Here is a 102,587-nt window from a genome sequence, read left to right as displayed (position 1 = left end):
CTACGTGGCCAAAAAATGTGCAGTATGTACCCCAATATCTGATTTTTGGCAGCCAAGGACCTTCCAGCATGTGAAGTTGGGCTGATACACATCTACTGGCAGAGCCTCCAGGGTAAATGGAGCCCAGTCCTGAAATCTTTTTAGGTGTCACCTTTAAACTTGAAATGGTACCCATTTGACCACCTGCCTGGTGGATCCTGGACTTCTGTAGCCACTAAGACTGCCAAGTCTCTCTTATTAAAGGATAGTCCTGCCAGCCTGCCCAGCAACACCCTGGCAAGGCAGTCCAGCTTCCTCCTGATCTGCCTTCAGGGGAAATAAGTGCATTTGTATAGGTTAAGGCTTGAAATAAGGCAGAGGACTTGTAACCCCAAGAGCCTGATTCTGTAACAGATCTTTGGCTACCCTGGCCTGTGCATACTGCACATGCACAGAACATACCTTTAAGCTGGCCTTGGGCAGACCTGGCCCTCCAAGCCTGTGGAACTCTAGCCAGGCCAACAACCACCTGCATAGCCTCTGGCATGGAGAGAGCCCACCTTTTGAAAAATGTTCTGAAGTTGGCAAATGGGCACCAGTCAGTCCCCATGTGGACTTGTTGCCTGATGGGGCCCAGGTCTGCTTTAGGAATCAAGACTCCCAGGTGTCTCCTAATGGAAGATACCTTGTCCTGTACACCCTGCCCCTCCATGGCAAAGCAGTTGAGAAACTTCCAGTTCTGTCTTGAGGGGGAATGTAATGGATAGGTATTGCCATGGCAGTCCAGTGGCCTTGAGCTCCAATTCAGAGGGGATATTGCCCCTTGGGTGAGACAGGTATTGCAAGTACTCATGCATCTTGTCCCTAAGAACCACTCTTCTATTCCAGCCTCCCAAGACCAGTGCCCTGTTCTAGGTCCCTGGCTACCCCGAACTGTGCCACCTGTGCAGTTCATCCCCCTGAGACAGCTGGGAACCTCGAAGGAGTGGTCGTGGTGTCAGACACCAGTACCTACATAGGCTAGGATGTGGGGCATGTCCACCACCAAATATCACTGGTGGGGGGGGGGGAGGTGTGGGGGCTGCAGCTGCAAATTGGCCATTATCAGTATCCATTTAGACATTTTGCCTGAAGGGGTTGTGGGCTTCTTCACAACCAGGATTCCCAGGTGCCTTTTATTAAATACCCCAGTGAGAAATCCTAGCTCTGCCCAGTCAAGGCAGACCAGTTGCCTTCAAAGGAAATGCGTATTTGCATAGGTTACAGTTTGAACTGAGGCAGATGCCTTTTGTCCACACCATCCTATTCCTTGACATGGTCTACCTGGATCTATACCCTCTTCCAAGTTCCTGGTTACCTCGAACCTCTTTGACCATGCATGGGTGGTTTATGTCCCTTCAGCTGGCCTGAGGCAGTGGCAGGGGGGGGGGGCTCCAGGCTGGTGGAGAGGGCTCAGCCCCAACATCACATGGAGGCAGAAGCTGCAAATTGGCCACTATCAGTCTTGACTTAAACTTGCTGCCTGTAGGGATCCCAGGGTTTGCCATCAACCAGGACTCCCAGGTGTCTCTTATTAGAGGATAGATACCCAAGCTGGTCTGCTCAGCCTGCCCTAACAAAGGAGGGCAGTATCCTTCAGATTTATCTTCAGGGGGAATATGCACATTTGTGTAAGGTAGGGCTTGGAATTAGGCAGGTGACAGGGACACCCAAGAGCTCAGTCTTGAAACCAGGCCTCTTGAGCACTTGCCCTGTTGCAGGTCCCTGGCTTCCCTGATTTGTGTGACTTGAGCATGTGCAATATACACTGTTTGGAGGCACCACACACCCTCTGGGCCTCTGAAGCTGGGACCAGTATCCAACCATCTGCATAGCCTCCAGGACAAAGGAGCATACCCCTGAAAATCTGTCTAAAGCAACAGTTTTTAGATTGGTTATGGCCCCCATTTGGACTGGCTGCGTGATGGGGTATCTGGCTTCTCCAACAATCAAGGCTCTTAAATGTCTCTTGTTGGAGGGTATACTGGCCATCAGGCCCAGTCCAGGCAAGGCCAACCAGATTTCTCCAGTTCTGTCTTCCAGGGGAATGTGCACATTTGTGTAGGTTAAAATCTTGGAAACAGGAACACACCAGCTACTTCCAATAGACTGCTTTGGTGCCTCAACAGTTGGGGGGGGGGGACTAATCCCACCTCCTGAAAATTGTCCTGAGACAGCTGTAGAAATGGGCAACAGTCATCTCACAGGTTGACTTACTGTGTGCTGAAGTCCTGAGCTTCTGCGTCAATCAAGGTTCCCAGGTGTCTCTTACTGCAGGATACTGCTGTCATCCCATTGATCTAGTCCTGGCAAGGGGAGTCCGGACCACTTAAAGTCTGCCTTCACAGGGAATATGCACCTTTGTATATCAATCACAATTATGTAGGCTGGGGCTTGGACTTAGCCAGATTATTTTTAGCCCCAAGAGTCTTTTCCTGTGAACCCTACCTCTCATGAAGCTTGGTCTGTTTCAGGTCTCTGGCTACCTTGATGTGCACAGCTCATACATGCTCGGTACACAATCTTAAAGCTGGCCTCTGGCACACTTGATACTCCAAGCCTGTGAAATACAGCCAGACCCCAATCATTTCTGTAGCCTCTGGTGTGGAGGGAGCCCAGCTTTCAAACACTGCACTGAGCTAATAGCTACAAAAGGCTGACAGACATCCCCGTGTGGACTTGCTGCCGGAGGTGGTCCCATGCTTCACCCACGATTGTTCCCAGCCAGGTGTCTCTTACTGGAGGGTACCTGGCCATCCTGCTTGGCCCCTCCCTGGCAAGGCCATCCAGATTTCTCCAGCTCTGTCTTCAGGGGGAGTATGCAAATTTGTGTGGGTTAAAGTATGGGAAAAGTCAGATGCCAGGTACTTCCAATAGCCTGCTCTTGTGAACCCAGCCCCACAGGGCACTTGCACTGTTCCAGATCCCTGACTACCCTGACCTGTGCATGCACAATACGTACTCTATCACTGCTGTTTGACTGCGGCAATGAGCAACAATCAATCCCCATGAAGACTTACTGTCTCCTCAGGTCTGGGCCTCTGGATCAATCACAGTTCCCAGGTGTCTGTTATTGGGGGATACTCCAGATTACTCAAGGACTTTCTTCAGTGAGAATATGCACAATTATGTAGGTTAGGGCGTGGAAGTAGGCAGATACTTTGTAACTCCAAGAGCCTGCATCTCCATTTGCTTGCCCTCTTCCAGATACCCTGGCTCCCCAGACCTACACCACCCATGCAGGTACATACATTCCCTGTAAGCCAGTCTTGGGCAGACCGAGCCCTTAGAGCCTGTGAAACACTGACTAGACCCCAACCACCTTCGTAGCTGCCAGCGAGAGGGGGCCCATCTTATAAAAATTGCTATTTGACAGCTTCTACTAGGAGAGTCTCCATGTGGACTTACTTCTTGATGGGGTCTTGAGCTTCTTTAGGAACCAGGACCCCTCAGTGTCTCCACATGTCAGATACCCTCTCCTGTGGGCCTGACCCTTGGCTAGCAAGGCAGTTGAAAAACCTCCAAGTCCGCCCTATTCCAGATCCCAGGCCAATTTAACCTGGGAGACCCACGCATGCGCTGTCTGCACACGACCAGCTGGCCCTGGGCTGCAGGGGGCACTCCAGGCTTGCAGAACTCCAGCCTGACCCCAACCACCTGAATGACATCAGCGGGGAGTAAGCTCCACCCCCTGAAAAATCTTTCTGAGGCAGCAGCTTAAAACTGAAGACAATCTGTCCCAATTTGCATTGACTTCTTGATGGGATATCAGGCTTCTCTAGTCATCAGGGCTCTCAGGTGTCTCTTACTGGAGGGAACTCCAGCCAACTAGCCCAGCCCTGCCCGGTCAAGCCCAACTTTACTTTTGCCGCTCTGTCTTCAGGGGGAATATATGCATCTGTGGAGGTTAAGCCTTGGAATTAGGCAGGTGCCATGTACCCTAATAGCCTCCTTCTGACCATCTTGACCTGCATGGCCTGTACGTGTATGGTCCATACCTTGTCAGCTGGTCCTTGGCTTTTGGGGCCCTCCAGGCCTGTGGAGCTCAAGCCTGTCCTCAAACACCTTCTAGCTTGTAGGGTAGAGAGAGCCTGAAGCCTCCTTCTGAGGCTTCAGCTTAAACTACTGACTGTCAGCCCCCATTTGGAGTGGCTACCCAATGGGATTTCAGGCTTCTCCAGCAATCAAGGATCCCAAGTGTTGGTTATTACAGGGTTTCTCAGCCATCTCTTTTTGCCTCACTGAGGCAAGGCAGTCCAGATTCTTCTAGCTCTGCCTTTAGCAGGAATGTGTGTCTTTTTGTATGCTAAGCCTTGGAATTAGGCAGATGGCAGGTATCCCAAATGCCCCCTTTTGTGACCCAACCTTAGCCAACATTGTCCAGTTCCAGGTCCCTGGTTACTGTAGCTACTTTGACTAATAGGGCCTATGCTTGACTTGTCCATACTCTGTCAACTGGTTCCTGGCTGTTGGACCCTCTATGCCTGTGAAGGTCAAGCTGGTCCCCAAATACCTGCTGACCTGTAGGGTGGAGAGAGCCCACCCCCACTAAAATCATTCTCCGGCTTAAACTAGAGGCATTCCCCATTTGGACTGGTACCTGATAGGGTTATTGGTTTCTCCAGCAATCAGGGATTCCATGAATCTGTTACTGGAGGAAGCATGGCATCTATATGATCCATTCAGGGCAAGGCAATCCAGATTACTTTAGCTATGACCTCCGAGGGAATATTTACATTTATGTAGGTTGGAGGCTTAGAATTAGGCAGATTCCTTATACCCCAAGAGCATGCTTCTGGGACCTGATATCTCTGGATGCTTGGCCTCTTTTCTAGGTCCCTGGCTACCCCTTACCTGGGAGACCTGCATATGGGCAGTATGTACCCCAAAGTCTGGCTTTGGGCAGACCCTGCTCTCCAGGCCTGTGAAATTCAGACCAGGCCTCAACGATCAGCATAACGTCTGGTGTGGAAGGTGCCCACCTTTTGAAAATTGCTCTGAGCCAATAGGTGCAAAAGGGTGACAGTTACCAGGTAGATTTGCCGCCTGCTGGGCTCCAGGGCTTCTCTAGGAATCAGGACTCCCTGTGCCTCCATATGACAGATACCCTGTCCTGCCAGGCAGGTCACTTCCTAGTAAGGCAGTCAATAAACCTCCAGTTCTGTTTTTGGGGGGGAGGGGAAGGAATATTCCATAATGTGCAGGTAGGCTTTGCTCATAAGGCTGATACCTTGTACACCTAATAGCCCTCTCCTGTGATGAGCCTCCCCCAACATTGCCCTGTTTCAGGTTTCTGTCTAGCCTGAACTGCCACGCCTGCTCATGTGTTCTCTGTATCCTGTCACCTGGCCTTGGGCTGCAGGGGCACTCCAGGCCTGTGGAGCTCTGGGTGACCCCAGCTGCCTGAATGTCCCCTGAGTAGAAGGAGCCCACTCCTAGAAAGTCTTTCTGAGGCAACAGCTTTAATCTGGCAACAGTGCCCTCATTTGGACTGGCTGCCTGACGGAGCCCTGATGTTCGTCAGTAATCAGGGGCCCCCAGGTGTCTCTTATTGGAGGTACCATGGTCAGCACTCCTAGCCCCACTCTGCCAATGCAACCCAGATTCCTCGGGTTCTGCCCCTAATGGGAATATGCATATTTGTGTAGATTAAGCCTTGGAATTAGGCAGATGCTTCGTACCCCCAGTAGCTTCATCTATAGACGGCTTATGCCGTCACTGCCTGTCCCAGGTCCCTGGCTTCCCTGGACTATATAGCTTCTACAGGTGCAGTACATACCCTGAATTCTGCCCTTGGGTGACTGAGGCTCTCCAGGCCTGTGGAGCTAGGGTTTATCCCCAACAACCTCAAAAGAGGAGGTTTCTAGCCCTGTGAAATTCCCTCTGAGGCAGCCACTGATGTGGGTGACAGGCCCCATGAGGACTGGCTGCCTTAAGGGGTCCCAGGCTTCTGTTGCTTCAGCTACACCCCAACCACCAGGTTAGGCTTTGACATGGAGAAACCTACCTTTGAAAAATTGCTTCAAGCAGACACCGACAAATGGACAACAGTCAGTCCCCACACAGACTTACTGCCTGATGAGACACCAGGAGATTCTCCAGCAACCAAGTTTCCCTAATGTCTCTTATTAGTGGAGACCCTGGCAAGCCCTCCCAGTCCCTCCTGATTATCTTCTGAGGCAGCAGCTTTAAACTGGCGACTGTCAATCCCCATTTGGACTGGTTGCCTAGTGGGGTTCTGGACTTTTCCAGCAATCAAGGCTGTCCGTTATCTCTTATTGGAGGACACCCTGGCCATCCCACCAGGCCTTGTCCTGGCAAGGCAGTCCAGATTCTTCCAGTTCTGTCTTCTGGAGGGGTATGCGCATTTGTATAGGTTAAAGCTTTGGAATTATGCAGATGCGAGGTTCCCCCCGTAGGCTGTTCTGTGACCCAGACTCTCCCGATATTTGGCTTATTCCAGGTCCTGGCTACATTGACCTGCAAGGCTTAAGTATGGGCAGTATGTACTTCAAAACCCACCCTTGGGCAGCTGTTCTTGGTCCCTCCAGCCCCAAGCCTGTGTGGCTAAGGTCCATCCCTGACCACCTGCATAACCTCAAGGGTGGAGAAACCCCACCCCTTGAAAATTGTCCTGAGGGGTCCGTTAAAATGGATGATAGTCCCCACGTATATTTATTATCTGCTGTTGTCCCTGGCTTTAGCAGCTATCGCACTTCCTAGATGTCTCTTATTAGAAGATAACCCAGCCAGCCCGCCAGACCCATCCCTGGAAAGGCGGTCCAGATTCCTCCAGCTCTGCCTTCAGTGAAAATATAGTACATTTGTGTAGGTTAGGGCATGGAATTGGGCAATGCCTTGTAACCCCAAGAGTTTCCGTGACCTGACCTCTCCTGATGTTTCCAGGTCCCTGGCTACCTTGACCTAAGAGGCCTGCATATTTTTCATTCAATAAGTCATTGTCATAATACTTGTGTTTAATTTCTTAGACATGGTTCCTTTAGGTCTTTGAACATATTGATAATGGCTGTTTGACATCTTCATCTGCTTATTCCAAAATCTAGACCCACTCAAAGAAAGTTTCTGTTGCCCTTTGCCCTCTTGTGTTCAGGATACACTTCCCGATCTCCTTCCATGTCTCTTCATATTGTTGTTGTTAAAAACTGGATATTTTAGATAACATATTGTAGAATTCTGAATCCTCTCCAACCAAGGACTGTTGCTATTGCTAACTTGTTTATTTGTTAAGTAGCCCAGACTAATTCTGTGGAGCTTGATCGTTGCAGCGTACAGATTTTGATGTCATTGCTCAGGTTTTATTTCTTCTTATTTTTTAGTCTGACTTCCTAGGAGTCATTTCTGAGTCAGCATAACTTAATTAAATCAACCTATCATTGGTCGGAAGTTATGCTTAAACACACTGGCCCACTAAACATCCTACCTTTTGTCTCTGAAACTGTGTGTGGTTTGGGAAATGTTTTCAAAGTTCAGGGAGTATAAAAGTCGGCTCCACATTTAACCAGTGACTAGTAGCTCGCAGGGCTCTCTCTGGTTTGATCGGGCACAGTCGTTATATGTCCAGTGATTTCTGGACCACCAGCAATAAGTGTCATCTTAGTGTAGCCCTTTTTGGCTGTCTTTTGCTTCCAAAGCAAAATTTCTGTTAAATTTTTGGCTGGCCTGCCATTTTGTTTCTTGCCCTAACAGTATCTGTTACTGTTGTAACAGACACAACAGTATCATGGGGAGATATCAGCCTTCCTAGATTGTTTCCCACTGTAATCTCTATTGTATTCAACAGTGTCATTGCATGTGGATTTTTTTCCAAGATCTGCCATAAAGCCATTCCGCCCTAACAGGGCAGCATAGCAGCCAGTTCACAATGCCTGCCTTGCCCATCCCAGGTCATACTTCTGAGCCACAGAATTGGGCAGGAATCAGAGAAGGATGGGAGCAGCCACTCTGTTTTAGTGAGATTTACAGAGATTTTCTTTAATCAGTATTTCTCAACAGTATGCTCTTTAGCCAATTTACAGAAACTCTGCATGGTTATTTTTGGTACATAATTTTGCCCAGTTTTATTTCTGCCTTTTGGAGACGGAGTATACCAAACTTGTGTCATAGCCATTCTTGAAGTCCCACCTAAATGAGTTTGAAATATACTTTGTCCAAAAATCTCAGGAAGCATTATTTGGCAAAATTATTCTTGACTACCCTGAAAAAATACTAAGAGGGAACCTAATTCTTAATGCCAGTGTGAAGAAGAATTCATAATCACTGAAGATTGACATGGTATTAAAATTAGGACAGATGACCTACACTTGGTCGCTTTCTGAAACAGCTGACCTCCTGGCCAGAAAGAAGATAAGAAAGGGCTTTACTTTTCCTCCTCAGTGGTCCATGTCTGAATGCTTCAAACTTAGAAAATTAGGAACCGCAAGAAGGAAGTTGCACAGCTATTATTTTGCTCAGATAAATATCAAGTGTTGACTTTAAAGTATTAATGTGAAAACATTAGTTATCTCACACCACCCTCTGCGAACTTTGATATTTACTGAAAGTATTTCACTGCCCTGGCTTCCCGGCAGTGCACTGAAATTCGAAGTTTGCCTATAACCACAAATGAAAGTGGGATTTGGAGTGATACCACCATTGCAGGACCGTTTCTAAATATATGCGATTGGGCTAACCTAGCATGCTGCTTTTAATTAATGCCATTCTAATCTTATGGATTTCTACTGTTGAGGGGCAAGGTAAGTTGAAAACATGAAAACAGATCTAAATATTTTGTTCTTGTCTCAAATGTGTGTGTTGTGTGTGTGTGCGTGCGCGCGCGCGTGTGTGTGTGTATGTTTTAAAATGAATAATTATGTAAGAACATTTTGAATAAAAGATCATATTTGAATCTATTTCATCAATATTTTCTAACATGAAATTAAGAAAAAAAATCAAATGAAATGAATCTTCTCTGTTCTCGAAGCTCCAAAGTGTGAATAGCTACCAAATACAACATTTGGGGAAGAATTCTATGATGAAAAAGCTGCAGGTAATGAAGTTGAAAAGGTCACGTATCAGTGTAATTCTCCATAAACTCTGCAATGCCACTGACTAGAGAAAGCATCCCCAGAAAAATTGGACACCTTCAAAATGTTTGCATTTTCACAGATTTGTTAATTTAAGATTTAAATATCATTAAATCAGGAAGTTCCTTTTTTCAATCTAATTATCATCAATAAAGAAAAATCTTTTTTAGTAAAACAGTACAGTATATCCTAATTTTTGTGTGTAATAAGCTGGTGAAATGTCCATGAGTTCTTTGCTTTTTCTGAGCTCTTTAGCAAATTTGAAAGTGAAAGGAAATTGTGCATCGTTTTTTATTAAAACTATAAACTACATCTTAAAATATGTTGAAAGCTGTCTCATCTTATTTCACGCTGAAATAAAAACCATCGTATCCAAATAACTGCAAACGAAACCTCTAACAACGCCCAGGACAGCTGATAGACCATGTGTGGGAGTGGAGTTTCAATCCTGTGTCTTGTTTGATTTCCAGCAGGGCTTTCTTTTGCTATTTTGTTGCTTGCTAAATTTTGCATACAATGGAAGTTCTTTGGGGAAGTTTCTCTTTAGTCCTCACATAAGAGAAAAATAGGAACAGTAAAAATGCTTTACTTTGAAGATGAACCTTCATGGGGTGCCTGGGTGACTCAGTTGGGTAAGCATCCATCGTTTGATCTTGGCTCAGGTCATGATCTCACAGTTCATGGGATCAAGCCCTGAGTCCAGCTCTGCCCTGACAGCATGGCGTCTACTTGGGATTCTCTAGGTCCTGTCTCCCTGTCTCTCTGCTCTTCCCCCATGTGCACGCTCTCAATCTCTTTCAAAAATAAATAAACATAAAAAAAGAGATCCACCTTCATAAAAGTTATAAAACCCTATTTCTATGGATTTGAAACTTTTATTTGTTACTGCATTTAGCATTGAGATGTACTCACAGGAGAAAAGTTAGCTGATGGGGGTAAAAGTATGTTTTCTCCAATAGCAGTCTTAGTTGCTTAGTCTCAACTAAAAATACCAAATTCCCTGTGCACCTGGGTGGCTCGGTTGTCTGACTTAGGCTTAGGTCATGATCTCCCGGTTCATGGGTTCTAGGCCAACATCGGGCTTTCTGCTGTCAGCATGGAGTCCACTTGGGATCCTCTGTCCCCCTTTTCTCTCCCCCCTCTCCTGCTTATGCTCTCTCAAAAATAAACATTACAAATAATAACAAAAGATTTAAAAAATACAAATTCTCTGTTTAGACTATGCAGCAGCCTCTGCATATATATATATATATATATACACATGTACATATATATGTATATGTGTATACATGTATATGTGTATATGTATATGTATATACATATGTATATATGTATATGTACATATATATGTACATGAGTATATATATATGTGTATATATATACACATATATGTATATATATGTGTGTATATATATATATACACAATATATACCAGATGTGTCTGGTATATATTGTTTTAAACATCTGTTAGATATGACATTAAGAGGGATTTCTAAATGGGGAAAAAGCAGAGGAAAATAAGTATAAAATGTGAGGCTAATATGTAGAATTTTTACAACCCCTAACCCAGAAAAAGATCTTCATCTTCAGTCTAGTCTTCCAGAGAACCTTCAGGGAAGCTCTATCCCAAAGCTGTGTAGATGTTAAATGACCTGTCAGTTTGTATTGCATTTACGTTTAGGTGCCTGTTGAGAAACTGGCCCCAAAGCAAAGGCACCATATCAAGGTAACACTTTTATAAAAACTCTGCATGCTTTCAATAGTGAAATATTTACCGAGCAATATATTATGCTGCAGGCTGCGGTGAAGCTCCAAAGAAAATGAACGCTCCGTGCCTGTCTACACCTTCCAGTGTGCTCAGAGGAAAGCAAAACACACAAATAAGTAAACAGAGAGCAAAACTATGTGTGTGTGTGTGTGTGTGTGTGTATGCAATATATATATATGTGATATGTGTATGTATATATATAAGGGAGTGTATTTCATAGGAAACATCATAAGCTTTTATCCGAAAGCTTAGACAAGAGATATTACCTCCTACTTTTGGTGACTGGATAAGGGAGGCCTGCCAGAAGAAGTTAACTTTCAGAGCTAGCACATCGCTGTGTGCACAAAGAGTATTTTCTAAATGTAGAATGAGCGTTGAAGGGTAGGTAGAATAGGGACAATTGGAAGACGAAAGTGAAGTCCCTCTGGATGGCAAAGTATATGTAGGTAGAAATGCATGGAAATCAAATGCTGTAATTTGAGGGGAGGGCAAAGCAGATCTGAAAAAGAATTCTGGAAGGTACGGATGTCAGTGTTATGGGGCAGGGTGGGGGTGTCTCTTCCTCCATATCTTTTCCCAAACTACCAGAGAATGACAAATGTCCAATTGTAAACCGTCAGATAAGAAACTCCAGGTTTTGCAGGCTAAAGGCCACAGGCATCCCCCGTGTGAAATATCGTGTGACAGGGAAAGTCACTCCTAGATAAATGCCAAAAAGGAATTTTCCCAATTAACTGGTTTGGGAGCAGAATTTCTGGAAGTTGTTTCCTTTTTTTGCATAAGGGGAAAACAAAACTGCTTCATCCTCAAGCACCAGGGAAAACCAGAGGACACAGAGACTTCAGGCAGAGATTCCCCCGGGTATCATCAGCGTAGAGAAAGGAATGGACGGCTGAGCCCCCAGACCACTAGCACCTTGTGGGGACAGGTCACAACTGCTGCTGACCCCCCCTCTGCTGTGTTCCTAAACCGTGGAGGATTTGCTTCTAGAAGTTACTGCAAAAGAGATTTTATTCCCCCTGACTCCAAAACATAAACTGCATTGACAATGGCCTTTTCAAATACTCTTGTACTCTTAATTAGGGATCATTTTTTGTTCTCAACTAATTAGTACACTGGAAGGCACATAAGGTAAAGGAATTTGAGCTAGAAGAAAGAAAAAAAAATCAATGAGATGATTAAAATATGACTTAATGATTCACTGATGTAGGTTAATTCTTCAGTTTTGTTTTATTTTTCCCAGTGGGACATTGTGATTTTCCAAGAATCAACCATGGAATTCTTTATGATGACAAGAAAGATCCGCCCTTTTCCTCAGTTCCTGTTGGGAAAACTTTTTATTATTCTTGTGAATATAGTTTTGTGTCTCCTTCAAAATCCTTTTGGAATCGCATAACATGCAGGGAGGAAGGATGGTCGCCAACACCCAGGTGCCTCAGTGAGTAAATGCCCTGATCAGTAGATGTGAATGTGTCATTCAGTCAATAGAGAAGATATTCCGGAAGGGATGTTGGGCTCTTGGGGCTCTTGGTGGACAATCACGGGGATCAGGACTAGAGAAGCCAGCGAAGATAAGAAATGTAGCCCTTTCTTGAAAAGCCTTTTATGAAAACCAAATGAAGAATAAATGTGTGAACTTCCTTATATTACCTAGAAGTGCTTTACACATTTTAATTTTAAAAACTGATGATTTCATTTATATGTTTAACTACTAATATGCAGTTCCTAATATTTGGTATCAGCCTGGTCATACTTTTCCTTTCAAACAAGTCTTTCTAGGGGCGCCTGGGTGGCTCAGTTGTTTGTCCGACTTCAGCTTAGGTCATGATCCCACGGTTCATGGGTTCGAGCCCTGCATCGAGCTCTGTGCTGACAGCTCAGAGCCTGGAGCCTGCTTCAGATTCTGTGTCTCCCTCTCTCTCTGCCCCTCCCCCACTCACATTCTGTCTCTCTCTATCAAAAAAATGAATAAACGTTAAAAAAATTTTAAAACAAGTCTTTCTACATACTCATTCTGTTTTGAAACTTACTATTTGCAACAATTTGAAACTTACTATTCCTGCAATGCAAAGGCTGCGTAAGTGTAAATATTTTCACTTTTATATTTTCCATAAATCCCTTCTTTTGTTCTTACAATGATATCTTTCAATAAACGTGAAGAGCAGACTCTGGAGAGAATAGATATATTAAGCAAAGAACAATGGGAGGCAGAACATATGAACCAACAAAGGAGACAGTAATGGTCTTTCTCCTTCTATAAGAAACATTTAGGAAGATTGAGAGAGAAATGGGTATATTAAAATCTTGTTTTGTACCTGGAAAAGTATAGAAAAATAAAATATTTTTAAATAAAACCCACAGAACAAAATGAAATGTTAATTTACTTCCAAATATGGAATATATGACTGTATTTCATATAGTAAACATCATATATATAGTAGTATGATCTAAATTCTTTTGAAATTTTGTTTTTATAGGTGATTTCAGCTTTGAGAGTTGGACATTCTTTTTAAAACATTGGGAAACACAAATTTGGTTTGCTCTTTTTTTTTTTTTTTTTAACACTTCCACCTTGTACATTAAACAATTTTTGGTCCTTAGGACTGTGTTTCTTTCCTTTTGTGGAAAATGGTCATTCTGCATCTTCAGGACAAACACATGTGGAAGGGGACACTGTACAAATTGTCTGTGACATCGGCTACAGCCTTCCTGGTAATGCTGACATCATTACATGTTTGGAAGGTGGATGGTCTTCTCGCCCCAAATGCAGTTCCACCAGTAAGTAAAATACTGTTGTTTCACATCCTGACATGTGACGCGATTTTGTAAAAGAAATATATCCAAAGAATAAATAATAAACAAATAAAATAAATATATCTACTGTCAGAAGCTAAATGTAGATTTCACCCTTTGCTTTTATCCTTATGCATTTGTTTTTCAGTTCCAACTGTGTCTGATAGATGGACAGATAGCAAAGTTTGCCTGCCTACACAAATCTAATGCATGCAATAAGTAAAATTATTAGACAACACAAACACTTTGACGGCTGTCCCTTTAGGTTAAAGTAACACCCTTTTATTGTTTCCATGAAAATTATCACAGTAGTTGAAAATGAACTTAATTTAAAACTCGAGTATTCAGCTGAAAAGAGAGTATTTAAGTGAAAATATGTCCAATACTAGTTAAAAACGTCCTATGACTAAGATAGATTTTTATAGTTATTTTCTGTGTGTATACTGAACTCCTATGCTGAATTCAATAAACTGTCAATTTTCATGTTTAAAATATTTTGCACCTGTAAGCGTTAGGTTTATTTACGAGTGGCTTGGAATTTGGGAAACAATTCCTTTGGAAACTATAATATGATGGGATCGCCCAGATTTGGGTGAACGCTTGTAATTCTTCATCTTTAAGAGTCCCTGGCAATCACTCTTAAGCCAGCTCATGGAATTCTATCCTGTTTGCACAGCTTAGTACACAACCAAAGACTCAAGAACACTCTTAAGAAAACGTCTCTGGCTCTTTCTCATCATAATACGCTCTCTCTGTTCCTCTGCCCTGTAAATTCTAGCCACCATGGTCTCCGAAACTGTGATCTTGCTCTTCCCGCTGGACTCTGTATAGCTTCTCCTTCCCTGCAACACAGTCTGGAAAGTGCTACCAGAAAGCTGAAACAACCACAGATCAAACTTTGGGGTTTGGGTGGTTTTTTGTCCCCCTTTTCTTGATTATCACGGACTTGCACCATCCAGTTTCCAGTTTTTTAGAGAGAGGTTTTATACAGTTTTCTAATGTTTTCCCAGTTGGAGGCTATGCTGACACCAGCTACTCCATCTTATCAGGAAATGAAGTCTTCTGATTGGCTTTTTTTTTTTTAATGTGATTATTTAAATTCTTCTAGAAAATAGAGTCTTTTTAAAGCGGCTTGAATTACAATACTCACTCGGTTACGTATTGTAGGTTAGGCCACGACCTCTTTCAATTATGAGGGGCTTGCACATGATTAATATTTGCAAAAAAATACCAAAAGAACACATTTATTGACTTCCTACCTGAAGTGTCCAGTGGTTGAACAGGGCTCATAACTTAGAAGGCTTCAGTTATGGTATAAATACTTCATTGTCATCTCATCTCGAGCACCAGCTCTCTTCCTTTTTGTGAGATGATGGCAATCATCAGCCCAGCAATTGTATTTTAGAAGCCTGACAACTCAATCTGACAACTCAACTCAGTAGTAACCCACTCAAGCTGGTTGCTGTGTACATTTTGTGAGACTCTGTTAGCCTTTGAAAAATTCTGTGTATCCAAGGTAGGGTGTTGGATCAAGAACGCCGTGGAGAAAGTCAGGGGCAGCTGGGTGGCTCAGTTGGTTAAGCAACTGACTTTGGCTCAGGTCACGATACCACCATTTGTGCTGTCAGCACAGAGCCTGCTTCGGATCCTCTGCTCCCCTCTCCGTCTCCCTCAAAAAATAAATAAACATGAAAAAAAAAAAAAAAAGAGAACACCGTGGAGAGTCAACAATGTTTCAGAACAACTGGACTCCAGCATGGGTTCTGAGAAAAATTACCTCTGGGTCCATGAGTAAATGATTACCTATTTGAGCTAAGATTACTGATCTACAAAGTGAGTATGCTGAACTATCTAGGTAACAATGATTAATGATTTTTCTTTAAATCCCTAAATTATTTCCACCGTGGTGGAAGCTCTTATTTCCTACCAACTATGTTAATTTGTTGACAAATATTTAGTAAGGAATGGCTTTTAAAAAGAATTAGAGTAGCAAGGGGAGAAATAAAGAATGGATAATGAAATGGTGGAAAGAAATACAAAAAGATGAAAAAATAGATAAGAGGAATGCAGGAAAAGAATAGAGAAAAATAAATATCTAGAACAAGAGTTCTAAACTTTCTCTGGAGCATGCACACTTTTTGTTTCCCCAAAGAAGCTGTGGAAATGCTGATAAAATCATTAATCGTTTCGTAAATCAATCATGATATGCATGTGCATTTAAATTTCGTATCCAATGTTACTAACATTGTAAATCATATGCTTTAAAGATATATTGGCTTTACTCTTAATGCTACAGTCTTAAAAAGGTTTTGTTTTTGTTTTTGTTTTTTTGTTTGTTTTTGTTTTTTGTTTTTTTTTGAGAGAGAATGAAAGAAAGAGAGGGAGTGTGTACGCACATGCGAAAGGGGTAGGGGCAGAGGGAGACAGAATCTTAAGCAGGCACCATGCCCAGCACAGAGCCAGATGAGGGGCTTAATCTCACAACTGAGAGATCATAACCTGGGCTGAAATCAAGAGTCAGTTGCTTAACTGTGCCACCCAGGCGCCCTCATATTTTCTTAAATATAGCAAGTAAATTTTCAGGGAAGTCTGTCTTATATCAAACTCCTTTCAAGTACCACCATGATTTTCTTACAGGAGCAAACTGTGATTTTATTTTCCTAGCATAGCAAGGTCTCCACCAGGACAGGTAGTCAACACAAAACAATATTAGCCTGTGTTCCAATATAGATGTCTGCATACAGTTCCTTAAGTTGCATAAATGATATCCCCTAAAGTTGTATAGATCAAAATATGTACAAAGCCTTATTGCAGTCCTGATACAATAAACCATCTATTTATTTATATCTATCTATCTATCTACCTATCATCTATCATCATCTATCTACCTCTATTATCTATCTGCCTATTTACATATGTTACCATATACATACATATCTACATATATATAGTAGAGAGAGAGACATTGATTTCTCTCTTACAGTGACTTTTATAGGTTCAGGCAAACAAAAATTATTTTATGAATTGTTTCTAATATACATATCAATGTTGCCAAGTAGTAAATTCACATTAACAGGATTACATTTAAGATTTTCTATACTTTGTTGCATCCTCTTTTGACTTTAATTTATTATATTACTTGATAAAACAAATTGTTGATGCTTGTTTTTATCATGAGATCCCAATACTATGTTTGAACAGTTTTGTTTTGGCCGTTTTTTGAATTTTAACTGTACATAAACGGCTCGGAAGTATGCTATAAGCTTTAAACATTATGCTTTGATTCTCAGTTATTAAAGATGGAGAGAGCACTGTATCTGCTCTACCAGCCACTCATATACTTCTTTTTTATTTTTTGATACATGACCATATATAATTAAAAAATGTATTTGGGAAAAAACCTTTCAAAAATGAATAAGGTCTAAAATTCTGAAGTTTCTGCTATTCTAGTGAAAGTCCTATAGGCTTCAGGGATCAAAATGATTTTTAGCATGGCTACCACACTCTAGGTCAGAGGTCATTTGTGCACATATGTGATAATACACTTATAGGCTACAGTTCAGCTGATAGAGTAAAGGCAAACTTTAAAGCTAATTTATTTAACAGAACTGCCAGAAATTGGTGCTTCAGTGTGTCATGCTATAAGGTTCCTGTGGCTGCTGTAACAAACTGGCACAAACATGATGGCTTAAACAACACAGGTCTGTTCTCTTTCAGTTCTGGAGGTTAAGACATCCAAAATCAGTTTCTCTAGGTTAAATCCAAAGTGTAGGCCGGGCTGATTCCTTCCGGTGCTCTAGCAAGGAAACTGTTTACATACTTTTTCCAGCTGCCAGAGGCCCCTTGGTTTGGGGCCCCTTCCTCCCCCATCAAAGCCAGCAGTTTTGCTCCTTTAAATAGTTTTCTCCCTGTTCCTCTCCTTTTGTGGTCACATCATTTTCTGCCTGACTTCGACTTTTCTTGCATGCCTTTTGTAAGGATCACTCTGATCAAATCAGGCACACCTGGATAATCCAGGCTAATCTCCCCATCTCCAGATCCTCAACTTGACCACATTGGCAAAAATTCTTTTGCCATGTGAGGTAACATTCAGAGGTTCTGCGGATTAGAACGTGGACATCTTTGAGGGGGCATTATTTAGCCCACCACAGTCATTTACAGTAAAAACAAGGAGCATATCGATTCATGGAACACTACTACTTAACTAAAGGAATAAACAGTCTACCTAAAAACCTCTGACCTCACATGAGTTATACATGGACTCCTTTTTGTATTCTCATTGCACTGTTTCCATATCCCAATCCTCTAGAGCCAATTGTTTTACTATTTATTATTTACTATTTGGTTTTCCAGTTACGAATTCCATGCCATTTTTGGTCTGATGCAGGACCTGGTCTGATACTCCCAAGTTAAATGAATTCTGCCTACCAGTAACCCCAAACCAGTGTGAAACCTAATAAAGGGGTCTGATTTATTGCAAATCACCCATAACACTTTATAGGAAATTACTAGATTACTGAATTGGATTTCTCTTGGGCATGCCAAAACTCTACTGACAAGAATTCTTTGCTCTCGTTTTTTTTTTAAAAACAATACATCTATTTATAATCTACCTTATTGTATATACAACTTAATATACTTTACATTGTTTCCTAGAATGTTTTATTTGAGGATTTATGGCTAATTTATTTTTATTTTATTTTTTTACTTTAGAGGGAGAGAGAGCATGAACGGGGGAGAGAGACAGAGGGAGAAAGAGAGAAAATCTTAAGCAGACTCCATGTTCAGTGTGGAGCCCTATGTGGGTCTGAATCCCACAGCCCTGGGATCATGACCTGAGAAACCAAGAGTTTAGTGCTCAACCAACTGAGTCACCCAGGCGCCCACAGTTATTTTCAATAAACTAAAAGTGTGGACTGAAAGAATAATTCTAGGTTGTAGTTTCCCTGGCATAACCCTTATTTTTTTTCTCCTAATGGCCATATTTATTAACTTATCATGACAATATTTACTAAACAAACACTGATATTTTCAGTGTGGTTTTTTTCATAAAAATATTTAAAATCAGATATTGTAGTTGACAGTGGTTTTTGTCTGAATCAGAATATGCTTATCCATTTTTATAAAAATTTATTTATTTTTTTGCTTAGAGGAAAAAATATATATATTCAAAATTTCTTCATGGTCCCTGGGTGACTCAGTTGGCTACGCATCTGACTTTTGTTCTTGGGTCAGGTCATGATCTCATGGTTCTAGAGTTTGAGCTCCACATTGGGTTCTGTGCTAATGGTGGAGTGCTTGTTTGGGATTCTCTCTCTCCCTGTCCCTCTGCCGCTCTCCGACTCATGCTCTCTCTTTTGCTCTCTTTCTCTCTCTCGCTCTTAAATAAATAAACTTAGAAAATAAAACCAGATTGGAAGCACCATAGATTTCATGGTATGTAGTGAATATGTCTGTTGTCATTTGCCCACATGCTATCGTAAGTACTTTTTTATCCAGGAAATAGAAGCAATTCTGAATATATTTCTTTTCACTAGACTCTTTTGAAAGATATTTCCTAATGGACAATAATCTAAATTTAAGGTGTCTCCATATGGCTTTAAAAGACCAACATTAAATGTTGATATAATAACAGATCTTTGAAAAGCACTTAGCCCATCCAAAATAAGATTGTTTATATGCCATGTACATTATAATATTTATGACCAAAATTAAAGCTATTTTCAAGGTACCTTGAATTAAAACAGCCTCATAATTCAAAACTAAGCAAACATTACCAAATTTATAGTTGGTTATACATGCTGCAGCCACTTTAGATACTTTATTCCTTGACTTTCATCCTCTTCCGTGTCATTGGGTTATTAACTCATAGTTTATAGCCAGAGACTTGGTGTTTTTGTTTATTTTAGAGCAGTTTTGGGTTTCATGACAAAATTGAGGGGGAGGTATAGAGATTTCTCTATACTCCTTGTGCCACACATGCAAGATAATCTGTCCCATTTTCAACTTGACAGGCCAGGGTGCTATTGACAATTGACACATCACAATTACCCAAAGTCCATAGCTTACATTATAGTTCATTCTTGGTGTTGCACAAAGTCTTTGATTCAAATGCAGCCCAGAATGCCTCAGGTCATGCCGAATCATGCGCCTTTTAAATATGGTTGTACATTTTTTCCCATATGTATTAGTTTTCTACTGCTGCTGTAACAAATTACCATAAACCTAATTACTTAAAACAATACAGACTTATTATCTTACATTTCTAGAGGTGAAAAGTCCTGAAATCAAGATACTGAATCATGTTTCCTTCCGGAAGTCCTAGGAAAGGATCGATCTCTTTGCCTTTTACAGCTTCTAGAAGCCCTTTGCATTTCTTGGCTCATGGCCCTTCGTCATATCACTTCAACCTCTGCTTCTGTTGTCATATTGCCTACTTTGATTCTGACACCTCTGCTCCCTTTTGTAAGAATCCTTGTGATTACATTGGGTCCACTACCACACAGATAATTCAAAATAAGCTCTCCATCTCGTCCTTTAATTTAATCAATTCTGTAAAGTCTGTTTTTCCAAGGAAAGGTAACGTATTTGCAGGTTTCAGGGATTAGGACGTGGACATTTTGGGGAGGCCATTATTCTGTCTACAACACTGTGTGATAATTACACTTAAATAAAGCAGCTAGAAAATCCTACATCAGCCAAGATAAATTATTTTCAATAGCTTTTTTTTTTTTTTTTGCAATTGGATAAGAAAGGGAATGTAAACAACCAGTAAGTAAAGAACTGTCATGCAAAATTATTGGAATAAAACACAGAGATGCATGGGTACAAATTTTACTAAAGCTGAGTGAGTCACATTCCAGTGAGTCACATTCCACAAACTGTTATTAAACTATTAAATTGCCGATAACAGTGTATAAAACTGGCTAGTTTAAATAGTATTTCTGAGATTTAATTAGAAAATATTTCATCATATTTTTGTGCTTGATTTGAGAGTATTTGTCTTGAATGTCATTTGTATTTTTACATGTGAATTTCAATATCTAATTTTATAAATGAACCACGAATGCAGATTAGAAGAGAAAAATACACATACATATTCATATATATATCCATTTTTACCTGAACCAGAAGGCATTCATAATGCATTGGTATTTAGAAAGTTATTACAGATGTGGTTTAGAAAGATATTAGAGATGTGGTTGGGTATAATGGAAAGATTCAGAACACCTAGAAGCAACTTAGCCATGTTGCTTAGCCATTTTTTTCAAAAAGTCCATATACTACATACAGCTCCCCATTCGTAAAATCAGGAATGTTTTTGTTTTTTAATGTTCCCTCCTACTTAAAATGTACTAGACGTGTCTTCTTTGGGCCATTCCAGTTATTAACTTTTTAAACATATGTATCATTTAATTAAATATGCTGCATTTTAATTTTTATTACTTGAAAGAATGATTTTCATGTGATCTGAGTGTGAAAACTATTCATATTCTATTTTACAGACAAATAATAAAAGTTATTAAAATTATCTTTAATTCAATAAGTGAAATAATTTATAAGTAACTGCTCAAACCGTATTTATTATGGTCCTGAGGAGATTGTCATACAAAATTTTACTTTGCTGTTCAAAATGTTAATTTCTTAAAAGGGGCTTACACATATTTATTGGGTGTAAATAATTAGCTTATTTTTTGAAGGTGAGAATATAAGCATCTCTGCATATGAAGTCCCCCTAATCTTATTTTTGTATTGCACATATTAAATTTAATTTCACAATGATTATTTCACACATATTTATTTACTTTTATTTTTTTTTAGATATAGAATGTCTTGTTCCATTTTTAGAAGCTAACATACATGTTTATCCAAAACAAGAAAAATACACACCTGGAGATGTGTTGCAATGTTCCTGCAGACAAGGACTTGTAAGAGTTGGACCAGATTCAGTTCAATGCTATCATTTTGGATGGTCACCCAATTTTCCAACATGTAAAGGTCAATATTTATTTTAGAGCTGATGAAACAACTTATAAAATTTTATATTAATGTCTATGTATTTTATCGGATCTTATATCTATAATCTGACAAACTGCAAAAAAATGGCAAAAGTAGTATTTTAATTGAGAAGAAGGAGGGATGCTGGGTCATAGATTAGTTATGTTTCCTTTATCAAGGGGTAATTCTACCTCTGTGCTTTGAAATATGTAATGGAGTTTTATAGATCAAAATATAGTCACCGGGACTGAGAAATGTTAGGGATTTTTCCCCAAACTCAATTTAAAAAAAGAATACTTTAAAAAATATTGTGTGGGCCTTGTTATATTTTATTAAGTAATTAAGAAGTCATCAAATAAACATATGGATTATTCAATATAAAAGAATTATGATTTTTTACTTGCTTCAGATGACATTACTTTTTCAAAATTTTTGATAGTTATTTTATATATTTAAAGATATTAATTAATAAAAACTATAATTGCATATGTATATCATATCACATATTTGACAACTACTTACTTTTATATGATATCCAGATCATTGAACTACTTTAAAATCTTCAAGGGTACAATTAATATCTTGGTTATAATAACCTGCACAATATGGGGGGGTAGGCGCAATCAGGATATTTGCATATAGAAAGAAGATAAGATTGCCCTAAAAATTGTTAACTTAAAGAAATGCAATAAGATGTTTTGTATATGCTGGTCAGTGTTCTTATTTCTTAGGTATTCTGAAGAATTTAGAAGTCAAATCTTACTATGTCCGTCATTTACTTTAAATTACTTCACAAAAAAATTAATTGCGCAAAATGTAACATTCATATATATCTAGGTGATCGGTATATGTGTTCATTGTGCATCTTTCTTTGCTCAGAATTATTTATAAAAAAGGCATCAATATTTGAGAAAAAGAATAGACTTTACACAATACACTATGTACACTATAAAAAGCAAACCTGAAGAAAATAGGAATGTAGCATAAATGTAATTTAGTTCTAGGTCAACCAAAATAGTAACTCCACGTTTTGCCAGATTTATAAGACTATTTAAGCATTATTTAAACAATTTCTTTATGGTAGAGCAAGTACAGTCATGTGGTCAACCCCCTCAACTCCCCAATGGTAAAACAAAACAGACAAGGAAAGAAGAATATGGACACGGTGAAATGGTGGAGTATGATTGCAATCCCGCTTTTCTAATGATGGGGCCTAAGAACATACAGTGCATCGATGGAGAATGGACAAATCTGCCTACTTGTTTTGGTAAATAGATGTTAGTGTTTAAACACAACAGTTTAAACTTTGCACTTTTCATATATATATATATGTATATATATATATATTTACATGTATATATTTGAAATATTTTAAAAGTAAGCAGATCTTTTATTACATTTTCTTAGAACACGTGAAAACATGTGGATATGTACCTCACCTCAAGAATGGCTATGCCCAGCCCTCAGTCCCTCCCTATCGACCTGGTGTTTCTGTGGAACTGCACTGCAGAAATGCATATACAATGGTTGGAAATAATGTAATTACTTGTATTGATGGAATGTGGACTGAACTTCCCAAGTGTGTTGGTGAGAATACATTTCTTAAGTTTGTATTTGATTGTTTATAATTTTTTAAGTCAATAAATATAGTCACACCAGCACATGCTGGTGCCCATCAGGTATTAAACAGGATATAAGATACTTACTAAGTTTGTTTGCTCCTAATTACTTAAGAGAGTGAATTTGGAAAGATTTTCTTTGACCTATGAACACTGTGAAAAATTACTGAGATGCTAAGAGCTGTGTGAACCAGGAGAGTTCGGGACTTCTGCTTCGGAGTAGCATCAGATTGCTTTTCCTAGGTATCTACTGCTGGATCCTATCTTCACCATGTGATGGAGCTATGCAAAATGGATTTTCCTTAGCTTCTGGATAAGCCATGTTCTTTAAAATCTCTGTGCCTTTCCTCATTCGTGCCTTTGCTCTCTTCCTGAAATGTCTTTCTCCGCTGTAATCATATGCAAAACTATTCACCTTTAAGAGTCAACTCAAAATTCACTCACCTCTGTAACCTCTCCTGGTTTATTTTCCAGTACCCATATGCTCATCTCAAAATTCTAGTAGAATGATATAGCCTCTCCACTGTGTTGTCTGTCTGTACATTTATCATTGTCATGTACCTAATAGATACTTGTCTTCCGTTTAGATTATAAAGTGCCAGAATATCAGGGCTCATCTGTATGGACCCAATCTCTAATTCACTGCCTGAGTAATCATTCGCTTAGGTTTGCATAAAGTATTTTATGCAATACTTTATTACTTTATTTGTATACAGTGTTAAGATTCCGTGTCAGTAACTCATTTCATAATTATTTTTGGTTGTTATCCCACAAGTTCCTCCTCTGGGGCACGGTGCACTTGGTATCAGCTCTCTTTTTTGTCTCACATACCCGCACTCTACCTTCTGTTGGTCTAGACTTTGTCATACACATAGGAAGTCTATATAGACGCTGCTTGACATTTTGATTGAATTAATGTCTCAAAACTTGTCCTCATCTCTCCTCCTCAGCCTAAACGCGTTGTAGTCCCAGAGGGGTTCTAGATGAGAAGGCATAGCCAAGGTACTTTGATTCAATTTTTGGTTAAAGTTGAAAAAAATGGGGAAAAAAAGAATGCTGTAAAACATCTGTGTTACACTATTCACAATTGATATTTTTGACATTATTTGCTTTAAGTATTTTGTAATAGAATAAATCATTGAAATGAAAACATGAAAGAAAAACGCGAGTATCCATTATCCTATCATCCTCCCAAGGGAAATTCCAATCAAGCAGAAAGTAGAATTTGTACTTTCCATTCTACTTTTTGATATATATATATATATATATATATATATATATATGTGTGTGTGTGTGTGTGTGTGTTGGAGGAAATTTTTGTGTTTTTTCCCCTAAGCTTATGCAAAATTATTGTCTACCTGCAAAGTGCTTTTTTCTTCAACATTGTAATTTTACTGTGTTGTAATCTACCTTGAGTACGTACCTTGCTTTATCACTTCATTACCCTATTGGAAATGGAAATTGTTTTTATTTTGTTTTGTCCTGGTATAAAAGACATGCGTCAATGTTTCCTAAAACATACATCTGCAAGTGGAATTGATGGTATTGGATTGTAGATCCTTTTGATTTTACAAGGTACTGCCAGATATATACGGAGACCTTACTCCTCTTGCCCTCACTTGGTATTTTAATATTTTTGAACTGGCACCAAGACGGTGGGTCAAAATCATTTCTCGCATTTAATTTCATTTGTCTGATAGTAATATTGAGTGTAAATTCAAGTATTTGTCGGTAGCTAGATTTTCTCTTACGTGCAATGAACATTTTTCTTTAACTTTGTGTTTTCTTTCTCCTTTTAAGATTTGAGTTCTGCATTAAATATTCTAATTACATTGCAAACGTTTTAAAGTTTCAAAGGTTTTTTTGCTTTATTTTCTCTATGATGCCTTTTTCATTGGAGGGTTTTGTTTAAACTCAATTGTCAATCTTTCTTTTTTCGACTGTTTGCATGTTTGTGTGTATCTTGTTTAGGAATCCCTCATTTTTTAGGTGCATAAATATATTCCCTTTTATTCTAAGGATTAAAATCTCATTACTAAGATTTATTTTTTTAATTTATTTGTTATATTTATGTTGTATTAGAGTACTTTTGTTTTGTGTCGATGTGGAAAACTATGTCAATACTAAGTGAATTGTCTGTTCTATTTTCTACTAATATTTATTTCCCCCATGCCATTTACTAGTACCCTATTTATATCTATTTCTAGATTATCTATTCTGTTCCCTTAACCTGTTTGTCTATTTTTATAGTAATATGGAAAAAATCATTATTATTACAGCAATCTTTTTTACTTATTATAATCATCGCAACTATTCTTTAAAATGCCTGAATCTTTCTGTTTTATTTTATTTTTAATTTTTTTAATGTTTATTTTTGAGAGAGAGAGAGAGAGAGAGAGAGTATGAGCAGGGGAGGGGCAGAGAGAGGGGGAGGCATAGAATCCGAAGCAGGCTCCAGGCTCCGGGCTGTCAGCACAGAATCTGATGCGGGGCTCGATCTCACAAACCATAAGATCATGACCTGAGCTGAAGTCAGATGCTCAACTGACTGAGCCACCCAGGCGCCCCTCTATCTGCATTTTAAAACTAAATTCTTTGATAATTCTCGTTCAATTTTGTTTGGGATTACATGAAATTTGTAAATTTGGCCAGAATTGCAATTTTATTTATTATTGATTCTTCCTCCCATGAATATAATGCATCAATCTATTTAGTCAGGTCTTATATTAAAATTTATATATAATAATATACATTTCTCATTAAAATTATTTCTAAATAAGCTTTTCCCCTAAGTTCTTTGGGATTCTACTGATAAAATAAATGAGATCTTTTATTAATTTATATATTTGAAGAGTTATACTTTCTATACACAGGATTATATTTTATTTTGTATATTGGTTTTGTTTCCAGCAATCTTGCTAAATTCCCATATTAGTTCTAATAATGAATTTGGATATTTTATTTTTTATAAATAATCACAACTTAATCTCTTTTATTTTATTTCTTTAGTTCATGAAACTATCTCTACATGGTCCAGAAACAACCACCAAAATAACAACCATGTAGCCTGAGTACTATTTATGTCTGGGATATTTGGATTCTCCTCTTAGAGAAAGAGTTGAAGGCAGGACCCAGGAACTAGGCCTGATTCTTACTCTTCCTATGCCTCTAAATCTTTTAACTCTATTCCAGATTTTCTGATCAGCTTGTCCATTTTCTTCCACAGAAGTAGTGAAATCTATTTCAGGTTTTTCTACCAATCCATCAGCCTGTGTGCTGTGCTCTTTCACCTGCATTTGAGCAGTCTTGGGCTCTCAGCCGTAATGTATAAGTATGTGCAAGTTTTGTCCTGATACCCTCAGATACTGTTCTCCTTCGTCCTATCTCCAGCAATCTCAAAATATGAAAGCCTTTCATTCTGAGCTTTAACAACTGGCACTCTCTGTCGCTGTTCTTCAAGATTCTAAAGTGGAAAACCCAGACCCACTCTCTTCCCTCATTTCCTAGACTTTTGGATTATCAAGTGACCTACCCACTTCTGGTGATGAAAACTGTCGCTGTTGTGCTTCTTTAAGCCCGGCAGACACCTTGGCCACTGGCAATTCATGATGACCTACAGGGAGGGAATGTTTTCCAGCCCCGAGAGACTGGACTCTGTTATAAAAAGGTGTAAATTGTATGTGCTCATGGTCAACAATTATTATATGAGGGAAATACAGATACCCAATCCCTAGCATCACATAGGGGAGATTTAGAACATGGATTAAAAAACACTTGGAAGAAAAGCAGTAGCAGAGCAATTCATGTCTCATTATGCCATCCTTGGACACGCTAAGGAAAGATTCCGTGATGAGCTACATATTTATGGACAAAAGGGAAGAATCGTAACAATAAAAACTATGTAGACAAGCATGTGGCCCATTGTGAATGCATGTTCTAAGGCTCAATAGTGTTGTTATCAGGGGGTTCTTCCTGTGAGCGTACCCTGAGTTCTTGGGTCAGGGTCTTTACTGAGCTTCTGAAATGTGGGAGTAATCGAACCTCGAGGGAAATCCAGACTTATCTCTCCTAGTACTGTACTTCCCACAGATATGTGGTTATTTAGTGGGAAACAATCAGATACAACTATCTTTTCATGGCCTTTAAAAACTAGGCTGAAGTTTCATAAGGACTGTTCTCCAGTCAAAACCCTGGACCAGACTAATCCATCTTGCATTCCCATTTCCTAAGCAACTTTGACATATTTTTCTGTCATTCAAAATGGAACACAGCTTTTCATTTTCTTTCTCATTTTTTCAACAGCCAGTATAGCCTACGCAATGAAATTAAGAGTAGTTTTATGTGATATGGCCTAAAGGCACCAAACATGATTTCATCATACCGCTAATATTTCAGATATTTTACTGAAATAATTGCTAGTTTCTGTTCAATATTCTGCTCATGTATCAATATTTTCCTTTTGAATAGCAACCAACCAACTTAAGAGTTGCAAAATACCAAATTTTTATCGAAGAAAACTGGTAAGTCCGTGGATGCCTGAATATAATCATAATGCCAGAATAAATTACAGATGTTTGGGGAAGAGTGCACAGATGCAAATATCCTGCATAAATGGAAACTGGTATCCTGAACCAAACTGCAGAGGTAAGATTTGTTTTAGAGATATTTTTGTAAGAGAAAAAAAAAAAACAGATTTTGTAGGACTTATTTCATCTTTATCAGAAAATTTCTCTTGTAATTAGCATGTTTTTAAGTTAAATTGTTTGTTGCGTCACATAAATTTTTAAGTTGATGGGTGAAGATAGAAACTACTCACAACAGTATTTTCAAATATTGTCACTTAAGAGCCCTTGCCTTCTGGTAAAGGTGATGAAGTAAACCCATTTTAACTCTATTACAATCTCTTGACTGATAAAAGAAAAAAAAAAGAATGGTAAAAATAGAACAAAAACTCAATCTTCAATGATATTGGGAAACAACTAAAACCCAAATGACACACTGTGAAGGTTAAACTAACAGACATGACAAAGTCTGGGCCAAAAGTAGAAAATTAGTCTGGGAAGAAAAATGATCAAGGTATTATTTTCCTAATATTAAATCTCACATTCCTCAAAGGCTTGTTTTCAAATTATTTAATGTGAGCAACAGGATTATAAATTACAAACAATTATAAAGTGGGCACCATATTAAATTAAAATAAACCAGGCATAGAAAAGACATAATGCTTACAGAGAAATAACAAGATAGAGAAAACAGAGTAGACTTCAGACTTCTCACCAGCAATAATATAAGAAGCCAGGAGAAAATGGAGCAATATCTTCAAAGTTCTTAGAAAAAGTAATTGGTGGGGAGCCTGGGTGGCTCAGTTGGTTAAGCATCCGACTTCGGCTCAGGTCACGATCTCACTGTCCATGAGTTCGAGCCCCGCGTCGGGCTCTGTGCTGACTGCTCAGAGCCCGGAGCCTGTTTCAGATTCTGTGTCTCGCTCTCTCTCTGACCCTCCCCCGTTCATGCTCTGTCTCTCTCTATCTCAAAAATAAATAAACGTTAAAAAAAAATTAAAAAAAAAAAAAAGAAAAAGTAATTGGCAACCAGTGTTTTCCATACCCAAAGTACTTACTGATGATTAAAAAATAAATACATGTTTAAACACAGGAAAGATGAAGGGAATTTACCACTCAAAATCATCCTTTGAAATAAATCATATAAAATATATATCGGCAAGATGAAATATTAATTCTTAACAAAAGAATGTGGTATTATCAGAAATCGTGAGGGTAAAAAGTAAAATATATTAAATTTAAAGAAGTAATAATTTCAAGAAGCTAGGGTAACTATATTTTGTTTAAAACAACTAAAATGTTTTTATTTTTGTTAAATTTCTTTATTCAATATATTTTTATTTTTATGTAAGGAAGTGAAGTATTGCTCTGAGAGTTTCAAGCATTTTAAAGCCTTTTCTGTGCCCATGTAATGTTTAAATTAATCTGTTATTATGCATTAAATAATTCTCATAAGTTTCAAATATGAATACCCTATAGATTACTTTTTATAACCACAAAGAAATAATATTTAAAAGTAATAATAATATCTATCTACTTCCTTACCCTTCATTTTGTGAAATAACTCACTTCCAAATAACCTAATAACATAGTGTTTACACTACTAAGAACTATAATTCTCAGAACATATAGTAAAACCCCTTAGAGGCAACCTAACCAAAATTTAGAGTGAAATGTATAGCCTTAAAATAATAAGTTTGGATCTAGTATCTATCTATCATCTATCTATCTATGTATCTATGTATCTATCTATCTATCTATCTATATTTCATCTATTATCTATCTCCCCTAGGCTAGGAAAAGTAAACTCCAGATATTAGGAGGCAAAATAATAAATGTAAAAGCAGATATGAATGAAATAGAATATTTTACTTACAGCTGATCTGGGAAATAACATTAATTTATAAAGGTTAATGAGCAGACCTAGCTAATCAATTCTACTCTAGTCAAGAAGAATGGTGGGTAGGTCCAAATAAACATTTCTATAAGCCAAAATTAGATGAATATACAAATATAGGAAAAAGAATATAAGAATACAGTTTTGAAAATAAAGGAGTTAAAAACATTAATTGAAAAGGAAAATACCATGAACAGGGCATTTACAGATCTTAGGAGAATGCTGTTTCTGGAGATTTCCCTTAACCTAAGGTAGTTGTCTTGACAAAGTTCTACCAATCCTGGATTTCAAGTCCATTTTTCCATTGGAGTTATTTCACTCCCCACAGTTGACTTTTCAGGGAAAGCCCTTTTAAGACAACCCACAGCTAGCCTTTACCCGTGGTTTTCATCCTAGCCACTGAGATTTGGAAATGGAGAATATCACAAGTGCAGGCATGCCTTTAGGTGTTACCAGACAGACTACTTCAGTTATTCTTAAATTTCAAGTGTGAGTCAGAAACTGTTCTTTGTACCATTAATTCCCTGGGAAAAGCAATTGTATAGAAGCTTCCTATTTTCACTTGGCCTAAGCGGAATGTGATTTTACCCTTCTCTCTCCCATGATATAACATGCAGACAGCACCCTTTAAGGAAGCCTTTACTACTGGCTCTTTAAAACTCATCCTTTTAGCCTCTCATGTGTGCAATACCAGTTTAATGGGAGCAGAGCATAATTTATAATCTCTTGGCATGTTTTTAAAATTTTTTTATTGGGGTGTCTGGGTGACTCAGTCAATTGAGCATCCCACTCATGATTTCATCTCAGGTCATGATCTCATGGCTTGTGAGACTGAGCCCCACGTCAGTCCCTGTGCTGAAAGCATGGAGCCTGCTTAGGCTTCTCTCTCTCTGCCCCTCCCCTGCTTGCATGCTCTCTCTGTTTCTAAAAAAAAAAAAAAGTTTTTTTATCATCTCGTTTTAAAACTTGGTATCATTGAATTTGGAAGACCAGGCAAAGGAAAGAAGAATATTCTTATTTTAAAGCTTTGTGTTGCATATACAAACATGTATGGGTCTCAAAACATCATAGTTCATGAAAAAAGCAAGTTGCCTTACGATATGCTATAGTATAGCCCTTATAAATGCTAAAAAATAAATAAATTCACAGACACGAATTTTTCTTGTTTTCCAGATATCAGTAACATTGTCTTCTTCCTTTTCTTAATAAAAGAAACTAGATTCTGCAGGTGTAATAAAGTTCCTCTTGTGGCCTCACTGGTTTCCTCATTTTTCCTTCTACTTAATCACATATGTGTAATTTCTAGTTTTTATTTTCTCTAAACACATACATGTGAATCCACATTTAATATCCACAAGAGGAACTTTACTATAGCTGTAGAATCTAGTTTCTTTTATTAAGAAAAAGAAGAAGACAATGTTACTTATACCCGTAAAACAAGAAAAATCAAGATAAACTATGAAATTATAGTTTTTTTTTCATTTGAGAGAGAGAGAAAGAAAGCATGTGTGAGTGGGCAGAGGGGCCGGGGGAGGGGGTAGAGAGAGAGAGAAAGAGAGAAAGACAGGGAGAAAGAGAGAGAGAGAGAGAGAGAGAGAGAGAGAGAGAGAGAAGAGAGAGAGAATCTTAATCAGGCTGGATGCTCAGCGCAGAGCCCAATGCAGGGCTTGATCCTATGACCCTGGGATCATGACCTGAACCCAAATCAAGAGTGACTGAGCCACCTAAGCACCTCTAAAATTATAGTTTTTTTTTTTCTTTTTAACAGTATTATCAGAGAGCTAAGAAACCAATGAATGAAATTCCAGAATATAATATGCCCCTCCAAGGAAAAAACAAGTCACATTGCTGCTTTTATCCTTCCTGGAACAGTGAAAGGATGAGAAAGCCACCAGAAACATAAACATAAATAAAATAGCAGAAGTTTTTTGTGGGTTTTTTTTTTTAACATTTATTTACTTTTGAGAGAGAGAGAGAGCACTAGTGGGAGAGGGGCAGAGAGAGAGAGAGGGAGACAATCTGAAGCAGGCTCCAGGCCCTGAGCTGTCAGCACAGAGCCCGTTGCAGGGCTCAAACCCACGAACCGTAAGATCAATGACCTGAGCCGAAACTGGACGCTTGACCAACTGAGCGACCCAGGCGCCACAAAATAGCAGAGTTTTAAAAGAAAATTTACAAATGGTATGAAGGCTAGCACAACTGTTAAAATTTCCAGAGTCCTGAAACAAACAACCAAAACATCTGTCAACCTTTTCCAAGTGCCCTGCTAAAGTCTGATGTTAGGGTTAGAAAATAAAAGGAAAGCATGTGGGAAATCTGTCTCCCTCTGATCCTCAATGTTGAGATGATTTCAGAATGCTCACCTCTCTTTTCTTGGAGTTTCCTTTGGAGTCCTGAGTTCCATTTCCATATTATATTTCCTGGTCAGTTCTTCATCTTGGCAAGATCGACACAAAAAATCTTGGGGAAAAGAAAATGGGATTATTGCTTTATTGCTGCTTAAATCCCAGAAGTTTTTTTGTGTAAATTTTTTCACTTCCTGACAACCCCCCTTCTCCTTTCCAGTCTACTCATACCCTTAACTCCATTTGGGGAAAAAATGTAGTTTGGGCCAAATGACAAAAACAAGACATCCTGCCGCTCTCATTCCCCATGATGCTTTATGTTTGTCTGAGAGAGCCACTCAAGTGACTCTGGAATAAAACATATCTGCCTATATGGAGAAGCAGCAGCATTAAAAATATTACACCTTAATGGTACTTCATTATTAATCCTATTATCATATCATACACATTAATATCTATTCTGTATTGTTGATTTCACATCAGAACCTAATATGTTTGTGTATTAGATAAGGCGGTATATAATGTACCATTCCTCCATTGCTGGTTGTCAGATTACTGATAGTTTTAATACTAAAAATTCTATAAAATATACAGAACACATTAACAATGGTAATTAAAATCCCCAAATATTCGATATGAGCTAGATAAAAATCATAAACATTTGATTTATTGTATCAACTTGATTTTCTTAAAGGTTGTACTTATAGATAATAAAATTATATTTCCAGAATGAGGTAGAAACCTGAGGAGGAAGCTTTACTGAAAGCTGAAAGAAGAGTTTAATGACAATTTCGAGAAATGGTGGTAGGTGGCAGGTGGAGATTAGGTGAGGATATTATCAAGTGGCAAATATTTGTCACTCAAATTGCCAGACTTATTTTTTCTTTTTTTATTTTACAGAGAGAGAATGAGAGCAAGCGTGAGTGGGGGAGAGGGACAGAAAGGGAGAGAGAGAGAGAGAAAGAGAATTTTAAGGAGGCTCCACACTCAGTGCAGAGCCCAATGTGGGGCTCAATCCCACGACCCTGCGATCACGACCTGAATCGAAATCAAGAGTTGGACGCTCAACTGACTGAGCCACCCAGGCGCCTGCCAGACTTACTCTTAAGAAACACAACAAAGTCCTTAATTTTACAGACCAGGAATACAAGACCCCAAGAAGTCACTTAGCCAAAATCAAGACTGGAACTCGTTTCTTGGTTCTTATATTAGTGCTGTTTCAACTACACTATATCTATACTAGGTTGAAATTTCTAAAGACAATGTCCATACTTCTGTAAGGAAAGTAAGTTGGACAACTGACATAATCATGCATAATATTTTTACCTAAAATATAATAGCAATGATATTTGAATATTTAACTTGGTTAGTTGGGACTTGGTTTACATTTTTTTAATTATTATTTATATGTTTGAGATTACAGACAATGTCAACCTTCCTATTTCCCTATATTGGGACTTCTAGGAGGTAAACAGCACATGGTTGCTGATTCCCAAGATTGGCATCACACACCTTGATGCTCAGTCAAGAGTCTTGATGAAATTCAACAAGTATTCATCCTTGTGACTTTGTATTTAAATAAAAATATTTGCACACCTAAACAGAAATGAATAAATGACACTACAAAATTCTTCAACAAAGGGGAAATGGGACACCCAAAGTAGGAAAACGTCTACGTAACAGAGCAAACTGCCCCATCTATCTATTGAATGTGTCTTATCTTCTTTTCATGTACTTTTCATAGCTTGTCCTCTGGCCTATGAGCCAGACTTCACCAACAGAAAATGTGCAATAACAGTAATATCAGGCTATTCTTTATCTTCTTTTGCAGAGTTAGTTGAGCCAAAACAGATAATTAAAGACTGACCCTGTTAAAGGTTGACTAGAATAATGATGACACTGGAATGAAATTCTTTTATGCCATATATTTCTTCAACCAATAAACAAATGGGGCAAGTCCTATAGAGCATAGAAATATGCATGAGTGGTCCCACCTCTCAGAGAACCCTCCGGGTTTTCACAGAAATAGCTTTTGTTTACAGGATTTGAAGCATAGAATTCTAATGTGCCTTCCTTTCCTTGAAAAAATAAACCCAATGTAAAATTCAGGTTCCAGGTAGCATGTGTGTTTTCGCTGAAATTATACTGATCTGAGGTTCTATTCACATAATTTTGGAAATGTTTACTACAAATTATTAGTATATTTTTAAATGTAGTGAAACCAGGAGAGATAAGCTCACTCTTCTATATTGGTTTTAAAAGAAAGTAGTATAGTAGGAGATAAAAAATATGTATTAATTTTTTGTAATAATTTTGAAGGGAAGTACCACTTTAGCAGCTTCTGTCCTGGGGTGGGGGGTGGGGAATGAACTGAAGGAGAACACTGTATGACTCCAGGTCAGGAGGTGGGACTGTGGCTCAGTTAATGATGTTTTGACATCCAAATTGGCCATTTAAAATTTATCCCTTAGAACAAACCAAGCAACCAAAAGTAAGTTAATTTCTACTCAAACAGAAGCATTCTAATTACATTGATCACCAGTCATTGTCATGTTTAGAACAAAAGGCAAATCATGAAAGCTTTTATTGAGATCAAGGGTTAGGTTATTAAGGGAAATCTTAATTGGTTCTCTCATTACTATTACCAATTTAATTTTTTTGTGTTCACTTGTTTGAATAACATGTACATAACTTATTTGAATCATATAAATTAGCTAGAAAAAACTAAAAGGGTTAATTTGTACAAGAGACAGAATAATGAATAGGAAATAGAAGGAACACCAGAGAAATTTTAATCTGATGGTTGTACCCCAAAAGTGCTTGTTAAACCTCAAACTATGTTAACATAAAGTACATTTGTCACTATAGCATCATGTATATACATAAAAATATACATACACACACAATTGTTATACTGAAATATACTGAAATATTATCTTGTTGAGCTGTTTTCTTTAGATTTTATTAATCAAATAAGTTAATTCCAATATTTTTTAGGAAAAGAGACACAACTCTGCCCACCTCCACCTCAGATACCTAATGCTCAGAATATGCTAACCACAGTGAATTATCAGGATGGAGAAAAAGTAGCTATTCTTTGCAAAGAAAATTATCTACTTCACGGAGCAAGAGAAATTGTGTGTAAAAGTGGAAAATGGCAGTCATTACCACAGTGTATTGGTTAGTAGTTTATTTCTAAGTAATGTTATTTAAAAAGTATTTACTAATCTTCTTTGCTTTATCTAAAGAAAAGGAAAAAGAATTTATGATTTATGTGTTGCACCGTATTTTGAAGCATTAAATTGTCATCTAGTTACTCAATTCTGTCACTTTTAAAAACTGTTTCTTTATGAGGTATTTACAACAGTGACCGTATAAGAAAGAAGCTTGAGGTCTTTACTGGATATCCACTTTTATTAAGTGTATTTACTTGGTATGCAGCTTAAGATATAGAATGGGCAATTGGGAGTGGTCAGAGAGCTAGGATGTAAACTTGGTAACTGCTAGTATATAGATGATATCTAAAGCTACAGGACTGGATGGGATCACATGGAGAGTTCAAATGGCTAACAAAGAGAGGAGGTCGAAGGGACAGCCTTGGAGACTCTCCATTATTAGAGATCTGGGAAATGAGGAGTAGCCAGATAGTACCCAGAAAAACTAGGGAAGGCTGATAAAATGATTCTAGGACACAATTACATTGTGTGTGTTGGGGGAGGCGGGGTTCCCCCACATCCAACAAGCAACTCTTAGACACCTGCTAGGTGTCCTACAATTCAACTCAATTCTGACACTATGCAGGGATAGCATCAGATTTCTACAGGTTAAGAACTCAGTCTTAGAAGACTGCTTCTTGTATCCACTTCAGATGCCAGTCGCACATCTAGGTTGCCATCTGTGTGTTTCTGACTGGCTATAGCTTGGAGGTTCCCACAACCCCCCTCCTTGTGTTTGATTAATTTGCTAGAGCAGTTTGCAGAACTCAGAGAAACATTTACTTACTAGATTATGGGTTTATTAAAAAAGTATATAACTCAGGAACAGCCAGACGGAAGAGATGTATAGGACAAGGTATGGGGAAGGGGCACAAAACTTTCATGCCCTTTCCAGCCACCACTTTTCCCACATATCCATGTATTTACCAACCCAGAAACTCTCAGAACCTCGTCCTTTTGGGGTTTTATGGAGGCTTCATCACATAGGCATGATTGATTAAGCCATTAGCCATTGGTGATTGATTCAACCTCCAGCCCTTATCTCTTCCCCCGTAGATCAGGATGGGAATGAAAGTTCCAACCCCCTCATCACATGGTTAGCCCTCCTGGCAACCAGGTTATCCTCTGGTTACCTATGGGTCTTATAAAAGTCATCTCACGAACATAACAGAAGACACATTTACTTCTTTCATAATTTGTGAAATTCCAAGAGTTTTAGGATCTCTGTGCCAGGAATGGGGAATAATACCAAATATTTATCATAAATCACATTATCAGAGCTGGTATCCCAGAAGCAATATCAAGGACATACTTCAGAAGGACATGTTACACAATGTCATTCAAAAGGTGGGCAAGCATGTCAAAGACTACTTAGAACTGGACGAGATGACTGATAATTGAACAATGGATTTAGGTACCTAAAGTTATTGGTAGCTCTGCTTAGAGGTATTTCAGCACTGGGAAATACCTAATTGCAGTGTGTTCTAGAGAGAATGTGGGCTGATAAAGTAAGATCAGGGATGATAGGAAACAAGTAGGTTTGCTCTAAAGGGACGAGAGAAATGAGGCAGTAGCTGGATATGGGGTGTGGATAAAGGGAAATTTTACCTTACATTGTGACATTTTCAACATGTTTGTATGTCAATGAATGATTTGCTAGAGAAGGACAAATTGTTAATACAGCCAAAAGGGATGATTCATGGTCTTTGCTGAGTTTAATGGAGAAAGAATCTAGTGCCCACGTGAAAGAGTTCGTCCGAGAAAAATACAGGAAGAGTCAATCAATGAAACAATAAGTAGAAGAAGTTATTCAGGATAAGATTATTTATTTGGCCATTTCATATCTATATCCTTGGTGATATGTAGGAAGATAAATCACTACAATGGAATGTATCCTAGCCATTCTTAACATGAAGTTGACATTTTTATTGACAGAGAAAGATGCCTATGCTATTATTTGGAATTGGAAAATAAATGGAAGGCAGTATGTCAATAATTCATTTCACAGGTACATGCTACTTGCAGAAAGTAACAGTTGCCCAGAGAATAGAAATGGGAAGGGAGTTATTTATTTTTACCTTTCCTCTTTAAATAAAAAAATTTATGAAGGAGGTGGACAGTAGACCAGATAAGATTTACTTATCTGTTCATCACACGTTAAATAAAAACTATTCCTAGTTGCATGCCCTTTTAATACATATGTACTCAATACCTAAGTTTATTTGACTTATGGGTGCCCTTATAATACGTGCTCTTATAAGATATATGTACTCAATACTTAAGTGTATTTGACTTATGGGTGAAGGGAAGCACTATAATTTTTGGTTATCAGGTTATATTGTAAAAATTATATAATGAGTTATTTGAGCTCGCAGACATCATATTAAACATCGAACATATAATATAAAGAAATTTATTTATACTAATTTACTTAAACTACGTATCGGTTTTCTCTCAACACATAAATGTTATTTTCCAGAGTCTACACAATATTGTGGTTCCCCTCCACCTATTAGCAATGGAGATATCACCTCATTCCCATTAACAGTATATCCTCCAGGATCAAAAGTCCAGTACCATTGCCAGTCTTTCTATGAACTTCGGGGCTCCATAGATGTAACGTGCAGAAATGGACAGTGGTCAGAACCACCAAAATGCATAGGTGAGTTTGTCATATTCTTCTAGAGTCTGAGATTTGATATTCATAGTAAAGCTTTCATGGACTAATTTCATAGGATGATTTTTACTTCAGTTCAGCTGAAAACCTATCTGACATGGATTCAAGCCACTTAGCGAGTATTTGGTGGAGCTAGGAATCAGGCACAGCAATCTGGTTCCAAATTTCATGTATTTAAGCCTGAGGTTATGGTGGCCTCTCCTGTCTACAAAAAAGTCAGGGAGAAAAAATATCAACCTCACTCTAACAGTAAAAGGACTGTCTATCGTATGTCATCAGGAAAATACTTGCTAATGTACCTTAGAATCCTGGGCATGGACAAATCTAGGTACGAAAAGAAGTTCCTTATGGTCACCACTGCCTAGGATGGCTCCTCAAATTTAACCATGTGCTTATTTTTAAAACTCTGAGCAATTCCTATATCAGAGATGATGGGCTATAGAGAACATGCTGCTTAGTACTGCTGGGCGTGCTATTTATTCAGGGGAATGTTACCTCTCAAAATGCTAAATTTAAAAATGAATGAGGGGACTCTGATCATGGGGGGAAGGTAATACTGCTTTCCTACATAAATCAATGTTGCATAAAAGTGACAACCCACTGATAATTACTTTGTGGAAAAGGAGCTCTAAATAAGAAATATAATAGCTAATATAATAGCTAGTAGAATTTTTGGTCTTATTGATAAATAATTACCTTCAAGAATATGCTAAGTGAATATTTTAAGAGATAGTTGGTTTTTATATATATTGTGCCTTCTTCAGTCCACTTTCTGCACCGTATATCTGATAGACAGAAGTAAACTTATTTTTACTGTAGTATTTAGTAAGATGTTAATACATCCGTATGCTCCCACTATGCACATTTTGGAAACAATGTAAAAGAGAATCCTGAGTTGGGAAAGGAGGGTGAATAACACTGACCCTAACAGAACAGTTTAATTTAATCCTATATGGCATGTGGTTTTTAGGCATGTAAAGCACAGTAATTGAGAGCACAGACTCTGAAGTCAAACTGCCAGGGTCCATATTCTGGTTCAAAATACTCATTCAGTTATGTGACCTTGGAGAAATTAGTCTTTCTGAGCCTCCATCTCCTGTTATGTAGCTCAGGGAAATGATGCACAGTGTTTAGGGATAAGGCAAAGTACTAAGAACAGTACTGGGCAAAACTCGATAAATATTAGCTTTTAATATCCTTTCATAAATTTTATTTAATTCCAAAATATTCTTAAAAGAAATGTCACTACTCTTGGAAAGGGAAAGGTATATTATTAATGATGTATTTTTTTAATTCTTTCAGATGCATGTATAATATCTGAAGAAAACATGAACAAATATAACTTACAGTTAAGAGGAAAAGACACCAAAAAACTTTATGTAAAAACAGGGGATTTTGTTGAATTTGAATGTAAATGGCCACATAAAGCAAACACGTCAATACAGTCATTTCGGGCAATCTGTCAGGAAGGGGAAGTTGAATATCCCAGATGTGAATGAAACAAGCATTAATTTCCCTGAATATAAATTTTAAAGTAATGCTATATGTTTGTTGTAAGTATGCATTATATAGGCAATTCTATAATTAATGTATTTATTCTTTTGAGTGTTGCTTACCTCAGTTTTATTTTGAACTCTGAATTTTCAGAGATTCACAAATTTATAAACCAAGAGCAACGCTTCACTTATTAGGTGGACCATATTATACCTGGGTCAAATCATAGTGCTGGGTCTCCTGTTCATATATTACCCACAGAAAGTGAGCATGTGCCTCAGTTCAGTACTTTGTCCCATCTGACCTCTTCTAATTGTCTAAAATGTATAAGATAACTTCAAGGCTTTCTATCTTTCTATCACATCATAAAATATAAAAACTGTAGGGTGCCTGGGTGGCTCAGTCCGTTAAACGTCCGACTTTGGCTCAGGTCATGATCTCACATTTCATTAAGTTCGAGCCCCACGTGGAGCTCTGTGCTGACAGCTCAGAGCCTGAAGCCTGCTTTGGATTCTGTGTCTCCCCCTCTCTCTGCCCCTCCCCTGCTCACTCTCTGTCTCCCTCTTTCTAAAAAATAAATAAACATTAAAAAAAGTTTCCTAAATACAAAAACTGTCACCTTTTACGCTTGTAGCAAGCATTAGTAAATATTAAAAAGTCCTCTAATGGGAGGCTGATTACTCATCAAATACTAAATGCACCATCTTCCACACTAAAATTTTTACAAATCCTAGTGCAGAACTTCTATTATAGTCAAGATGTGATACATGCATACAAAAAGGTAACTATAAGTGAAAAATTTTAGGTTACAATAGTGCATCTATAGGATTATCTAGATATGCATACATACTTAAAAAAGATTGAGAGTAAACACAAAGTTTGGCTGTAATAATTCTATGTGGTGTGTGGTTTCAGAAATTAGAATACTTGTAAATTTTTATATTCCTACATTTTATAATTTTTCATTTTGAATTATATTACTTTTACAGTTAGATGAGAGTTATCAAGAACTGTGATTAGAGACCAAGAAAGTAGAAGATTGAGAGTATAACGACTCTGTGCTGTGGGCCAGGAGGCTGACTTCATACCAAAGCTCCATTATTTTTTGATGTACCATAGTTTGGGGAAATACTGAACAGGAACTTTTAGAAATGTCCTTTGCATGTTCCTGTATTTTAGGTAGCATAATATAGTTAAAACATTTTTTTGGCCAGCAAGTTTTTTGTAAGTATCTATGAACATGGTGACAACAATTTCTTAAAATCTTCATGACTAGAGATATAGCAATAGATTTTTAGACAAGACATCAAAACAAACAATCAAGAAAGAGAAATTGGACTTTATCAAGACTAAAAACCCTCATTCTTTAAACAATGCTAATAAGAAAATGAAAGCATGCAGATATAATCGGAAAAAATAGCTGCAAATTATATATCTGATAAGGGACTCGTATCCAGAATTAAAGAACTCTTACGAGTGAAAATAGAAAGACAACCTGATTTTAAAATGAGCAAAAGATCTAAACAGACATTTCTCCAAAAAAGATGTACGAACGGCCAAAAAACACATGAAAAGATACCTAACACCATCAATCATTAAGTAACTAAATCAAAATCTCCATGAGATAGTACTTCCCACCCACTAGGATGGCTATAATCAGTCAGGTGGTAACAACTATTGTTAAGAATGTGGACAAATTAGAACACATATACACTACTGATGGGAATGTAAAGCGATACGCCCAATTTGGAAAATAATTTGGAAGTTCTTTGAAAGGTTGAAATAGAGTTATCATAGACTCAGTAGTCTACTCCTAGATATATCCCAAAAGAAAGACAAACATATATCACACAAGCACTGTAACATGAATGTCTTAGCAGAATTATTCATAATAGCCCCCAAATAGAAACAACCCAGATGCTTGTCACTATACACAAAACATGCATCTTACATACTATTATTTGGTTATAACAAAGGAATAAAGTGCTATCAAATGCCACAGCATGGATGAACCTCAGAATCTTTATGTTAAGTGAGAAAAGCCAGTCACAAAGACGACATATTATATGATTCCATTTGTAGGGTATGTCCAGAATAGACAGGTGTAGAGGGGACAGAAGGTAGATCGATGGTTGCTTAGGGCTGGAGTAGGGAGGCAGGGGCTGATAGTTAACAGTGACAATGTTCTAAAATTGATTGTGGTGATGAGTGTACAACTCTGTGATTATACAACAAAACATTGAATATACATTTTAAATGGGTGAATTGTATGATGTGTGAATTATATCTCAATAAAGTGTTCTAAAAACTGTGGCCAACATTTCAAAATCAGGACAAACATTGGTAATTAAAAAATAAAAAATTAAGACCATATCAGAATTTATAATGAATTTATTTATTTATTTATTTATTTATGGTTTTTAATGTTTATTTTTGAGAGAGAGAAAAACAGAGTGCAAGTAGTAAAGGGGCAGAGAAAGAGGGAGACACAGAACTGGAAGCAGGCTCCAGGTTCCGAGCTGTCAGCACAGAGACCAACCTGGGGCTCGAACTCACCAACCTCAAGATCATGACCGGAGCCAAAGTCAGACGCCCAACCAACGAAGTCAACCAGGCACCCCTATAGTGAATTTATACTAAAAGATTGATGGGGTTGAATAAAAAAGTAAAAACTTGTAACCCACAGTGGTTATCTATTAAAACAGCTGTACCTCTTGGATAGGAGAAAGGCAGGCAGAAGTTTTATTTTTCCTCTTCCAGTTTGAGGAGGAAATCTTAGGAAACTGCTAACTTAAAATGTTTAGAATGATAAAATACATACACAATATTTTACTTAGGGGCACGTGGGTGGCTCAGTTGGTTGAGATTCCAACTTTGGCTCTGGTCATGATCTTGTGATTGATTCATGGGTTTGAGCCCTGCATTGGGCTTGCTGCTGTTAGTGAAGAACCCGCTTTGGATCTTTTGTCCCCCCACCCCGCCCTCTCTCTCGGCCTCTTCCCTGCTTGCACTGTCTCTCGCAAGAATAAAAATAAAAATCTTTATAAAAATATTTTATTTAGAGCACAATACATAGCAGTATTTTAAACTTAGATATTGTTTCTCAGTTTCTGAGAATTTCTTTTTCAAACTACTTTGTGGCACATAATTCTAAGGAAGTTGCTTGAGTGGCAGTATAGTACTTGATAAGATGTGCTATTCTTAGCTTACTCCTCTCCTCCAAGATGTGAAGAAATTAAAAAAAAATACAAAAGGAGTATAAGACTGGCAATTCCAGAAAGCATTCCTTTATAGACAGTTGTCAGATGAGTAAATTATGTGATATACAAATAACTAGAGGAATGTGAGCTAAACCCATTCTCAAGGGAAAAGACAGGTAACTGATATTGACTATAAGATGATCCAGATATTGGAATAGAGAAGTATTTTAAACAAGAATTATAGCTATTCTAAAGGAAATAATAAAAAAAATATGCTCTCGATGAGTAAAAACATAAGACATTAGTGGAAAAATAGAAACTATAAAAGAGAAAGAAATTCTAGAACTTATAATTCAACATCTGAAGAAAAACTTCATGGGGGAGACTTAAAATAGATGGAATTGACAAAAGAGAGTGAGCATAAAAATAGATGGACATAATGGAAATAAACAATGGAAATAATTCAATCTAAAGAAAAAAGAAAAATAATTATAAACTGAGTGTGGGAACGGTTGGTTGGACAATAGAAAAATGAAATGTGTAAATGGAGGCTAATAAGGAATGGAGAAAGAAGGAATATGTAAGGAGAAATATTTGAAGAAGCCAGATCATCAGTTCCTCAAATTAGATGACTGGCAGAACTATATGGGATCTAAAAAATTAATAAAGTCAGTGCAAGAAAAATAAAAAGAAAATATATTACATACAAACTACCAAAAACTAACGATAATGAGAGAATCTTGAAAACAACCATTAACTAGTGATGCATTACATACAAGGGAAAAATAATTTCAATGAAGGCTGGTTTCTTATTGGCAGATATGGAGGCTGGAAGATAATGGAAAACAGTTTTTCAGTACTAAAATCAAACATTCTGAACCCAAAATATTATGTCTAGCAAAAAATTCCTTCAAGAAGAAAAGCAAAATTGGCACATTTTTAGAACAAAAGAAAATGAAAATAATTAACTAGGAAAAGTCATTGCCAGGAGACCTACACTATCAGAAATAGGTGTGTATCTGGGAGCCTGGGTGGCTCAGTCTGGGCGCCTGACTTCACCTCAGGTCATGATCTCACTGTTGTGGGTTCGAGGCCCACATCAGGCTCTGTGCTGACAGCTCAGAGCCTGGAGCCTGCTTCGGATTCTGTGCCTCCCTTTCTCTCTGCCCCTCCCCTGCTCACACACTCTCTCTCTCTCCTTCAAAAATAAACATTAAAAAAAAGAAGAAATAGGTGTGCATCTGACATGAATTCTTAGGTATATTCTCTTCCTTCTCAGGGTTTTTTCCTCATAACCAACCTTCAGTCACCTGGTTTGAGAAAGAAAACATGAGCTACTCTTGCAAATCAGAAGCTCCTCTCAGGTGTCTCCAAACCCCCCTATTCTATTACTAACTGTAGGTTCTTCTCACTTGAAGTGCATTCTACTTGAAAAATAATGTCAAAGAACAAAGAAGTGCTATACAACTAAATTAAGTCTAAGTGGTTTTCTTAACTAGACTTCCCTCTGGGAGTGAGCAAAACTCTTCTAACCTGAAAAGCCTTCTTGACATTTCTAAACTTAATGAACTAATACTTTCCCCCATCTTTAAAAATTTTTTTTATTATAAACAATATTTTTTAATGTTTATTTTTGAGTGAGTGAGAGAGAGAGAGAGACAGACCAAGTGCGAGGGGGGGGGGCAGGGACAAAGAGAGGGGGAGACACAGAATCCAAAGCAGGCTCCAGGCTCTGAGCTGTCAGCACAGAGCCTGAAGCAGGGCTCAAACTCATGAACCATGAGATTATGACCTGAGCCGAAGTCGAACACTTACCTGACTGAGCCACTCAGCTGCCCCGTTTTCCCCCTATCTTAAAATGCCCTCCAGTATTTACTTCCTTTCTTCATACCTCCCTTTAAAAGTCTTATTATGCCCAAACTCTTTTGCAACCAACCTCAAATCTCTTGCCTCTCTCTTCTTTTGAAGGACTAGTCTAACAAATTTCCATAATGAAGAAACTTATCCATCAGTCTTCTCTATCCCAGTACTTAAGCAGCCAAGCGTTGTGGAGAAAACTAAATAGGCAGATGGGTATCTCTCAAAATTCATGATCATTATGTTTTACCACTGCTAAATAATCCCATTCTAATTTATTTTTGTCTGCCTAATACCCTCCACTCTCGTTTGGATTAAGGCTTTGCACCCTTGACAAAATTACTGGACATGTCACATGACGGTCTCATTACCAGGTCTTAACACTCCAGCCTCTTTGCTTTCTTTTTGTGTGTTTGTGTACATTGAAAACTGAGAATATGATAGAGTAGGGACTTCCACAATTTTGAACTAAAATAATGTCGCTGGCAACATAAACAGGTACACTTAAAGATGTATGTAGTTGAACGGTTTAAATAGTGATTAGAAACTTATTACATTCTTTGACTAGGATAGAGCTCTGAATGTGTGAAAAGAAAAGGTACTACTCATAATAACGGTAAAATTATGTTAATAAAACAAAGTTTGGAGTTCTGGTCTGATCTGATGTTGGAAGAGCCTGAACGCATCTTCTCCACACGAAATCACTACCTACTGAGAGAGCAATTCCTCCTGAAGAAGAACTGGGGGGATGCACCCCAGGCCCAGACACTCTGGTACATAGGAAAAAAATCCTTGGTTTCAAATAGCAAGTAGAACGTAAGGGAACTAGCCCTAGAAATCCACCAAATGGCAGGGAAGCTACTGGAACTCTCTCTGTACAGGAGGAGCTGCCCAGTGCTACAGTCTTTGTTCCCTGTCCACCTTGCCATCATGGTTGAGGTAAGATCCAAGCACCACAGCAAACCTACTGTCTCAGTGAGCCCCTGGCTCTTAGCCCACACTGGCCCTAGCCATCCTACCAAAGCAGCTCCGCAATGCACACATCGGGACACCCCCGGTCAGAGCTCACTACAGCTCTAGCCATCACACCAAAATGACACAGATACAAAGCATCCCAGAACACTCCAGGCCCACATCACTTTGGGTCCAGATGGCTTGCAAAGGCACCCCTCAGTGCAGAGCACTGCTGTACCTCCCGGCTCATGCCCGCTTTGGCTCTAGCCACCCTGCCAAGGTACTCCTTGCACAGACCACCCAGGAACACCCCAGCCTGTGCTTGCCTTGGTTGCATCCTGTTTGGAGCACCTTGGAACCCCAACCTGTACCCTGCTTTGGCTTCAACTGCCCTTCCAGGATGATCCCTGTACTGAGTACCCTTGTCACCCCAGCTTGCATGCACTTCAGTTTCAGCTGTCCTCTGCATGTGCCCTCTGAGTAGAAAGCCCCAGGAATACCTCAGCCCATGCCCACTTTAGCTATAGCCAGGATGCCCCCAGCATGGGGCACCTCAGGATTGCCTATCCCATGACCCAACTCAACTCCAGGTATCCCATTGGATGCCTTTCATGTGGATTGCCCCAGATTCCCTGGCCCATGCCCTGCCTCGGCTCTAGCCACTTTGCCAGGGTGCCCTCTGCATGGTGAGCCCCAGAATACCCCAGTTTGCACCCAGTTCAGCTTCAGCTATCCTGCAAGGGTACTCTCTGTGCTGAGAATCCAAGGACCACCCTGGCCCATGCCCACTTCAGCTTTATGTCCTACCAGGGTTCCCTGTGCTCAAAGAGCCCCAGGACCACCCAGGCCCACATACACTTCGGCTCAGGCCATCGCACCAAGGAAGTCTCAGCACAGAGTGCCCCAGAATCCCCAGCCCACACCAGACACAGCTCCAACCAACCAGCAAAGTCACCAAACACACAGTCTGCATGGGGGAGTACTATACACAAGACCATTCCTTCAAGTTTAGGAGAAGTAGCTGTTCCATCTAATTCATAGATTCAAAAACAGAAAGTCAGGTAAAATGGAGAAATAGAGGAATATGCTCCCAACAAAAGAACAAGACAAAAACCTGGAAAAAGAACTAAGCAAAACAGAGATAAGCAGTATGCCTGACAAGGATTTTAAAGTAATGATTGTAAAGATGCTTACCAGCCTGGAGAAAAGACTGCAAGATCTTAGTGAGGCCTTCAGCAGAGAGATAAAAAAGAATTAATCAGAATTGAAAAATGCAACAATTGAAATGAAAAACACACTGGAGAGAATCAATAGTAGAGGAGCAAATGCAGAAGAACGTATCAACAATCTAGAAGACAGGGTAATAGAAAGCACTCAATCTGAATAACAAAAAGAAAAGAATTTCAGAAAATGGGGTTATGTTAAAGGATCTCTTGGACAACATCAAGTGAACAAACATTTGTGTTGCAGGAGTCCCAGAAAGAGAAGAGGGAGAGTAAAGGAGGCAGAAAATTCATTTGAAGAAATACTAGCTGAAAACTTTCCTAACCTGGGGAAGGAAACAGACATCCAGGTTTAGGGGGCACAGAGAATTCAAAACAAGATGAACCCAAGGAGGTCCACACCACAACACATAATAATTAAAATGTCACAGGTTAACAATAAAAAGAGAATTTTGAAAACAGAGAAATAGAAGCAAAAAATCACATACAAGAGAAGCCCCATAAGATATCAGCCGATTTTTTAGCAGAAAACCTTTGTAGGTCAGAAAGGAGAGGCATGATATAGTCAAAGAGGTGAAAGGGAAAAAATTACAACAAAGAATATGATACCCAGCAAGGCTATCACTCAGAATTGAAAGAGAAACAGAGCTTCCCAGAGAAATCAAAGTGAAAGGATTTAATCGCCACTAAACTTTTTCTACCAGAAATGTTAAAAGGACTTCCTTAAGTGCAAACGGAAAGGCCATAATCAGAGGTAAGAAAATTACTTTAAAATTATATAAAATATAACTACACTTATATAAAACATGGAGGAGAGAGTAAAAAAGAAGTTCTTTTAGAATGAGTTCAAACTAAACTATCAACTTAACAGTATATAAGTATGTAACAGACTGTTACATACCTAGGATCATATATTTGACCCTCATGGCCAACACAAACCCCAAACCTATAATAGATACACAAAATATAAAGACAAATAAAGTCAAGGATAACAACACAGAAAGTCATCACTCATGAGGAAAAAGAGAAAAAAGAAAGAAAGAAAGAAAGAAAGAAAGAAAGAAAGAAAGAAACAGAAGGGGGAAGGAAGAGGGGGAGGAAAAGGAAGAAGAGGAGGAGAAGGAGGAGGAGGAGGAGAAGGAGGAGGAGTGGAAGGGGCAAGGGGAAGTGGAAGGAGAAGAAGAAAAGAACAGAGAACTACAAAGGCAACCAGAAAATAGTTAAGAAAATGAAAGTAAGTACATACCTATCAATATTTACTTTATTGATGTTTATTTATTTTTGAGAGAGACAGAGCATGACCAGTAGAGGGGCAGAGAGAGGGAGACACAGAATCTGAAGCAGGCTCTAAGCTCTGAGTTGTCAGCACAGAGCTGGATGCGGGGCTTGAACTCAAGAGCTGTGAGGTCATGACTTGAGCTGAAGTCAGACACTCAACCAACTGAGCCACCCAGGTGCCCCAATACCTATCAATAATTACTTTAAATGTAAATGCTCTGAATATTCCAATCAAAAACATAGGGTGATGCAACAGGTAAACAAGAGCCATCTCTGTGCTGCTGTGAGAGACTCACTTCAGACCTAAAAACACACAGAGTAAAAGTGAAAGGATAGAAAAAGATACACTAGGCAAATAGAAGGGGAAAAAAAAGCCATGGTAGCAATACTTATATTAGACAAGAGACTTTAAAACAAAGGTTATAATAAGAGACAAAGAAAAGCATTACATAATCATAAAGGGGTCAATCCACAAAAGGATATAACAATTATAAATATCTATACATCCAACATTACAGCATCTAAATACATAAGGCAAATATTAACAGAAATAAAGGGAGAAATTGACAATATGGCTGTAGTCTGGGACTTCAACACCCCACTACATCAATGGATAGATAATCCAGGCAGAAAATCAATCAGGAAACTGTGTCTTTGAACAGCACATTAGACCAGAGGGACTTAACACATATACAGAACATCCATCTAAAAACAACACAATATACAGTCTTTTCAAGTGCACATGGAGCCATCTCAAAGACAGATCAGATGTTAAGCAACAAAACAAGTCTCAATAAACTTAAGACGATGAAAATCATATCCTGTATCTTTTCTCACCACAATGGTGTAGAACAAGAAATGAATCACAAGGAAAAAGCTGGAAAAAAATACAAACACATGGAAGCTAAACACCATGCTACTAAACAGCCAATAAGTCAATGAAGAAATCAAAGAGGAAATAAAAAAAATACACAGAGACCAATGAAAATGAACACACAACAGTCTAAAATCTTTGGGGTGCAACAAAAGCAGTTCTGAAAGGGAAATCTTTAGTGATATAGACTTACCTCAAGAAACAAGAAAAATCTAATAAACAATTTAAACTTACACCTAAAGGAACTAGAAAAAGAACAACAAACAAAGCCCAAGGTTAGCAGAAGGAAGGAAATAATAAAGATAAAAGTAGAAACAAATGAAATAGGAAAGAAAGAAAGAAAGAAAGAAAGAAGAAAGAAAGAGGAAGACAAAAGAGGAAGAAAGAAAGAGGAAGAAAGAAAGAAAGAGGAAGGAAGAAAGAGGAAGAAAGGAAGAAAGAAAAAGAAAGGAAGAAAGAAAGAGGAAGAAAGAAAGAAAAAGAAAGAAAGAGGAAGAAAGAAAGAAAGAGGAAGAAAGAAAGAGAACAAGAAAGAAGAAAGAAAGAAAGAAAGAAAGAAAGAAGAGATAAGATCAATGAAACCATGGAGCCAGTTCTTTGAAAAGATAAACAAAATTGATAAGCCTTAGCCATACACATCAAGAAAAAAAAAAGAGGAAATAAATAAATAAAATCAGAAACAAAAGAAGAAAAGTAACAACTGACACCACAAAGGATTTTAAGAGACTATTATGGGGAATTATATACCAGCACATTGGATAACCTCGAAGAAATGGATAAATTCCCAGAAACATACAATCTTCCAAAGTGAATCAGAAGAAATAAAAAATCAATTATTAGTAACACAATTGAATCAGTAATCAAAAAGCTCCCAACAAACAAAAGCCCAGGACCAGATAGATTCATACTCAAATTCTACAAAAGAGTTAATACCTATTCTCCTCAGAGTATTCCAAAACAGAAGAGGAAAAAAGCTTCCAACTACATTTTATGAGGCCAGCATTACCCTGATACCAAAGTCAAGGACACTAAAAAAGGAGAAAATTACAGGTCAATATCCCTGACAAACATAGATGCAAAATCCTCACCAAAATATTAGTAAATCACTTTGAACAATACATCAACAAATCATTCAGCACAATCAGGTGGGATTTATTCTGGGGATGTAAGGATGATTAAATATTGGCAAATCAACCTGATATACTGTATCAACAACACAAAGGATAAAAATCATATGTTTATCTCAATAGATAAAGACTAAGCATTTGATACAATTCTACATCTGTTTATGATAAAAACTCTCAACAAAGTGGACTTAGAGGAATCTATCTCAAAATAATAAGGGCTATATATGAAAAACCCATAGCTAACATCATACATAACGGTGCCACTGTAGAAAACAATATGTAGTTTACCCAAAAAATTAAAAACAGGAATACCATATGATCCAGTAGTTCCAATTCTGGATATTTGTCCAAACAGGAAACCTAATTGGAAAAGATATTTACATCCTTATGTTTATTGCAGTATCATTTTCAATACCCAAGATAAGGAATATGGAAAGAACCCAAGCGTCCATTGATCGATGAATGGATAAACAAGATGTGGTATATGTATATGTGTCTTATATAGTTCTAGGGTCTAGATGGTATTATGTTAAGTGAAATAAGTCAGACAGAGAAAGGCAAACACCATATGATTTCATTTACATGTGGAATCTAAAAAACAGAAACAAAAGGCAGAAACAGACCTTCAAATACAGAGAACAAACAGTTGCCAGAGGGGAGGATGGTGGGGAGATGGGCAAAATGGGTGGAGGGGAGTGGGAGGTATAGGCTTCCAGTCATGGAATGAATAAATCATGGGGATAAAAGGTATAGCATAGGTAATATAGTCAATGGTGTTGTAATAGCGTTGTTATGGTGACAGATGGGAGCTATATTTGTGGCAGGCATAGCATAATGTATAGATTTTTCCAATCACTGTGTTGTATAGCTGAAACTAATGTAACATTGTATGTCTGCTATGAGTCAATTAAAAAAAAATTAAGGCTGAGATGTACATATGTTCCCTGAATTTTCCAGATTAGAATAAACTGAATAATGGGGTAAGAAGTTGATTTGCAGTGAGTTGAGGCATTATTTACTCCATGTCATTTCTTGTTATTTATATTTGTGCTTTATTATCTCTCTATTCATTTTTCTCTTTGGCTACTTTTTTCAAAAGGTCAATTTTTATTTACTTATTGTCTGTATGTTTCCTATTTTATTAAGGTTTGTATTTACTTGTGTTAATTTCTTCTTTTTTAAATTTTATTTATTGTTCTTCCTCCAGCTTTTAGATTTGGCTGTTTAGTCCATTTTTAAAAACATTAATTGATATATATATTTAAGCTGATATTTTCTCTGAGCACTGTTTTATCTATAGCCCATAAAGTCTGATAGGTAATGTTTTCATATTTTCTAGAAATTTGGCAGTTTTAGTTCATATTTCCATTTAAACCCAACCCTGTCGAATAGAAAGTTTGTACATCCTTAGGAGAACGGGCCCTTTTATTTTGCTTCAGTTGTAAATGTATTGCATATAACCAGAGAATTTTGCTTATATTAGTCTATTTGGAATTTAATTAGAATTTTTTATGGACTAATGTATATGACCAGTATTCATGACTGCTTCATATTCACTGTTATTTAGGTACAAAATTAACATGAATTTATAAGATATACCTTATTGACTGCTTGTTAGAGTGTTCTATATTCGTTACTTATATTTTGTTCACTTGAAGTATTTTAAGCTAAAAAATTTACTTCCTTGTCTTCTTACTGCCTGTCTGACATACTTCCTGCTTCTAGTTACTCCCACAAGCTTCAGACAATGTCTATTGGTCTCTATCATGAGAAACAATAAAATTAGCTTACAACCTTTTCCTTTCCGCTTCTTCCCTCCTTCTCCTCCATCACCTGATTTTATTTCATGTTAAGATCTTTCTTGGCATTTATATTTGTTCTTTTAAATATATTTAGAATTCTATTTCACTTCTGCTTTAAATTATATTATTTGATTTCCACCTGTAACCTCTGAAGGAAGGAATTAAGGAAGAAAAAGAAGGAAGGTAGAAAGGAAGTGGGAAGATAAAAACAACTGAAAAGTCCGTTAATCAGAGATTAATTAAATAAATTATGTTACCTCCAGCTCTTGAAATACTATTTAGATCTTATAACAAATGAGATCAATCCATGTGTGTTGATATGGGGATAGGTCTATCATATACCAAGCAAAAATGAAAGTCTTAGGGGGCGCATGAGTGGCTCAGCTGGTTGAGCACCGGACTCTTGAATTTGGCTCAGGTCACGATCTCACGGTTTGTGAGTATGAGCCCCGGTGTCCGACTCTGTGCTGACAGTGTAGGGTCTGCTTGGGATTCTCTCTCTCTCTCTCTCTCTCTCTCTCTCTCTCTCTCTCTCTCAAAATAAATAAATAAATAAACTCTTTAAGAAATGATTTGAAGTTTTCTTACAATAAATGGCATATAGAAAAAACAAGTCTTTATTTTCTCCTTTTTCCTTTTTTTTTTTTTTGAATGCTTCGTGTTGGAGGTGGAAGGAAAAAAGACAGGAGACTGGTCACATCAGTGTTGGGCCTCTGGGGAGTGCTACTGGGTCCTCCAATGAGCACCCATATCACCAAACACGGGTGCGCTCCTGCACTAAGGAACCTGAGATGGGTAAGTTCTGAATACGCTGTCACAGCTGTGGCATAGCACAGGGGGGTCTGCGGGGTGCCTGGTTCTCAATGCTTGCGGGGCTCCTGGCCTCCAGGAGTAACAGGAACGAGGACCAAATCATGACGGGAGGTCTCCCACTGTGCTACTGCCCTACCATGGGTTCCCTTCTGTGGGCCTTATAAGGTGCATTTAAAGACTAAAGTATATAAAACACAACGTGGTGTGCATCTAAAGAGTAAAACAGTTCATGAGAAAATAAAAATCAAGTATATAAAAACAAATTAAAATTCTTGTTGGTTGAAACCTTGCATATTGTCTAATGATTAGTCATCAGTTTACGTTTGAGAAGTATATTAGGCAAACCATTTTTCAGTTTCGGTTAGACTTTTTACATTTCTCATGTTCTCCATTTTTCCTCCAAAGGAATCATGCTGAGTTTCCCTGAATTCATTTATTTAAGTTTATTTATTTTGAGAGAGAGAGAGAAGGAGAGAGCATGAGAGGGGCAGAGAGAGAGGGAGAGAGAGAGAATCCCAAAGAGGTTCCACACTGTCCATGCAGAGCCTGATGTGGGCTCACAAACCGTGAGTTCACGACCTGAGCCAAAATCAAGAGTTAGACGCTTCACCAACTGAGCCGCCCAGGAGCCCCTCCCTTGAATTCAGTTTTAATGTGTGATGTTCTCTAGGGTTTCGATCTCTCATTATGAAGAAACAGAGATTTCTATGAACTTCTCCCTTTGAAAAATCAGTTTCTCTCTGCACAACCAGGCAGTGCCCTTTTAAACTGTGGGCTACCCTAGGGCAATCACCTTGTTAGGGACTCTTTGATCGTTGACTCATCTGTCCTATATTGCAGGGGTGGCAAATCATGTAAACACTGTTTGCTTTCATATTCATTATGCTAAAGATAATCTTGCAACACGAAGCTCTCTAAAAAGCAAACTGGTCATTATGGTAACATTATTCTCAGCACATCACACATCACATCGCATTGAAGTGATCATTCATTGAAACGGTTACAGCTTGCCAGATCACCTTGTTGGATTGTGCTTGCTTATCCCCTCACCCTCTGACTTGTTCCAAGTTTCTCTGGTCTCCTCCATCCTTCAACTTCTCTGCCCACATATCCCTTCCACATGCCCAGCAATGACTTCCCTTCCTTCACAGAGGAGACAGAAATTATGTGACATGAATCACCTCCCAGCCAAGAGCCACCCTCCACTTGTGTCTTGGGTCCCATCTCTTCTCACTTTTGCAAGATTCCTCTGCAATTTGTTATGCAATATTTTCTCAGTATTTTCCAACCTGTCCTTCTTTACTGACCCATTCCCATTTAATGAAAACATGCTCTGGTTTCTTCCATTCCATTAAAACAACAAACCCTTCTTTATCCCTCCCTCCCCCTCCAGGCCAACCTACCTCTCTCCCCTTCACTGTCACACTTACTGCCCAGCTCACTACAGTCACATCTCTGTTTTTTGTACCTTAGATTTATCCCTCAGCCTGTTCCTATCTCCATTTCACACTTAATGGTACTGTTTCTTTCAAGGTAACCAATAATATCCAAACACTATTTTCGGTCTTCAACTCTTCTGGTTTTCATTGGAACAGTCCAGCCATTCCTTATCAGTTTCCTTCATTATACCTTTTCCTATAGGAAGTCACTAAGCTTTAGGTATCCTCAAAGCCTTAAACTAGGCTGACTTCTAACCTAACCCTGAAAAACTCATCTATTAACTTAGTTTTAACAGACATCTGCTAACTGACAACTGGAAATTATGCCCAGAGCTCTGTTCTGATAATCAGGCTTATATAATTCTCACCGATTGGGTTTCCAGGCTAGGAGATGGAAATTAACAGCCAAGGGCATTTTTAGGGAATACTCTTAGGATCCATACCCATGGAAGGGAAAGGAAGGAAGCAGTGATATCTGCCAACTCTAGGGGTAGATCTGAAGCTGGAATGTCCCTTTCAAAGTGTCCTGAGTTGGAATGAAGGGTCTTTTCTTAAGAATGCCTGTTGACCAGTCATTGGTCAATGGCAGGTCACCCTTGGAAGGAGTTATGACCTTGGGAGGAAGGATTTTCTTCAGCTGAAGCAACTGACTTAGGAAGCTGGTAATTGAGAACTTCCAGCAGCTGAGAGAATAAGTCTTTTGTTTCTGAATCTGGGTCATTCACTACAGCATTGACTGTAAGAATCAACTGTTTCCTTCATATTTCTTCTTGGCTACCCAACAAATACCTCAGAAATTACATTTTTGACACTAAACTTTTCATGCTAATCCCCACTCCCTTGCACTGCTTTTTGCTCTGATTCCTCTGATCACACTTAGATGGCTAGCATCCACTTAAGCCAGAAACCAAGGTGTCCTCCTGAACCTTTTCTCTGCTTCACCCCCACCCGCATCTAATCAGTCACCATCATAGTGACTTCACATTGTAAGCATCTCTTTCTCCAGTCTAGCTTGTACCATCCATGCTGCTGCCTCTGTTGATTTGCAACCCTCCTGGGTGCCTCCCACATATAATCTGAAATTGGCCCCCATACTCAGAGGGTGGGCAGAGTTTGAAAAAAGAGGCAGCCCACTCCAGATTGGTAGGTGGCAGTTTTAGTAAGCAAAGTGAACTTACATATGAAGTTTGCCTTGGGCAGCAGGAAGAGGGCTAGATCTCTGCACCTGCTCATCAGATCTTAAAATTTATATAGAGGCCTTAACTAGGTTCAGTCATGTGTGCCATGCAGGTGTTCTTAATACCACAAGACTCTCTCAAGTCTATGCCGTTGGAGTAGCCTCTGGGAACAGGAAAGGCAAATGGAACCATATTCCAAGGACAGAGGCAGGGATTAGGAGCTGGGGCACAGCTCACAGGTCAACTGGTTGCCTCATCTTTTTGATGACCTTCCCCAACAACCTCCAGTAAATTACTATTATAATTTGCATGGATGATGGCATTCTTTCCCTAAAAGTGGCTGTCCTTATGCCTACATTTTCCCTCCTTCAGACCATTCTCTCCTTATGGCAGTCAGTGGTGTCTTTTTAGCAATTACTAGAAACATCTCATTTCAATCAGTGACTTCCAAAATCTTTGATTTGGCCTACAAAGACCTTCATCATGGGACTCCAGTTTCTCCAAGTTTACCTTGTTCCCCTCTCTCCTTCATTCCTTCCACTCAATCCATACTGGATATTTACTATCTTCTTGGAAACATTGTATTCTCTGCACATGTTTTCTGCATGATCATCCCTTACCCAAAATATTTCTTTTCTCCCTTCAAGTCTCAGCTGATGTATCACTTCCTCAAAGAAGCCTTTCTTGAGCATCTGGGACTAGGCTGCATCTCCTTGTGTTCACGGACATGTCTTTCTTGGCACATGTCATCATGTAAGGATTTGGTTAATACCTTCCTTTCCCATCAAAGCACAATGCTCCATATCAGTAGAAACAACGTATCATATTCACTGTTTTATCTCCAGGGCTCAGCATGATGCCTAGCATATGGTATGTGCTTGATATTTGACTTTGTGTGTGCCATTTCCTCTACTTGGGATGTCTTCTCTAGCCTTGCAGACCTTGGGCTTTTCCCAGGAAGCTTTATACACCCATCAAAAAGTTAATTACCACCTCCTCCATGCCACCACTTTATTTTATACATGCTTCCAGTGTTGTACTTTTCACATGTTCATTTATTTAGCATTTGGAGTTGACAAATTGGCAGCTTATGAGCCACATTGCTCACAAAATATTTTTAGATCCCCCTCCACATATCAAAATCAGAGGAGATCTCACCATTAAAAATCAGAAGATATGGCAATACTGAATACATGTTCCCAAGAGAGTTACCCGCCTTGAGCAAATCTTCTATTTTCTAGGATATAACAGGTGCTCAATATTGTTGATTAATGGATTGATTGATGCATTAATTGAAATGATTAGCACTTTGCTGTTGATATTTAATTTCAATCAGATTTCAATTTTATGGGATCCACTGTGGAAAACAACGACAGAATATTAAAATCATGATTATGGACTCAAGGACAGTTCTGAAATATACATGTTCAACACTGACCAAAGTCTTATTTAATCCACAGAGTTGGGTCCATTGTGGCTTCACTAGAGGAAGGTATCCCTTAGCACACCAGTAGAAAATTGTAACTTGAGGGTTTAAAGAATGTCATCATATTGAGAAGGTCTTGAGTTCGATGAACCGAATATCTTCTAGATAAGAAAATGTGCTGTTCTCGTAACAACAACCAGTCCTGACAGGGGTAGTGTGATTACATGTGCTTCTGAATGAACTGTAATAACCATTGGAAGTATAACTGTCCTTCAAACAGAAAGGTGACAGTGTGGCTATTTGAACACTTCAAAAGATGTTGGTAATACTACACTCTCAGGCTTTGTTGCTTGCAGGACTGATTTTTGATTTCATAATCTGCATGCTTCCAACAATTACGTAACCTAAAAATATTAATTGAAAGTATAAAATATAAAAATGGAAAGGTTCTTGTTGGGATGAGCACTGGATATTGTATGTAAGTGATGAATCACTGGAATCTACCCCCAAAACCAAGAGCACACCATATACACTATATGTTAGCCAACTTAACAATAAATTATATTAAAAAAATGGAGAGGGTTATTCTTTTTTAAGCCATGTTCTTTGGGCAACATTTTAAGATGTGGATAGTTCACCACCTCACAATTTGATTATTAATCTTGTAGCTAATATTATAGTTAATTGTTAAAATTCTTTACATTTAGGAAATCTGAAGGGTAGTCTCTCCTGTATTTAAGAAAGTAAATCCTCTAATGTGATGTATAGTTTCTTATCTCTAGTGTGTTTGGTTCCTTAATATTGACATAAAGATTGAATTAAAAGTAACAGAAAACCCTAGTATTAATGAATATGATAAAGACAAATGTGAATTTTTTCACATATATCGAAGGCAACACTATAGCACAATGAATGGATAATAGGTATCAAAAACATTTTTGCATGTAGATCAATCTTTTTAATAGATGGAAAATATTCAATAAAGTTTAAGTTACATGTCAAATCATTCAAAATAGAAAGGAAACAACATGTTCTGGCTTATTTATAAATAAAAAAATGTTCAACATAGACAATTTAGATTCAAATCCTCAAGCAAGTAAAAACTTAGAGATTTGTATTTTCTTCTAAAAATCATGTTTTATAAAAGATTTTATGATGTGTTGATATACTATTCTTCTCTCTGCCGTGAATTTTTATGTCCTTAAGCGTTCTTGATAAGACAGCATCCTTGATGAGAAAGACAGAAAAGGAGAGAGATTTTTGAAATCAGCACCATTTCTGGTCAAGTATTTATTACACTCTTAGCCCTTCAACATTTCATATAATTAGTCACTGTTTTAACTAACTATTGTTGAAAGCAAGTTGCCCAACTTGGTAAATCATACCAGCAATTAATTCCTTTTTAAAAACTCAATGTCATTTGATACAATAATACCATATTTTGAACATTTTTTCTAAGTTATTTACTTCTTTTTCTCTTGGAAATGAGAAATCCAAAACACTTAAATACATATAAAATTTTCCTCCACTGATTTTACCATAGTTAAAAATTATTTTTAAAGTTTTCCACCCATGTGTGTCTTATGAATGTTTTTTTAAATAGAGTGTTCAAAGTATCTAAAAAGTTGTCCTAATGTTGTTCATATAGTTCACTGTTTACAATGATTAGGACAGTAACACATACACTTTGCCATAAGTTATTTTTATAATATTCTTAATTGAACATAAAGTATAATTTCCATTTTATACTGCATCATCTAAAAGGTCAAAATCCTGATCCTATAAAATTGTTTGCATTTACATCATTTCATTGTATTATTGTAACATATTTTTCTAAAAGCAGAATTATTTTTCATTCATCAAGAAGTATAAAATATGGTTATTGTTTTTCTCTGTCTGACTTATTTCATTTAGCATAATACTCTCTAGGTCTACTTATGTTGTCACAAATGGCAAGATCTCATCCTTTTTTATGGCTGAGTAATACTCTATTATATATATAATATTCCACATCTTCTTTATCCATTCATTTATCAGTGGACACTTGGACTGCTTTCCTATATTGACTATTGTAAATAATGCTTCAATAAACAAAGGGTTGCCTATATCTTTTTGAATTAGTGTTTTTCTTTTGTTTTCTTTGGGTAAATACCCAGAAGTGGAATTATTGGATCATATTGTATTTTGATTTTTAAATTTTTTCAGGAACCTCCACATTGTTTTCTATAGTTGCTGCATCAATTTACGTTTCCACCAACAGGGCTCTAGGGTTCCTTTTTCTCCACATCCTTGGCAACACTTGTTATTTCTTGTCCTTTTTGTTTTTAGTCACTCTGACAAGTGGAAGGTGATATCTCATAGTTTTGATTTGCATTTTCCCTGATGATGAATGATGTTGAGTGTCTTTTGTCTTTCCATGTACCTGTTGGCCATCCGTATGTCTTCTTTGGGAAAATGTCCTCTGTCCATTTTTTAATTGGAATATTTGGGGGATTTTGTGTGTGTGTATGTGTTGAGTTGTATAAATTCTTCATATATTTTGGATATTAACCCATTGTCTGATATATCATTTGCAAATATTTTCTCCCTTTCAGTGGGTTGCCTTTTTGTTTTGTTGATGGTTTCCTTTGCTATACAGAAGGTTTTCATTTTGATGTAGTCCCGATAGTTTATTTTTGCTTTTATTTTTCTTGCCTTAGGAAACATACCTAGAAAAATGTTGTTAAGGCCAAAGACAAGATTACTACCTATTCTTTCTTTTAGGAGCTTTATGGTTTCAGGTCTCACATGTAGGTCTTTCACTCATTTTGAGTTGTGTATGTAAGAAAGTGGCCTAGTTTCATTATTTTGCAGGTAGCTGTCCAGTTTTCCTAGCACCATTTATTGAAAGACTTCTTTTCCTCACTGTATATCCTTGCCCCCGTTGTCATAGATTGACAATGTAAGTATGGCTCTCTATCTTGTTCCATTTATGTATGTCTATTTTTGTGCCAGTACAATACTATTTTGATTACTATAGCTTTGTAGTTTATTTTGAAATCTAGAATTGCGATACCTCTATTTTTGTTCTTCTTTATCAAGATTGCTTTGGCTATTCAGGGTCCTTAAATAAGTCAGACAGAGAAAGACAAATACCTTATAATTTCACTTATATGTGGAATCTAAAAAACAAATAAAACAAACAAAAAGCAGAAAGAGGTCTATAAATACAGAGAACAAACGGTCACTAGAGAGGAAGGGGATGGAGGGATGGACAAAATGGGAGAAGGGGAGTGAGCGAGAGATACAGGCTTCCAGTTTAAGTAAGTTATGGTAATAAAAGGTACAGCATAGGTTATATAGTCAATGGTATTATAATAGCATTTCATGGTGACAGATTGTAGCTATACTTGTGGTGAGCACAGCATAACAATAGAGTTGCTGAATCGTTATGTTGTATCCCTGAAACACAGAATTTTACAACTATATGTGTGTCAACTATACTCAAATAAAAACTAGAAAAGAATGAGGAAAAAAACAAACAAAAAGGTATAAAATATATATTTTTAAGTTGTCCTATGAGGAAACACTTTAGTGTTTCCAAGCTCTTACACAGAAATGTGTTCCTGAAAATAACATAATTTTAATCATTGTTATTAATATGCTCTTCTATCAGTAGAAAGATTTGTACAGTTTTGTTTCTCATATTTTTTAAGTTTATTTATTTTGAGAGAGAGAGAGTGGGCATGTGAGTGGGGAAGGGCAGAGAAAGAGAGAGAGAGAAAGAGAGAGAGAATCCCAAGCAGGCTTCATACTGTCAGTGCAGAAATCAAGAACTGGATGCTTAACCAACTGAATCACCCAGGCCCCCCTTATTTCCCCCATCTTTATTACTCATACTTGGATCTATACTGAGAGGTGGGAGAAAATGTGATTTTCCATCTCAACATATAGATTAATTTTTCCACATTTAAATATTGCTCATATAAATTGATTTGCCAAGTTGCCAAGTGTCACAAATATGAAATACAAATAACACTTTGACTTCAGACAACTCAGAAAGTTTGTTGAATTAATTAATATTTCTAGGAGTTTGCCTGGCTTAAAAAAATAAAATTATTTTTTGCTTTATAATGACCATAAAGTAGGAGTGTCATAGAACCAAATATTTCTGAAATTTATAACAAAAAAAATCTCTTGGATAACAACATGAAGAAAATAATTAATTGTAGGCACAAGTTTCTTCTTACCTTTCTTTTGGAACACATCTTGGATATTTTAAGTGCCCTCTGTCACATTGCACTCTGAGTTCAGATCCTATAATAGAGGACTCATCTATATATGTACCTCTCCTACAAAGAAATTCAATATACTCGCCATGGAAAATATATGGTCTGTTGTCAAAACTCCATTTCAGGAGTAAATTATTATTTTCCATTTCAACAAAAGATAACGTACAAGGCTCTGAAAAATAAAAAGAAGAAAATAATCTTGACACATCTTGGCACTAACAGGAAGCATTGTGCTTCCTACTCATGATGACCTTAAAATTCCCAGGCATTTGAGTGGCAACTAAGTTAGTTAGAATTAATATTTGAGTCGGAAAATATGTTCAAAGCTCACAGAAAACAGTCTGCCATTTATCTCTGTGGTCCTGGATTTGACAAAGAAAAAAGTGTATATCCTGCCAGTCACTTAGCTTTATGTCATTAAGATTTTCAAAGATAGCAAATAAATAAAGGTGTTTTTTAATAAAGAGCATTGAGAGTTACTAACAATTATTCAAGTAAGCTTCCTTTTCTTATTTTTTTTCCTCAGAAAGCTCAAATAAAATCCCCACGAGACAAAGTATTTGTTTGATTGTTGGATAGATAAGATATTATTGAAGTGTAGAAAGAAGCTGGAATCTCAACAATGACTCAAACTCTATCACCTGATGGCATCCAGAGTGGTTGACGGTTTTCTCTCTTTTAAATTTCCAGTTATTAAGGAATATCAATATTGGATTTAGGTGCTTTAAATTCTAAGCATTGAAAATATTATTGTGTCCTTCCACTAATGCATTAAAACAAAACAAAACAAAAACTTAAAAAAGTTATTAGGAGACCTGATAAATTTCTTTGATTTTTTTCCTTAATAAAAATATTGATATTTTAAAAATGTCAAGTTATTTTAGAAAATGAAGTTATTTGTGTCCTTATTTGCCTCTTGAATGACCTAGCACTAAACAGTAGATTCTGAGATACGTTAAAGGTCCAGAATTGTTAATAGAGCATATGAATCATATAATACATTAACAAACTTCTTTATTCAAGATTTCAATATTTGTTGAATCCCTATGTATCTGCTGTTATGCTAGAAGTTCTATAGACAGAATAAAAATGGATAATCAGAAAGACTCTAAGAGAGTCTTTGTAGTCACTGAAAAATAGCTTTGAAAATGAGGTCAAACGGCACTATAATTTAAAATGTTGTTCTACAAAATATGAAATTTTAATTAAAGCAAGTTAAAAATTAATTCATGGACCTTCTCAGCTATGACAGAATAGCCTATATCAGACCAGTACTTATACTAAAACATGGAAAATCTGAAAACAGACATAAAGCAAGAATTTCAAGGAACTAGAGAATTCCCAAGCCAGTCAGTACTCATGGTGCTAAGATTCTGGTAAAAGCTCATTCGGAAGAATCCAACATTCTAGGGGCATTTTCCTCTTGGAGATTTAGTGATTCTCAGCATGAGCTGAGAGACTGTGTTGAGAATGATCAACAACAAACATAGAGCTAGCAGATCTTTTGGGAATCAAGTGTTGTTGAGGATAGAAAAAATGGAAGTTTAGGTCAGCCATGACAGCCAGGACTTAAAGGGTCAAGACCCAGAGTAATGGGAGGTGCAGAGAATGAACGTGATACTTGGCATGGGTTTTTCCCTTGAAGCATTTGCCTATTCTTGACTTGTGTGAAGTGAGAGCATAAAGGGCCAAGCAGAAAGTGTATGGAAAGCTATATTAAACTGTTGGTAGTCTTCCAGTAATATGATAGCCAGTCAAGAAGGAGGAACCTTAGTATGAACACCAAAATTCTTAGCGAAGAAACTTGCAGGGTTACATTCTATGAGTAGAGGCAAACAAAGGATTGAAAATAAGCCTGGAAAAAACTTCACTTCTAATTAGATTGAGACCAATTTCCCCTACACTATTATCCAGAAGATGAGATGAGTATTCTCTGGAACAAGATGGCACTGTTGCTTCAAGCTTCTAGAAACTCCCATGAATAATATTTGATATTCAATCAACTGTTAATAAAAATAGCAAGAAATTAGGCTAGAAATAGAAATAGGCCTACAGATGATCCAGATAATGGAATTTTCAGACAAGAACTTGGAATAAGTGGGATTAACATGGTGAAGAAATGGAAGTTACGGTAAAGACTTTCATCAGAGAACTCAAATCTACCCTCACACAAAAGCATAAAGTGGACATTTTAGAAATGCAAAGATATTGAGAGCTTAGTAGATGAATTTAAAGCACACTGGACACATCTAAAGAAAGGGTTAATGAATTGGAAGATATATCAGTAGAAAATAGCCAAATGGAAACAAAAAAAAAGATAAAAGGTACCTCCAAAACCTATGAAAAATATCAAGCCACAGATTCAAGAAGTGCTACCAACTTGAAGAATGAAATGCTCAAAGAAACCCACATCAGGCCCGGCATAAATAACCCCCTGAAGATAAAGGGGAAAAGAATCTCAGGACCAGCAGAGGACAAAAAGAAACTTAGTTTCAAAGAAGTACAATTATGAATAACATTAACAAACAAAAACTACAAAAGGCAAAAAAGGATAAAAAGACATCTTTTACAGCACTAAAAGAAAAATGAGGACCAAACTAGACTTCTATCTTTGGCAAAAATAACTCTTCAAAAGTGAAGGGAAATAAAGAAATTTGCAGACAAACAAAAACTGAGAAAATAATAAAAAAAATAATATTTTTCAGGTGTATGGAAAATGATCCCAATCAGAAACAGAGAGAAGCAGGAGAAGATGAGAAACAAATCACTGAAAAAACATAAACAAATCTTAAAGAGTAGTTTTGAACAACATAATATTCACAGTATCATTGAGACTTAAACTGTAAGGAGAATGAAATGGGTGACACGGTAGTACAAAAAGTGGGAAGGGTAAATCAAGTCAAGGTGTTCTGGGTCCTGGAGAAGTGGTAAGAGTACTAATTTGTATGCAATTGTAATAAGTCCAGGTTGAATTATGTAATATCTATGATAACACTTAAAGGAAGCCAAGAGGAAATTATAACCAACAAGCTAGTAGAGAGTAAAATGATATGAAAAGAATTGATTTACCCAAAAGAAAGCAAAAAAAAAAAAAAAAAGAAAGAAAGAAAAAGAAAAAAAAAGAGAGAAAGAATACAGAACATAGGATATATATCTAGTACAGTAAGATGGTAGCTATAAACCCCAATATATCAGTACTTATATTAATATATAAATAGACTAAATACTATAAAGAGAAAGATTGTCAGACTGAAAAAGTATGCTTTTAAAATTAACTATATATTGCTTATAAGACATACATATTGAAAGTAAGAAACCAAAAAATTGAAAGTTGAAGGATGATAAAAATGTATGCCTTGTAAATACTTGTCAAAAGTGCGCTGGGACAGCTTAAGTAGACTTCAGGCAAAACAAGAAAAAACAAAGCCTGGCATAGACAAAGACTCTCTTAAAGTTTGGCGGGGCCAATACACCAAGATTTAATATGCTTCAATTTGTGTGTACCTAGAAGAACAGCGTGAAAACACAAAAGCAAAAATTGACAGAACTAAAATAAGAAATGTTTTTAAATGCACAGCGGGAGAGACTTTAACATACTTCCTTTGACAACTGATAGAAAAACAAACAAACACAAATCAGCACAGATATGAATGAACTTAACATGGAAAACAAAATTCAACTGACATGTGCAGCAACAGTGAATCCAACACTGACGATTATTTATTCATTTATTTCAAAAGAACATGTACCTACCACAAATACAGTAATAAAGTAAGTATCAAATGAAACTCAAAGGATTGATATAATTCAAAGTACGTCTCACTGGTGTTCTATGTAAGTGACGCATGACTAAATTGTACTCCTGAAACTAATATTACACTATATGCTAACTAACTAAAATTTAAATAAATACCTGAAATATAAAAAAAAAAAACAAAAAAACCTTTAAAAACTAAAAAAAAAAAACCACCACAAGTCTTATAAAACAAAATGTCTCAAGGGATTTACATTAGAAATCAGTAACAAAAGAAAATCCTCCAATGTTCAAAACCTAAAAACCTCAGAGTGCGTACAAGATATCAAAATGGATATGGATCAAAATGAATCAAAATAAAATATATACATATATATATATATATATTTTTCTTTTTTGAGAGAGAGAGGGGGAGACGGAGAGTGCTAGCTGGGGAGGGGCAGAGAGATAGAGAGGGAGAGAGAGAATCCCAAGTAGGTTCTTTACTGTCAGCACGGATCTTGAGCAGGGCTCAATCTCATGACAGTGAGGTCATGACCACAAGATCATGACCTGAGCCATCCAGGAACCCCATGATATAATATATTTTTAAACTGAATGACTGAATGATAATAAAATTCCAAAATGTAAAAACGTGTGGGATAAAGTTAAAGTTGTGCTCATTAGGAAATTTATATCCTTAAATTCATATATTAGAAAGAAAACAAAGGCTGAAAATCAGCAATTTAAGTATCTATCTAAAAAGCTAAAAGAAGATCTATAGGTGCACTTGGGTAGTTTAGTCAGTTAAGCCTCTGACTTAGGCTCAGGCCACGATCTAACCGTTCGAGGGTTCGAGCCCTGTGTCGGGCTCTGTGCTGATTCTTTGGATTCTGTCTCCCTTTCTCTGCCCCTCCCCTGCTTACATTCTGTCTCTCTCTGTCTCCCAAAAATAAATAAATGTTAACACAATAAAAAAATAAAAAATAAAAATAAGATCTATAAAGTAGACTCAAGAAATTAGAAGAGAGGAAATAAGGATAAGAATATAAATTAATAAAATCGTAGGCAACATTTGATGAAATGCAAATATTAGTTGAGAGGCCTAGTAAAAGTTGTAGACCCTTAGTAAGACATGCCAACAAAGAAAGAGATACATATTAATAGCAGTAAAGGCAAAAGACTCACCACTAAAGGCATTAAAAAGAATGTAAGAAGATGTTGTGAACATTATGTCAACAAATTTGACAATTTCGATAGACAAATTCCTAGAAACCACCCTACCAAACTGACAGCTGTCATTATCTGTCCTCAAAGAAAACTTGATGCCCAAATGGCATGTTTGATGGATTCTTACAATTACTAAGGAAGAAATAGTACCAATCTTACACAAATTCCAGAGAATTCAAAAAGAAGGAACATACCAATTCACCATATGAAATAAGTAGAAAGTTCATACCAAACCCAAAAGGAAAATAACAGACTGATCTCTCTCATGAAAATAGATGCAAAACTTCTAAGTAAAATATAAGCAAATAAAACCCAACAACATGTAAAAAATCATGATTCATCACAACCAAGTGTGATTTATTAGAGGAATATAATCCCGCTTTTAACAATCAAAAAGAAGCAATTATAATTCTAGGGGGAAAAAGTACTCATATAGTCATTTCAATAGGTATTGTTAAACACTCCCTGAAGATTAAAAAAAATTAGAAAAATAGAAATTAGAGATTTCTATATTTTTAATTCGATTTTTAAAGACTTTATAACACTGTAAATAAAGATGAATTATTCAAAGTTTTGCTTATGAGTTTGGGAAACAAGATATCCACTACTTCTTCTACTCAGCATTGTACTCAAGTCCAAGCTGGTGAAATAAAATAGCAAATAAGTCAAGTATGGACACAAAAAATTTTTCTTTTTATTTAAAGATATGCTTTTTTTTTTGACTTCTGAGAATCTTGGTAGATATTGTTACTTCTACTCAGATACTTCACTAATAAGGCATTAACTTGCTTCAACTTTCTATCTTTGTTTCCCCATTGCACTCATGTTTCCTATTATAGTACCAATCACACTGAATGATAATTGTTAACACGTTTACCCACACCACTATGACTTAGTCACTGTATAGCCCCATACAACACCAGTATCTGGTGTATATGTGTATTTAATAATACTTGTTAGAACCAGCTGGACAATAGTTATTTATGATCTACAGGAAAGAAGAGGAACTAATGATTGAATAGGTACACTTAAGTACAAATATAGCAAATTAAGCATTATAATAGTGTTATATCAACTAAAAGAGAATAGAAAGTGAAAAACTATGGCTTTTATTTTATTAAATAGTGGGATATTTAGTAGTACATACCTAAACATGATGGTGGTGTAGTCCACACTCCATCTAAGCAATAGGACTCCCTAGACCCTTGAAGGAAATGGTGATCAAAACATCTGTATTCTACTGAAGAACCATTTTCGTAGATGCCTATTGTTGAACTAATCATGACTCCATTTTTAATAAGTGGAGGATATGCACACATTCCTTTAGATTCTGCAAAAATAATTTTAGAAGGATATAATGAATTTCCATAGTAAGCATCCAATACTTTAATAATTGCTATGGAAATAAAATGGCACATTTCATGTAAAAGCATTTTTAAAATAGCTGTCAAATTTCAAATATTGAGAGCATTTCTGTAATAACTTAATATCATAAAATGGATTATTGCAAGAATTAGAATCTTATTATAAAATTGAAATACACATTTAAAACTGGCAAAGAATTAACAATCATGATTTTATTTTTCCCTTTTTATGTAGCCAAAAGTGAAAATGTATGAAACCCCATTGAAGCCAGGCTTTCTGTATGTATCTTCTTACATTTTTTTTCCTATTAAAAGTAATAGTTCCATGTCCAAGGAGCACAAAGAATCTCCCAGTCTGTATCAAGATCTTTTCTGAGACAATACAAACCCAGCAAACCCCAAGAAGGGCAATGTTTTCCAGAGCTGTTGATTGCTCACATTAGGGTGATCAGTCCCCTGATAGTCTGGGGATATTTATAAGACCTATTAATTTCTCCCTTTATAAAATTGACTCATTGGAATTAAAAGATGTCAGCATAGCCATCTTTTTTAAGTATTTGTGCTTACTGGAAATTAATCAGATCATTACCAATGTTGTATATTAGAAGATGATGATAGTGAGTTGTGTAGGGTCTTTCTTATACTTTGAACCCAAGTAGTGATATTAATCACCTGAGAAATTGTCAGAAAACACTATTGTTTTACCTTTTATAATACATAAAGGATATCTCACTTCTCCTCTATTGCACTGTACAGATAATTCAGACAATGGGGTTGATGGAGATAAGTCATATCCTTGTTTACATACAAAATCTATTAAATCTCCATGTAAGACCTTTCCTTCATACTTCCATTTCATCTCTATGTTATTTCTTTTCATGTAATCCACATTAATAGTACATGGCTCTGTAAGAAAAAATGTTCTTTTCAATTATTTACTCATTTGACAAGTATGAAGCTTAATATATTTTTAAAATAAAAATTTTGATAGGTATCAGAAGCAATGTTTTATATTTAACATTTACATTATTAAAACCACTCAAACATATACATAATAAAATATACATTATATTGCTATCAAATGAATTTATACATTTCTTCTTATTATCATTATATTATAAATTTAAACCACTTAATTTGAACGTTAAAAATATTGTTTAAGCTACAAAAGACGCACTTAAGACTTAAAGGTACATAGAGACTAAAAGTGAAATGATATAAAGAGAAATACCATGCAAATGGAAGCAAAAAAAAAAAAAAAAAGCCAGGGTAGCAATACTTACATTGGACAAAAGAGACTTTAAAACAGACTATAACAAGGGACCAAGAAGCATTACATAATGATAAGGAAATTATTCCAATGAGAACATATAACACTTATAAATATCTATGCACCCCCAAATTGGAGTTCCTAAATGCATAGAGCAAATATTAGCAGACATAAAGGAAAAAATTGACAATAATACATTAGTAGTAGGGGACGTTAACATCCCACGACATTAATGGATAGATCATCCAGGTATAATATCAATAAGAAAGCAGTGTCTTTGAATGAACTTTTAGACCAGAGGGTCATAACACATATCCCTAACACATTTCATCTAGAAACAACACAATACACATTCTTTTCAAGTGCACATGGAACATTCCCAGGATAGATCACATGTTAAGCCACAAAACAGTACCAATAAATTAAAAAACATTAGAATTATAGCACACATCTTTTCTTACAACAACAGTAAGAAACTAGATGTCAATAACAAAGAAAAAAATGGGAAAAAACCCCACAAACAGGTGGAGGCTAAACCACATGCTACTACACATCCAATGGATCAATGAAGAAATTAAAGAAGAAAATTTTTTTTAAACATGGATATAAATGAAAACAAAAACACAGTGGTCCAAAATATTTGGGATGCAGCAAAGCAGTTCTAAGAGGGAAATTTATAGCAATAGAGGTTTACCTCAAGAAACAAAAAAATCGAATAAACAGTATAACCTTACATCCAAAGGAACCAAAAAGAGCCCAAGGTTAGTAGAAAGAAGGAAATAATAAAGAGAGCAGAAATAAATAATATAGAGACTAAAAAAAAATAGAAAATATCAGTGAAACTAGAGGCTGTTTCTTTGAAAAGATAAACCAAATTGATTAGTCTTTAGCCAGACTCTCAAGAAAAAAAGAGACAACAAAAATAAATAAAATTAGAAACAAAAGAGAAGTAAAAACTTACACCACAGAAATGCAAATGATTATAAAAGAATACTACAAAAAATTATATGCCAGAAAATTGGACAATCTAGAAGAAATAGATAAATTTCTAGAAACATAATCTAAAACCGAATCTGGAAGAAATAGAAAATCTGAGCAGACCAATTACTAGTAACAAAATTGAATTGGTAATTTTAAAAATCCCCAAAAAACAAAAGTCCAGGACCAGATGGCTTCACAGGTGAAGTCTACTGAACATTTAAAGAAGAGTTAAAACTTATTTTCCTCAACTATTCCAAAACATAAGAGAAGAAGGAAAGCTTCCAAATACATTCAATTAGGCCAGCATCACCATGATACCTGAACCAGACAGACGCTACAAAAAAAGAGAACTACAGACTAATATCCCTGATGAACATGGATGAAAAAGTCCTCAACAAATTATTAACAAACTGCATTCAACAATACATTAAAAGAATCATTCACCATGATCAAGCGGAATTTATTCTGGAGATGCAAGGATGGTTCAATATTCATAAATCAATCAATATGATCCACCACATCAAGAAAACAAAGAATAAAAACCATATCATCATCTCAATAGATGAAGAAAAAGCATATTACAAATATCAACCCACAGTTAACATCATACTCAATGGTGAAAACAGAGTTTTTCCTCTCAGACCAAGAACAAGAAGACAACGGTGCCCACTCTTGCCACTTTTATTCAACATACCACTTGAACACTCTGGCCACAGCAATTGGATAAAAAAAGGAAATAAAAGGCATCCAAATGGATAAGGAAAAAGTTAAACTGTAACTATTTGCAGATGACATAATACTATACACAAAAAACCCTAAAGACCCCACCAAAAAACTATTAAAAATAAAAAAATGAATTCAGTAAAATTGTAGAATACAAAATTAATACACAGAATTCAAACGCATTTGTACACACTAATAACAAAGCAGCAAAAAGAGAAACTAAGAAAATAATTTTAATTTTATTTATAAATATGTCCAAAAGAACAAAATACCTAGGAATATACTTAACCAAGGAGATTAAACCTTTACTCTGAAAACTATAAAACTCTAATGAAAGAAATTGAAGATTACACAAAGAAATGGAAAGACATTCCATGCTCATGGGTTGGAAGAATTAAGATTGTTAAAATGTCCATACCAACCAAAGCAATTTATAGATTCAGTGCAATTACTACCAAAATACCAATAGCACTTTCCAGAGAACCAGAACAAATAATCCTTACATTTGTATGGAGCCACAAAAGCAAAAGCAATCTTGAGAAAGAAGAACCAAATTGGTGGGATCACAATCCCAGATTTCAAAATATACTACAAAGCTGAAGTAATCAAAACAGCATGGCATGGGACAAAAATAGACACATAGGTCTGTGGAACAGAATAGAAAGTGCAGAAATGTTCATATGGTCAATTAATCTATGGCAAAGGAGGCAAGAATATTACAATGGGAAAAAGTCTTTTCAATAAGTGGTGCTGGGAAAACTGGACAGCTACATGCAAAAGAATGAAACTGGACCACTTTCTTATACCACATACAAAAACTAACTCAAAATGGATGAAAGATCTAAATGTGAGACCTGAAACCTTAAAGCTCCTAGAAGAAAACATAGGTAGTAATCTTCTTGACTCTGGCCTTAGTAACATTTTTCTAAATATGTCTCCTGAGGCAAGGGATACAAAAGTGAAAATAAACTATGGGGATTACATCAAAATAAAAAGCTTTTGTGCAGCAACGGAAACCATAAACAACACAAAAAGGCAACTCACTGAATTGGGGAAGATATTTGCAAAGGATATATATGATAATGGGTTAATATCCAAAATATATGAATAAGTTATACAACTCAACACAGACACACAGACACACAGACACACACACACACACACACACACACACACACACACACACAAAACAAACAATCCAATTAAAAAATGGGTAGAGAACTTGAATAGATATTTTTCCAAAGAAGACATATAAATTGTCAACAGACACATAAAAAGATGCTCAACATCACTCATCATCAGGGAAATGCAAATCAAAACCACAATGAGATAGGGGACCCTGGGTGGCTCAGTCGGTTAAGCATCTGACTTCGGCTCAGGTCACAATCTCATGGTTTATGAGTTTGAGCCCCAAATGGGGCTCTGTGCTGACAGCTCAGAGCCTGGAGCCTGCTTTGGATTCTGTGTCTCCCTCTCTCTCTGCCCCTCCCCCACTTGTGCTCTGTCTCTCTCTATCAAAAATAAATAAATGTTAAAAAAATTTTTTTAAATAAAAAAACGCACGGTGAGATATCACCTCACACTTGTCAGAATGGCTAGAATCAAAAAGAGAGGTAACAAATGTTGGTGAGGATGTAGAAGGGGAAAAAAAATCACCTCGTGCCCTCTTGATCGAATGTACATTTGTATAGCCACTGTGGTGAACATTGTGGAGGTTCCTCAAAAAATTAAAAATAAAAATACTATATGATCCCATAATTCCACTTCTGCATATTTACCCAAAGAAAATGAAAACACAAACTCAAAAAGATATATGTACCCCTATGTTTATTGCTGCATTATATACAATAGATAAGATATGGAAGCAACACAAGTGTCCATATAATGGAATATTACTCAGCCATAAAAAGGATGAAATCATGGGGCACCTGAGTGGCTCAGTCAGTTGAGTGTCCAACTTCAGCTCAGGTCATGATCTCTTGAGCCCCATGTCAGGCTCTGTGCTAAAAGCTCAGAGCCTGGAGCCTGCTTCAGATTCTGTGTCTTCCCCTCTCTCTGCCCCTCCCATGCTCATGCTCTGTGTCTCTCAATAATAAATAAATGTTTAAAATTTTTTTAAAAAAATAAAAGGATGAAATCATGCCATTTGCAACAATATGGATGGACCTACAGGGTATTAAGCTAAGTGAAATAAGCCAGAGAAAGACAAATACCATATGATTTACTTCTATATGGAATCTAAAACGTAAAGCAAATGCATAAACAAACAAAAAGCAGCAACAGAGCCATATATACAGAAAACAAATTGATGGCTGCCAGAAAGGAGTGGGGTATGGCGACTGGCAAAATGTGTGACCCTTCACACATTGTGGGAGATACAGTCTTCCGTTATGGAATTAATAAATCATGAAGATAAAAAGTACAGCAGAGGGAATGTAGTCAATGGTATTGTAATAGTGTTGTAAGGTGACTGATATTGGCTACATTGGTGGTGAGTGTAACATAACTTATAGACTTGTGGAATCACCATGTTGTATCCCTCAAATAATGTAACATTTTGTGCCAACTATACTTCAGTAAAAAGAAAAAATATATATATATAATAATCACTTAGGTTAAGCATGATTTCCTCCCTCTAAATAAAAATCATGACATAGCAAACATATTTACTGTATAATATTTGTGGGACACCTACCACTTGAGATATATCAAAGAACAAAACAAAGATCTCCACCCTCATGGACCTTATCTTCTAGATGGGAGAAACACAAATGAACTAGCAGTAATTAAAATAAATACATGGGTTTTATAATTTGAGGCCATCTTAAAACCACATATAATAAATTAGATGGGGAATAAGTAGTGGAGGGAGAGGAGGGGCTATCAGAGGGATGGGGTAAGGGAAGTAATTTTTAAGTCAAATGGTTGTGATAAGCCTAAGTAAGAAGTAGTAGCAGCACAGACTTGAAGAAGGTCAAGGGGTGAACCATGGCTTTTTCTGAGGGAAGGGCGTTCCAGAAAGAGGAAACAGCCCTGAGGTAAGAGCACACTTGTCTTGTGTGAGGAAGAGCAAGGAAACCAGAGTGGCTGGAGTAGAATGAGACAGGGAAGATTGGCGGGAGGTTGAAGAGGTTCATAATGACTGGAACAATAATTCACAGATGGAAGATTCTGCTCCTTACACCATTTTCCCCATTTGTAGTGAGAGTACTTGCAGTTTCTGAGGACAAATAAGATGTACAGAACTCTGCCCTCTTGCCCTGATGACAATAAATGGTCTTCATTCCGTATCTGCTTTGACTTATGAGCACCAAGTCTATGTGTCTCGAGACAATTGTTCCAGACGGAATGACAGATTTCCTTAAACCTTGTTATTCCTTATGAGGTTGTTTCATTACTAGCTATTCCATTGCTATTTCCATTTAGTCTCCATCCTCAGAGATGACTGTACTTCCATTCAATGCATTATCAATCACATCATCAAAGCCTTAATATCAAAAACTTTTATAAAAATAGGAAAGCAATAGGAAAGCTACAGGTAGGGGTGCCTGGGTGGCTCAGTCGGTTAAGTGTACAGCTTCGGCTCAGGTCATGATCTCACGGTTTATGGGTTCAAGCCCCACATCAGGCTCTGTGCTGACAGCTCAGAGCCTGGAGCCTGCTTTGGATTCTGTGTCTCCCCCTCCCCACCACCCCACTCATGCTCTGTCTCTCTCTCTCTCTCTCAAAAATAAATAAAAAACATTTAAAACATTTAAAAAATTATAAAAAAGAAAAGCCATAGGTAGACATATCTGAATTTGCATGAGAACAGTAGCTTAAGAATGATTTGGAATAGAGAAACCACAAAGGAGATGTGGAAAGAGCTTACGATTTAAAATTTAAACTTCTATATATGAAAACAGTATAAAGAAAAAGAAAATAAAAATGGTTGCAATATACATTGTTATATCTTGCATCATTTTGTCAAGTGAATAATATAATTTATACTAATAAAACTTTTATTACAAGTATAAAAAAATCAAGGTCATTGGAAAAAAAAAAAACAACCTGTGGCCAGCCACTAGAAAATTGACAAATGCTCAATTGAGTAATACTTAAATAACCAAATCAAATAAATAAACTCAATTTATTAATACTTAAATAAACCAAATTAAAATAATTTTAATTGTTGGATTAACAATTTGTGAAGATTAAAGTGTAAGAAAAGTGCTACTTTGATTCACTGATGGTAGGGTCATAAATCAGATTAACTTTCTCAAGGACAATTTGACAATTTACAGAAAAATAATTAAAATTCCAAATTTCTTTCATCCAAAGTTCTCCTTCAGAAAATCTGAAAAAAAAAAAGCTAAAACAAAATAAGACATGTGAAAGAAACATACTTAATTCTAAAAATCAAAAACTAAAGTGTTTTTTAAGCGTGCAAACATTTAGTACAAAAAAATGTACTGTTTGGAATATAAAAATGTTGAAACCACACTAAACTTCCATTAAAAGTGATTAATTTAATTATGGCATATCTGCATTATAGAATACTATGCATCAATTAAAATGTATATTGTACAAATATATCAAACCACATTCATAATATAGTTTGTGGGGAAAAAACAAGTTACATAGCCTCTCATGATAGCATATATTTTTTATAAATATGCGTTGCATGTGTGTGTGTGTGTGTGTGTGTGTGTGTATGTGTATGAAAAGGTTTAGAAAACCATTATCTAAGTAATTAACAGGTTTTGTTTCCTCCTAAGTTACTGATATTTTCTGTTTTCTTCTAGTTGCTTCTATATACTTATTTTTTTAGTAAATAACAATGATTTACATTTATAGTTTGAAAGGCTAACATTTTTAATTAAATTACTATTTTATTTTAACTTATAGAAAGTTTATGATACCATTACCTATTTGTAGAAGTCACAATGTAAGAAGTTCATTGCAACTGTAGTGACCAATTATACTCCTTTAAATATAATTTTGACTAGCAATGTCAAAAATGAGGCAAATATATAGGCTTGAAATGAAAGGTGAATATTATTTTCTGGAAGTTATCTCAATTTAGATAATTATTTAGATAGCTGCCTTAATTCTCCATTTGACACATTGTTAACTATACACCATGTCTTAATGCAAAATATATTTAAAGTAATTACAAGCATGTCTTTATTTGCTCAGCAAAATAAAAGGTGATCATTCAAGTGAGGAATTGATAGCCAAGAAAGCTATTAACAATATGCTCTAGCAAGGAAGGAACTGGATTGATTATCCTCTCCAAATGACATTCTGGGGACAATATAGGAGAGATGCTGATGATCCTAGTAAGGGAAAATTTCAGTTCAGAGAAAGATGACACGAAATGTAACCAGTCACAAAAATGTGAATATATTTAATGCCACTGAAATGCACATTTACAAATGCCTAAGATGGTAAAGTTTTATTGTTCATATTTTACCACAATTTTTAAAAAGTAATAGGTGAGAACTAGTGGAGTTTTAGACCCTGTGATATTAGATTTTCTGCTTACAGAAAAGCGAAGGGATATTGGGATCAGCACTGGGTGTTGTATGGAAGCCAGTTTGACAATAAGTCATATTTAAAAAAATAAAATAAAAACCTCCTAAAGAAAGAGAGAGAGAAGGGAAAGAAAACATTTGGGAAAAAGTTTATACAAAATTCATCTTTCCCATGCCATAAAACGTGTAAAAATCACATAAAAATAGACATAATCATAAAAGAAATTCAACGTGTTCTGTTATAAACGGAGTAAGTTCCAGGGATCTAATGTACATAATGGTGACTATAGTCAATAGTATTGTTTTGATACTGGAATGTTGCCAGGAGAGTATATCTTCATAATGACAAGAATGACAAAAAATGGTGATTATGTGAGGTGAAGGAAATGTTAACTAACCTTATTGTGGTAAACATTTCAAAATACATATGTGTATCAACTCACTGCATTGTACACCTTAAGTTTACACAATGTTATATGTCAATTACATCTCTTTATTTAAAAAAAACCACAATGTGTTCTCTATCTTACCTAAGCAAATGGGTGGGGGTGACCATCTTCCTTGTTCACAACGAGATATTTTTGCCCCACTCAATAAGTAGTATTCATTGCATCTATATTCCACAGAGGATCCTGTTGTGTAGCTTGCTAGTAATCCATCAACAACAGCCCCATTTATTACAGCAGGTGGAGGCTTACAATTCTCATTATTTTCTAAGGAAAGTGGTTATTTTAAAATTAATATGAACTTATAACAACATAACGATATCATATAGTTACCCATACTCTAGTTCTTCAATATTTAGGACAATTGATTCAGGACAATTGATTTCTAAATTCTCCAGAAATGAGAAAAATCCTATTCAACTCAAATATTTTAAAAATTTACTATGTAAGAATAAACAGCAAATGTTTCACCTAAGAACACATATGCATATTTGTCACTTTTTTTGCTTATGAATGAATCATAATAGAGATATTCTTAAAATGTATGGAAGGGTAAACAATAACCCAAATATTATCGTCAGTTTTTTTTATCGTTTATTTTTTTTTATTCTCATTCCCTTCATCTCAGATCTCAGTCAATCCGTGGATGAGATTTTCTACTTTTTCTCTCCCTTTAGTTTTTTTCCTATCTGCTGATTTCTTTAGCATCTTTCATAGCTTTTCTCTCATGCAATAAATATCTTAAATAAACATGTTTGTGGAGATCTTTCTAGGAGAGCTCGAGAAATGAAAAGGATGACAGGAAGGATAGCACCTAGGAGTGGCAGTATAGCCTGCTTGTGCGTATCAGCAAAACAAAAGACCAGAGACATGTCTCAGAAGGATGTAGGGCTCAGACTGGCCAGATGCATGAGTAATATCAGAAGGACTGACTCAAAGTCAGTAACAGAGCGCTCTAATATAACTTTGCAGGACATAAAGGGAGAGGAAGTAGATCATGATCATGGCCAGTCACCCAATCCAACATGCCCTTATTTACTTCTCTCATGAAGCACACTGTTACTTATGTAATTTCATATAAAGCTCAGAAATCATGGTATAAAATAGGTCAGATAACAGTGCTTAGCACTAATGGACATTCAAAAATCTTTTTTAGTTTCCCAATTCTTTATACCGGGTCAAACTCTATGGATGGCTGCACACACACGAAAACGGTAGTAGAGTAGGTGCAGTAGTAGGCAGTAGTGTCTTGCTATAAGTGTGTGGATTAAATAAGGAGAGTGAAAAATTGTACGGAATTGGCTTAGCTGTTGATGGTAAATATAGCATACATACCAACACACTCAGGAGGACGTGTCCAGTTTCCACGTTTACAAGTTATTTCTTTTGATCCAAGGAGATGATACCCGGTTTTACATTCATACGCCACTGTATCCCCATTGTAGTAAATCGTAGAGTGTGGGTTTGCCGTGCCATTCTCAATGAAAGGTGGGTCCTCACAGGCTATCTTCTCCTTTTGTTCTTCAAAGAAACAAATGAGAGGAAAGAGACCGTTTAGCTACACATGCAAACCTCATTTTAGGGAAAGCCTATTCAAGGTGTTGCTAACCAATGCATTTTGGAGGTTCTGTCCATTTTCCATTTTCACAACGTATTTCTTCTGATCCCTGTATCTCAAAATTAATTTCACATTCTACATGAACTACTTCTCCATGACGATAAGTTGTTGAATGTGTTTGGATTTTGGAGTTTAGTGGCAGAGGTGGTGGAGGACATCGGTTTCTTCTTCCTTATAAAAAAAATCACCATATGTAGTCATATAGTTATGAAATAACGAAAATAATAGGTAAATTTAATAAACACATTCATTGAGCCAAGTACCATAGGAAGTATTGAAGACAGACCCTAGGTCACCCCCTTGATCTCCACTTTTGATGTGTTTGTTGTTCACTTCCTTGTGTGATACCCCTCCCCACTGAGCAGGAACTGTGACTTCCTTCTGACCAATAGAACGTGGCAAAGACGAGGGGATGTATCTGATTATGTATGTATAATATGCAACATAATACTGTAAGGCCATTCTTGTCGAGAGACTCTCTCCCTGCTGATTTTGATAAAAAGCACACTCCCACATTGTGAGCTTCCAAATGGGGAGACAACAAGGCCAGGAGCAGAAGGCTGACTCCAGCAGGCAGCTGGGAAGAAATTGAGGCTCCCAGCTCAGCAATATGCAAAGCACTCAATGCTGTCAACAACCACAATGAGTTTGAAAGCAGATTCTTCCCCAGTCAAGCCTCAGATGAGACCGAAGCCCCAGTTGACACTTTAATAGCAGTTTTGTTAGACAAAGATGCAGAGGATCCAGATAAGCTATTCCCAGACTCCCAACCTACAGAAATTATGAAATAATACAAATGTGTTGTTTTAAGCTGCTAAATTTGTAATAGTGGTGTTATACACCAATAGAAAACTATAAAAGCAAGTAAATTAAAACAGCATTCATTATCTCCTTTATTCCTAAAGTAACTTTATTAAGCAGGGACAATTATTTCTCTCATATAGATAAACTAAAGCTTCTGAAGTAAGTATATTAACTATTAACTGGTGGATCTGTTCTTGTACCATGTCTATATGAATTAAATAAAATCTTCTTAACTATTCTAAAATGCAGACTGTATTAATTTCCTATTGCTGTTGGGACAAATTATCACACTTAAGTGGCTTAAAATAGCACAAGTTTATTCTTTACAGTTTTGGAAGGCAAAGCCCAGAACCAGTTTCACTGGTCTAAAATCAAAACATCAGGAAAGCTTCATTCCTTCTAGAAACTTTAGGAGAGAATCAGCTTCTTTGCCTTTTTAAACTTTTGTAGGCTCAACACATTCCTAGGCACACGACCTTTCCTCCTATTACTCCAACTTCTTGCTTCCACTGTCACATCTCTATTCCTCTTCTGTAGTCAAATTTCCCTCTGCCTCCCTCTTGGGGTTACATTTAGGGCCCACATGGATAATCCCAGAAATTATTCCTACCTCAAGATCCTTAATTTTATCACATGTGCAAAGTCCCTTTTTATAAATGAGGTAACATTCACTGGCTCCAGAGATTAGGATATATTATTCAGCCAACTGCACTGCCTACCTAACATCTAATGACTATTTACTAGAGAAAATAACATGGCATACTGGCAAGCTGACTAATTTGGATGGGGGGAGGGGGGTAGGCATAATGTAGGTTTGCCATTTATTTCTCAAATAACATGCGGCAGGTAATTTGCTGTTAGACCAAGGCTCTTGGTCTACTGTTAGACCAAGGCTCTTGAGCAGGACTGGAAAATTAAAAACAAAAACATTGAAGTTATCATTTGGTGCATTTAAAGAATTAGGATCCTTCTGGGCAGTCCCATCTCATACCTCTGGTCATCTCCCCCTTTCACTCTTTCTAGCTTCACCCCTTCTTCCAAGTTCCACTTTCCTGTCTTCCTCCTGCCTGTCAATAATGGCATTATTTTCTATATTACAGAGAAAACAGAGGCTATCAAGACCTTTACTTCTCCCCATCTCTCCCAATCCTGAAACTCCTACTTACCTTTCAGTTCCAATACTATCCAACACCTCCAAAAATGCTATCGTACCCCATACCTCAAAATCTTCAATGTTTGTTCAAATACTTTATACCTGACTTTATTATATTTGTCACATTGCATCAATGTGTTCATTTTCAAATGAACAATTTTCAAATCTGTTCCCTCTGCTAGGCTAGGATCTCTTTCATATCTCATTGTAGGTACATTTAAATGACTATTGAATTGTTGCCTTCCAACAGGTGATCATACTATCTTCTTGGACATGTCCAGTGATAGAAATTTACCTCATGGATTACATTTTACAATAGCTCTTACTAGAGGATCATATTTTTCATTTTTACTCTGGTTAATATTCTGTTGATTTTTCTATTCTTTACCCCCAGTGTTCTGAAGACTGTATTTTCATATCAGGAAATATGTAGCCAGATAAGAAAGAAACCCTCACAAAGCTGCCAGCTTGGAATAATTGAATCTAGTAATTCTCAAAAAGAAAATTTATTCATTGTTATAAGAGATTTAAATTTATAATAAGAGAGTTTAAAAGTTATAACCACTCTACAAACTAATGCAAAATTTAAGATTTCTTCAAATTAAAAGTATTAAATATTGGTGAAAATAGCGCTGATTTAAAAGACCATATTTATCTTAAAAGATAGCACTCAGGACAAGGATTAGATATCATCAGAAACATTTTTTTCATAAAAATTAAAGCTGATTAAGACATGATATTTTATTTGTACGAGTGTGAAATTTTTAAAATTACCTTCACATACAGGAGATTCTGGATACCAACCAAAGTTATAGCACTGAATTAAATCAGATCCACTTAGATAATAATTTTCATGACAGAAAAACTGAACTACATCTCCTTCTTCATAAGTTTGCTTTATAGGATGAAAATAACCATTTTCTATTAATCTTAAAGAAGAGCACTTTAATTCTAAAAATGAAAGAACGACATAAAATACAAAAGAAAGTGTCACTTTTTCTGTTGAACAAAATTCATCTATTTATATATCATATCTGGAATAGAAATTAGTAAATTTGCCATATTTTGAAATACATATAAAGCTTGTCAATTCCTATATTTATGAAATATCATTAGGCTTATGTTAATTTAATTATCTGAGCTAAAAGAAATTCTGCTATTTGAGAGCTTTATATTTATTTTTTAATTTTTTTTTAAATTATTTTTTTTTCCTGTGTGGAGGCTTGACTTTCAACAGACCTCAGCGAGGGAGCTACGTATGAAACCCCTGAGAGCTTTAACTGATCAAAGCCTATGATCGACATAATTAAAACCATAAGCAAAAACAAGTATGAAAAATGAAACATAATTAGGGTGACAATTTATATACATTTCCATATAAGAGAAAGTTTTTAAATGAGACCAGATCATCTTTAAAATGAGAACGTACTCGTACATCTTGGTGTGAGAGACCATCCATATGTGCGACATTCTACCTCCTCTGCCTTCCTTCCTCCAGCTGTATAGTAGCCCGCAGTACATTCGTATTGTACTCTGTCCTTCACCTGGAATGTTTTCTGCGTTGTGGAATAATTTCCATGGTGTAATTCAGGGACCAAACATGTTTCTAAAAAAAAAAAAAATCAACGTTATTTATTTTATGAATTCTATCATTAAAACAATAATATTAAAAAGAAATCTCAAAATGTATTTTCACAAAATCTTGAGCATATTTGGTGGAATCATCTTTGGCAAAATTGAAAAACAGCCAGTTTGCCTTTGTCTCTCTATTCCCTTTTTTTTTTTTTAATACACCTTGTGTGTTATTGCACCAGTCTTATACTCTTTTTTCTAAAAAAAAAAAAAAAAATTATTTTGAGAGAGAGAGACAGATCTGCACAAGCACAGAAGGGGCAGAGAGACAGAGACGGAGAGAGAGACACAGAGAGAATCCTAAGCACATACTGTGCCATCAGCACAGAGCCTGATGCGGGGCTCAATCTCACCAACCATGAGATCATGACCTGAGCCAAAACCAAGAGCTGGTTGCTTAACCAACTGAGCCACCCAGGCACCCCCTCTATTCTTAAAATTCTACTCTAGTGTAGTTGAAAAAAGGCCACAATTCAACTAAAGGCTTGTTCAGTAACAATTTGTTGATTATGTGCCGTCTGAGGATTTGTACAGTTTAAGCAACTAACAACACGTTAACAAAGTATGTCTATTCAAGTTACTGGATTATTTTAAGTGTATCCGATTTGGGTCTGCCAATAAAAATCATGGGCATTATCCTGAATTCTTCTTTAATAAAGGAATTAGTAATTTACATATGTTGCAAGGAACAGGTTTAAGGTTTTTTTATTTTATTCCATTTCATTCTTTTCTTTATTAGTATAAAGTAGGAACTGCTTCCACCTTTTGGCTGTTGTGAAAAACTGCTGCTGGGAACGAACATTGGTGTAGACTTCTGAGTTCCTGCTTTCAATTCCTTTGGGTATATACCTAGAAGTGGAATTACTGGATCGTATGATAATTCTGTGTTTAACTTTTAGAGGAATTGTCACCAATCCATGTGTCCATCAGTGGATAAATGGACAAACAAAATGCTATATATATATATATATATATATATATATATATATATGTATATATAATATTAGAATGTTATATATATATACATATATACATATATATATAACAGAATATTATTCCATCGTAAAAAGAAATTAACTCTGATACATGCTAAAACATAAATGAACCTTGAATACATTGTGCTAAGTGAAATAAGCCAGACACAAAAGAACAGTATTGCATGGCTCCTCTTATACAAAGTTTCTAAAATAAGGAAATAGAGACAGAAAATAGAAGTTACCAGGTACTGGGGTATGGTGGGGGTGTAGGGGATTATTAAAGGTAGAGAGTTTCTCTTCGGCTTGATGAAAAAGTTTTGGAAACAGCGGTGATGGTGATGACAACATTGTGAATGTACGTAATGCTACTGAATTGTACACTTAAAAACAGTTGAAATTGTAAAGTTCATGTGATGCGTATTTTGCCACAACTAAAAAACAAGATGAGGGCTGCCAACGGTTTGAGGGAAGAAAAAATGGATGAATAGGTGGAAAACAGGGGGCTCTTAGGCACTGAAACTATTCTTCATGACACCTTACTGGTGGATACGTATCCTTAGACACTGGAAAAAACCCATAGCATGTGTAACACGAAGAATGAACCCTAATGTAAAGTATGAATTTGGTTATACATTGGCTCATCGATTGCAACAGATACGCCTCACTCAATGCAAGATGTTAATAATAGGGGAAACTGTATGTGGCCAAGGGCAGGAAGGGGTATATGGGAACTCTCTGTACTAGCTGATCAATATTTCTGCAAATCTAAAACTGCTCTAAAAATAAAAGTCTATTAATATCAAAACAAATAAGTAGGAGCTACTGGAGTAGGTGTGTTTTAGGAGTTGAGAACCCCTGGGTTAGGGAAACACTTAGCACTTAAGAAAAACAATATAATACCAACTTCTTGCATTTGCAGACATGATGAAAAATAAATTCTATTAAATAAAAATGCCTATCAATATAAGAAAGTACTAGCCTCACTGTCCCTTTTCTTCGGTTTTAGGAAATGGTTCTTAAACACATACCATGTTCCTTCCTGCAGGTAGGTTGAGAAGACCATCCATCAGCAAGACATTGAACCACTTCTTCATCCTTCCCTCCAGTAGTTTTATATCCTGAATTACAACTATAACGCATGTTCTCTTGAATTTTGTACCATAATTTTACATCAGAGATGTAACCATTTGTCAGCTCGGGCTTAGTGCATTTTTCTATGGGAAAAAAAATTCTTTGTTTAACTTGGTGAACTTAAGTTTGTCTTTTACTTAGTTGTAAAAATAAGGCAAAAGTTTAATATTATTCTTGGAATTGATTTATTTATTATTATTATTATTTTAATGTTTATGTATTTTTTTAGAGGGAGACAGAAAGAGTGTGAGCAGGGGAGGGGCAGAGAGAGAGGGAGACACAGAATCCAAAGCAGGCTCCAGGCTCTGAGCTGTCAGCACAGAGCCCGACACAAGGCTCAAACTCATGAAGAGTGAGATCATGACCTCAGCTGAAGTCAGATGCTTAACCAACTGAGCCACTCAGTTGCCCCTCAGGTGCCCCTATTATTCTTGGAATTTAAAGAATGAAGAACAAATTTCACTCCCAAATCCCTTAATTTTGGAAATAGCCTGCATGTTCTGTAACAAACTTCAAAAATCGATTCAACTTCATACTGACATTCTTTGTATTTATTAACTTCAGTTTTTATAGTGACACCTACACCTATCACATCTACTTTTAGAAAATTTAACAGCGCTCTTCCACTAATTAATTGTCATTAATGGCAAGTAGAAGCAATTTCATTTGAATTTACTTCCTAATATTTTTAAGTCCACTGTGTTTGACAATTTTTAACACTGTGTAACAAAAGCACATACCGACTTTCTAAATAAAAGAGATTCATCTAAAACCTCTACTCTGCAAAACAGAGCTTAGAGAATTCTTTGTTTGAGAGAGGTCACCTGTTCTGATGGAAGCTAATTAATAGTTTGACTATAGGGTAGCCTGGCATTAAATAATGAGACAGGCCCATCAGATTTATTTTTCCTAAATTTGAACTCAAAATTCAGAAAACACATTTTTTAATGGATATTATGGGAGAAGAAGTTGGCGCACAAAGGAGAGATGAGTCTTTCAAAGGATAAAACACTACAGTAACAATAACAATCTTACTCTTCTTCCTATGGCCAGTGACAAGCATTTTTTTCTGGCTTCCTATGCACATTATCTGTATAAGTTCCTCACTCCTTAAAGTAACTTATTTGTATCTCTGTTTCTGGCAGTATGATAACACCAATTTCAATAAATGTTTTTATTCTCTTCACAGGGTATTACTGAAAATAAAGACAATAGCATTTTAATAAGAAACATTATTTATAGAATTTCAGAATATGCCTTCATTTTGTAACAGAGACCCTGGACCAGTAATTTTGTTCTTAATCTACCAAAACTTTTCACCAGCAGCCAGGTTTTATTGGACACTTACAGACTAGTCTCTTCGCATATTATACGTATTTTGTGGACACAGGCCACCAACTCACTGAAGCATCGTGGTTCTGGAGACCAGCCCTCTTGGGTGCATGTGATTCGCTCCTCTTGTTTTCCAGTTGCCGTTGAATAACCAGCCAAGCAGGAAAATGACAATTTTTCATTTATTCTCATTGGAAAGTAATAGCTTTTAAAAGGATAGTAATATTGGGCAATCCTTCCATTTTCCACACTAGGAAAGCCACAGGGTTTCTCTGAAATGAGTAAATATCAAGATGAAAACTGAAAAACATACCTAAAACCATGAAATGTGTGACCAAATGGCAATACCTTTTTTTTTTTTTTTTTTTTTTTTTTTTGAGGAGGAGGAGGGGAGGGACAGAGGGAGAGAATCCTAAGCAGGCTCCACGTTCAGGTGCGGGGCTCCATCCCACAACCATGAGATCATGACCTGAGCCGAAATCAAGCATCAGACGCTTGACTGACGGAGCCACCCAGGCACCCCAACATTTCTAAATCCGAAATGTTTGCAGCCACTTTAACTAGTACTTCTTTTTATTAACTAAAATTTTAAGGTACTTCTGTGACAATTTTTTCAATCAGAATTAACCTGCTTGTAATCCCAATATCCAACAGTAAGAAGAAAATTGGTCAGGCCACTTCCTCAGGGAAGCTTTCCCTAACTTTGTAAAACAACACTCACTAACAGAAATATAACGCAAGTCACATATGTAATTTCAAAATCTCTAGTAGTCACGTAATAAATGGAACAATTGAAGTTAATTTTAATAATAGGTATTATTTGACCCCTTCAAATATTAAAATTATTTTTCATTATTTTTTTCTTACTAAGTCTGAACTCCAGTGCATATTTACACTTACAGCACATCCCAGTGTGGACTCACCACATTTCAATAGCTGTATGTGGCTAGTAGTCACTATACTGGACAGCAGAGTTCTAGAATAGGTGAAGTTCTGCTTAGGATTTGCAAACGTACAGAATTTTTAAATGAATGGCTTTTTTTTGTTTAGAAAGAAAAAGACAACCCATTAAAAATAAATAAAAGACTTGAGCAAGAGATTTACAAAACAGGATATGTAAATGGTCACAGACCTAGTAAAAAGTACTCAACTATCTTTGGTGATATTAAAGCAAAATATGCACATACCATATTTAAAAAGCATTCATCCCTTATGAACATTGATGCAAACATTCTCAACAAAATAGCAGCAAAGAGAATTCAGCAGCGTATGAAAAGGACCAATGAGCATGTGGGCTTTATTCCTGGAATGCAAGGATCGTTCAACATACAAAAATCCATCAATGTAATACACCACATCAACAACACGAAAGAAGAAAGAAAAAAAGTATCTGTGCACCCAAAGACATTTTAGAGAATGTTCATAGCAGCATTATTGGTGTAGTCCCAAACTGGAAACAATCCAAATGCCCATTCATGGTGGAAAAGTTAAACGTATTTTAGACTATGCATTCAATGAAATGGTATATAGCAATACAAGTGGTGAATTCTGAATGGTGACTCTCACAAACATATTATTGAATGACAGATGCCTGTCACACATAAGTAAATATTATAGGTACTTACATAATATTTTTATCGAGGTATAATTGATATACAACATATTAGTTTTTGGCATACAGTATAATGAGTACACATATATATTTGTATATATTGCAAAATGATCTCACAATAAATATAGTTAACATCCATCACCACACAGGTACAAATTCTTTCCCTTGTGATGAGCACTTTTAAGATCTACTCTCTTAGCAACTTTAAAATATACAATATAATATTATTAACACACGTGAATATATATATGCCAGAGAAATTATAACAAAGAAATAGGGTGATTATATGGACAGCATTCATTTCAGAGTCATTTGTGGTTAGAAGCAAATTAGAGGTAACTATGTGTCCATCACTAGGGAGATGGATAAGTAAAATTTATGAAACACTATGTAGCAGTAGCAACAAAATAGATTGAGCAACATGGAAATATGTTTAAATGATAGCAAGTAAAACAAACCAGTAAGGAGAGAAAATCTATGGCAAGCTTTTATGTGAATGTCAAGCACATACACAAAAGCAGACATAGTTCAGAAAGATGGTTACGTATTTAAGAATATATCAAACACATTATAGTGGCTCAGTTTGATGCTAGGGGAAATGGAGTTTGGGATCAGGGATAAAGGGAAGAAATATATAAATAGAGCAAAAGTGGCACCTTTCATAGGCCAATGATGATTGCATGCTATGAAATCAGTTATTGCCTGTTAGGTTTCCAGTGGGGGTGACCATGAGACTGCGGTCCCTGTCCTCAGGCAGGTTATTTTTCTGTTTGCTTGGGAGAAAGAAGATTATGACCATGTAAAAATTAGGAAATTATCTAGAAAATGCAATGCCTTCATGATAGAGATAATAGAGAACTGTATCAGCTGGTTTTTCTCTATTTAGACAGAAAAATGAAACCAAAGGAAACTATTCCTAAAAAATAATTTTATTGTAGAATTAAATGTATCGAATAAGATGAATTCTATTTATTTCACTTTTACTGTTTTAATAGCAGACTTTTTTGGGGTACAAAATTTGTAGTAAACTCTTCACCTAAAAGCCAATTATAATCTGTAAGATATTTTATTTCAACAAATTCCCTAAGGTGTTTATTTTAGAAAAGCCTTATTGCTGTGGTTTCCCATTTCGTATATTCACTCTGCTGACACCTAATGACCTGTCTGGTTTCTTATCCCTACAGCTTAATTATTTCTAAATAATCCACACTTGTACACTGCCTGCCTCACATTCGCTAATTCACACACTGGGAAGTCTGGCGATGAAGATTTCTGAGTCAGGGAGTCAACAGATATTGGCTTGTCTGGACACTCTTGGTTTGCAACAGTTGTCCCACATACTTATTAATAGAGTTCCCTCTCACTCTCAAAAGTATCCTTGTCTGTGTAATCAATTACATGGTCCTCCTGATCACAACTTAAAGATTGAAGCCAATAAATAAATTAGGGTAAAAATCAAAGGGTGAAGGGTCAAAAATTTTGATGATTTATGGCTATTTTTTCTTTTCAAATTTCCCACACTAACATCTCACTTTATGAACAGAGAATTAAATTTGTACAAGCTTTGCAGTGTTATGAATCAATTCCATTATGAAGTTAGAATTAAGATTAACAAAGACTTCTAAATGGCAGTACTGTTAGCCTGAAAACCCTTTGAGGTATTTAGATCCTAATCTCCTATGCCCTAAAACCTAGAGATACAAAGCAGGATTTTGTTTTGTCTTGTTTTGTTTTTCTAAATACTACAAAATACTAAATACTACAAAAATACTTACTAGTTATGCCCAAAGGAAAAATAAATCTGCCTAACTATAACAAATTCTATTTATAATAACTGTGCTTTTATCAAGTTGATACACAAAAATGAAAGACTATATTAAAAATTCAAGTTAAATGGATGTTAGAATTTCCCTTTATGATTTTTAGGGAATAAAGAATATTAAAAATTCAATTTACCTTCTGCATAGAGTTCTCCTGAGATGATTAATACGATGATAAAAGCCAAGTCTTTCGACCTCATCTTCAGCGGTGTGCCCCAGAAAGATTGTAACAATTGTAAAGCACTAGGGACTCCTCATTAAGTACACAATACTTTGCCGGAAGAAAAAGTTAATTATTTACAACATCTGTCTAAGTCTCTTTGTAACAAGACATATCTTTCATTTAAACCATTTTTGGAATAATGTTAAAATAACACAACTATGTTAATTGACAGAATTTTGGGTGCCAGAGTCCAATAAGGGCATGATCACCTATAAGGGCAACAAGAGCGGCAGCATAAATAATTAACTCAGACTGCATAAAAAAACAGGGTAAATTTTCAACTTCAATTCCCTATTGTAAGTCCATGGACTAAAGTTCACCTGTGGCCATTGATTTCTCTACCACCATTGATCAAAAGGAGAGATGAACTTAGAAACATGAGATAAGGGATACCTGATGTAAAAATACAGTGCTGTCTACGTTGCACTGCTGGAAGAGAAAAATGACCTTAATTGTCTCAAGCAATGATATCATAATATTATAGTAAGATCTAATGTTTAGAGTGTTTGTATTCTGTGGCAGGTGATGGAATGAGCACTGTGCTATATTATCATTCATTGATGAAAAATGTTTGGTGTGACCACTATGTGCAGGTCATGTTCTAATCTTGGGTATACAGCAGTGAAAAAAAAAAGATCAAAATTATAGTCTTCATGGAGTTTACATTTTAATGGGTTTTAATCTAAATAAGAAAGTAAGATGGGGAGATAAGAGCTGTTATTATTTTAATTTATGTAACTTTTTATTAAAATATATTAAGGGAAAAGGCACACAAATCATCAGAGCACAGAACATGAATTCTCACCAACTGAACCCATTTCAAAATAAGAAATAGAATATACCAGCACCTCAGAAGTCACTAAATATGCCCACCCTGATGTGAAACACTACTGTTTTTTAAGAAATCACATTGTTTGTTTGTTTATTTATTTAATATAATTTATTGTCAAATTGGCTAACATACAGTGCGTAAAGCGTGCTCTTGGTTTTGGGGGTAGATACCCGTGGTTCTTCGCTTATATACAACACCCAGTGCTCCCAACAAGTGCCCTCCTCAATGCCCATCACCCGTTTTCCCCTCTCCGCCACCCCCCTATCAACCCTCAGATTGTTCTCTGTACTTAACAGTCTCTTATGGTTTGCCTCCCTCCCTCTCTTTTTGTAACTATTTGAAACACTATTTTGACTTTTACCAGTGTAGATCAGTTTTGCCTGGTTTTACACTACATAAATGGAATCATGGAGTGGTTGTTTTTTTTTTTAATGTCTAGCTTCTTTTGTTTAATATTTTGCTTATGAGATTCATCTTGTGCTGTAGATAGTTCCTTCTCTGTATAGTATTCCATTCTGTTAATATGCCACAAATTATCTATCCATTCTACCATTCATGGGCATTTTGAGTAACTTTTAGTTTAGGGATATACTTCTGCTTATTTTCAAAGTTTTTTCTTTTTTTTTAATTTGAAAATTTTCAAACAGTCTCACCTGGATCTACCATTAACATTGTATTACACTTCCAAAATCACATATTTATTCACCTATTCATCCATGTTTTAATTCATTTCAAAGCAAATTGCAGATATCTGCGCATGCCCCTCTACTTAAGCAAATATATCATTAACTCAAGCTCAGTATTTTTTACAGATTATTCTTTTCATATGAAATTTATAAAGAAATGTGCAACTGTTAAAAGTAACCTCTGTGGGTCTTGAACAGTGCATTCACCTGTATACCTCAGACCACTGTCAATCACCATCACCCAGAAAATTCCCTCAGACTCCTTTCCAGGTAGTCCTCACCTCCACTCCTGTTATAGGTAACCACTGTTCTGATCTTTCCACCAATCGTATTACTTGTCTGTTCTAGAACCTCATATCCATGGAAAACACAAGGGCTCTTTTTCCGTAAGGCTTCTTTCATTCAGCATAATGTTTGGCATTTATCCATGTGGTTGTGGGTACCAGCATTTCATCCTTTTTTTATGGCTCAATTTCATAAAAGAATACTTTCATAGAAAGTATTGAAGTTGGTTTGTCAAAGACCACAAAGCTAGTGATAGATCCAGGCTTCGAAGTTCTTTTTAAAAAAGTAAAATATATGTTATCGAAATTAAGTATCTAAATTTCTAATCAATTAAAGGTTGCCAGCATCTACTAATTTCAGTAAATGTAGTAAGTGTATTACATCTAAAAATTAAACTAAATGAGGGAGTATATTTAGTGTTTCAAAAATTAAAAGTATGGAAGAATCTCTTTCATCCCAAGTAAGAACAAAGCTAAACAACATAATTGTAAAGGTCTTACGTTCTGAAATAATATATTTACATGGTGATAACTTCAAAGGGTACAAAGAGAAAACTCTCCATCCCACACTTGTTCCTCAGTCACCCACTTCTCCTCTGTAGAAGGTAAATAATGCCCTCAATACCTTTTGCATTTTTCTGGAGTTATCTTCGGTGTAAACAAGCAAATATATATCTTCTAGCTCATTACTTTTTCACTTAGTATATATTGGAGATCACTCCATAGCAATGCCCAAGTGACTTCCTTATTTGTTTTTAGATCAGTTTTCTAGTATATGGATGTATAAATTAAATTATTATTGGATAATGAAGTTGTCTACCATGTTTCATCATTGCTAGAGTTTCTGCAATGTTTAGTACTACACGTGTCACATGTCCCCAGCTTGGCTCATTTTTCTATTGAAGTGTTGGTCTTTTTGCTGTGGACTTGTATGCACTTTTTATGTATTTGAAAAAATGGATTTAGTCTGTGATTTTGAGTTATACACTTTTCTCCTTGATGTACTATTTATCTTTTAAATTGTTACAGTGGCTTTTGAAAATTAATCTTTTCCTCGAAGATTACAGGATTTGTGTTATTGTTAGAATTACTACAACTTTTTTTTTATTATTGCTATAGCATCTTACAATACTCCTTTGGCTAACTTTTTTTTTAACGTTTATGTATTCATTTTGAGAGTGAGAGAGAGAGAATGGGGGAGGGGTAGAGAGAGAGAGAGAGGGATAGAGAGAATCCCAAGCAGGCTCTGTGCTTTCAGAACAGAGCCTGATGCGAGGCTTGATCTCATGAACTGTGAGAACATGACCTGAGCCAAAATCAAGAATCAGAAGCTTAACCTACTCAGCCACCCAGGTGCCCTCCCTTGTCTAATTTTTAATCAATGAATATAAAATAAATCTTCATGAATATGTCAACCTTATTTTTTCCCAGATAGTTGCCATGCTATCCAATTATTTATCAAATAATTCATGTATTTTGCTTCTGATCTGCATTTCCACCTTTCTCATATGCTAAATAATCTTATATGTTTCAGCATTTAAACTAGTCATGTTTTTTAGTCCTATCCCATTAGCTACCCTAGCTATAAAATATATGTGAACGTTTAATAATTAATGTAGGCCTCACACTTAAGTTTCCCTTGTCAGAAATTTCCTGTCTAGTTTTGCTTGCTTATTTACTGTTGATGTACTACAGGTTTGGAGTGAAGACTTCGGAGTCACTCAGCTCTGATTTATAGTCTCAATATCCAGACTGTGGCTTTGGAAAATGAGAACTCATTCACCCCTACATTTCTACATTTCTAAAATAATGGTAAAAATAGTAGCTATCCCAAGCATGTTGTGGAAATTCTGCTGAGAATAATTTAGTACTCCACAGTTTGCTGATCCTAAAAAAGTTGCATTAAACATTGTCTTAGAAACAAAATCTTGGGATGCCTGGGTGGCTCAGTCAGTTAAGTGACCAACTTTGGCTCAGGTCATGATCTCAAGGTCTGTGGATTCAAGCCCCACGTCAGGCTCTGGGCTGACAGCTCAGAGCCTGGAGCTTGCGTTGGATTCTCTGTCTCCCTCTCTCCCTGTCCCTCACACTCTGTCTCTCTCTTTCTCAAAAATAAACATTAAAAAAAATTAAAAAGAAAAAAACAAAATCCTAGTCAAATTTCATAAATACAGTCCAATGAAGTGTATCCCAATTCTGGGGGAGAAAAAAGGGTAATAATGCCTTTAGTGGAAATATCAAAAGATAATAAAAGATGAAATTATAAATATGTCATTCTAATTCTCTTTCCTTCTTTCTTCCTTCATTATCTCTAAACCTTATCCGTCAATAATAAAAATCTAAAATCTACTTCCTATAGGTTTTGAATATAACAACAGTTCCTTTTTAATTATATAACGGAGTATATTCTATGGGCTATCTACTTGCTTGACAAAATATCATTTCCACTCAACATTTTTTCAAAGTTGGCACTTTAGGGATAAACAATGAAAAGTTTGGCTCACTTCTCTTATTTGTATCTCCTGTAAAGTTTGTTTAATGCACGCCAAAGTACACTTCCAAAACTTTAGGACACTATGGCTCTTGTACCGACCTAGATTTTACCCAGTAGATACATGCTCAGAAAAAAATAGATGTGAACAGTGAATATCATAAAGCAGAAGCCACATTTATGTTGATTTTGCCATTTTGCCTGGTTTGAACAATCCTGGAAGCACAAGCTTTACTGAACTGCTGCAGAAGAATCAGAAACTCTTGTTTCTAACTTCACAATGTCAAGGGACAGGTTATGGAGTATTTACTGTTGACAGCAATGACAGTAAATGTGGTATGGTCCTGACCTCAGCATTGTGCTGGTGTCTTCCTGATTCAACTTCAAGATCATGACCAAAACAGCACATGCCCAGGCCAGTTTTGTTGTGTGCTACTAGGAGTAGTAGGAGCATATAGACATCATCAAAAAGTCTATCATACTTCTAATTGGAGTTTCAGCATAAAACTGATGGAAATTAAAGGGAAGGGGAAAATCTCATTAAGAGAAAAAAAACAAAAAAACCATGTTACTTCCAAACAAGCAATAATAGGACTGTTGAAATGAAAAAACAAGGAGAAAGCAGAATAACAATCTTTAATATGTTAAATGAAAATAACTGCCATAAATGAAAATAACTGGGGCAGCTGGGTGGCTCAGTCAAAGCGTCTGACTTCGGCTCAGGTCATGGTCTCATGGCTTGTGGGTTCGAGCCCCGCATTGGGCTCTGTGCTGACAGCTCAGAGCCTGGAGCCTGCTTTGGATTCTGTGTCTCCCTCTCTTCTCTCTGCCCCTCCCCCATCACATTCACTCTCTCTCCCTCTCAAAAAATAAATAAACATTAAAAAGAAAAAGAAAAGAAAAGAACTGCCAACCTAGAATGCTCTAACTACTAAAAATATTTTTAAAAATAAAAGAAGTATTCAAATAAATTAAAATGTGAAGAGCAAGTCAGCAGTAGAACTCTACCAAAGAACTGCTAAATGGAGTGCTGTAGACTAAAGGAAAATGAAACATGAATTCAAATGCGTGGCATCAATAATGCAAAGCCAGGAGTGAAGAAATGAACTCCAGGCGTGTTGTATGTTTTTAGGACTTTCAAGAAAGTTGCAGAAGTAATATGCCTACTTAATTATCATTAGTCAAGGTTCAGGATTAAAATTTCAAGGTTTGGGGTGCCTGGATGGCTCAGTCGGTTAAGTGTCCAACTTCGGCTCAGGTCATGATCTGGCAGTTCAGGAGTTCAAGCCCGGTGTTGGGCTCTGTGCTGACAACTTGACACCAGAAGCCTGTTTTGGATTCTGTGTCTCCCTCTCTTTCTGCCCCTCCCCCACTTGAGCTGTCTCTCTCTCTCTCTCTCTCTCTCTTTCTCTCTAAAAAATAAATAAACATTAAAAAAAATTTTTTTTAATTCTAGGTTAAAGAATAATGGTTAAAAAAATTTTTTTTAATGTTTTTGTTTATTTTGAGAGACAGAGCAGGAGTGGGGGAGGAACAGAGAAAGAGGGAGACACAGAATCCGAAGCAGGCTCCAGGCTCTGAGCTGTCAGCACAGATCCCGATGCGGGGCTCGAACCCACAAACTGTGAGATCATGACCTGAGCTGAAGTTGGACACTCAACTGACTGAGCCACCCAGGCGCCCCAAAGAATGATGTTTTAAAAATGTGCAACTATTAAATTAAAGGGTTAAAGTAATCGCAAAAAGTTACACATGACTGTCATAAATAAAGACAAGGAAGTAAAAAGGAAGGAACAAAAATTGGTTGGTCAGATTTCGGCTTATGGCCACGATGGAGCAACAGGAACTGGATACACCCTCCACCTGAAACAACTTAAAAAAAAAAAAAGATAAAATTTAAGAAACAATAGTTTTTAAGACATTAGAGATTAGGCAATGAGATGAACCCAAAAAACACCCCACAGCCTGAGAGTTTCTTGCCACACTGTAGAGTACGGTGGTCTTCCCAAGGTGAGGAGATGGAATTGTGAGTTATGAAACCAAAGCAGGTAGGGGGTCAGAGTACAAAGTACAGGAGAGAAGAGAGCTGCAGAGACAGAGATCTGCAGAGGGTCCACTTTAGGTTTTTAGCTGAGTACTGACTAGAACATCTGAGAGAAAAACATGAGAGGCCAAGGAAGGTACCACCTGAGAAGATTATAGGGAGGAATTCCTGGAATCCACTTGGGGGTTGTGGATAATTCCTGCTCTCATGAGTCAGAGTGGAACACTTCATGATTTACATGGCATTCATAGTGTTCTTGGGTTTTTACCTCAGTAGTAGAGAAAAACTGTTCCTGCCTAACAAAGCTTATAGCAAGACCAGAAAGGATCAGTTTTCAAGTAAAGTAACTGAATTCCAGAACAAGCTCAAAAGTATTTATAGGAGTACAGAATTATCCAGCATGCAAAATAGGTAAAATTCACAATGTTCCCAAAGGAGACAATGGGGAGGAAAGAAAACACTATTTGAAGAAATAATAGCTGAACATCTTCCAAATTTGGTGGAAACTATAAGATCATAGATCAAAGATAGTCAAACACTAAGAACAATAAACATAAATAAAATCACAGTAAGGCACAATATAATGAAATTGCTTAAACCTAGTGATAGAAAAATTTTAAAGTGCTCAGAAAAGAAAAAACACCCAGAGGAACAAAAACAAGAAGAGAGCAGACTTTTTGTCAGGAACATTGCAAGCCAGAAAACAATGGAAGCAACATTTTTAAAGTATACAAAAATTAGAAGAAAGAAAACCTGCATCCTAGAACTCTATACGTAGTAAAATACTTTTTAAAAATAAGAGCCAAAAATAAAGACTTTTTCAGATATATATATATTAGCTGAAATTTTCACTAACAGACCTGTACTATGAACCATATTAAAGGAATTCCTTCAGATTAAATAAAATGATACCAGATGGAAATGTGGTATTAAGTCTACATAAAGACTGAAGAGCACTTCAAAATAGCACCCATGTGAGTAACTTTAAAGATTTTTAGATTATCTAAATCTTTTAAGAGATATATGATGGTTTAAAGCAAAAGTGATGAAAATTATACTTTATTATGGGTTTATAACATGCTAAGAGTAAAATATTGACAATAGCACAAAGGTTGGAAAGGCAGAAATATAATATATTAGAAGATCTTTCTTTATACTATATGTGAAGTGTTATAATACCACTTACAAATGGACTGTGATGTTAAAGATATTTACTAGAAACCTGAAAGTAACCCTGAAAGTAACATAACAAAGAGTTATAGGTAATAGCCAACAAGGTAGATAAGTTGGAATCATAAAAAACAAAACAAAACATAAAAAACAAAAAAGCAAGTATTTAATCCAAAACAGGTCAGAAAATAAGAAAAAGGTTTTAGTGGGGAAAGCAGATAGGATGAATAAACAGGAAGAGGATAGATTTAAACTCAGCCATATCGATAATCACATTAACTGTAAAAAGTCTAAACATCTCAAGTAAAAGGTAGAGATTGGCAGATTAGATTAAAATACAATGACCCAACTATATGAACTCAACAAGAAGCCCATCCTACACAAATATACAAATAGGTTAAAGAGTAAAATATGGATAGATATACCACATGTAGAGGGTTTATGGTGGCCCAGAAAAGATGTGTCTATATTGTAAACTCTGGAGTCTTTTTTTCCAAAAAGGGTCTCTGCAGATGTAATTAAATTGAAGAGTCTTGAGATCATTCTGGATCATCACAGAGGCCCTAAATCCAAGGACAAACGTCCTTATAAGAGTGAGGCAGAGGGAAATTACACAGAAGAGAAGGCCATGTAACCACAAAGGCAGAGATTACAATGATGGGGTCAGAAGCCAAGGAATATCTGGGGCCAACAGAAAGTGGAAGAAGCAAGGAACAGATTTTCTCCCAGAACCCTCAAGAGAGAGCACAGCCTTGCCAACACCTTGGTTTCAGATGCATGGTCTCCCAAACTGTGAAAGAATACATTGTTGTTGTTTTAATTCAACAAGTTTGTGTGAATTGTTACAGAATTATGAAATCGATACACATGTTAACAATGATCAAAAGAGAACTGGAATATGGAACAATGTAAAGATAATTAATGCCAATAAATTTAAAATGGTTAAAATGGTAAATTTTATGTGTATTTTACCATAATTAAATATTTGTAACATGTAAAAGAGAGAGAGAGAGAGAGAGAGAGAACAGGAATTGCTGTATTAAGTCAAATAAAATGGGTTTTAGAACAAAGAATATTACTGAGAAGAAGTTCATTCTACAATTATAGAGTGATCAATTTATCAAGACAGCATAATCCTAAAGATCTCTCAATTAATAAAGAGCTTGAAAATACATGTAATTTAATCAGTTTTGGTTTTTGGTTCAAGGGGAAATAGAAAAATCCACATTTAAAGTCCAAGGTTTTAATAGCCAACTCTCAATAACTGACACAAGTAGACAGAAAAACAGTAAGTATACAAAAGCCTTGAACAACACTATCACCTAATTTGACTTACCTGATATTTGCGGCACACTCTACATGATAGCAGGACATTTATTCATGTGAACATGAAATATTTGTGAAACAGACCATATTCTGGGCCATAAAACAAGTCTCAATCAACCTAACGGAAGCCAAATCATAAAAAATACTAGAGTTGAATTAAGTTACAATGACATCTAGAAAATCTGCAAGAATTTGCTGTCTAAACACATATGTAAATAATCCATGGGTCAAACAAGAGATCAAAAGAGAAAGCATTTTGAACTAAATGAAAATGAAAAATATACCAAAACTTGTGGGATGCAGCTAAAGCAATACTTAGAGGTAAATCTATAGCAATGCCTACCTATTAGAAAAAAAAGGATTTCAAAACAACTTAGCATATACTTTGAGAATTAGAAAATGAAGACCAAATGAAATTCCAAGTAAACAGAAGAAATGAATTAATAAATGATCTAAATTTCATATGAAGATGGGAAGAACCTAGAAGAGTGAAATCAACTTTGAAAAAGAACAAAGTTGGAGGACGTACACTGCTTGATTTCAAGCTTTATTATAAAGCTACAGTAATCAACACAGCATGATACTGGCATAAAAATTTAACAGATTGGTGGAAAAGAAGAGATTTCAGAAAGAGACCAATACTTATATGGTCAACTGATTTTTGACAAATGTGCAAAAGCAATTCCGTGGAGAAAGCATAGTCTTTTCTAGAAGTCAGCCTGGAACAACTGGTTGTCCATATGTAAAAAAATAAGCTTTGATCCATACTTTGTAATATATACAAATTAATTTGAAATGGCTCAAAAAATATACAACAAACTAAAATGACACAAGTTCTAGAAGAAAAGCATAACAGAAAATCTTTGTAACCTTGGGTTGAGTAATGAGTTTTTAGATGCAATACCGTGAGTATAATGAATGAAAGAAAAAAATTGGTAAGTTAGGTTTCATCAAATAAGAAGTTCTGCTTTTCAAAAGGCACGGTTATGAGAATGAAAAGACAAGTAACAGACAAGGAGAAAATATTTGCAAGTCACTTATCTGATAAAGGACTACTATCCGGAATATTTAAAGAATTCTCAAAACTTACTAAGAAAACAAACCAGTTTTTAAAAATTGACAAAGACTTGAACAGGCTTGTCATCAGACATATGGATGGGAAAAGAACACTTGAAAAGATGTTTAACATCATTAGTATTAGAGAAATGTAAACACAATGATATAACACTACCCATCTATACAGAAATTTTAAGATTATGTTTGACCATAACAAGTATTCATGAGGATGTTACCAATGTATAAATATGCAAGGAAACATATTGGGTAGACACACCATATTGATTCACACTCTTAGAGCAGGGGTCTCATTGAAACTTATAATGGACAAATAAACCAGGAAGGGAAAAGATTTGAAAGGCTGGCTAAGTCAACAAAGTGAACTTGTTCACACATTCAATATGATATAAAGAGCGAAGAGAAGACTCTACTGGAAAGGCCTCTATGACCAGGAGGTGAAAATGAGAATGAAAAGTAATGGATGGAGTTACACCACTTTTTGTTTTTTGCTCCTCACAAAATTTTCTTCTATCTTGACTGACCCAGTTGCCTCAAGACTGGCCCTGTACTGCTGTGTACCAGTACAGCACAATATCAGTGCACAAGACACAACATTCATACCATTAATTTTGACAGTACATGCTCCTAAGGGAATGTCAGAGCCATCACAGCTTTATGTGGCCAAATGAGGGGTATATGCAGTCCCATTACTAAGCAGCAAGGACAGTCCTATAATTCTTTGTCAAATCTAACACACATCCCTGGGAATAGGGCAAAGGGTAGGCCATGGTAAGACTGATGTTACTGTTTGCTTTAGGAGTAATTAGTAAAGCTGAGCCAGGGGAGGAAGGAATGGGTTAAACAGTCTGCAATAAAAGAAACAGGAGATACAGCAAATAGAGGGTTTGACCTGAAAATAATACTCTTAGCTGCCTCTCTCAGCTCCAGTGCTAATGGCTAAGGCTAGAATACACTTGACTCTTTTCCCAGAGAGGAAAAACTGGACTCAAACTGATTTAGGAGTCTGCCCAGTCTCCACTTGGGTAAACTAGCGATGTGATGCAATACTCTCAGTGATTTGAATACCAGTATCTGTCTGGAGCCACCTTTTGGCTCACCATTTGTGGTCAAATTTCCTTGATTGGTTTTCAGGTAACCTGAAGTTAAGAGTATCCCCAACTTGCACAATATGGAAGTTGTTAAAGAGCAAACATCTGCGTGTTCATAGTGAGACTATGAATCAAGATGAGTTTTCCCTGAGAAAGCTACCTGGGTATGATGGGGAGCAGATTGCTACAACTTACCAGTAACTCAGCATTTACCTTAGAGCAAATGTGAACACAAATGTAATGAAAAGTCCTTTTATGAAAATGGCAATGGAATTTATTTATTTTTAAATGTTTATTTTTGAGAGAAAGAGAGAGATAACGAGCAAAGGCGGAGCAGAGAAAGGCAAGGAGAGAGAATCCCAAGCAGGCTCTGTTCTGTTAGCACAAAGCCACGTGGGACTTGAACTCATGAACTGTGAGATCATGACCTGAGCCAAAATCAAGAGTTGGACACTTAACAGAATGAACCACCAGGCATCCCTGGAATTTAGATAGCCTCGAAGAGAAAGTACCAATAGAAGGAAGACACTGAACAGCACTGTGAACAATTCGTCAGTAACACCGTGGAAGTAACTATGTTATTGGATTACTCTTTTAATGCACCTTGATAAAGATCAATTGCGAAGATTGACAGCAAGAAGAATTTATTCTAAGTATTCAAAAAATGTTCAGCAGGTATGAAACAATGATGCTTTGGCAAAGCAAGGGCAAAGTTTAGATCAAATTTCGTTTTGTACTCATTTAGATCATAATTAAAAAAAAAATACCACTTTCACAAACAAACAAGTTATCTGCAGTAATAACAGAATATTATTCATAGACTAAAACTATGGCCTAAAACCTGTTTCTGAAATCTATAATTTTTTTTAGGTAAAAAAGTCCTTAATTTATATAAGCTTCAGAAGCTACTTTAAGTGATCCTCCATAAACATTTCGTAAAATAAGTTTTTAGAATATTTCCTTCTTCCTTTACATGGGTTGGAAGTTTGTACACACACTCAAAAACAAACATGCTCTCAAATATTAGTTGGAAATAAATATTTCTCTCCACTATTTTTAATTCTGGCAAGTTATAAGCAAAGTTTTTTCATTGGAATTCTCCCTCTTTATTGAAAACAGAAAGACAGATTATCACTCTTTCTTTACACCAAGAATCAATGGCTATTTGAACAATACACAAATTAAAAACCAAGCCTATTAGATGGGCACTTGGCTGACTCAGTTGGTAGAGCATACCACTCTTGATCTTGGAGTCGTGAGTTTAGGCCCCTCTACCCATGTTGAGGGTAGAGTTTACTTAAAAAAAATAAATAGGGGATGCCTGAATAGCTCAATTGGTTAAGCGTCCAACTTCGGCACCGGTCATGATCTCACAGTTAGTTCCAGCCCCTCATCGGGCTCTGTGCTGACATCTCAGAGCTTGGAGCCTGTTTCAGATTCTGTGTCTCCCTCTCTCTCTCTGCCCCTCCCAGGTGCTCTCTCTCTCTCTTTCTCAACGGTAAATAAACATTAAAAAAATTTTTTTTAATAAATAAACAAGCAATCAAGCAAGACTATTAGCAAAATGTAGCTACTAGCAACAAGCAATCCAAAAGATAGTATTTTCTTAATCAGTAAAGATTTTTAAACGTACTAGGCTTTCATTGCTATAAGCAAAAATTAGAAGCTCTAAAGATAATAAATGTGGAAAAAAGTCACCTACCTATTGAGAAAAATTCAACAATTCTGAATACAGAATGCATACTGTGAATTTCTTCCTCTTAAGCATGAAGCCGAAGTATAATAGGAATAACAAGCTGTGCTAGGAATATGTAGATAAAATTTCCAAGGATCTAAAGCATGGATTTTATTTGTAAAAATCATAGCTATGTAACAATATGTTTATCATTTAAAACTAAATTTAAAAAATGACACAGTATGGTTATAATGACATCTACTGGACATTTGGGTTAATTACGGTTAACAGGAAGGTTAATTCGAAATTCACCTAACTTCACCATTAATAATAAACTCATGTGAACTAAAATTAGATTGCAGTGAATACATTTATTTTCCTTCTTTAATATAATGTACTAGCTCTGTAGAAAAGAGCTACTTCTGAAGTAATAGGCTTCATTTCTTCTCAACCAGTCCTCCCAACCAATATACAATGACATACAACACAGACATGCAAGCCTTTTAGCTTTTAGGTCTTAGAATCATGATATGGATTTATCACATAAATTTGGGAGAAATGCTCTTAATATAAATATAGGATATTACATAAAATTTTAAAAGATTAGTTTGAATTTCAACAACGGAAAAATTTTTAACATGTGGAAGTCATCTTACATGTATTAACTTCATAGAAATATTTCTGGTGCAAATACTTTTTGGTTAAAACCATCTTAAAGGAAATTAATACCAATAAACATTGTATCCTAGCCTAGTTTACTAAGGTAAATAGATTTCTGGGGTGCCCGGGTGGCTCAGTTTGTTGAATGTCTGACTTCAGCTGGGGTCATGATCTCAGTCTGTGAATTGAGCCCCGCGTCGGACTTTGTGCTGACAGCTCAGAGCCTGGAGCCTGATGCAGATTCTGTGTCTCCCTCTCTCTCTCTGCCCCTCTCCTGCTCATGCACTGTCTCTCTCGGTCTCAAAAATAAGTAAAAACATTAAAAAAAAATAGATTTCTTATACTACCATCGCTTTAAATGAAAGAAAAAAACCCAGAGCATTTGGGAGAGTCAACAAAAATCATGTTTGAAAAACACTGAGTACTAAGAATTCCCAGAACACTTTATTGGGAGAAAAAAAATAGCAAAGAAATATCACAAATTCTAGAGTTAACTTCAATATATTCTTTGATATACTACAACGGTCTTCAGAGCTATCCTAACCAAATCTCAGCCAATTTCAGATTAATTAGGTGTAATCCTTATTCTAACAAATTAGAAAACTAAGTAGTTAAGTGGTCTCTGCATTTTTAGCTACTACTGATTCATTTAAAAGTTAAAAACTTTTATGGCTTCCATATATGGACACATTTTGGGACACTATCAGATTTCAAACAGCCCACTGGAATTAGGCTTTAGTGGCCCTGATACCACACTGGGTTAGTATTGGTAATAGTG

General features: G+C 36.4%; 2 protein-coding genes across 3 annotated transcripts; one reads left to right on the top strand and one right to left on the bottom strand.

The window, feature by feature from the left end:
- Nucleotides 1-8,597: 8,597 nt before the first annotated feature.
- Nucleotides 8,598-40,982, top strand: CFHR5 (complement factor H related 5). The gene is made up of 10 exons (XM_015079940.3): nucleotides 8,598-8,771; nucleotides 12,113-12,307; nucleotides 13,471-13,647; nucleotides 21,484-21,660; nucleotides 22,745-22,927; nucleotides 23,068-23,247; nucleotides 27,747-27,923; nucleotides 35,081-35,263; nucleotides 37,778-37,960; nucleotides 39,278-40,982. Exons 1-10 carry the CDS (start codon nucleotides 8,714-8,716, stop codon nucleotides 39,472-39,474), a joined length of 1,710 nt encoding a protein of 569 aa, XP_014935426.1. The 5' UTR covers nucleotides 8,598-8,713; the 3' UTR covers nucleotides 39,475-40,982.
- A 15,266-nt stretch (nucleotides 40,983-56,248) lies between these two features.
- F13B (coagulation factor XIII B chain) lies at nucleotides 56,249-88,675 on the bottom strand. 2 transcript variants are annotated; one of them, XM_015079989.3, is made up of 12 exons: nucleotides 88,390-88,674; nucleotides 84,893-85,093; nucleotides 83,387-83,572; nucleotides 81,179-81,355; nucleotides 80,524-80,700; nucleotides 77,784-77,963; nucleotides 77,510-77,695; nucleotides 76,259-76,441; nucleotides 67,944-68,144; nucleotides 67,022-67,204; nucleotides 60,870-61,083; nucleotides 56,249-57,867 (listed from the first exon to the last, which is right to left on the bottom strand). In XM_015079989.3, the coding sequence occupies exons 1-12, from the start codon at nucleotides 88,451-88,453 to the stop codon at nucleotides 57,834-57,836; spliced, it is 1,986 nt and encodes a 661-aa protein (XP_014935475.1). In that variant the 5' UTR covers nucleotides 88,454-88,674; the 3' UTR covers nucleotides 56,249-57,833. The 2 variants fall into 2 exon arrangements, with proteins under 2 accessions (XP_014935475.1, XP_026930396.1); XM_027074595.2 differs by lacking the exon at nucleotides 80,524-80,700 and having other exon boundaries at nucleotides 88,390-88,675.
- Between the last annotated feature and the right edge of the window lie 13,912 nt (nucleotides 88,676-102,587).

This window comes from Acinonyx jubatus, chromosome E4 (assembly GCF_027475565.1).
Source record: "Acinonyx jubatus isolate Ajub_Pintada_27869175 chromosome E4, VMU_Ajub_asm_v1.0, whole genome shotgun sequence".
Taxonomy (NCBI): Eukaryota; Metazoa; Chordata; class Mammalia; order Carnivora; family Felidae; genus Acinonyx; species Acinonyx jubatus.
This window is presented reverse-complemented; position numbering and strand designations above follow the sequence as displayed.

Bases quoted from the DNA above. Each gene is read 5' to 3' on its own strand.
- CFHR5 (XM_015079940.3), top strand. From the start codon at position 8,714: ATGCTGCTTTTAATTAATGCCATTCTAATCTTATGGATTTCTACTGTT. The intron at 21,661-22,744 runs GTCAATATTTAT...TCTTTATGGTAG, and splicing joins CAATTTTCCAACATGTAAAG to AGCAAGTACAGTCATGTGGT. The intron at 27,924-35,080 runs GTAAGATTTGTT...AATATTTTTTAG, and splicing joins TCCTGAACCAAACTGCAGAG to GAAAAGAGACACAACTCTGC.
- F13B (XM_015079989.3), bottom strand. From the start codon at position 88,453: ATGAGGTCGAAAGACTTGGCTTTTATCATCGTATTAATCATCTCAGGA. The intron at 67,205-67,943 runs GTAAAACAATAG...TTATTTTTGCAG, and splicing joins TCCTTTATGTATTATAAAAG to AATCTAAAGGAATGTGTGCA. The intron at 57,868-60,869 runs GTAAGAAGAAAC...TTTCTCATCAAG, and splicing joins AGATGTGTTCCAAAAGAAAG to GATGCTGTCTTATCAAGAAC.